General features: G+C 40.9%; 10 protein-coding genes and 1 non-coding gene across 12 annotated transcripts; 9 read left to right on the forward strand and 2 right to left on the reverse strand.

The window, feature by feature from the left end:
* Positions 1 to 6,568: 6,568 nt before the first annotated feature.
* Positions 6,569 to 12,523, forward strand: LOC138598527 (NLR family CARD domain-containing protein 3-like). Its single transcript, XM_069670322.1, has 9 exons — positions 6,569 to 6,588; positions 7,163 to 7,241; positions 7,354 to 7,549; positions 7,712 to 9,494; positions 9,595 to 9,768; positions 9,863 to 10,036; positions 11,449 to 11,599; positions 11,730 to 11,769; positions 11,922 to 12,523. The coding sequence occupies exons 1-9, from the start codon at positions 6,569 to 6,571 to the stop codon at positions 12,521 to 12,523; spliced, it is 3,219 nt and encodes a 1,072-aa protein (XP_069526423.1).
* Positions 12,524 to 14,928: 2,405 nt separating this feature from the next.
* gpc2 (glypican 2) lies at positions 14,929 to 35,360 on the reverse strand. Its single transcript, XM_069669752.1, has 11 exons — positions 35,155 to 35,360; positions 32,699 to 32,857; positions 29,919 to 30,053; positions 28,642 to 28,817; positions 28,467 to 28,547; positions 27,082 to 27,247; positions 26,249 to 26,379; positions 24,259 to 24,405; positions 22,601 to 22,737; positions 20,314 to 20,486; positions 14,929 to 20,141 (listed from the first exon to the last, which is right to left on the reverse strand). Exons 1-11 carry the CDS (start codon positions 35,330 to 35,332, stop codon positions 19,864 to 19,866), a joined length of 1,761 nt encoding a protein of 586 aa, XP_069525853.1. The 5' UTR covers positions 35,333 to 35,360; the 3' UTR covers positions 14,929 to 19,863.
* Positions 35,361 to 37,494: 2,134 nt separating this feature from the next.
* On the forward strand, positions 37,495 to 58,500 carry LOC138598133 (cohesin subunit SA-1-like). The gene is made up of 31 exons (XM_069669834.1): positions 37,495 to 37,523; positions 37,844 to 37,940; positions 38,258 to 38,473; positions 39,294 to 39,390; positions 39,664 to 39,740; positions 40,117 to 40,321; positions 40,872 to 41,023; positions 41,597 to 41,794; positions 43,321 to 43,419; positions 43,935 to 44,014; positions 45,324 to 45,431; positions 45,645 to 45,741; positions 46,656 to 46,758; positions 46,896 to 46,999; positions 47,850 to 47,942; positions 48,167 to 48,259; positions 49,279 to 49,479; positions 49,572 to 49,639; positions 49,716 to 49,803; positions 50,894 to 50,974; positions 51,386 to 51,478; positions 51,698 to 51,866; positions 52,327 to 52,460; positions 52,880 to 52,981; positions 54,510 to 54,643; positions 54,823 to 54,945; positions 56,218 to 56,396; positions 56,745 to 56,940; positions 57,386 to 57,487; positions 57,631 to 57,718; positions 58,450 to 58,500. Exons 1-31 carry the CDS (start codon positions 37,495 to 37,497, stop codon positions 58,498 to 58,500), a joined length of 3,657 nt encoding a protein of 1,218 aa, XP_069525935.1.
* Positions 58,501 to 59,780: 1,280 nt separating this feature from the next.
* On the forward strand, positions 59,781 to 70,426 carry mcm7 (minichromosome maintenance complex component 7). Its single transcript, XM_069670002.1, has 15 exons — positions 59,781 to 59,929; positions 63,031 to 63,110; positions 64,549 to 64,713; positions 64,804 to 64,928; positions 65,015 to 65,195; positions 65,284 to 65,421; positions 65,508 to 65,657; positions 65,817 to 65,931; positions 66,056 to 66,187; positions 66,458 to 66,541; positions 66,756 to 66,967; positions 67,066 to 67,331; positions 67,437 to 67,605; positions 68,543 to 68,652; positions 69,112 to 70,426. Exons 1-15 carry the CDS (start codon positions 59,899 to 59,901, stop codon positions 69,335 to 69,337), a joined length of 2,184 nt encoding a protein of 727 aa, XP_069526103.1. The 5' UTR covers positions 59,781 to 59,898; the 3' UTR covers positions 69,338 to 70,426.
* A 1,894-nt stretch (positions 70,427 to 72,320) lies between these two features.
* On the forward strand, positions 72,321 to 74,625 carry LOC138598528 (uncharacterized). Its single transcript, XM_069670323.1, has 4 exons — positions 72,321 to 72,375; positions 72,463 to 72,491; positions 72,595 to 72,753; positions 73,828 to 74,625. Exons 1-4 carry the CDS (start codon positions 72,321 to 72,323, stop codon positions 74,623 to 74,625), a joined length of 1,041 nt encoding a protein of 346 aa, XP_069526424.1.
* A 703-nt stretch (positions 74,626 to 75,328) lies between these two features.
* On the reverse strand, positions 75,329 to 82,630 carry cops6 (COP9 signalosome subunit 6). The gene is made up of 10 exons (XM_069670024.1): positions 82,570 to 82,630; positions 80,806 to 80,931; positions 80,561 to 80,692; positions 80,149 to 80,237; positions 79,451 to 79,513; positions 79,316 to 79,363; positions 79,104 to 79,218; positions 77,764 to 77,856; positions 77,425 to 77,525; positions 75,329 to 75,796 (listed from the first exon to the last, which is right to left on the reverse strand). The coding sequence occupies exons 1-10, from the start codon at positions 82,610 to 82,612 to the stop codon at positions 75,656 to 75,658; spliced, it is 951 nt and encodes a 316-aa protein (XP_069526125.1). The 5' UTR covers positions 82,613 to 82,630; the 3' UTR covers positions 75,329 to 75,655.
* A 268-nt stretch (positions 82,631 to 82,898) lies between these two features.
* LOC138598479 (F-box/LRR-repeat protein 12-like) lies at positions 82,899 to 86,028 on the forward strand. The gene is made up of 3 exons (XM_069670271.1): positions 82,899 to 83,036; positions 83,172 to 83,247; positions 83,802 to 86,028. The coding sequence occupies exons 1-3, from the start codon at positions 82,936 to 82,938 to the stop codon at positions 84,840 to 84,842; spliced, it is 1,218 nt and encodes a 405-aa protein (XP_069526372.1). The 5' UTR covers positions 82,899 to 82,935; the 3' UTR covers positions 84,843 to 86,028.
* Positions 86,029 to 88,754: 2,726 nt separating this feature from the next.
* Positions 88,755 to 93,070, forward strand: aurkb (aurora kinase B). Its single transcript, XM_069670040.1, has 7 exons — positions 88,755 to 88,802; positions 88,885 to 88,930; positions 89,077 to 89,265; positions 90,385 to 90,523; positions 90,727 to 90,875; positions 91,011 to 91,185; positions 92,003 to 93,070. Exons 1-7 carry the CDS (start codon positions 88,781 to 88,783, stop codon positions 92,174 to 92,176), a joined length of 894 nt encoding a protein of 297 aa, XP_069526141.1. The 5' UTR covers positions 88,755 to 88,780; the 3' UTR covers positions 92,177 to 93,070.
* trnal-aag (transfer RNA leucine (anticodon AAG)) lies at positions 92,881 to 92,962 on the forward strand. Its single transcript has one exon. It is a non-coding gene; the product is annotated as a tRNA-Leu (tRNA).
* Positions 93,071 to 93,861: 791 nt separating the features above from the next.
* On the forward strand, positions 93,862 to 108,521 carry bod1l1 (biorientation of chromosomes in cell division 1-like 1). Of its 2 annotated transcripts, none has more exons than XM_069670336.1 (30): positions 93,862 to 94,073; positions 94,986 to 95,110; positions 95,226 to 95,416; positions 95,912 to 96,385; positions 96,709 to 96,858; positions 96,982 to 97,133; positions 97,745 to 97,841; positions 98,176 to 98,302; positions 98,394 to 98,451; positions 98,534 to 100,328; positions 100,411 to 100,481; positions 100,608 to 100,710; positions 100,824 to 100,928; positions 101,016 to 101,059; positions 101,150 to 101,201; positions 101,287 to 101,351; positions 102,153 to 102,234; positions 102,391 to 102,449; positions 102,543 to 102,618; positions 102,719 to 102,765; positions 102,857 to 103,022; positions 103,335 to 103,414; positions 103,552 to 103,678; positions 104,959 to 105,011; positions 105,121 to 105,199; positions 105,361 to 105,440; positions 105,605 to 105,710; positions 105,965 to 106,100; positions 106,543 to 106,614; positions 107,561 to 108,521. In XM_069670336.1, the coding sequence occupies exons 1-30, from the start codon at positions 93,957 to 93,959 to the stop codon at positions 107,688 to 107,690; spliced, it is 5,019 nt and encodes a 1,672-aa protein (XP_069526437.1). In that variant the 5' UTR covers positions 93,862 to 93,956; the 3' UTR covers positions 107,691 to 108,521. The 2 variants fall into 2 exon arrangements, with proteins under 2 accessions (XP_069526437.1, XP_069526438.1); XM_069670337.1 differs by having other exon boundaries at positions 100,827 to 100,928.
* Positions 108,522 to 119,504: 10,983 nt separating this feature from the next.
* nkx3-2 (NK3 homeobox 2) lies at positions 119,505 to 121,220 on the forward strand. The gene is made up of 2 exons (XM_069670496.1): positions 119,505 to 120,094; positions 120,796 to 121,220. Exons 1-2 carry the CDS (start codon positions 119,722 to 119,724, stop codon positions 121,218 to 121,220), a joined length of 798 nt encoding a protein of 265 aa, XP_069526597.1. The 5' UTR covers positions 119,505 to 119,721.
* The last annotated feature ends 4,451 nt before the right edge of the window (positions 121,221 to 125,671 follow it).

Raw genomic sequence — 125,671 nt, forward strand, 5'->3', positions numbered from 1 at the left:
CAAATTTGTGAGGCTATTTTATTTATTTGTTTGTGTTTTCTTAAGTTGCAAGTTCATGGCAAACTTAACATACTGATATCTGTTGATTTATGAAGATTATGAGCTTCGGTACGCTTATACACAGTCGGACACGAACGGCTACTTCTCAACTTGTAGTGAAAAGCATTTGTTTTGCTCAGTCAAAGGACGTTACATCATCCGCCCACTAGGTGGTGGTATAAGAACATCCCTCTGGTACAAATACTTATCTGACATCTGTACCGTTTCCCTAATTTAAACATTAGTTTCATGTTATAACAGTGTAAATTATCATGTTATAAAATAAAACATTTCGTTTTATTACAGTATAGGTTTTCACGTTGTTACATTATTATTATTATTATTATTAAGTTTTTTCAGATCTGGTCAAATTTCAAACAATGTTTAAAGCGAAAAATAATCAACTCCTAGGAAATATTCAAAAAATGTTCACTGAAAGAGAAGGAAGTTATAATTTAAGGGGATTATTTAATTAAAAAAATGTTAGGGTGCGCACAACCAAGAAATGTTTTTGTATTTCTGTTGTGGGGTGAAGCTATGGAACAGTTTGAATGAGGAGCTCAAGGGATGTCCAAACATAAAACAATTCAATTTATGATTTTCACAAGGTACGGGGATGAAGGTGTTTACGGTTTCTATACATTGTTTTAGATGTATATTTTGATAGAATTAAATATATCATGGATTTTTACATCTGATAAATTCATTAATAATGAGTTTATATTTTTGTTTATAATAAATAATTATGTCAAAAATGACATTATATATTTGATATGAACATATTAGTAATACATTTTTATTAAAACTATATATTTAGACAAGTTGCGTAAATAATTGTTGTGAGGTTTATAAAGGAAGCTGGATAATGAATTAACAATGACTGATGGAGAAGAGGTGGGAATAAATAACTGTACTTCTTCCCACTCCTTTTCTGTGTAAACTGAAACTGCGTCATTTTCTCTCCGAAGCTTTAAACTGATTCTGAAAAACAGAAAGTCAACTTTTAGTGTCGAGAAAAGTTCGGATATGCTTACAAGATGCCACGGAGTGCTTAAACTTTAGTCAGCGTGTCACCAGTTCGACAAAGTGATACAATTAGTCACGGCGTGTAAACGGTTAGCGACCGTGGCCTAACCGTTTACCACCAGTTAGTTTTAGTTAGTTTTTCTTAACGTTATATTTGCTTTAGTTAAGTCGGTGCCTGCATTTATCGTGTTCTAATCGGCTTTTACCAGCTCCTCACTGCAATACTCATGAATACAGTAAACTATCACTGCATTGCTTTGATACTGAAGGAAACTTGTGAAGGAAAATTAGAAGGTTATACAGGAAAGGAACGCAATAATCGTTTAAGTAGAATAAAAGTCAGACAACGGCAGCATTCCTACTTTAAAGAAAGTTACATAAAATGATATATGCAATATGTCTGACTTTAAAGTGTATTGAAAGAGCTGTATAGTTGGTGCTGAGATTTGTGTAGCACCTTTTTAAAACAAAGTTTACTAAGTGCTTTCTATAAAGCCACAACATAACAACGATAAAAGACTAGCGGTAGAGAGGTTGGCAGGTACAACTTAAATCCCTTGACAGTCAGAAATAAAAACAGTTATCAGTTAAAATATAACATTAGATCAGGGTAAAGACTACTAAAAGATATTTGACATAAAATCATTTTTGTGTGTGTTTTTAGAAGAGTTTTAAAAGATGAAACAATTTAGCTACCTTAATTTCAATATACAAGGGGGGAGGGGTGCACGTTGATGCACTTTTAGAATAACCCACTTTCAAATCAGAGATAGGTATGCAATGATTTATTCCTCCACTAAACAGGTTTAATGGTACCAGTAACTGTCTCCAAAAAAATCGGCATGTTTGAGTGCTGTGCAGTTAACAGAAAATATGAATGCCCCTCTCTCAATCTAAGCCGAAACTATATAATCACGACCTACTCTCCGGTGAACACGCCCACCACCAATTATAATGGCACAGTAAACTAACGAAACAGTAAAGACAGTTAAAACACAAGTAATTTACAGTGGCTCCTACAATCGTATTGATCCTAGTCTTGGTTGTAGCTTCTAGTTTCTATAGCAGCTCCTGTAGCTGAAGACAACACCTTTACGTACCTTCATAAATACAAAATAGTATGTACTCACTTTTTGTTGGAAGACACCGTTTAGCAATCCTGAAAGTAACATAAAAATGGGATTTAAATGTGGCTGTTCGGCACTGGTGGCGAGTAAAAAGATGTTTACTTGAAGAAGAGGAAGCAGAGATATGAGTAAAAAGAACTGGTTGTTATATTAGGCAAAAATGCAAGAAATGAGCAAAAAGACTTGAATTAATATAAAGCAAATGGACTTTTAAGAAAGTGCAAAAACACAGCTTCACTTTAGTACCTCTCCTGGCCCCTGGAGTAAACCATTGCGTGGGGTAAAGAAAACCAGAGAGTACCATTCACACTAATACAATTGTTAAACCCAAAACGGCAACATGGAATAGCAATATTTCAAAGGGGGAAGTTATAGCAAATGAATATAAATTGACAATATAAAACACGACTAAGGAAAACCTGTTTTATTTCCCCTCTTTTGCTGAAACAACAAACATCACTAACTAAGAGTTCAACACTGTCCAACTAGGCGCAGGTGGCCTCACTTAACCTAATGACTCTGCTGGCTGCAGGAAATGTAATGAATGTCTGGCAGGTGAAAAGGTTTTGTGGAAACCTCTCACACACTGTTTACAATTGAGTCAAATTCAAATCTCTTGTTTACTGAGCATACCCACTGACATTGACATCCTTCAATTCGTGGTCATTGTCCAAACAAAAAAAGGGAAACACGGCTGTGGTGGCTGTGGCTCAGGAGACTCAGTGAGTTGTCATCTGAGGACAGTCTTGGGCATTGTTTCCCACCTACCCAGAGAAAACCTTGTTCAATGAAAAATAAAAAATATGCATTAAAGGAGCAATTCGCCCCTGGGAAAAGTCACTGTCAGTCAAAGCTGGTGTTCTCTGAAATTGATAGAAGCAATAATATTTGAAATTGGTGCACAGGTCATGGTTTCATCCATTCTACATTCCTGCAACACCCAGCATGCATTGCCCCCTCCCTCTGAAAGGAACGGCCCAGCAAGCGACGCTGGGGTAAAATACTACTGTTTTCCAGTCAAGGACATTGATCGCTGCAGGCAATGGCTCAGAGCGGTACAGAATCCGAAATACACTGAGAATATACCAGTGGATCGTCTAAAAAATCTTCAGGTCTGCAGTTTACATTTCAAACCTGACGATTTTGAATGAGGCGGGCGTCCTAGATTGAGGAAGTGTATATTAGCAAGCTCCCTGGCCTCCGCCAGATGGCGCGTTTTGCGTACTCTGGCGGAGGTTTTCCAGGGCCCATTGGAGAAGCGGATGGCGTCCTCCAAAGGCACAGAGCAAAATTTACATTTTTTTCCTACCATAATAACATTAGCTCCCCAGAATAGCATGATAGGACTATGGTTGAAAATCGTCGAATTTGCCCTTTAATTGGTTACTGGTTTATCACCTAGAAAAACGAACACATTGTTACTAGAATTATTATAATTATTATATAATTATTATTCTTGCAAGACAGGGCAGCATAGCACAATGAAACTAGATCCTGCGATCTAACAGTTGAACATCTAGGAAACAGACATTTAGCCCTCGGGGAAAAAATGAGATTAAATGGTTATTGAAGATTTAAAAAAACAAAATTACATTCCTGTTGGTCTTCCTCTCTTTTTGCCAGCCTGTATAGGAGACCCTCACCTGTTAGATCTGAACCTGGACGAAGCTGTGTGTCCTTAATGAGTGACAGGTCAACTGATCGCTTCATTGATTTTAAAGGAAAGCAACCTTCTAATGCACAAAGGTAAGCTGATAATTTCATTTAAATACCACTGATTACTGTTATCAGTTTTACACCTAGTTTGTTGAACTTTGGTGTTTTGATCCCTTTCTGTTTTTTCCAGCAACTAGTGTGGCATCAGACTAGAAAGTGAATTAACCACTCTGTTGGTCTTCCTCTTTGTCTAACAGCAAAACAGACCATGGGAGACCAGCACCTGTTGGATATGAACCTGGGCCCAGCCGTATGTCCCAAATGAGTGACTGGTCAACTGAACGCTTCATTGATTTTAATGGACAACCTTATGCTGCGCAGGGGTAAGCTGTCTATGACAAAAATATAGAATTCAAATTTAAAGAACTTTATGTATCCATCAGGAACTGCATTTGTGCAAAAGCATGAGTGCTAACACAGCACGTGACCGGGCAGACTACAAACACGGCTGTGGTGGCTGTGGCTCAGGAGATTCAGTGAGTTGTCATCTGAGGACAGTCTTGGGCATTGTTTCCCACCTACCCAGAGAAAACCTTGTTCAATGAAATAAATAAAAATATGCATTAAAGGAGCAATTCGCCCCTGGGAAAAGTCACTGTCAGTCAAAGCTGGTGTTCTCTGAAATTGATAGAAGCAATAATATTTGAAATTGGTGCCATAGCTGTGGAGATTAACAGGTCATGGTTTCATCCATTCTACATTCCTGCAACACCCAGCATGCATTGCCCCCTCCCTCTGAAAGGAACGGCCCAGCAAGCGACGCTGGGGTAAAATACTACTGTTTTCCAGTTAAGGACATTGATCGCTGCAGGCAATGGCTCAGAGCGGTACAGAATCCGAAATACACTGAGAATATACCAGTGGATCGTCCAAAAAAATCTTCAGGTCTGCAGTTTACATTTCAAACCTGACGATTTTGAATGAGGCGGGCGTCCTAGATTCAGGAAGTGTATTTTAGCAAGCTCCCTGGCCTCCGCCAGATGGCGTGTTTTGCGTACTCTGGCGGAGGTTTTCCAGGGCCCATTGGAGAAGCGGATGGCGTCCTCCAAAGGCACAGAGCAAAATTTACATTTTTTTCCTACCATAATAACATTAGCTCCCCAGAATAGCATGATAGGACTATGGTTGAAAATCGTCGAATTTGCCCTTTAATTGGTTACTGGTTTATCACCTAGAAAAACGAACACATTGTTACTAGAATTATTATAATTATTATATAATTAGTATTCTTGCAAGACAGGGCAGCATAGCACAATGAAGCTAGATCCTGCAATCTAACAGTTGAATATCCAGGAAACAGAAATTTAGCTCTCGGGGAAAAAATAAGATTAAATGGTTATTGAAGATTTAAAAAAACAAAATTACATTCCTGTTGGTCTTCCTCTCTTTTTGCCAGCCTGTATAGGAGACCCTCACCTGTTAGATCTGAACCTGGACGAAGCTGTGTGTCCTTAATGAGTGACAGGTCAACTGATCGCTTCATTGATTTTAAAGGAAAGCAACCTTCTAATGCACAAAGGTAAGCTGATAATTTCATTTAAATACCACTGATTACTGTTATCAGTTTTACACCTAGTTTGTTGAACTTTGGTGTTTTGATCCCTTTCTGTTTTTTCCAGCAACTAGTGTGGCATCAGACTAGAAAGTGAATTAACCACCCTGTTGGTCTTCCTCTTTGTCTAACAGCAAAACAGACCATGGGAGACCAGCACCTGTTGGATATGAACCTGGGCCCAGCCGTATGTCCCAAATGAGTGACTGGTCAACTGAACGCTTCATTGATTTTAATAGACAATCTTATGCTGCGCAGGGGTAAGCTGTCTATGACAAAAATATAGAATTCAAATTTAAAGAACTTTATGTATCCATCAGGAACTGCATTTGTGCAAAAGCATGAGTGCTAACACAGCATGTGACCGGGCAGACTACAAACAAACATAGAATTGTAGCTTAAACATTTTTTTGAGAGTCTTAAAAGAGTTTAGAATGCTGGTAAGAGTAAGTTAGACTAAAAATGACGTTAATGAGGCTGATTGAAGTAGGCCAGAGCTTGACTTGTCTATTTATCGAGAAATGTGGAAATGATAACATTGTTTAACCTGGCACACAACATTATAACAGCATCTGAGCTTCCCACCTTGAGCGTGGTTTCAGAGTAAAGCAGCCACAGTGGGAAAATGGTGAACTAGCCGAGAAGTAGGAGATTATAAATTGTGTGTTACTCTTTTCCCGTTTAGAGTAAAAAGCGTAATTCACACAGCTATTGTATATTTTAGTATCCTTTAGGGCTGCACCTAATGATTATTTTTTTAAAGATTAATCTAACGGTTATTTTTTTGATTAGTCAATTAATGACTAATTGATTGATAATTCTATTTTTTTTTTAAACTTTTTTTAGTCTCCAATTTCCACGTCACTGTGTGATGACATTAACAATGGTAATAATAATGATAATACTAACAATAGACTATTTTTCAGATGCCACATCACAATAACTACTTCATGTACTACTTCAAAACATTAATCAACAATTTTGAGAAGGTACTACAGAGACCTACTTCTTACCCTTCCCTCTATTAAAAGATCGAGTTTGGGTTTTCCCAACTGGGCCTGAACACATCCCTCCTCTCCTCGCTGTAACTTGTGTCGTGAAGCGCGTAATGAGTGAGTGGCTGAGCAAGTAAGAGAGAGAGCGGCGGAGTGACGGTAAATACGAGTGGAGCAGAGAGAAAGTTAGGCTTACATTTAAAATAGTACTGGGCCTTCATTCAAAACATTTGAGGCTCAAGCCAGCGCTCCCCACAACATGGAGCCAAAAGAGATCGCCTATCACGTATGCCTTGAGCCGGACTTGGTTCTTACCCATATTTTACAGCCAGCGATGAGTGACAAGATCTGAATCGACATATTTCACTAATCGGTTTCGTTGACGAGTCGCCCCAGCCCTAGCATCCTTATGCTTATTTCTATATTTAATATGCTTTTTGTTTTAGTTTTTTCAGAAACTACAAGTCCCTGTATTACATTAAGTGTATATGAAATTTAAAGACCGGATGAAGGAACCCTTCATTGCAACAAGACTTTGTTATTAAAACTACTCTCTTTAAGGCAGACCCAGAGTTCTGACTTGACTCTCTACAGTGATTTGAACTTTCCGTCACCACGACATGTTCACTATTTTGCAGGACATTTACATTGTGTTTTTCACTGTGGACAGACGTAATGTGAGCTAATTTTTAAAGATTCCTCCACAGGCTCTACGGGGAGAGCTCAGAGGTTCCCAGTGAACGGTCTTTCCAGGAGTATCAAGAACAGCTAAACACTGTATTTAGGGTCTGTACATGTACAACAACTACTTTTACATCTATTCTGTTCACAAAATGTCCATGCTGCTCTTTCATGACCAATGGATTGATTGTGTCATTCATGTTAAATTATTTTTCAGGAGCTCGAGCTGAACATCATCACCTTTGTAAAGAATGAGCTGAAGATGTTTAAAAAGGCTCTAGAATACCCAGAAATCATAGAGAATCAGAGGAATGATGAGGAGAAAGATCAAAGCAGAGAGGCAGTTCGGGAGATCACAGTGGACTTCCTGAGAAGAATGAATCAGGATATGCTGGCTAACGAGCTGCAGAGCAGTAAGAGGGTTTTTGTAAAGATTCCACATGCTTAATTAATTTGACATTTCTTAACGTCTAACGTGATGGAAGGAAATGTGTTTATGTATGCTTTCTTCCGGGGAAATATTGTAATTTTCTGTAATAAGGAACTAATTGGTCTTTTCTTGCTGCTTCATTCAGGAAGTCCTACTTCAGTTTGCAAAGAAGAATTAAAAACAAACCTGAAAGAGAAGTTCCAGTGTGTGTTTGAGGGGATTGCTCAAGCAGGACACTCAACCCTGCTGCATCAGATCTACACAGAGCTCTACATTACAGAGGGAGGGACTGGAGAGGTCAATGATGAACATGAGGTCAGACAGATTGAGACAGCACACAGGAAACCACACAGATTGGAAACAGTAATCACAAAAGAAGACCTATTCATACCTGCATCTGGAAGAGAACCAATCCGAACAGTGATGACAAAGGGAGTGGCTGGCATTGGGAAAACCTTCTTAACACAGAAGTTCACTCTGGATTGGGCTGAGGACAAAGCCAACAAGGACATAGAGCTCACATTTCCATTCACCTTCAGAGAGCTGAATGTGATGAAAGAGCAGACGTTAAGCTTGGTGGAACTGGTTCATCACTTCTTTAATAAAACCAGAGAAGCAGGAATCTGCAGGTTTGAAGATTTCCAGGTTGTGTTCATCTTTGACGGTCTGGATGAGTGTCGGATTCCTCTGGACTTCCAAAACACAAAAATCCTGACAGATGTTACAAAGTCCACCTCTCTAGATGTGCTGCTGACAAACCTCATCAGGGGGAACCTGCTTCCTTCTGCTCGCCTCTGGATAACCACACGACCTGCAGCAGCCAATCTGATCCCTTCAGGGTGTGTTGACCTTGTGACAGAGGTCAGAGGGTTCACAGACCCACAGAAGGAGGAGTACTTCAGGAAGAGACTGAGAGTTGAGGAGGCCGACACAATCATCTGCCACATCAAGACATCACGAACGCTCCACATCATGTGCCACATCCCGATCTTCTGCTGGATCACTGCTACAGTTCTGGAGGATGTGTTTCAGCCCAAAGAGGGAGGACAGCTGCCTGAGACCCTGACTGAGATGTACAGCCACTTCATGGTGGTTCAGTCCAAACTGAACAACATCAAATATGATGGAGTAGCTGAAACAGAGCCACACTGGTATCCAGAGAACAAGCAGATGATTTTATCTCTGGGAAAACTGGCATTTGAGCAGCTGCAGAAAGGAAACCTGATCTTCTATGAATCAGACCTGACAGAGTGTGGCATCGATATCAGAGCAGCCTCAGTGTACTCAGGAGTGTTCACACAGATCTTTAGAAAGGTGAGAGAACTGTACCAGGACAAGGCGTTCTGCTTCATCCATCTGAGCGTTCAGGAGTTTCTGGCCGCTCTTCATGTCCATCTGACTTTCATCAACTCTGGTGTCAATTTGCTGTCAGAAGAATCGTTAACCTCTGAGGACTGCGAATATCCAATGGCACACTTCTACCAAAGTGCTGTCGACATGTCCTTACAGAGTCCAAACGGACACCTGGACTTGTTCCTCCGCTTCCTCCTTGGCCTATCACTGGAGACGAACCAGACTCTCTTGCGAGGTCTGCTGACACCGACAGGAAGAAGCTTACAGACCCGTCGGGAGACAGTCCAGTATATCAAGAAGAAGATTGAAGAGAGTCCCTCCGGAGAAAAAAGCATCAATCTGTTCCATTGTCTTAATGAACTGAATGATTGTTCTCTTGTGGAGGAGATCCAAAAGTACCTGAGTTCAGGAAGCCTCTCCTACATCTCTCCGTCTCCTGCTCAGTGGTCAGCTCTGGGCTTCATCTTACTGTCATCAGAAAAAGATTTGGACGTGTTTGACCTGAAGAAATACTCTGCTTCAGAGGAGGTTTTTCTGAGGCTGCTGCCAGTGATCAAAGCCTCCCAGAAAGCTCTGTAAGTAGGATTTATACACCAACAAATACTCTGCTGCCTTTCAACAGGAGAGAAAAATAAAGAGTTTTCTGCTTGTTTCCATATTGTTGTCTCTCTCTAGACTGAGTGGCTGTAACCTCTCAGAGAGAAGCTGTGAAGCTCTGTCCTCAGTTCTCTGCTCCAAGTCCTGTAGTCTGAGAGAGCTGGACCTGAGTAACAACAACCTGCAGGACTCAGGGGTGAAGCTGCTTTCAGTTGGACTGGAACGTTCGCCCAGCAGACTGGAAACTCTCAGGTCAGGTTATAGCTGTTTGAAAATGTTAACCACCTGACCTTGTTTACTTAATGTATGCATTATTTAAATGTACCTGCTAACAAACCCCTTTTAGGCTGAGCTGCTGTGGCCTGTCAGAGAGAAGCTGTGAAGCTCTGTCCTCAATTCTCAGCACCCAGTCCAGTAGTCTGAGAGAGCTGGACCTGAGTAACAACAACCTGCAGGATTCAGGAGTGAAGCTGCTGTTTTCCAGACTCAAGAGTCCTTCCCTTAGACTGGAAACTCTCAGGTCGGGATTCATTTACCTATCCAACTGCTAACTATTTGAAATCTGTTTTACATTAGTGCCTCAACTGTTAAAGGAGAAGTTCGGTATTTTTAAACCTGGGCCCTATTTTTATGAATTTGGGTGTCGAAAATGACTCATAGGAACCAAAAACTTTTGGAATTGCCGTGATACGGCCGCAATGGCTGCAACATAATTCCCTGGGAGAATTGCACCTGATCAAAGTACATTCACAAATAGTGCTTTTTTTTGCCGCTGTCAGGCTCAGATTGTTACTCCAGGTGTCCGACAACATTAGGAAATGATCCCTACACAGATCGTCCTTTTTTTAACGAGTAAGATCCCTTTTGTGTAACCAGAAACAGAAGTCTCGCTCTGAAATCTCGTGGGTGGTGAGATGTGACGTGAACAGGACGGTGGAAACGTGAGTTAGAGTTGGAGAGAGATTTTGGTAGAGATTGTTGTGTTAGTGTACAGAAAGCGTAGGTTAGTGTATTTGTTTTATCCTCCTCTGCCTGTTGCCCCTCTCTCTCTCTCTCTCTCTTTCCTTGTTCTCTCTTTAATTTCTATTAACTCTTCGTCTGTATACTCTGGCTCAAATAAAAAGGGACAGCCATCAAATTGAAATGCCTCATCTTCATCGTTGAAATCAGGTAAATATTCAGCCATGGCTTTTGAAATATATTCTTGCTGGCAGTCCTCTCCATAAACAAATCCTCTCTGAAACTCTAACTCATGTTTCCACCGTCCTGTTCAGGTAACATCTCACCAGCTGCGGGATTTCAGAGCGAGACTTCTGTTTCTGGTTACACCAAAAGGATCTTACTCATTAAAAAAAGGACGATCTTTGTAGGGATCATTTGGGTAATGTTGTCAGACACCTGGAGTAACAATGTGTGCCTGTCACTGGTGAAAACAAGCACTTTTTGTGGACGTATTTTGATCGGGTGCAATTGCCCCAGGGATTATGTTACAGCCACCCAAATTTGTACGAAATAGGGCCCAGGTTTATAAATACAGAACTTCTCCTTTAACTTGTGCTGCCAACATGATTTTAAATAATATTTAGCAAAACTTTAGTAGGAGTTCTTGACTGAACTGTGTTATATTTGGTGATCCTCTGACTTTTCAACTAGCGCCATCATCAGGTCAACATTTTATGTGTCCAATACTTTGGTAAATGTCCACATACCTGTATATTTATTTACATTCCCAATAGCCTAAGCTTTACTTTGTGTTTTCTGTTAATAAGCTAATTGACAACAAACATTTTACCAGCTTAAAATACACACGCAAGTATAACTGTTGTCAGCTTGATGGCACAATAATGTTAGCTTTCAGCTCAAAACATAACTGTTTCAAAGTACAGTTACACAGATGGCATGCCTGTAGACTTTTTTTTATCTCTAACTCACAAGGAACGGCTGTGCTTCTCTGACTTCAGCTCTGTGCTCCAACTCCTCTCATCTGAGAGAGCTGGACCTGAGCTACAATAATCCAGGAGTCTTTGGAGGGAAGCTGCTGTCTGCTCTAATTGAGGATCCACAATCCACTCTCAGGTATGAAGCCTGCTGCATTTTCTTTTTCTTTTGGGTTAAACAAGATGGATGCATATATTTTGCATATGTATATAAGAGCAATATAATGTGAAAGAGGATGTGCTAACCTGCCCCCACCCGCTCCTGTCAGTGTGCAGCCAGCTGGAGTCCAATGGTTGAGGCCAGGTCTGAGGAAGTGTAAGTGTTCTTTTGTTTGTTTGTTTTGTTCATTAAAACAAAGCCTCACTCATTCAATCATCTTTAAACTGTGACATCACTCCTTCAAAGGTCACTAGTCATTTATGATTGATTAATAACTGCGGCTATTTGTGTCTTGTTCTCTCCATTAGACTACTGTAAACTCACAATCGACATAAACACAGTAAACGGTCAAATCAAACTGTCTGGCAACAACAGGGAGGGGACACATGTGAACGAGTATCAGCCATATCTTCCCCATCCTGAGAGATTTGACACAGCTCAGCTGCTGTGTGGAGATGGTCTGACCGGTCGCTGTTACTGGGAGGTTGAGTGGGGAGGACAAGTTCATATATCGGTGAGTTACAGAGGAATCAGCAGGAGAGCAAACATCAGAGGAATCATAGACGTTGAGTTTGGAACAAATGATCACTCCTGGAGTCTGTTCTGCGCTGATGGTGATGATGAAGTTCACTACATTGCCTGGCACAATAACAGACCAACAGCCATTCCTTCCTTCTCCTCCTCCATCAACCCCTTCCTCAACCCCTTCCTCTCCTGCTCCATCACCAACAGAGTAGCAGTGTATTTGGACCATAGTGCTGGCATTCTGTCTTTTTACAGAGTGTCCTCTGACACACTGAACCACCTCCATACTTTCAACACTACATTCACTGAACCTCTCTATCCTGGGTTTGGGTTCAAGTCTAGGCTGTTCGACAGTGGCTCTGTGGTGTCTCTGTGTTCTCTGTAGAGGGAGAGTCTCTTCCTGTTGGAGAAAGTTGTCACTGCTGAACAGATCAGTTGAGCCTGTGAAGTATCGCAGTAATAAATCTTTCAAGTTACCATGATAAATCGCTTACCTGTTGTACAGAATAATTCAAGCTGATTGAAAAGATATCCTCTTGTACATTGTAAACTTCTTCCACTTCCTGTCCTTTAAAACTGATTTAATGTTGTACTTATGGTGTGATTGTGTGTTGCAATGTATAAGTATTGTGATGTGAATGTTTTATGTTAAATGATTATACAAGGGCTAAACCAGCGCCCCAGTAAGACATTTCTGACCCTGAAATAATTTCTTTCTATAAAAGCATATTGAGCTCTCAATGCTAGAGGAAGCGGGGTGAGTGTAATGCAAACTATGCATTTTTTATTCATGCAAATTTCTTAAAGTTATAGATTATGTTAAATTATTTATTCAAATGTAATAAAATGAAAATGTATGACATGGCGATAATCGGTAATTACTGGTGCACGCTTCCCAATTAAACCAGACGTCTAACGGCTGGCTCCCTTTGTGATGGTTCTAACTTTTCCTTGCTTTCGTTTGTAGACTGTTTGCCTTCATCTGAGCGTTGAATTGTTTCTTTTTCTTTAAATTTTCACTCATTTTTGAAGTTGTATCTGTAGTCATCGATCTTTTCTTTGTTTGTTCAGCCCTAGTAGATTACGGTTTACTCGCAACACTTTCAGAGAGCGGAAAAGCAGCCGCTTAGCTCCGCCTACCCTCTGTAGGTGTTTCTGTCCTTAGGTGCGGTTGAAACCATTGTCAGAATCTTCGTTAGCAAACACATCCGAGCCTTCACGCAACATATTTCTAAATAACTTCAATATGAATATGAAGCACATTTATTGGGCTTCTGTGAAGGGACTTTAACTATTTTGCACCTGCTAACCTATCAAAACATCGACTTGCTGGATTGGGTCAAACAGCGTTGTCCCGCCCCTTGGCCACTGGCATTATATTTCAACATAGTAAAACACTTTATTGCCCTCAATGCACCTATTCACCCACAATGGCCAAAACAGTCAATCTGACATTCACAGCGAAAATATGAAAATTCACCGGCATGCTGGAAGAGAAACTTGGAGGCAGTTTCCACCTTGGTTTTAGCTTAAAGCTTAAGGAAGGAAAATGATAAATAGTTTATAATACAGGGGGCCAATGTGACTGTTATGGCCATTATAGGTAGAAAGTCTTCTGTTTTGTATTAATAATAAAGCAACAAAGGTAGATAGAAACAAAGAGTCAGGGCCCTATTGTTACATGGATTTTATCTCAACAAATGTATAACATATGTATGTGTCTAGAGTCAAATTGATACAGAATATCAGCACTGCTGTGATTTGGTCATAGGCGTGAGGCCTGTTACGGTAAAGACACATTTACCTTTTTGTTTTATTGTACATCTTAGGGTTGTAGACAAAATAAGTAATCTAAGGACTTTGAAACACTAATTGACTTTCTTTCACAATTTCCTGATACTTTATCTGTCAGTTTTACTGAAAAAGGAAATAATCACCCGGCCTGTGATGAATAATTAATATGCACTTCACTCTAATGCAGTGTAGGTGATGTCGTAAGTTAGGGTTAGGGTTAGGGTTAGAAAAAGTGACCGCACTGAGGTGAAATACAAACAAAAGGTAAGAAATGTATGTCGTGCGTAGAACCATTTGTCACCACTATGATTCTGTCGGAGTTCCAGTCCACAATCACAACCCGCTCACTACACATAATCCCTGACAGGGCGAGCAGGACCCTGACACAGATGCTATAGAGAAATAGCAGACCTCCATGATTAACCAATCAGAATCAAGTATTTAACACAGCCGTGTAATGTTTACTTATACTAACCTGTTTATGTATTCACCAAACATGTAAGTTAAAATATATTAAGGAAAAACAAGGCTCTGCACCCAAAATGTCCCCTGCAAATCAGAAATCATCACGTATTCCTGCACTAGTAGTACAGGGGTGCCCCTGTGTTTTTTTCTTTCAGTCTTATAAGGAACAACGAGGAGTTTTCAGGCAACTCTTGTAATGACTTACACAGGTGGCAGTGAAATCAATGAGGATTTTCATAGGAAAGCTGTCGTGAGTCCTTCACAAAGACACCAGTCCAACGAGAAAGACAGGGATAGTTTCATATTCTAAGTTACTTTACAGCCTGTTCAAGAATTTAGAAAGTGCAAAGTGATAAATACAAGTTAAATTGCTTTACCTAGTATCTTTAAAGTGAACAATCATTTCGTCTGTACCTTTTTCCGAGCAAGCAGTCGATGCATCCACGCTGACAAAGACATAAAAAAAACAAAGTAAACACAACACTCACAGACTACATAAAATAAAAAGAAACCCAACATACTTTTCTTGATTTTTTTTAATGAAGCAGAAAATATCACTTGTTCCATACCAAAAACTGTTACAATAACATTAAAAAGTTGTGCGATACTTTCACCAAAAAGGAATGTGTGAATCGTGGGAATGAATGCGCGTTTGTACTAAAGGACAATTCAACGTAAATGTTGCAGCAATGACCTCCTAATCTGACGGCAGAGCACAGAAAGTACGTACGAATACTGACTGTTGCTTTAGAAATACTGTGAAATGCTGTTTTTTTTCTTATGTAATTGTGCAATATAATACTGTAGGTGCGATTATGGCCCCTACGGACTTAGGAGGGTTTCCTTCCAAAATTAAACATGACTAAAAAAACAATTAGAGTTCTAGTATCAATCACTCACAATCGTTTACACCTAACCTTAAAAGGGAGCTATTATAGAGAGGACAAAAAGAGTCATATAAGTGATTAAAAGTGATAAGTCAATATTTTTGGCAAAATTTAAGAATGAAACCCTTCTCTTGCTTATTATTTCATTTTAAAGGTGCAATATCCTATTTGACTAAACGTGATTTCTGTTAAACCGAGTGAATTTCAAAACTTCTCAACAGAAATGTTCACATCATCTATACATTCTTTTTATATCCTCAATCTGCATCTCTGTTCTCCTTTGGGATCCTATCAACTGGCTTTCATCATCTTTAAAGAAAATGTTCGACATTTTGAGAAATACTGTGGTTTGCTTTCTTGTTTTTATTGTGCCTTCAAATGGGATCGTGTTCACACTGTTCATGAGAATCGTCCTCTTGTGGTATTCACAACCTAGGGAAAGAAATGTTCTGAAAGCTCCAGCTTCATTCAACGTTTTTACTGAAGTTTCTAGAAACGGCCATGGAAGGTTATTTGGCTGGATGGTTAGTTAATATTTGTAATTTTAGTCGTATAGTTTTTGTCATGATTTTTTGTCAGGGGAAATATTTCATATTCACAACAGCGGTATCTTTTACCTGTTTCTTTATACCTTTCCATTTCCTGCATTGCGTTTGTAGCGTGTATTTTTGCGTCATGCCTTTTCCTAGCAGCGTTGTTTTCATGACTTTAATCTTGAAGATTTTCATTTAAATAAATGTCTGATAAGTCACTATCAATCGCTGAATGAGGTAACACAATGGTGATTGAGCCTATGGCCCATTGATGAAAGCCTTTGCATTTGCAGCGGCGCCCAGTTAGTGATGTGTTTTCCATCACCCAGCAGTGGTTGGTCTGCCAGAGACGGTAGGAGGAGTTACGTGGCTGCTTTTCAGCTCTCTACAAGTGTTGCGAGTAAACAGTAATCTACTATGGCTGAACAAACAAAGAAACGGTCGATGACTACAGATACAACTTCAAAAATAAGTGAATATCCAAAGATAAAGAAACAAACTCGACGCTCAGATGAAGTCAAACAGTCTAAAAGGGAAAGCGACCGTCAGCGAGGAAAATCAAGAGTTACTACCGTAACAAAACGAGCCAACCGTGCCGCCAAATAGAAAGAAACTGATATCTTCAAGATTATTACTTTAACCACTTGGTCGCTAAGCATATGATGAACACGACTTCCTATGTCATGACCACAAGCAAACAAGGTCCATTTGAAGGCAGCATATGAGTTAGAACTGAAGCTAGTAGCTTGTTAGCCTAGCTTAGTATGAAAACTGTGAACAGAGGGGAACAGCTAGCCTAGCTCTGTTCAAAGGTAACAAAATCACACAGCAAGCACCTGTAAAGGTAACAAATGAAAAAAAATCTTATTTTAAAAAGTATATAAATGACAATCTAATATTTCAATGTGGTTATGAGATGTGATAATATCTTGCCAATGGCAATAACTTCTTGGAGTGCTCTGGAGTGCAAGTCCAGAACATAATCCTATAACAATTTGTTATTTTCACTGTAAATTATATTTTCTTTGACAAATAAAACAAACAAGTTACACTTTTGTCATAGGAGAGCTTTAAAAAGGTGCTTATTATCGTTGGCTGTTTCCCACCATTTTCAGTCTTCATGCTAGGCTAAGCTAAGCGTGCTAGTTGTAGCTTTACATTCACCATACAGACGCGAGAGTGGTTTCAATCTTGTCACCTAACTCTCGGCTAGAAGGTGAATAAGCATTATCCCAGCATGTCAAATTATTCCTTTAAATCCACTCTCCCCCTCCTCTCTATCCAAGGATGACCACTCCTCACAAGTTTTGTTTTTCTGTCTTGAACATTTTTGATTTTCTTGGTGTCAAAACACATTCAGCATACAAAAACGAAGAGCCATTGTCTGTCAGTTCCTTTTTCGTCAACATTCAATCCAATTGTAAATCGCACCATGAGCTCGCACACTGATTTCATCAACTCTTTTGCTTTTAGAAAAAAATAAGTAGAAAATCGCAGTATTAGGAAAACATACCAGCATCTTATCAACATGACCTCAAAACCTTGAATCCAGAACACACGTCAAACGATATAAAACCATCATACAAACACACACATTCACACACATTGCTTATTAACATCTCTGGTTCAGGCTAAAAACCTCAGAACAAAACTATAGCATATTTTGTGGCCCAATATTGCATGATAATGAAGTGTTTTCTTGTGATTGGTTTACTTCACTTTTGTTTTTTTACACCAGAAAATGTTAAAGTTCAACACTTCTTTTAAAAGATAAGAAAACACTCAATCCTTGCCTTAGAAATCATAATAACATTAAGAACAAAGAAATATATTACAAATAAATTAAAAACATTAATATATTACATTAAACAACTGTTGTCCTTCCAAGTAACCGCAAAGTAATTTGTACTTTTAGGTACATTCAAAATAAGCCCCTTGATTTGTTTCAGGAGTCAGTCGACTTTCTTTAATCTCCAAGCCAAAATACTGAGGTTTAATTACACAAATAATTAAACCTCAGCATTACTTCTGCCGCAAGATAAAATATAAACAATTAACCTCCAGCCGACCGAATCCAGGATCAATTAAATTATTAAACTAAGCAAACAAACTTGCTCAGATGAAATCGACTGCTGAAAGTGAAAAAATATTCCGATCTGTGAGCTTCTTCATCCAATCTACTGCAAACTCATTTGCTTTTGTACTTGTGCTCCTCTTTCACCCGACACTTCTACACTCCAGCACAGAAAACCATTCAGCATTAAGACTCCAAAAGGTCAAACATCTCATGAATGGCACTAAAAAAACTAAAACAGTTACTATTAATCGTTCTAAGCTTAATCCAAAAGGCAACTGGACGTGGTTGAAGTTCTTGAAGACGTTTCACCTCTCATCCAAAAGGCTTCTTCAGTTCTAAACTGACTGGTGGAGCTAGAAATATAAGCCTCTGTAGGTCATTAGTATGCTAACAGATGTGTAATCAGTCATTAACCTGGGATGTTGTCCTAGTATCACTGAGAGTCATTAGCACCCTCTGGTGTTGATGGGTCGTACATGATCCTGAGTGTGAGTGTGATCTCAGCTGTTTGGGCAGAGACTTCAATACTGCATTGTAAAGCCACTTTCCCACAACAACACCCGGCTTTTTTGCTTAATGGGAAAGGTTAAAATCGGCATTCAGACCTGGGTCAAATGACTCTGCAAGTAGAACCGGGTAATTATCACCTCGGCTCCAATTGGTATTGATGGGAACACAAAACCTGTGTCGATACGCTAATCTCCGCCCCCTTTCTGGCGCGATGCTATGCTCCGTCTGTGACTTCTGCGACTCCTTGTTAACTCAGTTACAAATTCCACCGTCTCTGTCCGAGCAGCGCTCGAACATGTGTTCCAAGTTTGTTTGCGCCGAGTTATATAAAAAGACTGAATAAAGACCTAATCACCGTGACATCTTCAGTGTTTCAGCGTTTGTGACGTCAGACAGCAGAAAAGAGACAGACAGGAGCTTACTCCACTGGCAATGGGAAAAGAGACAATCGGCATCTATAAGCAGGTCTTCGCGGGTCTGAAAAACCCACGCCATGAGCTAATTTCGGTGGGAAAGGGGTTTAAGTGGGTGATAGTTGGTGTCTTTGGCCACCATGGTTTTTCCAGCTTAACATAGATGGTTTCTTTGACACCTCTTTCGAATCAGCGGTCTTCTCTGGACAAGATGTGAACCTCGCTGCCTTCAAAGGAGTGTTCTTTGTCCTTTAGATGTAGGTGGACGGTCCTGACCCGAGAAAGCGGCTCTCCTATGCTTGGCCATGCGTTTGTGGAGGGGTTGTTTTGTTTCCCCAATGTACAGGTCCCTGCATTCCTCATTGCATGGTACTGCATACACTTAATCGCTCTGTTTAGTGTTTTGTCCTTTGGGTGGACAAGCTTCTGTCTGAGTGTGTTGGATGGTTTGAAGTGTACCTGAATACTGTGTTTGTTAAAACTCCTCCTGAGTTTCTCAGATACTCCAGACAGGCAGGGAATAACAATGCTGTGGCGTTTACTGTCCCCTTCTTTCCTGTTGGAGTTGTGTTTCTTGGAGGTCTTGCTGAAGGCCCAGTTTGGGTAGCCCCACGTCTGAAGTGCTTCCCTGAGATGTTCCTGTTCTTCTACAGAGGCTTATATTTCTAGCTCCGTCCACCAGTCAGTTTAGAACTGAAGAAGCCTTTGGGATGAGAGGTGAAACGTCTTCAAGAACTTCAACCAAGTCCAGTTTCCTTTTGGATTAAGCTTAGAATTACCATGACCTGGATGACTGAGAACCTTCACAGACTTTGAAGTGTTTGTACTCATCGATGCCTGATATAGCTGCTTTTGTGGCTTGGGAGAAACATTTATCCTAACTTATTATTTTGTGCTTTTTAACAAGTTTTTGATTATTGCTAAATTAGCCCGTTTTTGTCTCTTTTTTTTGCTGGTGTACCCAAATGGAATGACTTAATTTTTCTACATAGTGTGCTTAACAATTCGAGTGACAGACACTTCCACCAACAGACTGTAATAACCAGCTATCTCCACATGGGGGCGACAGTGACCAGGAAAGGCAAAGACAACATTGGAGCCAGGGAGAAAGTGAGCCGGCTGGTGCCAGATCTGACCCGTCCGTGGCCGTTGTTTCGGTTCCACTTGGGTCCGTTTCTTTCTCGGATTCGAGGTGGCTTAGCGGGGTTGGAGGCGGGGTTAAGAGGGGGTTTGTTGTAGGGGGGAGAGTAAGGCCCATAACCTGGCCAATCATCATTGTATCTTTCACCATGATCTCCACCTCCTGAGCCACTGCCCTCCTCACCTGGAACAAGGAACACATTTCTGACTAATGAATGGGAATAAAAAGTTTCTTTAAAATGAAATAATTCTATGAATGGTTGTCACAAGCTCTATAAATCACACATAATGTAAGTGCATCATGTGATGTTAGATCCAGGATTAACACAAATATAAAAACTGTCAGGCACACTCACTGTCCATGAAGTCCATGTCCTGTCCGCTCTGCGCGTGTCTCAGTTTATTCGTCACCACCCTCAGCTCCATGATCAGTTGCCTGGTCCTCACATCTGGCCGGGCGATGTCCACTTCCACCTCGGGGTTGTTGATCTGGCTGACCAGCCCATCACCTGTCACATCCGGGAGGTACCTGAGCATGCACAAACAGAGGCGTTCATGGACAAAAGCACAGACGTGGAGACACACAAGGAGAGATCTTTTCAAAACACTGTGCAACTTCACACTGAAGTTGAAAATGAGAAATAAAACTAAGTTTATTCTAGTATAATCTAAGCTAAAAGTACACAGTAGCCTTTTGCAGTGAGAACAAATATGGATCTTCTGAGCTGCATGTTTTAGATTTGATGGGCTTGTAGCATGTTAACCAGCAGGTCACCACTTGGTCCAAAGAGAAATGTTTCACCTATGGTATAACATTTTGTAGAGACATTCTCACTCAACAGATGATGAATCCCACTGTCTTTGACTCTAGCACCACTCTGAGGTTAAAACTTTAGTTACAGAGTGCAAGATATAAAACTAGTTGCTCGCTAGGCCTTCATGTTGACTTCTTGATGAGTTGTAGAAACTTTAGACTTTGTAGAAAAAACTGTGTACAAAATTTTCTTCAAACTATAAATGTCATAAAAGATTGTGTCCTCCTTTTTATCATTGGCTGGTAATACATTCTTTAATTACTCTATTTAAATATGAATTATTGTAATTGTATGTGGAAATTACTTCTTATTAAAGGTAAGGCTGCACTGGGTCAAAAACAGTGTTGGTGATACTGAGGTAAAAAACAAACAAACGGATGCTCTTTAAGGATCAGAACAGTGATCAAATATAAATAGAAACAAAAACAACTGTTCAGCTTGCATACTATGGACGTTCATAGTACTGGTTGGCAGTCTAAAAGGAATGCTGGGCACTATGATTGATAAAGTTGTAATCTTGAAGATCCCAGTTTCGTTCTCTTTGGCGGCACCTGTGGTGATAAACGGTAATTGCTGGAGCACACTTCCCAGATATCCAGACAGTGTCGCATGTGTGACGTCCACGGTTGGCTCCGGTTGTTACTCTTGATTTTCCTCGCTGACGGTCACGATTTTTTAAGTTACATCTTCAAAAATAAGTGAAATAATAAATTTGTTCAGCCATAGTAAATTACTGTTTACTCGCAACACTTGCAGAGACCGGAAAAACAGACGCTTTACACACAAGTGTGTTTGTTGTGTTAGCTCCGCCTGCCCTGGCAGACCAAACACTGCTGGGTGATGGAAAACGCGTCACTAACTGGGCACCGCTTGTGATGTCACCACAGACACCCAGTCTGTAATACTGCAAAGGCTTTCATCAGTGGCTCCATAGGTTCAAACACCATTGTGTTACCTCATTCGGCGATAGATAGAGACTTAACAGACATTTATTTAAATGAAATTCTTCCAGATTATTACTTTAATATAAAAATCCTTTATCAAAATCATTGATGCACCTCTGCGTTTTCACACAGTCTTCATCAGGACCCTACAGGTGCTGCCCTGATCAATACCCTGAAGAAGACTCTGTGAGTCAGAACAACCTGAATCATCCATGATTTAACAAAGGATTTCTTTTATTTATAGTCAGAGTGCCTTGGATTCCTTTTAGACTGCCACCCAATATCATGGACTTGCATTATTAAATTCAGATGATATGTAATTATTTTGGCCAATTTAAACCAGCAAATGTCTGGCTGCAGTCCTACTGTGTGATTAAAGCCGCAAAGACGGGTGTGCTTTTACATTAAAACTGTTCTTTAATGCAGCTGGAACATCACAGACACTAAATCATCCATTATGCAGACTAATTTTTCTCTCTCTGTTCCTCGCTCGCACACACACACACACACACACACACACACACACACACACACACACACACACACACACACACACACACACACACACACACACACACACACACACACACACACACACACACACACACACACACACACACACACACACACACACACACACACACACACACACAGGACTGCACGACGCCTCTAAATCAGCCCAGATACACGCTGTCGGGCTGTTTCTGTGTGCATAAGAGCAAGCAGACCCACGCACAGAGCATGTGGGTGACTGGTGGTGACAAAATTAAATAAACTCAGTTCCATCTGTTGCATCCTTCCACCGCTGCACTGCCCCCGACTCACTCTCTCACTCCTCCACCGACCCCCTCCCTCCACACCCCTCCACCCCTGATCTTGCTCACCTCCCTCGGGTTTGCCCGTTCCAGCAGCGGTCCTCATTAGTGACGTCAGTAGCCATCTTCTCATCGTTGCAGATGGTGTGTGGGAGGGACACCCAGAAGCCACGCATGGGCCGCAGTCGCTCCTTCAGCTCTGTAACCTGTGGGGAGGCGGAAAGAAATTGGTTATGACTCAGACCTGGTATTAAAATATCCTTGTTTGGTATGGCTGGCTGGAGGAAGCATATTGACGTTGGTCAAAGCGAGGAACTGACACGACACTGTTTCGGGGTCAGTTCTTCTCCCACATGTCTTTTATGTTTTATAAATAGTTATGAATACCTACTATCCTCTCTCACCCGCCTCTGCTCTTGGTTTCATTTATTTTTCAGCTTCTTTATCACTCTGTGGTCACAGGAGTACGTCTGGTCTCTGACTGCTGCTCTCTTTATTATTAGTTTTTTGTACCAAGCTTGGACTTATTTTCCTGTTGTTTGTCCTCTCTTTGCTCTCTGCTCAGTCGCTATGCCTGAGTCCTGATTCATGTACAATGAAAATACTTTCGTTATAACAGCTTCAACACATTTTGCAACTCAAACTACAAAAACACATTTTAACTAAGTTTCAAATATCAAGATTTCGTAAATAAAAAAGGATCAAATTTCCAGGTTAAATGAGAAAACAGTCTTCTGTAGTGATAACCCCACAATTAATTATCATCAAACTGCATTTCACCCAACTTTTTTGGCATCTTTCAGCTCATTGTTTTGATTTTTCTGGCACACAACTTCACTTTTACTGCTCTCATTAGTGTTATTTCAGTGTAAAACCGCTAAACTCCTGCTGTACCTTCCTGATCACAGACAGACAAAGATATTGGGACTGCAAATGAAAATTAGCTTAAAGCTAACACTGGTACATCAAATGGTAAAATGTATTTCTAATATGTAACATGATCTGTTTAAAATAAATAAAGTATCGGCCCTTAAATATGATGGAGTTTAATTAAAGACCAGACATGTAAAATGCTCTGCTTGAAATAATAAATTGTGTCTGATATGTTTTTTTCTGCGAAATACGTTTAATACCTTGTAAAAATCCTCCAGAGACATCTCCTCCTTCTCCCTCATTAAGTATTCCTGAATCTGCATAGGCCCCGCCCACTATGCACATTCCAAACCGCCCCCTCCGTCGCCAAAACAAAACACGTCTCTGCCATCGTTTAGTGACAACTTGTTGAAAATTAGCTAGCTTGAAATGTAGTAATTAGTAGTGGTAACGTTAAGGTTAGTAGTCAGTTACGATGACGGTTACAGCTGGCTCGCGCATCGCCGAAGTGGTTGCCATAGGTAACACATAATGATATGCATAGCGTCACCCCGTCCATTAACGGAATTGGCTCCTTAGGTTTGTGACGTCTCAAACCTGCCAATCTGAAAACGTGTTGTTCAGCCTGTCCTTGGTACACTGCAGGCGACAGGCTCAGCCATGGAGATGCCAGAAACCTAAGTGAATGAATGCTAATGGTGCTCAATGTCTGTTGCAAACAACTTCGCCAAAACAACTCTTTAAAGTGATAATATGTCAGTATTGTGTGTAACCACGAATGCAACGCAAAACGGTGTTAAAGTCAGTTTATTAACTTTAATCACTCTATTATAAAAATGTTGCTTCTTCCTCACCAGTCGGTCCAGGTTAGTGCCTGCAGCAGTGGTGGGTTTCTCCTCTGGGGTGTAGGTGCGGAAGGGCCTCCTGTTGCCTCCTGACTCTTTGGGTGAGCGTTTGGACCTTCCTGGAGTTGGCCTTGGGTTACCACAACCTTGAAACACCTGAGGTTAACAGCAAACAAACAATACTGGTATAAACAGCTGTGTAACGTGAATATTTATGATTCAAATTCACCATAACTTGCATGACAGCTTTTCCACTTCTATTTAAATATTTAAGGAAATCTCAACCCTTGAATATTTTTCTTTCAGATAATCTCAAGTCTCCAGGATACAGTTTGAGATAAACTGTTTTAATTAACTTTTGATTGCACTCACAGTCCTTTATCCTATTTAGTGATAAATCAGGGCACCCACATGCGTAAATGAGAGGAAGCCTACTATGAACTGCAACCTCCTGCATGTCTCTGATTATAGTCTGTTGGAAGTCTGTGCAAATTAGCTGGGACTCCTGGCGAGGAAGAAGAGGAGGATACCTGCATCTGTGAGACAGACACAGTAAACCGGTTGTCTCAGCACCCATCAAGGCCACAGAGCTGAGAGGCCTCACAAAGAGGGCATACAACCTGCACCAACATCTGTCATGAACTTTGGGTTCACTAAGGACAACTCATCCACCTTGAACTTTCATTCAACTCGGGACAATTGACACATGTACACACATGTCTGTGATGTAAGGTGTAACACTTACACCCTCTGCTCAGAGGATACATATCAGAGCTATCCAGCACTAGTCTGGCCTCTTCTCTCTTCCTTCCTCTTCTTCTGCTTTGTCAATTTTTCTCCTTCTCTCTCTTCAGCGTAAAGGTGGAAAGCTGGGAATTTCTTAGGAAAAATACCAAAACTGTAAAAGGAAAAAGGCAAGGCTTAACCTAGCGGAAACCAGCTTACTGGTTGGAAGGCCAGGGAATCACTTTGGAATCACCACCAAAACCGTAAAAGGAAATAAGGCAAGGCTTTACCTAAACCTGACTTATTTTAGAAAGAACAGACTTATAGTACCTCTCTGAAGGAAAAGACGCGTTCTGCCCCTGTTGTCTGAGTCGTGAAAAAACTCTTGAATAACGACTGTTTCCCAAAGAAAGACCACGACCCCTCCCTGGTGAGTATATGACCCTCCCAGCATTCTCCCTTGAAAATTGAGGTTGTTTATAAGTGACAGTAAGACTGCACAAAATAAATTGGCAGGACCCGAGATCTCTGAGTCCATCTTTTGTTGCTTGTCATTTATTATTTCTCTCTCATCGTTTCATGTCATCTCTATACTTTAAACACACACCCCTCCAAAATAAAACCCAACTCCCCCCAAAATACTTGACATTTTACAAACAAGCCTTTTCGCTTTTTCAAAGTCAAAAATCTTGCTGTGAGATTAAGCCTTCTTTGATACCACTGAAAAGGCAAAGGTTATGGCTATTGTTTTGCGCAAATTTTAAGCTAACTGTAATGTTCGTCTGGCTAAACCCAATGAGTAAGGGGCTGGGTGGAGTTTCCCGAATCATAAGCTAGCAAGAAAATACATAGTCCACACCCAAAAATGTTGCAGCTGAACTGAAACTTGCAGTGTCACATTGTTGAAGAGGTTTTCCACAACCTCCACAGTCACACTCAGTTAGTGAAAGGCAGCAAACGCTCAAAGCTTTAAAGGAAGAACTGTCTGTTCCCTGCAGCACCGCCACCACGAACCTTTTCTGTTTCTAACGAGATGTGGGTGTCTGGTGGATTAGCTGCTGGGACGCCTGCCATGTTTAATCATACTGTCATGCTCTCTGTGTTTCATTCCTATCATTATTGATGCATTTTTTTTTTACTGCATCTCTCGTCAAGAAGACAATTTAATTAAACAATTATCAAGATTATGGCTTTGATAAGTAAGAGGGATAACCTTTAGTTTCTCAAACAAAATTGTTAAAGAACAGATCTACGAAAGTTCCACATTTCTCGCCTTGGTTGAGATGCTGACGCTGTTTTCCTGCATGTGCATGATGGCCTCCGACACTTTCACAGAGATGGAGTCGGCTGCAAGCTCCATGTTGAACGGCCCCTCCAACTTCTCAGAAACCTGGTACAGAGCATCTGATAGAGGACAAAGGGAGACACAGGAATAGAGATGGTAGGGTGATAAAGTTTGCTATGACTACACTCAGTTATCATCGTCTGGTTTTATATGCAAAGATAAAAATCAAGACCCGGGTTCCCCCGTGTCTGGAGTCGCTCACTGCTAACCAGCTAAAAAAGATTTTATTTACATCTGAGGTGTTCAGGTTACAGGACTTCAAGATTAGGAGGCAAGCCAAGGAAATATAGTAATGAGAACGCTGGTGGAAGACAAGGGAGCATGAGGGTAAAAGGGGTTCGGGTGCAGTACACATGGATCGAGTGATGAAAGGTAAGAGGAAGCACTGCACATGAAAAGGAGGGAAAAAAGAAAGGAACGCAGGGGTTTGATGAAAGGAGAAAGGAAACATAGGAAGACAGATCAATTGTGGAGGAGCAGGGAAGCATGAATGATTAATGGAGGAGGAATTCATTAAGGGAAAAGGAAGTGAAAGTAAATGAGAGACCATAAAAGGAAGTCTACTTTTAGGTATGCTCAATTTCTTAATGATAATAATAATAATTCATAACCCTTTTAAATATCTGTCTCTTTAATATATCAGCTAAGACTTAATATACCTAATCCCAGAAATTATTATATTTGTCACCATCCTGACCCGAAACCTACAAAGAAAAAACAACAAGATATTAGGATGTATTGTTCATTCTAATCTCACCCACCAATGAAATTGTTCCATTCGGTGTCCAGGTCGGCCTGATTGGCTAAGCAGCCCTTCATCACGTTAAGGCACAGGGAGTGGCAGGGCCGCAGTGAGGGCATGCCGCGACACAGAGGGCAGTACCACTGACGCATCAGCCCGCGCACACACTCCGAATCCGCAGTCAACTGAAAAACAAAGAAGTGGGTCAAAGAGACGAAGACGAATTAAAACTACTTAACTACTGAAGAGGGGAACTCCACACGGTGGCTGCTACAAGAATCACTGCTAGAGAGCGCTGACCATTTTAGTAACTTATTCTGAAAGTTGTTGATGATGTAGAGCCGCACTGATTAACAACAATAATATTAAAACTTTTATCTGTGTAGCACCTTCCATACAAGAAATGCAGCTGATGCAGAATGAACAGAATGAAACAAGGAAAGAGTGCCGTAATAATAAGATGGAAAGTAAAACTCAATAGTTAACAATAGTAAAATAAGATAAAAAATAAAGATGAGAATCGAATATAACATAAAAAAAATGATAAAACAAATGAAATAAAAAGATCAAAATAAAACATATGAAATGTGTAAATAAAAACCACCTAATAATAATGATAAAGTATAAAATTAAAGTACATAAAATCATGTAAATTATAACATTATAAAAGAAGCCTGTTTTAGCAAAGTCATAGATATCTAATAAAAGACAGAAGTTAATAAAAGTAACGAAATATGTGTGTTGTAAAGGAAGTGTGTCAGTGGAAGCTTTGTAAACTTTGGTCTGCAGTTGAGACGGCTGTTGCTGGGATCCTAAAAAACACCTGCTGATTATTGCAGTGTTCTTGAAGGCAAATAGCTAACAAGGGAGTTAGCAAAGTAGCTTGGTCCCACCCCTTTAGTTGATTAATCAATTAATCGACTAACTTATTTAGTAACGTAACTGTTTCGATAATCACATTGAAGAGAATCGTTTTAAAAATGTTTTTTTTTAAAGAAAATTTCTTGGTTTCAGTTTCTCAAACTTGGCATTTAATAGACAAAGTCATTAATAAACTAACACATTGATAATGAAAACAACCCCTAAATTTCAGCCCTAGATACTCAATTAATGATCCAACTTAATTTGGTCAAGCTATTACTATATAAAGCATTCACTCATTGCTGGTTACAAGGTTTAATTTCTCATTTGAGATGTACAGCGTTCTATAAAGCAACTTCATAATTTTAAATGGGTAAACAACTTTGTTTTGAAAAGGTCATTATAAATAAAGTGATAAAGGAAGTTCGATATTTTAGAGGCCCCCTTTTTGATTTAGGTTTTTAAGTGCATAATTCTTTACATAAAAATCTAGCTAATGCAGTGTAAACAACACAGCAGGCAACAGCATGTAGGAAAACTCACCTTTGTTGCTTTGTTAACAATGTCCCGTCCAGTAGCCAAAGCCTGGGAAAGAGACCTCGCTGCAATAAAAGCCCTTGAAACCTGTATTAAGACAGAAAGAGTAGCCAATTCATCATATTCACTCTGCAGATCATTTCGTGCATGTGAATGTATTTTTTTTCCCTAAGAGACATACTTGTACGCGCAGTTTGCGGGGCATGTCTCCAAACGGCTGCAGCTGCTCAGCGTGTTTGCTGACACACTCCAGGTAGTCCTCGCTGAACTGATACTGGGGGTTAACCAGAGAGAAGACTCGCTCCACCAGCCTGGACCAGAAGTCTGAGAGAACCTCGGACAGGCTTACACTGCCCCCTGTGAACAGAGGAGCAACTGTGAGTGACCTGGCAAAAGCAGAATTTCAGTAAGGATCGAAACAAGAAAGCAGATTTTAGTCGGGACATTTTCATCTATATTCAAAGGAAGCTAATAGATTTGTTGGACACATTTTGACCGATGTAAATGCAAACAAATTAGGGGTTAATTTATTATTTTGGATGCACTCTTGCTGCTAATAAAATGTATCATGTGTACAGCAGCATAACTCTTCTAGGTGCACTCTGCCACAGGAAATAGTAATCAAATAAAGTAAAAATATAGTCACACAAAGTGTTGTCCTTTGATTCATGTTCAGTGCACTATTTTTCCTCAATTAATCATTCTTTTTTAGTGTGTTCGAGTCCATGTCATTCTCTGTGCATTACTCAACTGGCAGACAAATTCTGAATATGCAACTCTCCAATCTGTAGTCTACTCCACAGCCTCAAAATTAGCCATATATGCTGTTTGGCAGACAAAGTCAGCCTGACTAAGCAGCGACAGCCTGCGGAAAGACTCGCCAGCGAGGGGCTGTCGTGCCAAAACAGAGCCATGCGGGACGGAAATAGAAACAGTCAGCCGTGGGATTCCAGTTCTTTCTTTTTTTCTGCAATTGTTCTTGGCATTTCAATTCTCCTCAAAAGACAATTCTGCCTTTCTTCTGCGGTCCAGAGCAGTAGTGGATTTGCCACAGCAGAGACTGATAAAAGTACACTGAACTGCCCACTGCAGCGAGGAATCAACACAGCTCTTCACGAGACTTTGCCCAAATTACTGCCAAACACTTCTCTGCATGTATTCATTCCTCGTGGTTCTGAAGGAGGCCCGTGTAGCCGACAAAAATCAGGTTGTTTGCCTTGATATTTGTCTCCTTAAATATGTCTGTTGCCTTTCATTTTAGCTGAATTTAATGAAAGATGGATGGGGCATCATCTTAGAGAGGGTATCACTTTTGTATAATTTGTATGTGTATTATTATTTGTAGTTGTTAGGATAAAATGTCCCACAACTTTACTGACATAAAAAAAAAGATGGACGCAGGATGGACTCCCCTGACAGACCATCCGAACACATGAGATTTAGATGGATTTAACGAACCAGAATAATATCTGCGCAGCTCCACAAACAGCTCCTGGAAGACGTGTGCGTTCTGGGTGAAGAGCCGGCCGTAGGTCTTGGTAAACATCTGGTTCATGGACTTCTCCGACAAGTCTATAAGCTCCCTGAAGAACTCTGCAGACACACAGCAAAAGCACATATAAGATATTAATTTCTCACCCACCATCTTTTTCTCTAATATCTTGGCCAGCTTTCTACCTACGCAGGCGCTCAGTCAACCCCCCCCCCTCCCCTCCGACATTAACAGCTCATAGGGACAGTTACATCAGATCCTGCACACTGGTAAATGAGAGTAACAACATGTACTCTATTTAGGTCTTCGGGACTCATATGCGGTCTCCCACTCCTTCGACGTGTTTAAATGATTCATCCCGTACATTATATAAAAGGATGAGGAGGAGAAAAAAAAAAAGGTGATAGCAGTCCACAGCAGGTAGAAGGAGAGAGTGTAAAATCTGTGCTGTGGCTGCTACAAACCTGCAGCCATACGTGCAAAAATTGAGACAGCGTGGGCTGAATTCTCTGAAATACAGTCACTTAAGCTGTCTAGGTAGGTTTCCCACACTGAAAGGTTTGTTTAAAGAGATATTCCGCCAATTTTACACAGAGGTTAGTTCTTTGGCCGCTTTGATAAATACGTTATAATGTCCTCTGTGGCTGTGAGGGAGCGTTTAAAAGTCTGACATCATAGCAGTGGTGATGTCATAATGATGTAAGCAGGGTTACCTCAGCTGGGCTTGGCGGCTAGAAATGTACAACACTTACTGGAAATGAAGAAAACCTGGGATAAGGTATAGGTAAGCTATAACTTACAGTGCCTATGTCTTTTTGCTGTTTTCATTTATTATGTTGTCTCTCCTGAATCTTAAATAATTCCAAACAGCAGTTATCTGACATTTATTTAAAGGAGCAATTTGCCCCTGGAAAAAACCACTGTCAGTCAAAGCTGGTGTTGTACAAACAGCTCGTAGTTTCGCCCATTCTACATTACTACAACACCCAGCGTGCATTGCTCCCCTCCCTCTGAAAGGAACGGCCCAGCGAGAGACGCTGGAGTGAAATACTACTGTTTTAGCGGCAGGCAATGACTCAGAGCGGTACAGAATCTAGGATACGATGAGAATAAACCGATGGATCGTCTAAATCTCCAGGTCCGCAGTCTACATTTCAAACCTGACGATTTGGAAGGAGACATGACTCATGATTGTATCACGTAGCCTAGTGTCCTCAAAAGGCACAAAGCATTTTTTTTCCTACCATAATGGCATTAGCTTCCCATAACAGCATGAGAGGACTGAGGTTGAAAATCGGCGAACTGGCCCTTTAAGGTTTTACTGTGTGCTAAGGGTTGCGACCTAAAGAAGGCCGTTCTTGCAGCTATAGGTTGGCGCTATGAGTTTACACTTGACATTCTCCATACTCCACAATCACCTGAGAAACACTTCCTCCCAATTTGGCGCCCTATTTAAGCTGCAAGATTTCCGGTCTCTTCCTCGTCTCTTCCTCAGCTCTGTCAATGCCACCGCTGCCCTGCATCAGAACTGCGCTCGTACTTTCTCTTCAGCTTGGGGGCTTTAAGATATTATCTCATCACTTCTCAAAGTTCTGCATGTAAAATAAATCTGTGAGGATTGATGAGGTCGGAGCCTCGACGCCAAACAGAAACTATGTTCTACTGCTGCAATAAACATTTCAAACTATCACAACGAAAGTTGTCTGACTGATACGTCTGTGTTTTTAGCATTTTTCTTTGAAATAACTAATTGAAAAAGGCCTTTTTCCTTTTTTTCCCCCGGTAGAGTGCCTTGTTTTTTCTCCATTTTGAATTTCTGTTACCCAACAAAGAACACCTTCAGCACATCACACTCCATGCTCTGTTATTTTCCTCATTTTCCTTCATCTTCTCTCCTTACGTTAGCTATCTTGCTAGCTAACCGTGACCAAACCAAACATTAATTTGACAGAAAGCTGAGGGCATTTTACAGCAAGCTTGAGCTTCTGATTAGCCAAATATTGGGAATGCATGGCTGATGTATCCAGGGCTCCATCTGATTGGCCATGTGTTCGAGGGGTGACTGTGAATGCATGGCACATGCTAATACAACATTTGCTCCTATTTAGTGTTATTTAATTATTTTGCGATGTCATTTTGGGATGTTGATGATATTATGATGGTATAAAATCATCCACATTTATTGTGCACTCCAAGTGCAGGGAAAAATAATGAAGACATTAACAAACCAGGAAGAATCCAATTCTGTGTTCTCAAGCCGCATTATGGAAAATGTAGGATCCTGTGTTTCTGGATCTTAACCCATACTGCTGCTTCAATTGCCGTGGTTTTATTCGTCTTTTTCTCTTTTGAGTCTAATAACTTTATGTGAGTGCAATACGGCAGGAGAAGCTATTTGATTTAAGTGGTTTTTTTGTGTGTTGATTAAAGATAAATAAGAACCACGCTTGGAGCTCTGAAATATGTACGCGTAGCTGTGCTTTTAGCTGCCAATGTCAATTTTGTGGCTCAGATATCGGACCATCTGAGGGTAACTGTGCAGGCGGATTTCCTAAATTAGTTTTTAATCAGCTGTCACTCAAAGACACGGTCGGTAGATATGGTGGGTTAGACCAGGAGAAGCTGAGTGCAGTTTGTGTTTCTTTAAATGTACCCACTCTGGCTTCAAGAAGGATGATATTCTAAAACTCATACTAAATACTGTTTCCAATAAACATTATTGAAAGCCTCTCAGTCAGCCTCTCACCGTCAAACCTGCGGTGTCTCTGGGTAAATGTAGTCAAAAGGAACTGGCTGTTCTCTTCGACCGCTTTGACGAAGTCCCTCTCGCTCTGGAGAGCCAGCGTCTCCTCCATCTGACTGGAGCAGCAGGTGTAGTCCTGAGGGCAGAGCCGCAGGTGCTCACCTGGAAGACCAAAGGTTAAACAACAGGCAGAGAAGTAAGGGTTAAGATCTGCCACACATGTTTAGAAATGCATGTAGAGAAATGAAGGCAAAATCACACGAGAGGGAGTGCTGTTATATCGGCACAGCTGTGATTCTGTCATCAGCACGTGTGGAGGCAAAATGAGGAAGATCATCACAGCATGCTGATATTCACTTTAACAGCACAACCTTGAGTGTTGCTTTTATATAGTTCAACAAGCAGCATATAGCTTTAAAAACTACTAAGATTATAACATTTTCCTGCACACTTGCTACTTTGTGTGTCTACAGGTTTCAGCACACCAGCTACTTTGTGTATGTACATTTATCAGGCTACGTTTCCATTCATCATGCCGCCAGTGAAATACGAGTCTGTTGACAGTTGTTTTGGTGGCCCGTATGATTCAGAGGTATTAGCGTGATCATTCAAGACAAAGACTTCTGCTGTTTGGCTAATTGACGGTATTTAGAACACCTGAAGCAAAGCGATACAATTAGTTTAAAGTCCCGGTGTTGTTGTACTCTATATCAGCACTCATAGAACGCCTCTAGTCCAATCAGATTAGGTGGTCGGAATTAACTGTTTAAATAATGTTGTTTTTCTAAACATATGTTTAATTATATGCTTTGCTTATATTTTTTTATTAATTTCTGGTTAAAATGATGGTTTACAAAGAAGTTTTCATTGATAACTGAATAAAAACTAAGGCCTATTCCGATCAGTGGCTCTTTTATCACTTTAAAGCAGGTTTTTTTTGTGAGAGTCAACTCCTCTACTCATCGCTGCTCAGTAACTGTGGGGAAATCTTATCAAAGATAAGGGTGTGATAGAAAAATTGTAATTTCCCTGCATGAATTATTCAGCTTCAATCTGTCTTTCTTTGTCAGCTCAGGTTGGGTCTTTGATATGTCAGAGGTAATGATATGCAAACGACAACCAGGGGAGAAAGAAGGGGAAAAAAACACACTCTGAATGGGGAAAAAGGTTTGAATTCTTTGTTTCTGTAATTTCACATCCAGCATGAATATTACTGCTGTTAATACAGTAGGAAAGTGTCATTCCCAACTCCACCCTCGCTGATGTTCCTCTCTGCCTCTTTTGTTCTCTCTGTGAGTCTCACTATTAGCCCTCTCTCATCCCTCTATTTCCATTTCTAAACTGCCTCTCTTCATCCTTCGCTCTCCCGGCCATCTGCTCCCCTGGCCCACGGGACAGTGAGCCAAGACTCAGGCAGTGATAGCCCAACACACACACACACACGCAAAAAAAAATCAATCAATACTGCAGTTGTCTCAGGGACTCACACACCGAGTTGAAATGCCACAAAATAAATCCTCACACCGGCGAAATCTGCAAGCTCTGTTATTGTGCTCTCAGATTTTTTACTTTTTCCACTAGATGTCTGTCTGGAGCTAACACACACTCACACACACACACACACACACACACACACACACACACACACACACACAGTCATTCTCTCACTGATTTACATGCAAAGCTGAACCTCCACAAAGTAGGCTACATTTTCAGACACTAAAGTGCTCCAGAATATACCCCCTCACTTTGTCAGACATTCACATTTAAACTCCACTTCTTATCGCTCTCTCTCTCTCCCATCCTCTCATAAACTTGACATTATTCAAAATCCAGCAGCCTGTAATCCACATTATATCTTTTAATTCTGCAGATAAGATTATCACCGGTGAACAGAGCCTATGGGTACATGCAGGGATTTAACAGTGGGCCAGTAGGCAAAGACTAATTAGGGGCGAGGTTCTTTGTTGCACCGGTGTTGGCAATTTGCTCATCCCCTTAATCATCCTATTTAAACAGCACAAAGGGGGAGGAGGGGGTGGGTGTAATTTGTTTTAAACCACCCTGCATTATTTCTCTTGAGGGAAACTCACATTGATATTCCTACTTTGTGTCTCTGCTGCTTATAAGTGAGTTTTGAGCCACCTTGCACTTTTAGTTATCACTTATTGTGGCTTCTTTCTGTTATTTAAAGGGTTTTTTATGGTATAGTTCCTCTAATTATTTATGTGGTGGTGAGCAGCGAGTTTATGGTGACCTTAATGTGCATGATGGTATTTTTATCCCTGAAAAACTAGAGCATGCTGACGCACCTAGTTGATTGTCCTGCGACATGAAATTTGATTAAAAGCTTGATTTAAGCGCATTTATGATTATGAGGATGAAGCCGGTCTACGTAAGTCCCCCAAATTGTTTGATTATGTAATTATTCCCACTGCAAGCTAGATGCAGAATCTTACCGGAGATTTGAGTCATCGGTGCAGTGCCTGTGCTGTACCCCTTCTCCGCGTACACCTGCCGGGTGTCGGCGCAGCTCCTCCCCGCTGAAGCCACGGGGCTCCGGGTCCCCGACAGTGCACAGACCGCGCAGAGCAGCACCATCAGCGGGTACCTAGAAAAACATAGCCGGGTATCCATCCTCACCGCAGGGCTCAGAAACAGACCGTAGTGGAGAAGGCGGGGGTGTATAAAACCAGACTATGGGTGCAGCACCTTTATAAATAAATGAATGACTGGCCAGTACAGACGCACGCAAAAGTAAAAAGAGTATCCCAAATCGTCAGTCTTTTAACACAGTCATAGTTTTCCCCGATGAGTGCAACGAACAGATGCATCCGGGATGCTTTTTACATCACGCATATGTTTCCATCGACCGTGTCCTGTTAATTTGTCCTTCCAGGGAGATCCGCTGTTGTACGTAGATGTAAAGGGAGTGTGAATGAATGGGGCACTCCTGTCCCTCCGCCTCATCAAACAGCCAAACAGTCAAGTTCACAGGAGTCAGCAGGATAACACCGGAAGTGTGGCCGATTCCAAAATAAAAGCAGATGCAAGTTCATTTGGATAGGGTTTTTCTTTAAAAATATCATCTCAGAGTCGCTGATTACTAGCCATAAGAATAATTGAGACACAATGTAGAAGAAAGATCAGCCAATTTAAATAATAAATAAATAAATAAAAACGCTTATAAACCTGCTTTCAGGGAGGGACATTTGCAGATAAAATTTGACATAACCTTGATAATCCTGCTCCGATAGCTTAGCTAATTATTGAATAGATTTTATAGCTAGGGATTGAAGTTACTACCACTATCTACTACAGTGGTGGTGTTATAATACAGTAAGTATTATTGCTATCCAGTAGTTCTTGTAACATTTTCTGTACCTGGTGTCAGATTTAACCTCCATCAAACCCAGATTTAAAGAATGAGTGGCAGAAAGAGACTATAGAACCACTGGTTTTGAACTGGATCATGGAGCTATAGGTTGAATTGCATGTGCTGACATATTCAAACCAATTGCAAAGATGAGTTTCCCACATAATTGTCTCAGTAGTACAGTTTTATTTGAGTCTCATAGCACTTAAATATAAGAACTCTGCAACATTTTCCCCCCCCCCATAAATATTTTTGCTAATGTCAGACGTTTTAACACTTATGCTGCTTGCCGACACTGTTGAGCACAATAAACAGATGATGGTCATAAATGTTCAGCCTAAATTTGATCTTGCAGTAAAGTTGCAGTTATTTTATTTTGAAGGTCAGGACCAGAAGTTGTGCGTTTCAACATGGCGTGTTTGACTCTGGTCAAAGCCTATCATCAAACCGAACAATGGACCAACAGGGGAGAGAACGGTGAGGAGCCTGCGGTGGAGGGGCGGGGAACAGCTGAGCCCACCACCTCAGGGTCCAAAAAACTGGACAGATCGACAGACTGCGAAATATCACACGGAGACTGTACATGACATTGAATACAGAGAACTATCTATGAAGAGGGACAAGCAAATTAACTGCAAGGCTGCATAAAGTTTACAGGTGTATTCTAAGATAGTCAGCAATAGTGGAACTCAAGGTATTGTTCTAAATAATTATCTAAATGTTGTTGCCGACTTAGCAACGGGGCCACTAACAAGTTGTCAGGATTGACCAATGGTCATCAAGTTACCCTCTGGAAGAACCAATCATCCTCTGATCTGAGCAAGCGCTGGCCAATCAGCATCTAGAATCACTTTTGCGTAGTTTTCGCGCCCGTGAATGTCATCGGTTAGTAAAGAGAGGAAAAATATCGTATTTCTTGGGCTTTGGCGTTCAAAAAAGCGACACACTGATCAATAATTACGTTATCAGGTATATGTAATTGTTTTACTAATTATGTTTATTGATACATTTTCTTGTAGCAGATGGCTGTCTACTAGCTTAAAAGCTAAAGTTTGCTAATCGGACTTTGCCCGCTTGTAACCTTAGCAACCAATGAAATCCAGACTTCCTGAGCAACGCTTTCGTCACATTCCTTTTAAGATGTGAAATATGTCTATTGGTCGTCATCTTCTACTGTAGTTAGTTAAAGTTATGGCTCAAGTCTGATAATTTACATATGAATATTGTAAAGTAAGGTTGTTGAAGTAACTAGCTAATGCTACCGTTTACAGTATCTAAGCTAATCTAGCTTGGTTGGTTTGGTCTTTGGCTAATATTGTTTCCTCTCCCCCGCTGTAGATCTCTCCACTGAAGAAGTGTTTACAAAGACTAGCTAACCTGAACTTAAAAGTCTTCCACAATCTTTGGTGCTTCTTGAGTGGAAATGGCTGACAGAGACTCAATTTTGGACAGGTAAAGTAAGCAAAGCTACATATTTTGGTATGGGGTGTGACATCTATCAAACATACATACCACGCTAACTCAAACTTGGATGTATAATTAAACAAAAAAGGGACCATGTTTTGCTATAATATTCTAAACTGAAAAAAGAGATGTCACAAATAACATGGTATTGTGTATAACAGACTTAACCCTCATTTATATCTTAAATAAAACTTAATTGATAGTAGCATTAGCAGCAGGGGTGCATCTATATTAGCTGAAGCTCTAAAAAGCCAGCATAGAGTCAAGAAAAGAGTCTTGATTCAGTTTTCTAATTCCTCTTAACTTAGTTTTGAGGAGTTGGATGACTTCTCAGATTCTGGAAGTGACTATGAGGCCGGGGTGAAATTCACAAAGCGGAGAAAACAGACCGTGGCTGGACCTAAGGTGAGTCATCTTGTACTCTCTCAGAATAGTTTTCTCTCATTTAGAAGCTATTTGTGAAGAAAATTCACAAGGAAGTACATCAGGGCTATGATCTAAGCTATTTTTTGTCTTTGTAAATATATCGAGTTGCATCATTGTCAAGCACCTCTCAATTCTTTTAAAAACATAAGAAAGTCTTAAAAGGTATCATGATAACTGCAACACTGTGATTCAAGCCTGCACCTTATCTTGCCATGGCTACCACTAATTCAGTTGACAACATCAATTCACTTTAAATCCCCCGCTAAGCTGCCCTCTCATCTTTCTTTCATCTCAAGCCACCCAAGAGACCAAGGCGTAAAGCTGCATTGAGAGTGTCGTCCAGCCCCTCTCCACCAGACCCCTCCCTGCAGCGGCAGCAGCAGCAGCAGCAATCCCGAGGGACATCCAGACAGGCCTCTCCTAGACCTGTGGCAAGAGTGAATGAGGGTAACCAGGGCATCAGTGCAGAGGATATCTATGATGCTGTCTGTTCTGGAAAAAGTGCCATGGTGGTGAGCAAAACATGAGCATAAGAGCATAGGGGGAAGGGGGTACGGAAAAAGACATGAAGGGAGGGAGGTGCTGAAGGAGGCATGTGTAATGAGAAGAGAAACAGGCCTCTAAGAGCCGACAATGAGAGAGATTATCATCTGCTGTCAGTGGCTGACTGATGTGACCCTACAGAATTGCCTTTGATACGTGAAGAGGAAAAGTGTTTTTTTTTCCTAGGTTGTGTAGTCAATGATTGACAGCATGCGTCCATCCCAACCTTTGTTGTTCTGGGCCCAGTCTCTTCTAGTTAAAGACTAGAAAGGAAGGACCACATAACAATAGGAAGGAACACAAAGTGTGGTGAGCAGTTATAAAAAGGGTCTGTCACTACAGTGTAGAGCAGCGACACAATGGAGATGGTGATTCTGGGTGAAGGCCCACTTTCACACAGCACATTCAGCAAATCTGGCAAACTGCGGTTCTCAAAATTTCGTCTGCTATGTGAAGGTTGTAACAATTTAAATACGTTGCACTCTTTCTAACAACACAGCAGCTGTTCTAGAGCAGTGTCTTTTTCTCTGTAATGGTGCCATGGTTGCCAAAAATGATTATGTGAAGGAGATGGTGAATAAAACTGGATGTAAAAATGGGCAGAAAACATAAATGATGAGCATATGGATACAAATGTCACTGAGAGAAACATAAAAGGCCAGTGGTAGGACAAAAGCTTGAAGCTGAGATCTATAATGTTATTCAAATGCGATATTGTTATTATATCCATCAGCCCTTTGATCTGATCCCAGAGTTCTCATTGGCTGCTTTCTCCCTGCCACTCTTTAGACGGTTGTCGATGAGTGGCTGGACAGCTACAAGCAAAGCCGAGAGGCGGGGCTGCTGGTGCTCATCAACTTCATTGTTCGGTCCTGCGGATGCAAAGGTCAGAGGTCAAAAGAGAGCCAACGAGATGAGGGGTGGGAGTCAAAGTTCAAGAGATTATCTTTCCAATTTCAGCTCAGGCAATGATCAGCAGTCAACTATTGATCTCCCTGTATGCTAACAATGCAATGTCTCAGCGGTGTTTTAATCGTCTCTTTATTGACAACACACCATATCAATATTTAAAAAGAGAATTCACGCCATGTAATTAAACTCAACTATGTCCAGATGTTTATTTCATTTAAATGTCCTTGTGTTTCATTGTTCTGTTCAGGTGTGGTTAGCAGAGAGATGCTTGACAGCATGCAGAACGCTGAGATCATCGGCACACTAACCAAAGAGTTCAATGAGGTGAGAGAAGGAAAACTCAGTCGTAGAATTTAATTAAATAAATCCAAAAAACGAAGATTATTCTTACAGATCTGAAAATTTGAATCTGGTGTATTTTTTTTTAATCCGTTCTCACTTCTAATAATCCTGCTGGAATTTGCAGAGGAATCAATCAACCTCCATATCCCAGGTGATTACGATATGAGGGATTGAGTCTAGCATGATGGAACATACTAATTAAAATCTAATGAGGATAAGTCGGCGCATTAATGAGTTAATCACTTTGTTTTGCCAGTGATATAATTTGCAGACCAAACCACAGCCTTCTGCCTCCTATAACTATACCGAGCGCAGCGTAACTCCCTTCCTCCTTTTTCTTTTGTTTCCTGTCCTCTAGGATTCAGTGAACTACCCTCTATGCACTCCAGGCCCCCAGCTGAAGCGTTTCAAAGCCGGCCTGTGCGAGTTTGCTCGGGTTCTGGTGCGGTCATGTCGGAATAGCCTCATTTATGATGAGTACCTCTTCCCCTCCCTGCTGGCTCTGCTCACTGGCCTGTCTGACTCACAGGTCAGGGCCTTCAGACACACCAGTACCTTGCTTGGTAAGCATGTGGATACAGAAAAGTATACACACTGAAAACTAAATTCACAGGGGAGCTCTGGTTGTAGTGTTTTTGCGGCTACACTTTTGTATTGGTGCTTATCACTTTAGTATCCTTGTAATGGCTGTAACTTGCTTTAAGTGTTGACTGTAGTGAAAACCTGCACCCTGGAGATAGCAGAGGGTTTTCCCTGCTTTTCTGGGAGCCAGAACAAACTGCTCCGTTCGGCTGACATCTGTTTTAGGTGCTGGAGTAATTCTATTGTTTTGCAGAATGTACCCGTCCTGTATGGCTTGCTTTTGTTGTTCTTTGTTATCTCTCAAAACCTTTGCTCATCCATGTATTTTTTCCCCCTTCGCATAAAATTCAGCAGCTTATCAATAATATTTTCATCTACAAAGTTTTGTAAGTCTACAGCACATCATATGAAACCTAGTGAAAACAACAAAGCAGGAAATATCAACTGTGTTTCCCCTTCAGCTCATCCCCTTGTAACATGTATTTCTGTCAGTACTGTCTTACCTTGTCAATCTGCGTGTTTCTTTATTAGCCATGAAGCTGATGACCGGGCTGGTGGAAGTAGCTGTGATAGTGTCCGTTCAGCTGCAGACCACCCAGCGGCGATACGACATGGAGAACAGCAAGAGGGCGCATGACAGAGCCTCTGACAGACTGGAGGAGCTGCAGGCCTCCATCAGTGAGGTGACACATACACATGCACACACTGGCATGAGTGGAGCAGACACACATCCACTTTCACATATAAAACATACAGGTCAGGACATAGAGCTGTGCATTCACATCAGATATTGAGACATCTTCCAGGTAAATTTCTTTCTTCTAGAGAAGACTGCAATTAAAAAGGAAACACTGGGCTGGTGTTTTCTAAGTGTTCAGATTGATCAAACTGTAACACACATATTAAACACATTTCCATTCATCTTAGTTTGTCCTTGTCAAGAATGCACCAACATTTTCCTTGTTTGTTGGACACTACGTTCCACGTTATTTGTTTTTGAATGGACCTCAAAAAATGTAGAAACTGAGAAAAAACCTTAACATTAAAATGTATATGTATACAAAAAAACGAGAAAAGAGCACAATACAATTACTTCAATTAGATAAATACATTTTTAAAAGGCGAATTATAATAGTAACATAATGGTTCAGGGCCATAGACATCTTAATTTTTAAAGCAGCTTGGTATTACTTTTAACATAAGGATAACTAACTTTAGCATGTTTTATGAATAAATTCAATATGTATGTGTTACAGATGCGGGAGAACCAAGAGGAGGTATCCTCCATGATGAACGCCACGTTCCGCGGAGTATTTGTGCACCGTTACCGGGACCGGGTGCCTGAGATCCGGGCAGCTTGTATTGCGGAGTTGGGCATTTGGCTTAAAACGGACCCTGAAGACTTCCTGAATGATGGATGTCTTAAATACCTGGGATGGACCCTGCATGACAAGGTAGACACAAACACAGTAGAGGATACGTGAGTTAAGTGTCACTGTCATGTCCTTCCTTTAAAGTTATAATCTTGAAGATCTCAGTTTTGTTCTCTTTGGCGATAAACAGTAATTGCGGGAGCACACTTCCCAGATATCCAGGCAGTGTTGCATGTCCACAGTTGGCTCCGGTTGTAACTCTTGATTTTCCTCGCTGACGGTCGCTTTCCTTTTTAGACTGTTTGCCTCCATCTGAGCGTCGAGTTTGTTTCTTTTTCTTTGGATTTTCACTTATTGTTGAAGTTGTATCTGTAGTCATCCATCTTTTCTTTGTTTGTTCAGCCATAGTAGATTACTGTTTACTCGCAACACTTGCAGAGACCAGAAAAGCAGCCGCTTAGCTCCGCCTACCCTCTCTGGCAGACCAACCACTGCTGGCTGATGGAAAACGCGTCACTAACTGGGCACCGCTTGTGATTTGTTCTGTGAAAGTCACCACAGACACCCAGTCTGTAATACTGCAAATGCAAAGGCTTGGGCCATCGGCTCAATCACCATTGTGTTACCCCATTCTGCGATAGATAGTGACTTCAGTGTATAAGACGCACTTCTAATACATTTTTTCATCTAAAAAGTAGGCTGCGTCCTGTATACCAGTGCGACCAATATACCAGTATAAAATGCAGAGAGAGGTATGTTATTGTCTTACAGTATTTTATGCATACGATGGCCATATCCGGTTATTAAGTGGTGAAGTCATACCCCCGCATTAAACTGTTTCCGGGTCCAAGCTGCTACGTCTCCTATTTACAATATGCCGCAGTGCTGTTTTGTGTTTTCCTCGCTGTTTTAAGCGAGGAAAACTAACTTGATTGTTGCTAACTCTTCATCACCGACATGCACCGTCATGATCGCCATTGCAGCCGCCACCCTCAAAACAATCAACGTTAATGTAGGCTGCCAGCTACCGCTAGCTACCGCAACGGTAACTAGCAGGATTGCAAACTCGACAGCGAAAACTGTAAATGCAAAGGCTTTCACCAGTGTTACCTCATTCGGCTCTAGATAGTGACTTAACAGACATTTATTTAAATGAAGATCTTCGAGATTATCACTTTAATTAGCGGCTCCACTCTATGCTGGCAACATCATGTGTCACAGGGGTAGCAGCTGTCTATCTGTCTTTTTGTTTTATATTTATGCTTTATAGGCTTTCACAGCCTCTCACTCAGACACAATTGGGCACCTATAGTGAAAGTTCTTATTATAAACTTTTGAATCATGGTAGTTTTTCCTTAAATTGGTTTAAAAGGCAACAAACAGCATTTGGCTGGTGGCAGAATCATTTTCAACCTCGTCTCAAAATATTCCTCTTGCGTGACTTTAAACTACCTTTAAGACTATTTGTGCTTTGCCCATATACACTCACTCACACAAAGAGAAAGGTCCACTGTGAATGGACTTGGGCATCAGTCTGTCTGGATGGATACAGATGTATGTGTGTGTATGTGATATGTGTGTAAGTACTTTCTTCTTCATTCCTTCAGCAAAGTCCAGTGCGTCTGCAGTGTGTGCGCGCCCTGCAGGGTCTGTACCAGGAGAAGGAATTCATTGGCCGCCTGGAGCTTTTCACCAGCAGATTTAAAGTGAGGCCTCCCTCTGGATTGGACTCGCACCTCATTTCATGCCTCTCTTCTCCCTCCTTTTTCTCTCCTGTCTGTCTTCCTGTCTATCTGTCTGTCTGCCTCAGCCTCTCTTTAATCTATTGTTTCAGCTTATTGTATTGTTTCTATTTTGTTGCCTGTCCATGTCTTTCTTTTCAGTATTTTGGGCCCCTCCCCTCATTTCTTTGCCTTTTTAGTTTTTGTTTTTTTCACCATTCATGTTTGTTATGTTCTCTTCTTTTGTCTGGGTGTATGTCTGGATGTGTTAATTGCTGATGTTAATAAGCGCCTATCAAACACAGTGAAAGCCTCCTAATCCACATGTGCTGCAGCAGATAAATGGTTTTCATGCCATGGCTTAGCTTTAATCAGTGGGTTTGTGTGCGTTCATGCATGTCTTTTTTTTCTCTGTGTCTCTTGTGTCTTTTTGTCTGGTGGTATGATTGGGAATATGTCTGGCTGTGCCACTGCATATTTGAATATGTGTATGTGTTTAGGAGAGGATGCTCAGCATGGTGTTGGACAAAGACTCAGACGTTGCAGTGGAAGTGATCAATCTGTTGCTGCTGATCCAACAGTGAGGGCTTTTTCTGTCTCTGGTGGTTTCTCTGTTTTCTGTATTGCAATTATACATTTTCAATTGCCTTTTACTCATTTGAATAGCTTTACAGAAACGTTCCACTCAAATCCAATTAATATATTGCTGCATGTGGGTAGTTTTTGTTAAAAAGTCAGACATTTTAATGATAAAATCTTCAAGACCCATGAGTAAATTATAATTTTATCCTGAAAAGTCATGCACATTCAGACAGTTCTCAACTGAAACATAACTCGACTGTGATCATGACTAAATCCTGCAAATATACCCTGCTTTTCCACAAATTAAAGTCTAGTTTCTCAACAATAGAGGTGTCACAATGACTCATAACTGTGATTTCAGTCTTTGTCATGACGGCTGATGATTCATAGTGAGTCGTGATCTCTCAGGTTGGCCAACATATCGAACAACTAACTTAAATGCTGTGTAAATTACATGTTAATGAATAGAGAGATGACAATGTGGTGATGATATTCAACACTTACAACTGATTGTTGTTAAAAGGGTGTAAATTATCTGAAAAATTAATATAAAGCAGCAGTAAAGTTCAGTGTTATATCACCGTAAAATTCAGACGCACTATAATGTATAAGACGCACTTCTAATAAATGTTTTCATCTAGAAAATGGTCTGCGTCCTGTATGCCGGTGCGACAAATATACCAGTATAAAATGCAGAGAGAGGTATGTTATTGTCTTAAGGTATTTTACGCATACGATGGCCATATCCGGTTATTAAGTGGTGAAATCATACCCCCGCATTAAACTGTTTCCGGGTCCAAGCTGCTACGTCTCCTATTTACAATATGCCACAGTGCTGTTTTGTGTTTTCCTCGCTGTTTTAAGTGAGGAAAACTAACTTGATTGTTGCTAACACTTCATCACCGACATGCACCGTCATGATCGCCATTGCAGCCGCCACCCTCAAAACAATCAACTTTACCGTAGGCTGCCAGCTACCGCTAGCTACCGCAACGGTAACTAGCAGGATTGCAAACTCGACAGTGAAAACAGACGGCAGGCTGTAATTCGTGTTTGTTTTGAATGTGTTTTAAATGAAAATAAACTTAAATAGTGTTGAAATAACTAATAATTTTTATTATAAAATAGGAGAAATAAGAAACCCTTTTTTCCCTCTGGGATACCCCCAAAAAAAGACTGCGTCTTATATTCCGGTGTGACTTATATTCCGGATATTACGGTAATACAAATCACTTGACTAGTAAATACAATGTTTTAATGTACCTATCTAAAACGATACGTAACTGTCTTTATGTGCACCCACGCAGGAGAACAGAGGAAGGCCTCAGAGAAGACGAGTGCGGCCACATCTATCCTCTGGTTTACGCCACACACAGAGGCCTGGCGTCTGCAGCCGGTGTTTTCCTCTTCAACAAGTTTGTTTTTATCCCCACTTTTCACACTCTGAAACACTTTGTAGAGTCGTAGCATGAAGGTGCTCCATATGTGTTCCTTATGTGAGACTTTTATCCCCACTCAAATGTTACATCATACTTAAATGAGTTCGCAACTTTTCCATGCCGTTATCTTTCATTTTTCAATTCTTATATTTGTAGTTAAAAACGTTAATTTTTGTGATCATGTTTCAGGCTGAAAAGTGTGATTGCTAGTGACGACCAGGAGAGAGATAAAAGTGACCATGCAACCTTCTTTCAAATCCTCATCTCCTTCTACATCCAGAGCGAGGTAGTGTCTCTTTTTTGTGCCCATCTCCGCTCTTTTCCGATCTGTCTCTCTCCCTCTGAGCCAGTGTTAATTTTGGCAGCTATTTTAGATTTAGATATATGCTTTTTTGTTTCAGTCACATTTTAGTCATTTTTACCTTTTATAGTTTTAGTCAACAAAAAGGCATCACATTTCAGTCTTTACTTTTAGTCAAAACTTTTTCAAAAATGTGGCCCCCCGCCTCCAGTCTCCCCCTTCTCGTCCTTACCTGTCTGCTTCAGGTAAAATTAACATTTTAAATTTCCGCAGATCATCCATACAGTAAAAGAACAATGAAGACACAGCATCTAAAGATTACCTTATCATCATTGCTTCTCATTTAAACAGTCTATCTGTCCCTATGTGCTGAAGAAGCATCAAATGATGCGCAAAACTGAGTGCACACAGAGCCTGAAGCAGAAAGCCTGAGTTAACAGAGAAAGTTCATAACCCCCCTCGTGATACCCGTCATCTCCAACCCAGTTACAGGAATAAACAGATTAGAAGCACAGTGGGGGAAAATGTGCATTTTGAATGGAGATCAGACTGGAGGTTGTTCATGACAGTTTGACAAAACCCCAAAGGGCAGAACTATGCAAAATATTGTATTTTTTATTTTTACGTATCCATTTTTCTTTGCATTTCAAGTTGAGCATTCATGCTGTCGTCTCACAGCAGACGAGTCCAAGTTTTAGGTCAATAGCTCTGGGTTGAAGCTGTTTTCTGGCCTTCTCTGAATGATTACAAACACGTTAAGAGAGTAGTAGAGAACATTAGCGTAGAGTTTAAACTGTGAACCATGCAGGATGTAGTCAGAAACATAGCTGTACTCGAGAGCAGTGCTGTAAACTTAAATGACAAAGATTATCTAAAGCATTGATTCACTCTTTTGCCAGTTTCACGAGCATGGGGCGTACCTGGTGGACAGTCTGTGGGCTGTGGCAGGATCTGAGCTCAGAGACTGGGAGACTATGGCGGCACTCCTGCTTCAGGAGGCAGGTGAGGAACAAGATAAGACTGTACACTCACTCCAGTCTGAGCTGTGCCTCATGTTGCTCCCCTCACTGTCAATGCATCATGTACTCTCAACCATCACCCACTCAGTTCTGCACCTGTGCAATACTCTGTGTTGTCAGGTCTGATGTACGAGGAGGAGGGGGCTCTCATCGAGCTGATGATGTGTGTGATCAGACAGGCAGCACAGGCAACCCCACCTGTTGGGAGAACTCAGGGCAAGAAGGTGGTGACACATACAAACACATGACAATTCTCTGTGGAGCATGGGGGAGAGAAATGTCAGTCTTTGTTCTTACTTCATGTGCTTGTCATACAAAGTCAGATATAAACTGTGTGACAAGAATAGATTTAGAATATATTCAATATACAAGATAAATCTGAATCATGTCAGAAAGTCGAAGTTTTTCCTTCAAATATTCAGTGTCTTAAATTAGGGATCGACCGATTATCGGCGCCGATATTCGGCATTTTGACACATATCGGCATCTGCCTTTTTAAAAAAAAAAAATTATTTATTTATTTATTTATTTATTTTTATCCGACGGCCGATAAGAGTGCAGAGTGCTCACACACACGGCAGAGAGGAGAAAAAGTTAATTTCTTTGCAAATTTTATTTAACTTTGTTTTATTTACTTAATAGAACTTCAGGAAGTTATTTATTTATTTATTTAAATTTTCAGTTAACTTTATAAGAGATGCTGCTGACCCTGGGAACTCCCTGCGCTTTTTGTTTGTTTGTTTAATAAACATGTGCTTAAAGGCATTTAAACAAAGTTAAGTGTTGGGGTTTGTATTATTCAAAATTTTGACGCCAATATTTTCACTTTTACTGCAAATGAATATCGGCTCCATATATCGGTTATCGGCCTCCTTGACTACTAATAATCGGTATCGGTATCGGCCCTGAAAAAACCATATCGGCCTATCTCTATCTTAAATAAGTGTATTCTGTGATTGTTTATGTTGGTAGTATACTCATGTTCACATCATAATGAACACACATGTAGACGCACACCCTCATATCTCAATACTTATACTGCTGGCCTTTCACTGAACTTACATGTGTGTTAAGATCCTGAGTATGAAAGACAGGAAGGTCCAGGAACAGGACAGGAGAAGACTCACTACATACTTCATCCCCTTACTGCCACAGCTGCTGGCCAAGGTACCCTTTCAAACTATTGTTAGATTTAATGCATTAAACACACAGATTAAAGCTGCAAAATAATAATTAAAAGGGTTGGCAAAGCATCAGAAGCAATGTCACCTTAAATTCTACACTTCCTACCTAATGTTACATTAAGAATAAAGCTGAAATTACTTTGCAAAATATATGTACATGTTTCAACACTGCCCCTGTGTTTTCCTTCTCTCCTCACTGACTCGCAGTACTCGGCAGATGCATCAAAGGTGAGCCTCCTCCTCAAAGCTCCTCTGTACTTCAACCTTGAGATGTACAACGGCGCTCCAACACTGGAGAAGGTAGGAATGCTGGAAGGACCAAAAGAATTACCCTGAATATATAGTAAAAATGTTTCACAGAAATCACATAAGCCTCCTTGTAAATCATTAACCCTCTCCTATAGTTCCTTATTTGTTATAAAAGTAGAAAAACAGAAGAGATTGAGCTGCCGTTTCTCAGGTAGAGACAAATTTTATTGCTTTTTGTTGTATTTATGGATTCACCATTAATGCACTGGAGTATTTAAATTGATTAAACAAAAGAGCAGAAAATAAGAAATTCCTATTGACTAAAATATTAAGGATAAAACAACCGAATAGGAATGAACAGATAAAACTTTGAGATTATTACTTTAAGTTATTTTAACCTAGCAAAGATTTTCATGTAAATAAATGTTAAGCCACTATCGGTCACCGAATGAGTGGTTTTATTTATCTAGGAAGTGTGCTCCCGCAATTACCGTTTATCACCAAAGAGAACGAAACTGAGATCTTTGAGATTTGAACTTTAAGATGTCTTTAGTCTTTGTCTTTGTCAATGACTAACCTGCTGGCTTAGGGTAACAATCTCACCTGTGCCAGATTGCTTCTACCAGGAAACACTTCACCTGTGATGATGGGAAAGGCACAAAATGGACAACCAGCAGGGTTATGAATAAGATAAAGTCGGTAAAGCCAGCATTTAATTCAATTGTAAAGTAAATGTATCACAACAAGAAACATTTAGACACAATCTAAGTGATCTGATGGCGTTCAGGTGGTCAGTGAGTCCTCATTACTGTAGTGAATATTTTCAATGTCCCACTGGTTTAACCTGCACTTATAAATGCATGCAGGAGAAGTCTGTGTTTACCATCTAATTAAAGTTCTCTGATTATCCTCCTCTTCAATAATCAATACACCTTATTGATCCAGTCATCACAGTGAATTCTGGCTGCCCCCTCTCTCTCTCTCTCTCTCAAGTCATTTCATCTTTACTTAACCTGTTTTACTTCCACCTGCTGCTCTTATCCTCCATCACTGTCCCCTCCGTTTGTCAGCATCTGGACCTGCTGCTGTCTCAGATATGTGGCATTGTGGAGAAGCACACAGAGGCCACAGTGTTGGAGGCTTGCGCCCACCTGGCCAGTGCCCTTTGCTCCGACCGCTACACCTTCTCCTCCCGAGCACACCTGGCATTCAGCCAGCTGCTGGACGACCTGACAGAGTGTTTCAGCACCTACTTAAGTGACCTGCTGCAGGTGGGAGAGCAAGTCAGTGAGGCTGGTACACATTCAAATATGGCGTTTTATAAAGTGCATGCACATGCTATTTTATGTGTTTGTCTATCTAGGGTTCTGCAGATGATGATGACGTCTACATAGCAGCCACTGCCTTGAAAAGGATTGCAGCCCTGAGCAGGTTAGTGTGCCTTATATGATACAAAAAACTTTTGTACTGATCATTTCCATAACAAAAGTGTGTTTGTGTTGTCCAGTGCCAAGGACCTGACAGGCTGGAAGCTGTTTGACTCCTGTCTTGAGCTGCTGAAGAGCAGGATGGAGTCTGGAGAGTTTGACAAGGAGGTCTGTGATGAAGTCAAACATTTTTATATTTCAGGGGAAGCGTTGCGTTGTGAAAATAGAGGCTGTAATTTAAGGTTGTTTAAACCTCTGAAAAATCTGAGTAGATCCATTTAGGTAATTATCAAGAAGGTGTGAGTGCAAGATAATATGATAAAGGCCTTTTCTGTCTTTTAAAGCTGCAGTAGGCTACATTATTTCAATTGAAATGATGTTGATTGCTCATCTGTGACTGTGAGTGCTCATCCCTTTGTATTAAGTTTGTTTAAAAATCAGTCCGCTCTGAATCAAACAACCAATCAGGGTTAGCTAGCTAGCTACATAACTCACAGTGACTCTGTACGAACTAGCGTCATCCAGCTGTACCTCTTTTGCCGACAACGGCATGTACTGCTAATGCAAAAGAAGGGAGGCCTTGGAGGAGAAAAAAGCCACAAAGAGAGCCCTAAATAAAAAGAGGGATCAGACGAGTGGGAGTGTGAGTGGCTGAAGAGCGAAGCAGTGCAGAGGATGCCCTGTTACTTCTTGACAGGTAACGGTAGCTCTCATGGTAACAGCTAACGGTAGCACTAAGCTCAAACACCTGGAGGTGAAAAGGTGGTCCACACCAAGAATCATAACTATAATGATAACTTTAGTAGTATTTGAACATTTTACCAGCAATAAAGTGTACTTTTTTCAAATAAACAGCATCTTTCGTCTCTCTCTCTCTCCTTGCCTCGTGCTGCAAAGAGACGCAACGCACATTAGATGCGTGGCACACACCACTGAAGTGCATAATGCACGTGCATGTTTGGTGTAGCGAAGTAGTACAGCGAGGCGCAATGTTTTTTACATTGCATGTTCATGTTGCTTACTGCCACTTTAATTGACTTCATGTGTATTTTAATTTGTCTCACTGAACTAAAAAATAAATTTCAGTTCAACTAAATAAAGGCGTTTTGATTCCACTTTCACCCCTGCATTTTAAACTATGTTATCGAGTTTTATGTAGGTATGGATTTGTTTGGAAAGTTAAGCAGAATATTGCTCGGCATTTTGCACCATTTTATCTACAAAGGCAGATTTGACCTCTCCTTTTGTGTGATTACAGCTCATGGTGTCGGCTCTGAAGTGTGCAGCCTTTCACCTGATGTGGGCGAAAGTCAACGCAGTCAACTCCACACCAGCTGAGGTGCTCATGACATTATAAGACAGCTACATGTTGTTCTCCAACACCACATTTTTCCTTTTACTGGATGTTTAGAAACAGTGATACACATGATACAGTATAAGGATTGCTGTCCCATCACAGTCCGAAAGTGGTGGAAATTCTGGGTGCCCTCATGTGATTGTGGGGCCCTCTCTTGTCGTAGGTGTTCACATCTGACTGCATAGACAGCAGGCGATTAACACAAGAGCCTATTAGTTCGATTCCAAGTCCACTATGACACAAACTTTTATTTCCCACTGGTTCACTTTTTTTTAGTTTCTTTACATTACTTGTCTAGTAATTTGTGTGTTAACGTGAAGCAAAGTTCCAGAAAAATCATACTAATCGTTTCATTGTTTCTCTTATCTTATCATATCTTTTATTTTGTTCCAGGCGGAATTGAAGCGTCTGAAGAAGGAGGTCCGTTCATTCTGCAGAGTCTGTCAGGCCTGTCTGTCTCTGAACCAGGCGGAGATGAGAGATCAGGTAAGAGCTTTGTAACAAGTAGCGTCTTTTATTATGCGAACTAAAAGGCGGTCATATCATTGTAAACATTGTGCTTAATACAGGTTAATTTATTTCCTTTTATAAACCTCTGAGCAACTTGTTTAAAGAACAGGTAGAAGTTCTGGTGCTCTAGACTTTTTGCCCCTGTCTAGTTTGCAAGCAATATGTGAATTTCCTTTCATGTCCTTTCATCTACAGGCGTTTGAGCTGCTCTGTGACCTGCTGCTCTTGTACAGTACCAGTTCGGCTCGGTCTGAACCCGCCCTCCAATCTTTGATCCACCTGCCCTCCGATTCTCTGCGCTCCGAGATGGCTTCTTTCCTCCTGGACTACGTCTTCTCTGACACTGAAGATGCTGAGCTCAATGGTATTCTGACACCAAACAGTAAAATACAAATACACTTGTTTTAACTGTTGGTACTCTCTGTTAGCACTTAGATTCACTCACACTCCCAGATTCAGTTTTTTAAACTAGACTGATGGTGTTTCCTCTTGGATGTGTAGCGTTTATGAAACAAATCGCTCAATTTTAACAGTGCCAACGCTCTCCCAGAGGAGCCTACCATCATTTACGCCTGCAGACATCGCTTTTGATGTCTTGTTTTGAGAGTCTGCTGCTGTAACAAACCTTTTTTTTCCCTGTATTTCACAATGTACTGCCAATTCCCAAGCCAAATACGAGTCTTTCATCACAACATTCTGTTTCGCGTGCGTCTTATAAACAGCTCAAAGTGTTCTCTCTGCCTCTCCTGTCTACCTCTTTTACATTAACTCTCTCACTCCCTGTCTCATTGTCTCATTTCTCCATTCTTTCTCTCCCGCTTAAGTTGAGAGTGAGGAAGAGATGAGGATAACTCTCCTCCAGAGGAAGCGCAACCAGCTCGCCGGCTACTGTAAACTGGTCATCTACGGCGTGCTGGACCTCACTGCCGCCACCGACGTCTTCAAGCACTACAGCAAGGTCGAGATGGGCATTAAGGGACAGCTACGTTTTATAAGCATAGCATTATAAGCACACGTATCCAAATTCATCGAGTGGTTCTTGTCACATATGGTAATCACAATGTGTTCAAGTAGGGAGTTCAGAGATATTATTAATTAATAGTTGTGTTAGAGTCATTATTTTGAGAATTTAATTAGGTTAGGCACACAGGAAGCATGTTTATACAAAATTAATAAGTGAGAGGATTTGTTAGAGAGTGGAGGAGGGTGAAACATTCAGTTTTAGAAGCAGTGAGGTGTTAAATGAGTCAGAGGGAACAGTGGTTAAAAGAAGCAGAGACGAGTAAAAGGCTGTATTATTTTCTACATTTTTAGACATAGAGACAGTGCAGTTAATTAAAAGGACTAATGATGAAGTATTTTTTTGGTTTTCTCCAGTACTTTAAAGACTTTGGCGACATCATTAAAGAGACTGTAAGCAAGAGCAAGCTCATCAGTCCGATCCAGAGCGCCAAGACCGTCTGTCTGAGTCTGACGCAGGTGTGCACTCACACGACGATAACGCACCTCTCATTCTCTGACAAATTTTAATGTGAAATGTGATAGCAATGAACTTTTAAAGAGTACATGGATTATCTTTAACACTCACTTTACTATTAACATTGATGATAGTATTACTAAGAGGGAAATTCACTAAAGGATAGCGTGTCTTTTGCGTCCACTAAACTTGTGCATATGACACAAAAAGACTGCCTCATTCTCCAAGCACAGGCAGAGGGTTGAATTAACCCCAAATAGCGCTGCAGAGCAAACGGCGTCTCTGTGCTTCAGTGCCATTTGCGCATATTTAAATGAGTCATTATGCAAACATTCGGGGCAAATGTGTCCCCTGTCTATGTAAATGAGCCTCGTGGCAAAAAGCACCTAATTCACAAACATCAGCGCTAACAGCACCGCACAGTTAGAGTGAAAATATTACCTGCAAAGAGCTGGTGATAACTGCAGCGCAGAATTATAAGGGCTGTCACGCTCTGAGTCTCCAGTGATCATGACGACAATCCACCTTTTGTGTGATTAAAAAATGTATTTGTCTGTAAATACAATAATATATTGTCGTTATTATTATAACTGGGAGGTCAATCAGTCCGGGGCTGTGCGAGGCTCAACCCCTGCACACTTGGTCCACATGTGTGGAGACGGTCTGGAGCCGTTAAGCAGGACAGGGATTACTATATGGACAAGCTGCTGCTGCGGCGCGCTCGTTTAACAAAATGACGCTGCGTTACAGTAAAACTAGTAAACACTTGTTGAGTCTTGACTTTACAGAAAACTGTTAAAAGAGCTGCCCCCTCCTCTCCCTGCTTATCATTGATCTGTGCATGGAGTTGAGTTCTGTCAGTGTGCACTCAACTAATGCCTGAGAGCACAGCACGGCAGCGCACAGCAGAGAGTGGAGGTGCAAACAGCTTCTCTCCACAATCAGACACAAAACAAGAGCAAACTGCACAAATCTGCAAAACTTTATGGGTGTGTTTGCGCTTGAATATCATCAGTGCAATTTGTTTTGTGATTCCAACCTTGAGACAGAGCAGATAGTGGGTCCAAATGATGCGCAATTTATAGAGCTATCAGCGGCCGCAATTCATTCTTAGTGAATTCCCCCCTTAAATGTTTTATGTTTTTAATAACATCTTTTGACTGATTTGATTGTCTGCTCTTTCCAAGACAGGGAAAATCTCTGCACTGAAAAGCAACAACTACCTAGAATGGACAAATTTTCATCAACAAGCAAAACAATATATTGGATAAGTTAGGATAGTGTATTACATTTTAAAAAATATTAGTTTTTTATGTTGTTTTGCTTTATTTCAACATTCAGAAAATGTCGACTTACATTTTAACATGGGTTATGTAGCCAAGAGGTACATGTGCATCACTTTCCTCCTATACTTCTCTTCATAAAGCCCTTTAACACCATGAGCATTTTTTAACCTCAGCCAACCTGTGAACAGATAAACCAGGCGGCCCTTTTCTAAATGAATGTGAAGTCACGGTTATGTGTGCTCAGCTGTTCTCAGAGATGCTGACGGAGGACCACAGCAGGCAGGATCTTGGTGAGATTAGAGACTTGGCCAAGAGGCTTGCAATGAGCTTTGGCATTGATCTTCACCGTGTCCGCAAACCAATGGTGGCCCTGCACACGTAAGTAGCACACCTGTCTCTGACAAACAAATACAGACTGGTTCTCTGAGGTTATCACTCAGGGCAGTGAGGATAACCACAGCTCAGGGAACGGAAAAGAAACCTCCTGCGTGAAATTCGGCTAAATTAAGCTGTTCGTTTTATGTTGGTGCTATTGTGTGTGTTGTGTTGGCTCTTAGGGATGGTATACGCTTTGCGTTTCGGGACCCACAGGAGGGAGAAGAGCTGCACCCGAATGTGACCTTCTTGGAGATCCTCAGCGAGTTCAGTTTCAAGTTGCTGCAGCAGGACCGCGCCCAGCTGTGAGAAACTGAACGCACCCAGAACGTGATTGCTCAAATATAACCACGGAGTCTCAGCACTGCTTTACTGATTTAACAATATATGCACTATGTCTTTGGTCATACCAAAATAACAATGGATTTTCTTAAAGCTGCAACAATTATTTGGTTAATTGATACACTGGCAACAATCAAATTAATTGCCATTTAATTTACCATAAAATCCTGAATATAAGTCGCACTGGAATATAAGATGCAGTCTGTTTTTGGGCGTTTCCCAGAGGATACTTTTCATTTAAAACACACACCAATTACAGCCTACTGTTTTGCCATCTGTTTTCGCCGTGTTTAGTTTGCAATCCTGCTAGTTACCGGTGCTGTAACTGGCAGTCTACAGTAACGTTGATTGTTATGAGGGTGGTGCATGTCCGTGACGAAGTGTTAGCAACTGTCAAGTTAGTTTCTCACTTAAAACAGCCACGAAAACAGCACTGCGGCATATTGTAAATAGGAGACGTAGCGGCTTGGCCATGGAAACAGTGTAATGCGGAGAGGTGGAGTCACCACTTAACAACCGCACAGCGCCATCGTCTGGGTTAAATACCGTTTTTTCTGCATTTTTTACTGGTATATTGGTCGCACTGGTTTATTAACGCAGCCCGCTTTTTAGATGGAAAAAATGTTTTGAAAGTGCATCTCATACACTGAATTTTACAGTAATAATTGATTAATCAGTTTGATTAATTCTTCAAGGGAAAAAAATAAATCCTTCTCTTTCTTTATCCTCCAACGTGACAGTATGACAGCAAACTTCTTTGGGTTTGAGGCAAAACAAGACAGAGTAGAACATCTCTGGATCTGAGAAAGCCTGATCAACATTTTTTACCATCTCAGACATTTTAATCGACCACACAACTAATCAATTATTGTCTTTGTCAAATGATCTGTTTAATTTCTGATTGTTAGTTTCAAACCTCGTCTAATAGCTTTACATACCTGAATCCAGTTTTAGTGTTCTAGAGAGTTATTTAGCTACATGTTGCATTTTAGTTCATGAGCTGTCATCAGTCCAGGATCACAACAAAAGACACATTTAGAGATGTGGATGTTATTTAGGCTTTCCTCGGAAAAACAATTATTAAGACAAAAAATAATGTTCATATTGTCATCCTAGAAATGTTACTTTGGTTTATTTATTAATCTTTGTATTAGATTGAATTTTGGCCTAAATATTAACAAAGGTTTCTCAGTCTTTGTCCTCATCTCTCTGTAACTGTGTCCTTCCCCTCCCAGGGCTGGGTTTCTTAAATCAGAGTGTCCCAATGCTGCCCTCTCCTGGCCGTCGGTGAGAATGTACCAGCGTTCTTTGGAGGGCCGCTCCTCTTCTAAACCCACAGAGGAGGAGGAGGGAGCTGATGCTGTCCCCTTACTTGATACCCCTGCAGCTAAACGCAGGAGGACCACGGCTCAGGGTGAGACAGAAAGCGGTGTTTGCATAGGTTTTTGGAACTATGAAGAAAAATGACAAAAGGATAGTCTTTGATTTCTTTCGTAAACAGGTGTTTCTCAGGGCTTAGGGCCTGCATGTAACGGTGAATTAAAAAAAAACTATTTCAAGACAATTCAAAGTACTTCAGTGTCAAACTATTTGCAAAAGCATCAGACATTTAAATCAATGACCAAGTAAAATGTTAGCAGTACGGACAAAACGTCATCTTTGAGAATCCTTTGACCTGTGCAGGACCAAGTAACTTTTGATTTTATCTTTTACAAAATACAGAGACTCACACTCTTCTGCACTTGACTTCTGTCTCTTCCAGGTTCTGCACCCAGCACAGTCAGAAGATCCTGGTTGGACAGCAGCAGTATCCACAGCAGCCTGCACACCCCCGCCCTCACCTCCACCGTCCAGAGACAGCCAGCCATGCAGCCGGCCTCCAGCAAGCCCATCGCCACAGAATCTGACATCGGCAGCGGCTTAACTGAGCCAGAGTCTGAGGAGGAGTTCTCCTCAGGGTAAGCTGAGCTTTATCGGCAACATGTTAGCAGTATCTACCACTTCTACTTCAGGTTCGGAGATTACATGAAGTTAGCACGAGTCAATTATTGTCTGTTTACAAGCCAAAATTCAGACACTGTGTATTCTGCTCTAAATGAACAATTTGTGCAGTGTTAATGGGCAAAATGCTACTCTGTTTGTGAATGTGGCACTGTGAAAGCAGAGGGAAGCCCTCTGTGCACATGTTGCAGCTGCAGAAACATTTGTGACTTCAATACTAAAGTTAGATGTAATTATGCCACTCATCTGTAAAGTTGTGTTCAAATGGCTCTAGATCCGTAGGTTAACAAGTAGATGCACAGAAGGAGCAAGGGGAGATAAGTTGTTTTAACCTTTGTACCAGACAGCTAGGTTTTGTAATAATACCATGGGTTCCAAAATGTACCTGCTGCTGTTCACCAGGTCCCACATGCGCAAAGTGAAGCCGACCAAACGACGCCAACTTTCCTCCAGCCAGACCGGTCCCTCTCTTAATCAGCAAGACCTGAACTCCCACCTCACCTTGTAAGACTGACCTTGGAAGAGAAAACAAACTGTTTTACTAAAGATTTTTTCATATTTAGAAAATGTAAATAATTGTCTAATGTTGTCATAGCTTTCATCAGTTATTAATAATCCCAATAATATGACTTGTGTTTTCTCCTCAGACTCTCACTGATTGAGGATGAGGATGAAGAAAAAGAGGAGATCGAGGATTATCAAAGTGACTCTGACCACGAATCTGAATATACACTGGTAAATACTGTGCTTACAATTATGGAGGCAGCTTTAAACTCTATGTGTCATTTTAAAAGTCTGGCTTTTATTTACAGATTTCATTAAATGTGAGAATTAGCATTATCTCTAAGCTATATATTCGGTTGAAGTTGCACATTATAATACACTGCTTTCCCACTATTTAGAACTTGTTGAACTTCATTTATAAGTTAAATAATTATGGCAGCAATTGTAATTGAGTGTAAATGAATTCAGTGTTTGACGAGATGTTAGGACAGTTCATCTATTGTTAAATTAAAGCTCCTTTGAGGAACTTTCTGTTTGTGTTGATTTTGGCGCCCCCTGTGTACAAAGCCGTACCTCTTATGTCTGCTGATTTTGTCCTGTACATGCTTGAGTTGAGTTTTTAACAAAAAATCATATCCTGGTCATATGCATCAGTTCAAATTTTTGCCATAGAAAATGGGAACAAAGGCAGTGTGCAGTTACTCGCTTCGTCTGACACCTACCCCCCACCAGCAGTTTCAGGCATTAAAAATAACTGTACAGAAATAAACAATCTTTTCACTGATGGCCTGGTTTGCTTTTGTAGCTTATATAAAGGAATCAGAATTAATTTCAGTCTGTGTCATAACCAGAGAAAAACTCCTCACAGTAGCTTTAAGCAAGTTTTCCTTATATTTTATGAAGATTAAAGGTTACCCTCCTGGCAAGTTTAAATACTTCTTTATCCTGTATTTGCTCTGCAGCCCTCTACCCGTTACACCTCAGCAAGTGTCCTCGATGAGCTCTTTGACTGAAGGCACCAGAGACGGACTCAACCTTGGGATAAGAGTTCTGTTTGATATATTTCTACAATATTAATGTGTTTTCAGTCGTTTCACTGCTTTTGAGTGTATTAATTGTTAGGTTCATCTGTTTTTCTAAATAACCCCCTATTGAGGGTACTTTTCAGATCTATTTCAGTCATTAGTTTTGTTTGGAGAGGAAGAGAAATAATGATTATAAAGTTTGGGGGCAAAGTTGTTGCTATTCCCTCTGAGAAATGTTTGTTTTGGACATGAAATTTGCCAAATATTAAAAACAATTTTTTGTGTTCAGCAGAATGAAAGTCTCTCCTATGTTCCTGTTTTGAATTGACGGCACAGTTTTTTTGAACACTTGTTAATTTAATGTTTATTAAAAGATGATTTATTGAGCTTGAAAAGTGTTGTTATTAATATCGTCACACAAACAGGTGTTTCAGATGGAGCATGATAGTGTTTTGCTGATACAACTCCTAAATCATTTTAAAACACACCAACTGTACAATACTACTGAATGAAACTGGGCAGAAGAATCTAGTTATTAAAACAGTTTATGCTCCCAGTGTTTGTATTTGTTTGTGTGAGTGTGAAGAAAACAAAGAAAACAATATGCCAGGGGTTCAAAAACTCATAATACAGTGGATTTTTTTAAATTCTTGAAAACAGAAAAAACAGAAGATACTAAAAAACTTGCTCAAATTCATTATAGGAAGAAAGCATTTTTGTTGCAAAAATTTGACCCTTTTTAAATTTTCTATTAATATCTAAGAACCCATATATTGCATATTCAGCGAAAACATTTCCAGTTATGAGTGTGGAAATGATGTTTATTGCTACATACATTTATTGCTACATGTAAGTTGTATTTATACAATATATTAAGAGATAAAGTACATATTGAGGTAATTCTCTGCAGAGGACATTTGTGTCAAAGTTTGTAAAACACCTCAATACACCTGGAAGTTAAAACAGGTTAATTCTGGTTATGACTTACTGTCTACATTATATGTGCTACAGTTTACAAATGATTTGAGTTCATCCCGGCGTCATTCAGTTGTATGAAATCCAATCACCGCCTTTCGCGCCAATCCTGACTAACTGGGCGGAAGTTTAAGGAATCACGTGACACAAAAGTGCCTGCAACTTTCGCGCCACCACCAAATCCCGCCCCTATCTACTGGAAGAAGCGACCTGATTGGCTGATGCAGACGTCAGACTCGCGCCACTTCTTGGACCGCGACTGGAGAGAGCCGTATGCAGCAACTGAATGAATATAGATCTCCGGTGCTAGTAAAGTGATTAAACCGTGAATTAAAGTGCACTTTGGTAAGGAGGTATCTTTAAGGATTTTGGAAACAAGTTTACTTCACCTGAGGGTCAACGTCTGAAGCCATGGCTCGTAAGGATTATGCGGCAGAGAAAGGTATGGGTTAACTTTCACAATAACGGCATGGCAGCAACAGATTGCCTACATTACTTAACTTTCAACTTAATATGTTCTCTTAAAAGTTCTTTTTGGAATTTGTGAAGTCATACAATTGAGCGCATTAGAGATAAACACTACCGTAATATATTGTTTGAGCAGTTAAGAGACATGTGTTAGTCAATCATTCATCTAACAATGATACCTCCCTGTTTTCCCTCTGCACTAACTTACTTACCTTAAACCACGCTGGATGCTGTGCATGTTAGTGTGCATGTCTGACACATTATGAAACAATCCGGAGATATTTGGGACTGGTGTGCACCTTGAAGTTGAACAAACTTTTTGGTACGTTAGCTAACTGATTAGTAACCAGTTGAGCATTGTCTCTGAGCTTGTGACTGCTTGCCTGGTGACCCGGATGGATCCGCTTAAACAAAGGAGCAGGCGCCACTGTGCGAGCACATGTCCAACAATAACCTACACTTAAGACCGAGCGGAATATCTGAGTAACAGTACTGCTGTTAAAAAGTTGGCATCACATGCTTTTTTTAGTATTCATTATGTGACGTTATGAGTTCATGTCACAAAACACGATTTTGCTATTAAACATTTGAAGATATTCCCAATGTTAGGGATTCTCTGGCATATTCATGTAGTTTTTCAGTCATTTGAACGTCACTTAAAGCTCCTGTGAGGAGTTTTTCTCTGGTTATGAAACAGACTGAAGTTAATTCTGATTACTCTATATGACAAAAGCAAACCAGACCATCAGTGACAATATTGATTATTTCTATATAGTTGTTTTTAATGCCTAGGGTAGGTGTCAGACTATGCTGCCTTTTGTTTACGTTTTACAGGTCAGAAATTTAAAGTGAGTGATACATATGACTGTTAAAAAAGCAGGATGAGATTTAAAAACCACCACTTAAGCATGTAAAGTACAAAATCATACGGCTTTGTCCACAGGGGGCGCCGAAATCAACACAAACCGAAAAGTCCTCACAAAAGCTTTAAATAACGTTACTTTTAATGTTTTTAAATTAGTCACCATTGGCAAATGGCCGGTAAATGATGTACGTTATTTATAATATCTTGTTGTCGTTAACTTTGGTGAGTTGATCATTTATTGAAAGACAAAACAGCGCAACGATAATACTTTTTTAAACAAATTAATATATTATCAGCACTCTTAACTATCTTATCAAGATACAGGAAAATTACTCATGGTAAACACTGTCTTTTATAGTGTCCTGAAACCAGAGTAACATTTGTCCTAACTTTACTGCTAGCAGTCTAAACCTACCCTGCGCTAGTACACTAGCAAGTTAGCTAGTTAGCATGACCTCTCTTACTGAGAGTTGGACTATTAACGAGCAGTTATTTGTTAGGTGGACTGGCGGTGTTGATAAAATGCCAGAAACCCGGCATGTTGCCCCAATGCCTTGCTAGGGCAGTGGTTCTCTACTGGTCTAGCCTCGGGACCCACCAACACCTCCTAAATGTCAAATCATGACCCAAATATTTTATGAAAAATGGTGCCGTTTGGACCTGAGGCCGCACAAAACCATCACAGTATGTCAAGATCCTAAAACACAACAGGGTAGACAATAGTCGAGCAAATGACCAGCAGGTGGCACTGCATAAGAGGAAAATATTCTTCGTTTCATTCAATTAACAGCCTTTTTTTAATCAGTGGATACATGGAGTGTGAATAAACTACACTTCTACTGCATGCACATCACAGGAAACCCCTGTCCTTCAAAATAAAAGCGCAGCACAGACCTTTTTTTTTTTTCAAGCACAGTTCCGCGACCCACTTTTGGGTCCCGACCCACCAGTTGAGAACCACGGTGCTAGAGGGCGTTTTGAAAGGCTGATTCTTTTAGGGTTTGAAGCCATGGCATGTTGAAAACGCTCCCTTTGTCGATAAACAGCCGTTAAAAAACGGTTAACTACAACGTTCCTAACATTCAAAACTCATGTCGGAGTTCTAAATGTCCATTTGTGTTGGTTGACATTAGTAAACGAGCTAGACCATTATTAAGCTTTCAAATAGTTTACTAATGTGGCTGTGTAGCTGCTTAATTGGACATTTACTGTGTCTTTATCCTAAAACAGAAACTTTGGAATGACCCCAGTCATTTTCAATCTGTGAATTCAGATCTGCATCACGCGAACTGCTCAGTTATAAGTTTACATTGAGTGTAGCAACCGTCGGAAACCTTCGGCGTCAAGTCAGCGACCTCTTACCGCTAAGTGATTATGTAAAAAACAGTCGTAAATATTGATGGAGCTGTCGGTGTTCACCTCAGCTAAGCTAACTTAAGCTAACGTTAGAAGATGGCTGGCCATGGGTTGAAAACAACAGCCAGAACTATTTGTACTAGCGGATGGGTCGCGGAGGGATATCGAAGTGACTAGGCACAAAAGCCATGTGCTGCTTTGTTTACAATAACATCCTCGAACAGAGAAATAATAAACCACAGCTGCGGATTTTCTGCTAAAACATCAAAGTAAGTGGAGTATTTCAATTGTCGTGCTAGGAGTTGTTTCGTTCCTTGTAACGTGGAAATAGATATTGTTAGTAGTTGGCTGTTTCGAGAAGTGAGGGATATTTTCTCTAAAAAATGGACACTGAACTGAACGCGCCTGTTGTTGTATTTACATTCCCACCCGAAGCTATCTGCTGCCTAACGCTCACTTCTCTCTAGATCTGTGATAGTATGTAAACTGGGGGTGAATTTGATTAATGTAGAGCATCAGTAGCAGTTTGTGCTCTACAGTAAGCAATAGTGACTCATCGAGATTACAGGATGCCATGTTACTCAACAAAGGGGGTCGTCGCAGGACAACAAATTAGCTCCCAGTCTCTAGGCCCACTTGTGGTTGTAATAATCAACATTTTCAACAGCCTTTTAACTTCAAACACTGCGTTCATATTAAAATAATTATAGGTAAAATCAGTTAAAAGTGATTTGTTAGGATGTTTGTGTATCAAGCTAACAGAAAGAAGTCACTTCCTAGTAACTGCTGGATGTGGCCTGTGTGGTTCTGCTGTGAAATAATGCTGAAGCTTTGTTTGTTTTTTTCTTTTGTAGACAAATGCAAAAGATTCCTGCAGGAGTTTTACTCAGAGGATGATAATGGGAAGAAGGTGTTCAAATATGGAGCTCAACTTGTAAGTATAGTTAACAAATAGACTTCGAATTTATTTCATTTCTAACACACAAGTAAATAAAAAATGTGGAAAACTGAAGTGCTGATGAGCAGTAGAGTATACACTGTTCTGCAAACATAAGGATTTTAAATGTAACGTAGTTATTTTTTGTCTGTAAGTTGCATCTGCTTGCTTCCTATTTTTTTCTGTTTTTTTACTGTTGTTGCTACTGGGTGTTATTGTATGTTAAGCACTTTGTAAGCAATGGTTTAAGAAAAGAGCTATATAAATAAAGGTGTTAATTTCTAGGGATGCATGATATTGCATTTTTTGGCCGATGCTGATATTTTCCATATTTTTTGCAGATTGCCAATTTTGATACAGAAATGTATATTTGGCACATGATTTTTTCCACCTAATTGCAGAGAACACCTAGTCTCCCCTGTAGTAGTGTATATCATGTCTACTCTTATTGTAGTGGCCAACTGGCAGAAGCAAAAATAACATAATACAGTGCTTTTTAAAATGTACAGATTTACTGGGCAATATAAGAAAACGACTTAAACTTAGGTTATGTACAAAATGCCATATTAATTGTAACATTTTACTTTCAATTAAAACTAAACTGTAATATTCATACAACTTTGACAGCCTTGAATGATGAGATTTTGGCTCCTCCTTGCATGACCGATGAAGAGGCGTGGTGCAGGCAGTGCGCGCGCACCCTCGGAGTTAATGTTGTAGCATTACATCAAGCTCTTTTGGGGAATCAGCGAGCATTTAGACATATTTAAAGCGCTGTCTTATCGGTGGAAAATATCTGCAGAAAAATGACATGTCATTTTCAGGCCATAATCTGCAAATACTGTTAACGTGCCGATAATATCATGCATCCATATTCATTTCAATGGTTATCTAATTGGCATCAATATCAGTAGTTATTGTTAATCCCCTCTGAATATCTGTCCAAGATGACAAGAATTGGTGGCTAGTGGCTAAACCAAATGTCTTTAGATGGTGACTGTTGAAGCACATTGCATGATTTGTGTGTGTAAAGCAACTGAACAGGAACTTTAACGTTAAGAAGCAGCTTGTTTTTGTGTTGCACCTCGCTCATCTGCTTCCTGTCATCTAAAAACTTCAATCTATTAAAAGTGTAAAATGATTAAAAACGGCCACTCGAAGATTTTGGCTCACACCACTTTTTAGATATGTTCAATCTAGAGTGAAAGCCAAGTATTGTCTCGATGTTTTTAATAAATACTTAATACATGATAGACGATGCTCTCATGCGTAATAAAATATTACGGAGGGTGTGCTGTTGTTCAACACTATAAACTTCTATCTAGATGCACACAGGCACCTGCCTACATTTGTGTAGTGTGTCATAGTTGATCCACTTAATTCAAATTGCTCAGTAACGCATAATGATGATGGTAATGATGTGTCTTGTGTACAGGTGGCACTGGCCCACAGGGAGCAGGTGTCTGTCTTTGTGGACCTGGACGATATTGCCGAGGAAGACCCCGATCTGGTTGAGAGCATCTGTGAGAATGCAAAGCGCTACCTGGGCCTGTTTGCCGACGCCATCCACGAGCTGCTGCCGGAATACAAAGAAAGAGATGTGCGTATATTTTCACTGTTTATCCTTCATGCTTTTTAAACAGAGTTAAAGCAGTTTGATAAAGGCTATGACTACTTTTATTACTTTCAGATTGTGGCCAAGGATTCCTTGGACGTGTACATTGAGCACAGGCTGATGATGGAACAGAGGGGCCGGGACCCTGCAGACACAAGAGACCCTCGTAACCAATACCCACCAGAACTCATGAGGAGATTGTAAGTAGAGTCAGAATCAGGGTTTGATTTTTATAAACATATTTTAGTCAATACATTTATTCAATAACATTGTCTTCCATCCACAGTGAGCTGTACTTCAAGCCCCCCAGCACTACCAAACCCAAGGTGGTGCGTGATGTTCGAGCGGACAGCATCGGGAATCTGGTGACGGTTCGGGGAATAGTGACTCGTGCCACTGAGGTCAAACCAATGATGGCTGTCGCTACGTACACGTGTGACCAGTGTGGTGCTGAGACATATCAACCAGTAAGACCAGATGAATCCTGAACTCGTTAACATCCTGTGACAACACATACTTTGATCACTCATGAAATCCTTAAATTCTGTCCTTCAGATCCAGTCCCCCTCCTTCATGCCCCTCATCATGTGTCCCAGCCAAGAGTGTGTCACCAACAAATCAGGAGGTCGGCTGTACCTGCAGACCAGAGGGTCCAAATTTGTCAAGTTCCAGGAGCTGCGTATTCAGGAACATGTAAGGACCGTTGCCATTGACTGCGTTGTTCTGTGATGGCTTAGCAAGTTTCTATTGTCTCACGAGTTTCTTCTTTTGTCCCACAGAGCGACCAGGTGCCAGTCGGCAATATTCCAAGGAGCATGTGCATTTACGCCCGCGGAGAAAACACGCGCCTCGCCCAGCCAGGAGACCATGTAGCCATCACCGGAGTCTTCCTCCCTCTGCTGCGCACAGGATTCTCACAGGCTGTTCAGGTACGTGAACACGATGTGCCCAAACCTTAGAAGAAATTATCTACAGACTTAAGTTCTTGCAGTGTTAGTTTGTATGTATAGATGTGTTGTATTTTAGTTTTTTGTAATGCACATTAGCTGTACCTTGTTCTGAAATGCATTTGGTTTTGGTCGTTTCAGGGTCTTCTGTCAGAAACCTACCTGGAGGCTCATAGCATCACACTGATGAACAAGACGGAGGACGATGAGCTCGGCAACGAGGAGCTGAGTGACGAGGAGCTGCGCGGCATCACAGGTTTGTCTTTGTGTGTGATAGCTGTTCTTTGATAAATACGACTATATTTACCTCTCGCCAGGGTGCGATGATTCGGATTGTTTTCAGTCTTATCAACCGATGTGATTGTATTTACCTGTTGCAGATGAAGGATTTTATGAGAAGCTAGCCGGCTCGATAGCACCGGAGATCTATGGACATGAAGATGTAAAGAAGGCTCTGCTCCTGCTGCTGGTTGGAGGTGTAGAACAGGCACCGAAAGGCATGAAAATCAGAGGTGAGCGCTGACTTTGGCCCTTAATCTCTAACTAAACCATGAGGTAATGGGGTTGACTGGTTTCCTTGGAATAAAGCATGTTTTCTAACATATTAAGTCTTAAATAAACACAAGTTCAGGATGATTACAAAGCTAATTTTGTGCATATTAACTTCCCCTGTATCCTATCAATATATTCGGAGCATTTCTCCAAAACAAACCATTTAGCCTCTTATGAAATGTTTTCACAATCTGACAACTCTTCCTGTTTTGGCTCCTCTCTCCTTTAAGGAAACATAAACATCTGCCTGATGGGAGACCCAGGAGTCGCCAAGTCCCAGCTGCTGTCCTACATTGACCGCCTGGCTCCTCGCAGTGAGTGTGTTCTTCTTTGTTGGAGTAAAAGTCCTGAATCTGGTTTAATGTTTTATCCAGTCAGGCATTTTCTTTCCGTGAGGGTTTACAGTGTAAAATATTAACTTCTGATGTGCTGCTCTGACGAAAAGAGTAACGTTTCTACTTTAATTCTTTGTCTTGGTTTGACGATAACTTTTATGCAATCTAACAAGCATTCCTCTGTGGTCTGCAGGCCAGTACACAACAGGTCGCGGCTCGTCCGGTGTCGGCCTGACTGCGGCGGTGATGCGTGACCCCCTGACCGGAGAAATGACCCTTGAAGGTGGAGCCTTGGTGCTCGCTGATCTGGGCATCTGCTGCATTGATGAGTTTGACAAGATGGCTGACGCTGACCGCACAGCCATCCATGAGGTGATGGAGCAGCAGACCATCTCCATCGCTAAGGTAAACAGAACCACACCAGTTGTTAACCAGAGATGGTTGTGAGATTAGAATCTTAAACCGATGTCACAGCTCCACTAATGTCTCCCTCTCACCTCCAGGCCGGCATCATGACCTCCCTCAATGCTCGCTGCTCTATTCTGGCAGCCGCTAACCCCGCGTACGGCCGCTACAATCCCCGCAAGACCATCGAGCAGAACATTCAGCTGCCGGCCGCTCTGCTCTCCCGTTTCGATCTACTCTGGCTGATCCAGGACAAGCCGGACGCTGAGGCTGACCTGCGTCTGGCGCAGCACATCACCTACGTCCACCAGCACTGCCGCCAGCCGCCCACTCACTTCACCCCCATCGACATGAAGCTGATGAGGTGATTACACATTTTTAAGATGCACTTGAAACGCTGAAAATCATCCTACACAGAGACAGGTTTTACATATCGTCTTAACATGTGTATCACGTTATTCCCTTTTAGGCGCTACATCGCCGTGTGTAAGAAGCGGCAGCCCGTGGTGCCCGAGTCACTGGCTGATTACATCACAGCTGCTTACGTAGAGATGAGGAAAGAGGCCCGAGTCAGCAAGGACACCACCTTCACCTCTGCTCGTACCCTCCTCTCCATCCTCCGCCTGTCCACTGCTCTGGTGAGAACTACACCTCCACTCTCGGGAGCTGTGGGTGGCTGAAAACTTTCACATGCTGCTTTTAATAATAACTTCAGCACAGCTATATTTATGATGTTGGATATGAGACACATGATTGATCAGGTGTCTCTTCATCAGTCGTCCAGTGTGTGATAAAGTGCTTACAGTGCAGGTAGTGATGATAACCTGGCCTACTGCAGTGTGAGCACTTCTTTCCCACGCTGGACAAAGTCTGCCCCGGAGTTCTGTCTCATCATGACTCTGCAGTCACATAACATGTGTTTAATAACAAAGTATTTTCATATAAGAAGTGGGCATTTCTTCGGCATCTCTGCCCTTGGCTGTCAAAAGTGCTGTTTGTGCAGGTAGCAGTCATCCACCTACTGCAAAACCAGCACTTCAGGCAGACAGGAAGGCAGTGTGCTGCACACAGATGTCCACATGGGGGCAAACTGCAAGCAGAGTTCTAGTGCTCATGAATGGATGAATTCACTCCACACCTGTGTTTGTTTGGATGCTATAGATATCATATCTAAATAACGACGTGAGTAAGGTGCAGTGAGAATCATCTGGTCCTGGCCAGCTTTGCAGGGTGGGCAGTCAGCCTGTGTTCGTTAAGAGCAGCTGTGCAAACCCATGCAAAACTGACCGTGGCGAGAAATGTCATCAATGTTTTCTACATAAAGAACTCGATCTCCAAAGTGTTTTACAGAATTGTCGTATGGTGTCGAGAGATTTGCTGGTGTTGAGAGGCGGAGACTTGGGCAATTGCCGGCCGTCCCAGAGGGCATTGCACTTGTCTCGGTCTGACAGTGCCGGCACAGCGCAGCCTCCGCAATCACGACAAATCTGCTGTCAAACAAGATTCCTATCATGAATCCAATTTGTTCCATCTCAATCCAAACCTGTGCTCTTTCCTTTTGTTGCATCTCTGCAGGCTCGCCTCCGCATGATGGAAACAGTGGAGAAGGAAGACGTGAACGAGGCCATGAGGCTCATGGAGATGTCAAAGGACTCGCTACAAACCGACAAGTCAAGCACCACAAGGTCAGTGTTAACACAAAAACCTCAGACTTGTCTTACAGGCTGCTTTAGTTCAGCTCCAACTGCACATGACACCGGACCGGATGTCGTCTGACCCCTTTTTTTATGAGTTTCTCTTATGGCTGTAAGAGTGGCTGCGTATCCTGGAGGAAGCTGTAAAACTTCTCCGGCTTTTTATGGAGCTCTGTTCACATGGCAGCGTGTTCGCTGAGGCAGGCGTCCGGACCAGAGACGGGTTCACACCCCCTTACATAGACTGTTCTCCACTCGGTGCTTTAATGTTCCAGCAGGTTTTTTTTAGCACATTAGGAGGGAGAGAGAGAGTTGTATTTAAAATGGAGAATTAACCTTATAACATCTAAAGCATTAATTACCCATAAACACAAAAATCAGTGTCAAAAGTCAAACCAGACTTCCTGAGATGTCTAAAATCCTCACACATCTCTTAATTTCTCTGTTCAGGACTCAGCGCCCAGCCGACGTCATCTTCTCTCTGGTGCGCGAGCTCGCCACAGAGGGCGTTGCAGGCCGCGGCGGAGCCGGTGGCGTCGTTCGCATGGCTGAAGCGGAGCAGCGTTGCGTCTCCCGCGGCTTCACCCCCGCTCAGTTCCAGGAGGCCCTGGAGGAGTACGAGGAGCTGAACGTGTGGCAGGTCAACCAGGCCCGCAGCCGCGTCACCTTTGTCTGAAGAACCCCAGGACGCCTCTTCATGCACGCTTTGTTTCACACCTGAGGGGAAACTCTTCATTGTGGGCTTTCTACAGACTTATTTTGGGGGTCTTCTGTTTTCCTCCTGCAGCATTTTGTAATAAAGGTCGAGCAGAACCTGGACATTTTTTAAGCATGACTATTTTGCAAGAATTCCCGCTGTTGGAGATCCATAGCTTTTTATATTGCTGTTCACTAGTATATCTCTTGTAAATATGTATGTCAGAACGTGGTATCGTGTAGCATCTGCAGTTTAGAACTTAACGCTTCCAGTTTAATCGGCATGGAGCATTTCTGTACATTTTATAATGCAAGATAAATGAACGTTGAGCCTTTTATTGTGACAAATAGTTATAATAAATTGATGGTTCGGTACTCTGCTTGGTTTATTTGGACAGGAGAGTGCGCATGAAAGGGGATGAAGGAAGTTTAAAGTGTGCCACGATCGCTCCTGAACACCTGGTTTGTTAGTGCAGCAGCCTCGCTGACATAATTGCTGCTTTTAGAAACTCCTTTTACACGTCTTTCTTGTAAAACTTGCCAACGTACGGGGTCGCAACTGACCATTATTTTCATTATCGTTCAGTCCATAAAAAGGAGACAAGTGTCCGTTGCAATTTCTTTAAACCCCGAAGCTATGTCTGTAAATCATAGCGGACGTACACTACTTAAAATTTATAGGAACAGATGTAATTTAAATGTTACAGCCAAAAGATAAGTGGGGCGCTGGTTTAGCTCAGCTGGCAGAGCAGGCGGCTCATGTACAGAGGCTACAGACCTCGACGCACTGATCGCAGGCTCAGGCTTGGTGCACGACATCCCACATTCTCTTCTCCCCACATTTCCTGTCTCTCTTCAGCTCTCCTATAAATAACGGCAAAAGCCAAAAAAAATCTTTTAAAAGTGAAAGTTTGTAAATGATAAATGTAAGAGAGGAGACATCCAGCAATCAAACCATGCAGAAAACATGTAACCCCAACTTCCAGTGGTGTAGTGTGGTAAAAATGCATCCTCAAAATGTTTTGAGTTGTTGAAGATTAAAGATTGTTTCCTGTGAAATAAAATAAAGTGTCGGGTTTAGCGGTGTGAGTCACAGAGCAATCAACAGTCTAAAATCAAGACAATCAGTAAACTATCATATTAACAAATAATGGGGAAAGAGTTGCATTTAAAATGCTAGAACATTGTCATGTTTGTCAATCATGCTTGAAAACTCACTTTTTAATCAGTAGGTAACCATTTCCAGATACGGTGATCAATTAATCACACAACCAAATCTGTTTTCTTTACACCAGTTAGAGTGTACACACAACCACTGAAAAAACATTTTTCTCTTGTTTTACTATTCAATGGTTTGTGTTTGTGTAAAATGAACTTTTGTTTTTTTCTAAACAACATTTCTCCCAACCTCCAAATAAAATATTCTCCTTCAGGTCTTTTATTTGGAGAAAATGACGACTGGTTAAGATGCAAAAAGATCCAGAGAAGTTGTTTTTCAGACCTCGAATAATGCAAAGGAAACAAGTTCCTGTTCATGTTAAAACAACAGAATACTATTGATTTAGTAGAAGAGTTCAGACATCAATATCTGGTGGAATAACCTGGTTTTTAATCACAGCTTTCATGTGTCATGGCACGCTCTCCAACAGTCTGTCACAGGGCTGTTGGGTGACGTTAGGCCGCTCTTTGTTAGATGGCTTGATCACATTCAGGAGGTTTTTAATGGGGTTCAGATCTGGACTGGGCTGGCCAAGACATGTAGAGAGAGAGGCTGATTGAAGGAACATTTGGAGTGGAGCTGTATGTGTGTGTGCATCTTGTTTGGTACAAGATGCACACCAGCTATTCTTTTAGGCATTAAAAAAATGAAGCTTGGATGTTACTTGGCTGCTTTTGTGGAAGAAAGGGATTCAACTCGAGAACATGCATTAAGTTTTATGACATGTACGTTAGTATGACAGCGTCCTGTAAGAATGCAGCCTCAGTGCTGCAAATGTAATCGTGGACATGCTGAGACATAAAACAGCATCTTTGTTGCTCTGCGAGGTGATATCCAGTCACTTAGAAAAGCAGATGTTCTCCGCGTTACAATACCCACCTTTAGGAGCTTTAAGTGTTTTAGAAACCTAACACCTCGGTGTTAATGTACAGTTAAGATGGTGCACGTTGTCATCCTTCCTCTCTTTTTTTTGGCTGACGTACCGTGTTAGTCGGCAGCATTTTCCCCACAGTTGCAGTCGTCCCAGCAGGTGATGCTTTCCCTCCAGACTTAATGGGGAGTTTCCATTTGAAGTCTGTTCTCTTTACGGCCTCGCTGCTGAAAGCACAGGGGCTTTTATTCTTAATTGGCGCCAAAGGCTCCTTATTAAACTGTATGAAACGAGAGGTGGAGACCTGAGGCCGGGGTCTCAGAGTTGGTGGCGTCCTATTGGAGGGGAGGTAATGTTTCAGGGGGTCTGACATACAGATCTGTATTTAACCCACCCAGCGCTGATGGAGCAGTGAAGACAGCCTCCTGAGGCAGGTGAGTAGGACAGGGTCTGATGGTTTTGGTTATTGGGTTTTGAACTTTGGCTAAAGCTGCATTTTGTCAGTTAACTTACCTTACTCAGTTTATTTAAGGGTGTACCTGCAGACTTATTTATCATCAGAAACATACACTTAGTTAGGTAGGGGCTTCTTCAATATGTATGTCTTTCTTGTGACATCATCAGAGATTGTTTCATTAATGAATTGTACATTTAAATCAGCAAGAAAGGCCTCCATTTAAGTTAGAAAATCTAATGTGAGCAGAACAAGGAAGTAACCCTTTAAAAGTGTGGGTTTTTTTGAAAGTTAAAAATCATATTTCTTTCTTTAGTAATCAAATTGTAGCAGATATATGAGACCTGTTCTTTGTTCTCTAGATGATACAAACATGTTTCTTAATGAAAACCTTCCCTTTCTGGATGCAGGAGTTCACGATGATTTCCTCATTATGGTCGTTGGGGGCTCTTTGCTGTCTGATGTTGCTCTCAGGTCAGTTTCCATTTTATATTCTACAAACAAAAATATATCAGAAACAAAACAAACCTCATGCATCTAATGATTTCTCTCCTCTTCCAGGCCTGCTGGAGGCCAAGTCTTTGTTAAACGTCATCCAGCAAGAAGGTAACTACACATCATCAGTAACTTCAGCACAAGCTGTAGAAAGCTTTAATCTTTTAGGAAACTGAAACCTTATCTTCTGGAACAGAGATGGTCCCGGTCGGTGATCTCAGTATTGACTCCGAGAGAGCAAACGGCTTTCTGACTCACTCCAGACCGAAGCGTAACGCGGACCCCAGGTGGTACAGAGGAAACCCAGACTTCCAGGCTTACTACCGCTACTACAGCAGCATCGGACACACTGAGGGGGTAAGACACGACATTCTATATTACATGTAGAGATATGATGGTTTATGATGATATGACGTTAATAGATTCACGTGCATTTTTCTATTCTGGGAGACGGCAGCGAGAGTGGGGGTTTCACTTCCATAACAATGTTAAAGGCAGGAATCCTCATCTTTAAATCTTAAAATAGATTTCACACTTTGTTAATCCAGTAGTGGTTTTTCCTTAAGTAGAAAGGGGAAAGTTATAAACGTCATATAAGTTATTGTGTAACCTCCTGGTCACAAGCAGCATCTTCAATAATCAAGCCTCTGATGACGATGTATAATGGACTGTACTTATATAGCGCTTTTCTAGTCTTTACGACCACTCAAAGCTGCTTTTACACTACAGGTCACATTCACCTATTCACACATTCACACAAAGGCTACTACGTAAAGTGCTCAGCAATTTGGGGTCTTGCATGTAGACTGAGGGAGCCGGGGATCGAACCTCAGACCTTCCGATTGAAAGACAACCGACTCTACCACTGAGCCACAGCCGCCCCAATAATTATAATTATAATAAAGCCATACAAATTTTAGACAGGAAGCTGATAAGATCACATCACTGTGAAAAAATTATATGTTATGTTCTGATGATTTTATTAAATTTGCTCATCTAAAACACATCCATAAGTGCTTACATCATCGGGCTCCTCAGGTGCTCAGTGAGAATCAGGCTATGTAACACGTGGAGCATCTAATGGAGGTTGTCCTTTCCCCAATTATCACTTGGACGAAGCGCCTTTTCTGTTCATAGGCATCGGTTTACTTGCTTCATACTTGTCCCTGTACAAATAAACATTATATAATAATAAATAATGCTCAGCATCGCTTGATCCTAAAACCGTGCTCTGTCTTTATTTTTGTACAGAACCCTGCAGAAACACTTTCTCGATTAGAAATACGAGTGGATTTAAAATGTAGCGCCAAATTATATGTCAGAAATGAAAATCCAGCCATAAAATATAGAAATAGTATTTATATTTCACTCTGATTTAGACGTATTCAAGCCCACTTAGTGTTTCTGGTTTTTTTTTCATCTCCCTCTCAGCTCTATGAGATCGACAAGCTGCGGATGCTCTACCAGCAGATGAGGTACCTGGAGCACACCTACGGCCCCAACGCCTCCTACTTCCAGAACAAACTCGGCGTGCCAGTGATCATGTGTGACCCTGCCACAGACAAGAAGTGCAAACCCGTCCCCCCTCCTCCACCTCCGATGAAAGGGGTCCCGAAGGCCCCAGAGCCCCCAGCAACCGCTCCACCTCTCCCTCCTGCTCCCTCCATCTCCCAGGCTGACGTCCTCTACCTGTGCAACAAGAAGGACCCCCTCTGTAAGCCCCACATCGTCTACCTGCCCACCGGCTCTGTGCCTGTGCTCTGCGACCCCCGCTACCACCCCCACTGCACCCCCCAGAAAGCTGCACCAGAGCCATTCGCGGTGCCCCAACCTCCTCCACCTCCCCCGAAAAAGTCCGCCCCACCTCCACCGGTCCTCGTGAAGAAGTCTCCCCCGGCCCCCATCCGCACCTTCAAGGGCATGGAGTACGACTGTGACCCCTACTGGGACCCCGACTGCCTGATCGACCACCCACCCAGGCCCATGAAGGGGAAGGTTGTTGCCCTCCCACCGCCGCCGCCTCCCCCTCCTATGAAGGGGGAGAAGAAAGAGGAGCCGGTGGAGGAGCCAGTTCCGCATGCTCCCATTGCGAAGAAAGTGGCCCTCTACCCTTACCCATACTACCACCCGATGCCCTACGACCCCAGGGATGATCTTTACGACCCCGCCCGCTTCCAGTACCCTCAGCCGGCTGCTTCTGCTGACGAGCCTGCAGAGGACAGTCAGTAAAACATCCAGGATGTGTTGGAGAAAAGGTGTTTCTTCTTTAAAATGAAACAGACTTTCTTAGCTGAACACTTTTGAGGGATTTTAACATCTTTAACACAACCCCGAGCTAAAGCATCGAAAAGTTGCAGTACTTGTTTAAACCTTATTAAACTGTTTATGTATTTACCATCATTGTTTTGCTTTGTTATCAGACAACACAAGCATGTAAAGCAAACGTTATTTTGATTAACGTGCCAATAAACTGTCACAAAACATTGACTTGTATTTTGGTTTTGAATATACTTTTAAAAAGGTGCAAGAAGGAAAGAACATGTTGGCTCCCCCGGTGCCACGTGGCAGGTAAAAGCAGGCTAGTTAAAGCAGAAGTGCCAGCTGGGGGTCATTAGATCTAGTTCCGCTGTACATTTAATACCCATTAAAATGCTGACTACTGTTAGACCTCCGACTCGGGAGCTATAACTCCCCCCCGCACCCATTTTTCCTGCCCCGCATGTGCCTCTCTGCTCAAAACCCCCAGAGGCAATCGAACAGCAGGAGCACAACTTCAAAAGCCGAGCTAACTGCAAACACTCCTGACAATAAACCCGCAGCTACAGCAGCTCCACGTAGCCCAGTTTCAAAGTGAAGGTCTTTACATTTTTACAAGCTTTAATGTCTAGACTGTTACAGTCACGTAAGCTGAGAAAGAAGAAGAGTCAAAGTCCCATGAAAAAAATCAGCAGATCATTTATTACATACAGAAACATGAAACAATAAAACAAACAGGGTAAAATAATATAACGCTCATGTACAGTGGATTCATCTCTGTGCATACTCAAGAAAGAGTTTGTACATACCTCTTACTGATTTGTGACTAAGTGCTTTTAGATACACTTGTGGTTGAAAATGGTAAACTGGTTTGAAAAGCTACTGTTGCTTTAAGAATTTGTTTTAGCTGACCGAAATACAAACAAACAAAAAAGGAACGAAAACAGAGAAAAAAAAGAAACTGCAGTGCTCGTTTGTCTCTCTGCTTCGGCTCACAGCCGCCTCAAAAGAAGAGTCCTCTCATCCTCCGGCCGATGCCCTGTCTGTCGTACAGAACGTTGAACTTGTTGATGAACTGGTTCATACTGTTGCAGGTCTTGGTGATGGTGCCTAAGTAGGCCATGAGGCCGACGTCATTGCATTGCTGCAGGGGGGAAAAAAAGGTGCAGTTATAGAAAGCAAGAGAGTGAGACTGTCCGAGCTGTGCTTAAAACTCTGATCAATGGTTCCTGTTCAGTGTGCACATTAAAATCTTTTCATATATTTTAACGCTGAGTATAAGTTACTGTTTATGTTGCTGTTGTTTCCTTCGTAGTGGGTTAAATGGCTGAGAAGTAGCCCCGGGGGAGGGAAGAGGGAGTTATTATTATAAAGCTACATTTAAGTGGGAGTTCGGCATTCCGGAAAGAATAAGATGCATGTTGAGCGAGCGAGAGGGAGGTGAGAAAAACAGTTAGCCAACCTGTGTCTTGTTTTCCGAGGACACCTCAACCTCGGGTTAGCTGTTGCTGCAACACGGAAATAAATCTGGGCTCTGTTGAGCTAGCGACGCACATCGCCTCTTCCTCGTTCTTCCTCCGTCTGTCTAGCCACCCCGCAACGTTACAGTATATTATTGAACTTATACTTTATAGTCTCAGAGGGGAAATCCGTCTTACAGCCGGTTAGAACATTGACCTCTGGTTCAAAACATGGTAAAAGATGTTGAATACATCAAGTTACAACAGGAAACCTTGATCAATAGTTAGATGAGACACTAATGATCAGCTGGACCATCATGAGAATTTACCAGTTTGCCAGTCTGAGGGAAATCGGTATAGCTCCTCATATTTCCTGCTTAGTTCAATATTAAAGACTTCTTGGCAACATTCTTTACTTTTGGCTTTGTCCATTAATCATATTAAGAGGCCAAGACAAACAATGAATTCATCCTTCTAACAAGTATTGTCTGTGTTTCCAATTGTCAACTGTCAATCCCACAATCACCTTCCTAGTATTAAAAATACTCAGCGCCGTATAAAAAGTGTTTTAATCCACAGCTGGAAACAGTCGCCAACCGATGCACTACTGAAGCTGGTGTTCTCTGTAATCGACAGAAGCAATAATATTTGAAATTGCCGCCATAGCTGTCCAGAAAGTTGTACAAACAGCTTGTGGTGTCGCCGATTCTACATTCCTACAACACCCAGCATGCATTGCGCCCCTCCCTCTGAAAGGAACAGACCAGCGAGAGACGCTGGAGTGAAATACTATCGTTTTGCTGGCTCAGAGCGGTACAGAATCTGAAATACGACGAGAATATCCCGGTCGATCGTCTAAAAAAACATCAGTCTACATTTCAAACCTGACGATTTTGAACGAGTCATGACTCAGTTATAAATGTGGAATGTCTGGGAGGGAAAACAGGAGAGCAGGCAGCGTTTAAAGGCACCTCACGGAACAAATGATTATATTTTATGGTACGTAGTTTTTTCAACTTAACACTGCAGATATCAGAGGCGGGCGTCCTAGATTGAGGAAGTGTGGTTTAGCAAGCTCCCTGGCCTCCGCCAGATGACGGTTTTCCAGGGCTCATTGGAGAAGCAGATAGCATCCTCCGTGATTCCCTACCATAATGGCATAAGCTCCCCATTATAGCATGATAGGACTGAGGTTTAAAATCGTTGAACTGGCCCTTTAAGTAACATATACTAAACAGGGTAACTGTTACGCCTTTTCATGGGATTTATTGCTAAGAAAGTATTTAGTGCGTAAGGATGCACAGGTGCTCACATCATAGAAGTCAGTTTTGAATTTCACGGTGCTGAGGACCGGCAGTCTGTGACACAGGGCGTTTGCTTCTCGAAGGATCTCGTGGTTAAACGGCACCTCTCCTGCGGCACACAAAGACAGACGGGAGAGAGAAAAAACATGTTGAAGGACAAAGACAAGGAGATGCTGTCAAGACAGTATCAAACACTTGTAATTATGGAGGTGTGTCCGAGAGGCCTCCTTTAATGGGGTAAAAGTAAAGAAAGGAAACATCTCGTTTCAGAACAGCTGTTTTCCAGACTTATTTTCACATTCTTTGCTCTCTGGGCCTCTTTAAAAAAGACCCTGTCGCCCTCTCACCTGCTTCCACGGCTTTGACGTACTCTAGGATGATCTTCACCCGACTGTGGAGCATCTTTATCGCACTGTGCTGGGCTATGAGGTGTTCAGCAACTAGCAGAGCAGACAGACAGAACACTCAGTTACACATTTTTTCTACAGAACTCATTTTCAGTTACAGAATCTTTGTATTTGTTACGCATGTGTTGTTGTTCATTGATGTGTGTGTGCACATGTTGTTTCAATCAATGTGTTTCTTTTTCACGTTGGTAAGAATTGGTTTGCTTCTATGATGAGACGTCGCTACCAGTAATCTTGTATTTAACGCGTGGCAGCAATCACACATTGTCAATCAAATAACTGATGTGATGCTTGAAAATAATTAGTTTATTTATTGCACACTAAGATTAGAGATTGTGTCATTTTACATCACCAGATAGTAAAGGGTTACGGTTCATAGAACGAAACTGAGAACTTTGAGATTATCAGTTTACTTTTTTTTTTATATATTTGTATTGATATTCTATTTGTCTATATCTTTGTGTTATATGATGCTGCTTTTATATTGTAGTAAACCACTAAGGAGATGTGCCTAATTTTGTTGTACAGCTGCACAATAAAGTCATTCTGAGTATTATTATAATACACAGCATACAAGTAAAGACCTACAGTAATAATTATTTTTGTTTTTTTATTATTTTTTTGGCCATTTCACCTTTATTAGAAATGATAGCTGAAGAGGGACAGGAAATAATGGGAGAAGAGAGCAGGGGATGACATGCAGCGAAGGACCAAGGGAGGGAGTTGAACCTGCAGCCGCCACTTTGAAGACTGCAGCCTCTGTATATGGGCCGCCTGCTCTACCCGAGCTAAACCAGCGGCCCTACACCAAGAATTCTTTGAGCATTTTTTCTAAATATTCTTAGTTAGGCTGCCTTGTATCTTTATAGTATAAAAAACTGATACCCGTATATGGCAAAAGTATGCAACTGTATCCTTAATGCTTGAAGAAATGAGTCCCCTTTGTGTGGGCGTTTGTGTTGATAGGTTTAAAACACAAGTCAATTATGAGGCAGAGCTAGGACCGATGTTCTGCTGCTCTGTTTTGTAATGTAAAGCCTCTTCATATTTTACCAACAATTATATAGAACAAAGTAGTCAGAATATTGCCCCTGAAATTGAACTAATCCTAACTGAAAGACACTCCACATGTGCCTTAGCTCGTACTTGCAGGAACAGCAGTTTCATTTGCATTTCTAAAAAGTCTGACTTAAGATCTAAGATATTGGCGATTGTGGGCTGCATGTGGGCAAAGATCATGCATGTACACTCAATCACTGTGTACAACGATTCTCTCTTACCTGTTGAGTTTTCTCCTGTGCCGGTGGCTGTCATTCGAGCGACATGGTCGACCCCGATTCTCTCTGCTTCTTCTGTAGCCAGAGTGTACGTCAGCTCCGCAAACAGCATGGTAGCCTACATTAAAAAACACATAGCAGATAAAACAAAACGTTTCCATGGAAGACAGAGTCACTGCTGCTGTACAGGACATCATATGAAATATGAAGTTTACCTCGCCATTGATGATGTCGATCACAGATTCATAAACACTAACAGGAAGCTGGAGGAGAAGAGGACACACTGATTAAAGCAGCTGTATATAAATGGTGTTTAGTATTTCTTGAGGGGAGCTTTCATTGGAACTCACATCGGTGTGTTTGGTCATCGGGTTGAGCTTGAGAAAGAGAGGGCTCTCAATGATCTCACACACCTGGCAGAGAAGAGGGAATTTAAGCAACTGCACCTACACAATCTAAAACAACTGTAACTCTTTAAGATGACTTTCTGTTAGAATCCAGTATTCTAACACAATTTCACTCATCTACAAATATGTCTGAATCTCCCTTATTTGCTTTCAAAATAAATGTAGTAGCCAAGATGTCAATCCTGAAGAAGGACAGCCCCACTAATGCCACCCACATACTATATGACTTCTACAGTCATTAGGTTGCTGTTCTGATCACATAACACAAAGTCTTACAATGATGTAATGCTTCTGCGACAATAATAACAAGGAGGAAAAAGAGAAGTATATGTGAATCTGTTGCAGGCATTAGGACTTGATATTTCCTGCACCCTGTATTTTGTGTTCTCATTGGTGTTCTACTGTCTTTGCAGAACAATTTTAACACTACAGGATTTGGACTCACTAACAGATCCAGATATTTAACCCCCCCAAAATAGCCAGGAAGTGGAAAATCAGGGCTGAGATCATGCTTTTTAAACCATGCATTAACTGGCTATAGCTTGCACGATTGCTACTTGTAATGACTAAGGGATGAAGAAGGTCATTGTCTGCTTTCATTGGGATGTACGGCACAAATGTTGCCTATAACTTCTGCCTACCTGCTTGTGGATATGGATATCTGATGGGTCAGGGGGGCCGCCTGTGGTGTACCAGCCCAAGAACTCCATCTCTTTGAAGACCTGTTTGACTGAGAGACAAAAGAAGATATTAGAGAAAAGCTACAGCAATCACCTGACATTGTTTAACTACCTTTCACTAATGAATAACCATTTACCAACAACCAAATCTAATGCTAATATCCCTGAGACCCTTGCTATCACACACTTAATCCAGACAGTCTTTTAGAGCCTTGTCTTGAAATGATGTCCTGCCAGCTTTCAACAGTTATTTCATAAAAGTGAACCTGTGAAATGTTTTAGGATTTGATCTTGCAGACATCGGATTTTCAAGGCAAGTAAAGTTACTTGAATAGAGCTGTATTATTGTCCATCACACATGCAGAGCACTTACATTGTTCTTCCTTAGTGTAGTAGTATTCCTTGTCAATATGCACTCGGTCATCTATGGTGTGAGACAACAACTCAAAGGAGTTCATCACCTCGATGTTTCTCCCTTCCTGCTTCCCGATCAGGGCTCCAATCACTGAGCAGGAGATAAAAAACAATGTGAACAACATCAGTTAAAACCACCTGTAAAGTAACAACTAAGCAGAACATTAGACAAATGTGTACATGCTGTCTTCCTGTCATGCATACCCTGCATTGGTCGCCCCTCTTGTGAGCGGATGCGTATCCAGTGGTCCGATATGTTGAGGATAACCAGAGGGTGTAAGGCCACAGAAACACTCCCGGTGACCCCTGAGGCCATGACACTGGGGCTGGCTGCAGTCAAACAGAGACACAAACAAGTAGGGCTTTAAGGCTACTGGTGCTGAGAGGTAGTGGATTCATTTGTCAGATTTGTCTCACATATTAGCAACAGATACATATTACCGATATGTATTGTATGAGAATAGGGATGCACGATATTATCGGCACGTTATCAGTATCTGCAGATTATGGCTTGAAAATGACATATTGGCATCGGCAGATATGTCATTTTTCTGCCAATATTTCCCGCTGATAAAACAACACTTTAATTATGCCTAAATGCTTCCCTAAAAAAGCTTGACGTAATGGTGCAAGATATCTGCGGTATGGCAGTTTTTATAGACTATAAGTCTCATTTATTCAACACTGCGAGAGTACACTATTAGTTAGCTAGCTAGCTACTAGTTATTTCCCTTGGCTTTAATCGCTGTACAGGTGTACACATGCACTTAGTTTCACATGATCCTTTTGGACAGATTTTATTTTCTTTATTTGTTCTGTGCATTAGGTAAAATGTGCTCTAGTTGTGGCTGTTGTCAGGATTGTCTCAGGGAGAGTATCATCCAAGCATGTTTAAGTTGTATGAATATTACAGTTTTATTTGAAGAAAATGTTACAAACAAATAAATATTGCATTTTGTACATAACATAAGTTTAATTACTTTCTTTATATTGCCCAGTGAATGTGTACATTTTCAAAAGGACTGTATTATGTTATTTCTGCATCTGCCAGTGGGCCGCTACAATAAGAGTAGGCATGATATCAATTCTACTACAGGGGAAACTTGATCTCTGCAGTAAGGTGGAAAAAAACATGTGCCTAATATATTGTTAGCAGCAAAAAGGGTTGGAAAGTATCAGCTTATCTGCAAAAAATCCAACATCGTGCATCCCTATAAGAGAATATTAAAAAGGTTTACGTTATGAAGCTATGTTATAATACAAAGATTGGCTGAAACATTGGTACCAGAAATTCTAAAAAATATTGTCACTGGTTTCAAAATACAGTATTAGTCTGGTTAAACTTACAGCCACCAACATTTTATAATACCAAAGTAGGGCAGTCAGTGATATGTTAAAAGCTAATGTCTTATAACTCTTTATTACTCACATTATTATACTATAAATCTATTAATAAGACATGGCTTTCCTTAATCTTGCAATATTTGGCAGTTGTTCAGTAAATTATGCTGGAAATTTGTATCCGTACAACAGTTATCAGCATGATCCTGTATAAAGATATCTATTTATATATCATTGGACGTAAAGATAGGCCGGTTCATCTAATGGGCAGCGGACCAGCCCTAACTTCAGATTGGGTTGTTGTTGTTGTTAGGCAGTGAGTGGGGCTTTCCTCACACATACTTATGCTGATAGTTTTGGACTTTCATTCGCGGCTCAAACTTCAGCAGGATAGTACAAGGTAACACTGACTCAAACATTCACAGTGATGAATTTGTTGACAGCTTTACAGCAGAGCCGTGTACGTTAAACCGCTTATATCACCGAGCTCGCTACCTACCATCTCTAACACCACAAACCCATCACTTATGACCCCTCATAACACAAATGTAGAACATATGCCACAATCTGCACTCGGGTTCATGATGATATCAGGAAGAAATTGTGAGATAAGTGAGAAATACTCGCCTGCCCCATCCACTTCCATTCCTCCACCATTGCTGGTCGCCATCTTGTCCGGTAAGCCGCGCAGGCGCACTGGACTGTTCACATAACGAACGTTAGGTGGCAATATCTCTTCATCGAGCTGCTATAAAATAGGACCTACTACGTAATAACTGTCACATATTGGCCAGGTGCTTACATGAAGCACGACTAGTCTAACTGAGAAACCACTTGTTGATTATTAACACGCGTATTTGATTTATTTTAAAATTTCTCGCTAGGTCCTCCAGCCACGGGGCAGCTGTTTCCGGGGGATTGCTGATGCGAGCGCAACCTGTGTGCATCGCGATAATAGTCCGTGTCTGAGGTTTTAAGAGTTTTGTTTACAAAATGGATGAATTTAGAGCTTGCAATCTGGACTACTTCCCCGAAAACATACTGATCGATGTGTTGTCGTATTTAAGCGTACGAGAACTCGTTAGAGCTGGAAGGTAAGGAAGGTTTTACTTAAATAGCACTATTTTACCAGTTATTCGTCTTGTGAAACAAAAGTCACTGTCAGCCCTGCCTTTGTTGTGACTCATGTCAAATGAAAAGGTTATTTGTTTTACTTAACTGTGCTTTAGGGTGTGTAAGAGATGGAAACGCCTTGTTAAAGACCAAAGACTGTGGAGACTTGTCGATCTGACTGCATGGAAAGGGGTAAGAATATTTCTGGCAATGTGGTTTGACCCCCTTTCTTTTGATTTATTTTTTACATACAGTGTAGTGTGCATTGTATAATGAGCATATAGCTACTTGTCAACATTAAGACAACGAATTATATTGACAATACTTGGAAATTATTTGTAACAATAACTTTTACCAATAGCAATAAATATCTGTCATTGAAAACCAAAAACATAGTCTGCAATCTTGATGTGATCAGGAAGTCTGTAAACTTTCACACATAAAATCTATGACATGTCTCCATCATATCATCTTAGAAGAATCTGAGGATTAATGTTCACGCATCACTTTCTAATTCTGTTCACACCTTAATGAATGATCATAATAGTACACAGGACTTCCAAAAAAGAAAAGTTCTGAACACATTTCTCCAATACTATCTGCATTGGATCGGTAGCATCTGCACTGGATTCCAGTATTTCACATGTGTGTCTGTATAACTATTGACAGAAACCTTTGTCGCCCTCTCCCCCCCCCCCCCCCCGACCCTTCAACACACATGCCATGGACTGTGCATTTTGTGTTAGGTGACATCCCGCATACTTTGGCTTCTGCTACGTCAGTACCTGGGCTGTGGACTAAGGTGCCTACGGCTCCGTGGCTTGCTGCTTTCTGCCCGAGGGGGCACCTTCCTCTCTGAGTCTTGGCTCAAAGCTTTGTCCACAAAGTGTCCTCGCCTGAGTAAGCTCTATCTTCTGCATGCAGACCTGAGAAGCCTGACCTGTTGCCAGATCCTTCCATCGTCTTTGCAGGTGCTGGAGCTGCGTGGGTGTGAGTTGCCTCGAGAGTTTTTCAACCAGACTCCTGCTTCCTCCACGCATTCCCAAGCCACATCAAGTGTTGGTGCTCAACAGCAAAAGAAGGATCAGAAAGGAAAAGGGCTTGGCTCTCCATCAGGGATTGGTATTAAGAGGTTAGTCCTAAACAATGTGCCCTCTTTCACGGACCAGCATCTTCAGAGTCTGACATCCTGGGAGCGGCTCAGTCGATTGGAGCTGCGAGACACCTTTCGTGTGACAGCTAACGGGCTCAGAAGCTGTGCTGCCAAGGACGGTGTCTGTGGTGTGGAAGGGCTTTCCGGTCTTAAGTTTCTGGAAATAGGCATCACTGGGCGGCAAGGCTACCAGTTACAGATGGCCTCCCTCGGGCTGGGGGCAGGATGGCTTGGGCTGGAGGAGCTGAGTCTGGGTGGAAAGGAGGTGGGACCAGGCTTGCTCTGTGCCAGCCGTCTGAAGGACCTGAAATGTCTGTGCCTTTGGGCCTGCACGCTCAGCGAGATGCAGATAGTGCGGAGCTGCAGGATGCTCCGTGGGCTCCGAAGGCTGGAGTTTTTGGACGTGGTATTCCAGCCTCGGCAGTGTCCACCAGTCGCAGAGGGGGAAGGCGCTGGTGGTGGTGGAGAAGAGCAGGACGGTGAGGAGGCAGCAGGTGGAGATAACAGCAACGATGAGAACAGGACGCTAGATATGAACGATCCCATTCCAAGTCTACGTCGGTCACTGGCTGTCCTGCTGCCATCCTGCTCTCTCGTTTTCACTAACTGCTCTGTTCAGATCAATACAGACTAAATGAGGTCTTCCATGCTAACGTATACAGTTGGATAATATCTTAAAAATAGCATTACGATAATGATGTAATAAATAATTGGATTAAATTCTTTGGTTCGAGTGTATCACTTAGCCAATAAATCACACATTTTCAGGAAGCACCTCAAGTGTGCTGCACATACCTTATCAAACAATACTACAAAAAGTCCAAACATAAAGAAAACCAGTTAAAAGATGTTTTAAGCTGTTGTCCTGTTGATTATTTTTGATTTTACCAATATCAGTAGCAAGAGGACGATTGCCAATTCTCAACAGAGCAACTTTGCCCTCTAGATAAGTAAAATATAGATATGATTCAACATACATGTTTGTCTCATTTTAGTTTTGATGGGATTTTTTCTTTCTTTTCTTAGTCTATAGTAAAAGTGGAGCTATATATTGTGAAATAATACATTTTTTATGGATAATGAAATGAAAAAATCTGTAGTGATAAAATAACCAGACAGGAATTTCTGTTAGCTAAACTAACAAATTGAAAATACCTGACAATGAAAGTTACTTCATCACAGTAATGTAGTAAATGTAGTCTTGTCACAAAACCCTCATGCTCGTCTTTTAGTTTAACATGATTGTCTCAAACCAAATATTCAAGTTAGAGCTACCACACTGTAAATGGTCAGGATAAATCTCTTTCGGAGCACAAATCTACATTCTCTTGTGGTATACATTGTCATATTATTAACTCCTGCTGCTTAACCCAGAGTCATTAAGGTAAATCAGCAGGCAGTCTCACTTTCATACTGAAAAAAATACAACCCTGGCACAAGCAGAAGAAAAAGCATAGTTTTTTAAACTCAGACACAATGTGAAATAAATAGGCAACTTTCACTGCTAGACTGTAGAGGTATAAGCAGGTGTCAGCAACAAATGCAAAGTACTGGAGATTGCCGCTGGCAATGATCCACCTGTTTCCTGTTGCTTCACTGCTTTTCAACAATGTATACATTAAAATATATCTGTTACAAGCAGGTGTTTGTAACAGTTTGAATTTTCTGTTTCTTCCCTAGTGTTTCCCTACATTTTATTTAAGAAATTATGAAATAAGAAACAAACTGTAAATGTCTGTTTTTTCTATACACAAGGAAGAACATGGTTCTGTGTGATTGACATTAATTGTGTTGCATTGAAACTGACTGTTCAAAGAGGGTTAAACATGTAAATGAGAAATTGTTTTGAATAAACCTATTTTGAACAATTAAATCTTGAAGTATCCGTTCATTTTTGTAATTTTTTTTTCAGTTAACTGTTCCTTTCTAAACAAACTAACTAAACTATTTTGATTGATAGACTGGTCAGTCTTTGATCAACATGCCTACACATATCAAGTTGAGTCATTAAAAATATAACTAATAAAAATGGTATATTTCACACTGTTAATCTGTTTCTAAGCTTAATCTTCATTTATGTTTTTCACATATCTGATCTGCAACAAGAGGACATCAGTGCTGATTTATAGTAAGTAGTTATGTAATAGATTAGTAAAAAAAAAAAAAAGCCTAGCCTTATGGTGAGGACTTTCTGCTTATCTTGAATTGATATCTTTTTTTATATACTTTTTTGGTGAACACACAACAGCTATTTGTAAAGTAATAAGGAAGATCTTTCTTATAAAGCTATTTTTAGTGTCAGCTCAATATGTTGTCACTTGTGAAAACTTCAACTCTATCTAAGAAACAAACACACAGTTATTGTGATAATAATAGTAAGGATGATGGTCCAAGGAGTTGTTATAGAGTGTCTTTAATACAGCATAGATGTATTAAAAACACATACAGGCAGCTAACAAGAGACAAAGGTCATGATGAAGGAGCTTATTAAGTGAGATTTAGGGACCTACCTTATGCCCTATATGGCTGTAAAACATACTTGATAACATCTCGGACTTAAATATAGTTTTTCAGTTTTATTAAGGAAACTTACTAGTAATAGGATGTAGATGATTTGGCTAGGCTTCAAAAGAAAACAACATGAACGTTTAAGGAACAGAAGGCATTGCTGTAATAGGAAGCGAGGGCGGGTCCAATTTTGACTGGCAATGATTTACACCAATCAGACGCTTCCTCTTGCAACAAAATTGGCCAATGGGGGCCTTTTGTGTGTAGCACACCGACCAATCGCGTGAGTGAAGGGGAGCTTTTTGAAAACGTTGGCGGCCGAGGTAGTTCAAAATAAAAAGACTGGGCTTTCATCGGTATTAAAGTGTCCGTATTCCGTTCTTCACAAGATGCAGGTAAGTGAGGTTTTTTAATGTTCGACTATGAAGTAAGACTGCTAAACAGATAGGTACAACAAAGGATTTATTTAAGCGCACAACTATATTGCTTAAGTTGACACAGGTTTCGAGCTCACTAGCTAACGTTAGCGTTATATTTGCTAGCTTCGAGCTAACACAGCGCAACGTCAGATTGTTTTATGTTAAATTATGTTTAAAAGTATGTACAAATCAAATGCGACGCAACAGTTTATATATAAACTAAATTAATCCGTGAAGCAGCAGAAAATCCTCGCTTTACACCCAATATGAGGTAACGTTACCGACGTTAGCCCACAGAAACAGTTGCCTCCTATTTTAAAATGGAGCATGAACCCACATGAAGACTTTGAAGCTAATGAGAGGCTAATACAAGTCTGTAAATTTAAATTTTATTTAAATGACAAATGGTTGTTGTGCCCTCATTACAAAGCAGTAAAGCAAGGATACAGTTGTGATGTCAAAAATACCCCATATACTACACTAATAACATTATCTGTAGATTTTACAGCACAACATCAGACCAAAGTACAGATCATACATTTTTTGGCACTCGGTGAGGTATCGAATTTATTCTACTTCTGTTCTACATGTGTGTTTTTCTGAAGCTTGAAGTTGGTTTGTGGTGTTGTCATAGATTGCGTTATACTGGAAGATGTCCAAGGAGGGAAACATTTAAGACAAGTTGAGGCACCACAATCAGAATCAGAAATACTTTATTTAACCCTGGGGGTGAAATCGGGCGTTACAGTTGCTCTGACACAGAGAGAAGCATGGAGAAATATATGGCATAAAATAGAAGTTAGAAAAATGTCTAATATGGCAGTATATATACAATAAATAAGAAATAAAGATTAAATCCTGAGAAGTGGATCTATGGTGATTTTAAATATGAATGCCAGAATTAAATATAATTGCCAGAATAAAGTTAAATGCGAAATAAGAGTTACAATGCAAAAGTTATATACATAAGACTTATTTACAAATGAACAGTACAAGGCAGTATTTATGTCAACATATTGCACAGTTATCCAGCTTATGTACAGTAAGAGTTCAGTGCACACCTTAAAATGGGTGACCGTGTCAGACAATCAAAGAATCGTATCAAAGTCAAAGAATCTTAAAAAAAGGCATCTCTAACAAAGAACAACTGTTACTGCAGGCACGTTCAGGAGTTAGGTACCGTAAACAGGGAAACCAATTGGCCCCTGCAATGTGGACTACAATTTCAGTCATCATTGTTGCAAACTTCCAAATATTGCTTTGAAACATTATATTCTTATGCATTGTCTAGAAAGATAAACAGTATTAAAAGTGTTAATGTCAAGAAAAGACACTAATCTCAAATTGGCTGTAAGTTAATGAGAGCTGTGTATTTATCTCTTTGCAGAATAAGGAAAATTATGAGCCCAGAGGTTTCCAAGGAACGGTAAGGATGTAGTAATATTTAAAAGATATGTTGATTTGCACGTGTACTACAACAGACAAATTGTAATAGGATGCCATTACTTGCTGATATATAAACATATTGTAACTAGTGTTATCATCATTAGATTCCTAATTTTGCACGTTTGCTTCTAAATGTTAGTTCACAACTCCTAGCATGGTGGCAGGTCCACAGCGTGTGCAGGTGAAGCCACGAGCAGAGATGGACAAAAATGCTATCACAGGTAACTTTACGCTTCTCCCATACAGACAACAGTCGGACACCTCAGGACAGAATTGTGTTTTTGATTGTGTTATTGTTTTTAGGTCCTGGGAGAGATCGTGTTGGCCCATCCTCGAGTTCTGTCTCCAAGTAATTATATTCCCTTGTACTTCTCAAGTTGTGTATTGGTTGCAATTTCTGTCTTTTTTTTGTAATGCTTTCAAACATCCAAGTGATGGCCCCCTCGACCATTTTAAACGGTAAATGAGAACATCCATCTTTCTCCTTTACACCAGGAAAGTTTCCATTGATGATTTTGACATCGGTCGACCACTGGGGAAGGGCAAATTTGGAAATGTCTACCTTGCGAGGGTGAAGAAGCTGCAAAGCATTGTGGCGCTGAAGGTGTTGTTCAAGTCACAGATGGAAAAGGAAGGTGTGGAGCATCAACTCAGGAGGGAGATTGAGATTCAGGCACATCTCAAGTGAGTATCCTGAAAAACGCTTTCATAATTATCAGGCTTAATTCTGGGCAAAATTTGCCTTGGTAAAGTTTTTACAGATCACAGGCAATTTGCTACCATCTGCTGACGGTGACAGGAACACTTATAATACACCCACAAGGATTATTTATAGTTTAGATGCCTTGAGACAAGCAACGCACAGAAGCCCTTTTTACACCGCGGTTCAGCTTCAGCACCATAACAAAGCTCCACTGTCATGCCAATGTGCCATTTTACATTAGACCACGCACCGCCGGTGTAAAGCCGCCCCAGTGTGTTTTTACACAGCGTTCCAGCGTTGCGATCCGCAACTTGTGGAAGTAAAACGTGCGTGAGGTGTACACAAACAGCACATGCTTCAAATACACACACTGCGCTGTTCCGCCCGGCCTCGGCTCCAATCGACAATGATGGGAACACAAAACCCGTGCTAATCTCCGCCCCCTTTCCGACACGATGCTATGCTCCATCGGTAACTTCTGCGACTCCTTGTCATCTCGGCTACAAATTCCGCCCGTCCCCATCCGAGCAGTGCTCGAACATCGCTCCAAATTTGTCGGCGCAGAGTTTGATAAACAGACTGAATGAGTAATAGATACAATAAAGACCTAACCATCGTAACATCTTCACAGTTTACTAACCCTGTTTCAGGCACGTTTGTGATGTCAGATGGTGACGCAGCAGACCGACAGGAGAATACTTGTTTGCAATAGAAGCAACTGCAGAGACTAACATTTACAGCTGATATGGACTAGTTCTTCTAGCACCTGCGCAATTAAACATGCTAGTGGCCCAGAAGAATGACGAGATTTTACAGCTGTGCCTCAGAGACACAGGGGATTTCGGCAACAACTGTAGGCATTTCATACACTTTCTAGTCAGGATAGATATACAGTAGATCAGGTTGAATGCCAGCAAGTATCGTTTCAATGGTTTAAACAATCCTTTTCTGTTTTTGTATCTGGTTTCAAAAATGGACGTGTATACCAGATTTACATTAAAATTCATTGGACTCATATTTTCTCGACTTTATATTTCTTTGTTTTGGTTTTGGAGACACAGTTTTAAGGCCTCCTCCACATATATTCTCTTGTTTTTCAGGCACCCCAACATCTTGCGCTTCTACAATTATTTTCACGACCGAAAGAGGGTGTACTTGGTGCTTGAATATGCCCCACGTGGTGAAATGTACAAGGAGCTACAGAGATGTGGAAGATTTGATGACCAACGTACCGCCACAGTAAGAATTGCACAAGATTTTTATTTGCAATTATTGTTTTAGTCAGTGAACCTAGTTTGTTGAGTTTTCTGCAAATCCAAACATTTAAAGGACTGTTACCACTGGACATGTTTACATCACTGATCTTGTTTTTAATTATATTTAACTGTTTGTGTTTGTGTTACACGTCTTGTGATCAAATGGCAATCTTTTAACATTTCCAGTACATGGAGGAGATATCTGATGCCCTGATGTATTGCCACGAGAAGAAGGTGATTCATCGTGACATCAAGCCGGAGAATCTGCTCCTCGGCTACCGTGGAGAGCTGAAAATTGCTGATTTTGGTTGGTCTGTCCACGCACCCTCTCTTAGGTGAGGAAAAACAATGCTGTTAAGGTTCCATAATGTCAACACACCATTTTATTCTGCCAGAAATCACTCAATACTGATGCAACATATCAGATAAATGTACTTCCTAGTTTACGTCTTTATTATATCCCTTTTTAGACGTCGTACAATGTGCGGGACACTGGACTACCTCCCCCCAGAGATGATCGAGGGCCACACCCACAGTGAGAAGGTGGATCTATGGTGCATCGGGGTCCTCTGCTACGAGTGCTTAATCGGCAACCCACCTTTTGAAACTGCCAGCCACTCAGAAACATACAAAAGGATTATGAAGGTTTGTGCTGGGTGTCCACTATGCTCCATTTGACAAGTGTGATTATGTTATGTAAGCCTTTTCAAAGGAAAGTTGAGGAAACATCTGGCAGAACCAACTTTTATTTAGCAGTACACAAGAGGAACTTTTTGGGCTTGCCTGAATTTATTTTTCTTTTCTTAACAGTTATAGAAATTAAGTGTAGACATTCCTTCCTTCTGAGTGTGTGAGGAGCATGTTTTTCAGGATGTTTTCCATGGGTGTAAAATATTTGCCTTCATTATCCACTGTACATTGATCACAGTATACATACTAAATTTGTGGTTTTCAGCTGCAGTACTTAAAAGATTAGTGCGCATTTATCCTTCAGTGTCAGATTATCACGAGATTTCGCATACAATAACTTTGACTATAACTTACAAACAAAATTGTTTATATAAAATGGAGAAACTTCCTGACTTGTCCAAATACGTCAGATTAAATCCAGTGCTTAAGTGCTATTTTATCAGAACATTGCAAATAAAGGCCAAATAAAGGCGTATAAAGTATGACCCATGTTGAAATAACCAGAACCTTACACCTAAATGGTGAGTGTTGAAGAGCCTATCCTGGTGGAGTCTTTGCTATGATTTACTGCTAATCAATTAACCCTTGGTACCATATTTTTTGCAAATGTTTCTTCTGGGGATTACAATAAAGTTATAATATTTTGTTATAATGATATTTTAGTCTAGACAAGTTTCTGTTCTGATTTTCAGGACACTCTTGTAACAGTCATATTTTCTTCTTCACAAGCCACTGTTCAGATTTAATGAATAAGTTCTGTCACTGTCTGCAGGTGGATTTGAAGTTCCCAAAAGTCATCTCGGATGGTGCACGGGATCTGATCTCTAAGCTGCTCCGCCACAGCCCCATCGACCGCCTCTCACTACAGAGCGTAATTGACCATCCGTGGGTGCGCTCCAACTCCCGCCGAGTCCTACCTCCTATCTGCCCAGCCAAGAAATCCTGATCCCCCTGGTCTGCCTGCTTACCTCCCACTAAGGGGTCTTTAACCTGTCCTTCACAAGAGACTGTGGATGTTTCATGTTTCGGTTTCACTTCCCTGGGTTTCGAACTGCCATTGTTCTGCCACATTTTATCCTGGGTATAAATGCATACCCACACTTTTATATTGTACAGTGTGATGTCATTATCTATGTCTAGTTGCTTAGAGATGTTTTGTGTTTTTATTGTCATATCTTTTCTGAAACTTTTTAAAATGGACAAAGCGAATTTCTGGATTTCTGTATCGGACGGTGTTGACACCAAAGTACTACTGTTAGACTGCCTCAAGCTTGAGTATATTTCTCAAATAGTGTAAGATAAGGTGTTTGGGGTGGAAATTATGTTAGTATTTTCCCTCAAGCCATACTTTAAATTTCTAATAAATATTCTCAAAGGGTTTTTTTTTGTTCAGTCTCGGTTGAAACAGGTAATGGTTGGACTTTAAGGCTATATTTATAGGTTATCCTTAATAGTCATAAACTTGACATGAATTGTGCTAAACTGATGATACAATTTTAACAGGCTAACCATTATTAGCTGCCCGAAGGCAATTCTGCAAGGCTGCTGAAATATTTAAGCATGACTTCAACGAAGTGCGAAGTATTACATTGGAATATTAAGTTATATGTTTTACGTTTAAATCACCACTAGACGGCATTGTTGCCTATCGGTAGCGTGGCCGAGCGGTCTAAGGCGCTGGATTAAGGCTCCAGTCTCTTCGGGGGCGTGGGTTCGAATCCCACCGCTGCCAGTACTTTTGCTTTACCAATTTCTGTCAGAGTGTGGGGTCTGTCTCCACGGAGAGTTTAAGATGGACTTCTCACCAACTTGTATGACAAACGAACACTAACTGAAAGCACACGGCATTTAAAAGAATGGTACATAAAGTCAACTGTTGTCTCTCCAGAACGAAAGTGTGTTGAATAACTTATTTTAATTCGGTTTGCACCACAACTTTTTTTTCTATAGCCTCTTGAGTTTACTGAGTACACAAATTACGACTAACTTGATAAGAAAGTCCGATATTTTTTTTATGCACTACCGCTGGTAGAGGTCGCCAAATGAACACAATACTTACCCACACGAAGAATCACTCTGATATTCGGTCACGGGGGACATGCAAAGTAACCATCATTTATTTATATATATATATATATATATATGTATTATAAATTAAAATGCTATTAGCTTACACCTTAAGCGTTGTAGTCATGTATCATGTATTTATCCCACCCAGCAGATATTTAATAGTGTTTTAAACTGTTTATTTAAATTTTTCACAAAACTGGAAATTCCGTGACATAAAACATTGGATCATAAATGTGTTAGTAATTACGTGATAATAATAAATAAATATATTTAAAAAGTACTATAAGAATAAAAAAGATATGTTGACCTATGTAAGTCTCTGGAAGGTTTTGTGTCCTTCCAGTTCACAGTCACCATTCTCTTGGCAATCAACAAAAAGTACCCCTGATCTGTGTTTTGTATATACCTTTAGGTACAAGTCCCAGCTAAATATTTAATATTGTTACAAACCCTTTATTTTGGTGATAAAGCTCTGGCTCTGAAAGCACTTCCGGTTCACCAGTCGAGGAGGAATTGTCCTTCCGGGTCAAACCTGCTTCGAACTTCATAAACCATAACAGAAACCTGGTGCGTTCAAGTCGGATATTACCTGATGTATTGTCAGTATTAATATTTCTAATTAACCGAGTCTAAGCTAACGCTAACTTCATTCAGACATGGCCGGTTTACCACCCGGGGACCCTCAGCTGGTCTCAATGATCGTGAATCATTTAAAAACACAGGGTCTCTTCGACCAGTTTAGGAGGGACTGCCTGGCAGACGTTGATACAAAGGTAACGACCGAAAACGTCAAAAAAACTACATGAAAACTGCATGTATTTAGCGAATAACGGTTTAACTGATGTTTACACATAATTTTTCGTTGAGTCAGTGTTCATCATTTCTCCGTGACTTCTATAATCCGACAAAATGCCGATATTACCATAAAACATTGCTAAAAACAAACAAACAAGGAAATATGCATGTTTATGTGTTATATAAATGATGCATAGATAACTATATATTCCTTTGATTTGCTAAAAAGGCAACAATAGCAAAACAGAAGCATTAAGAAAACCTTTTTGTGACTCACGTCGGACAACTGATCTGAAGCTAGTTTCAACAAATCATCTTATAATGAATTAAATTAAATTAAAAGAATGTATGCCATCTACTTAAACAGATGTACCGAATGGGAGGTATTTACTAAACATAGGGATGGGCGATATGGCCAAAATGCTTTATCACGATATAGGATTTTTCATATCTCGATAACGATATAAATCACAATAAATCACGTTTTCTGGTAATTTAACAAATAATTAGTGTATATGAAATAACCACATGTTAAGGCCTATTTTTGGATAATCCTGTGTGAATTAAATACTTGACAAATAAAAAGTTCTGAGTTTCCGTTTTCGCTTGGGCTGAGACACGTTAATGTCCATGTTAATAAACAGCGGCTCCCTCTATGATTCACTCCAGGTTCACTCCCACGTACAAGGATTACAATGTGAAGCATTGTCAAAATGACTAAAAATTGCTTCATATTGCCCAGCCCTAAGTAAACATGCAAAAAACCCTAGCGAGTGCTCATAAAATTAGTCATTTAATAGATAAAAACACACAGTTTCACCAAATAGTAGATCTTTTTTTTTACCGGTGAAAACATAAATGTCCTAATGTTGTGTGTTTTTGTCTTGCAGCCAGCGTATTTGAACCTGAAACAAAGAGTGGACAATTTTGTCTCCAACCACCTTTCAAACCACACATGGAGCCCTCACTTGAACAAGAACCAGCTGAGAAACAACATCAGACAACTAGTGTTACAGTAAGTGGGAATGTCGCAATATCTCTTTTGTTCAGCAGAAGATGGTATGTTCTGCACTTTTTCAACTGAAGAAAAATGGCTGTATTTAAGAGTTAATTCTAACTGTTTGTGTTAGATCTGGGATGCTGGAGCAGGGAGTGGACAGGATTGTGGCCCAGGTTGTGGATCCCAAAATCAACCATATTTTCAGGCCGCAGGTTGAGCGAGTGGTCCGTGAGTTTCTGTCACCTGACAGCTGCTCTGAGGAACCGCCTCCACCACTGCCTTTAACAGAGACAAAACCAGACAGCAGTATCCTTGAGCAAGGTACTCTGCATTTTATCCCTTTGTACATGTTTTAAAAAGTGATATTTATGTTGCACGATTTTGACCACAGAAGGACTTAATTATTTTCCCTCTGTGGTCCCCTTGTAGGGACAGCCTGCAGTCAACTGCTTGAACCTGGTATCTACTAAACTGCAGATAACAGCCATATTCTTGTTTTGATGTCTGATATTTTTTTACAATTAGAAGGAAGATTGTCAAATTTGGTGAAACATGCTTTTTTACGTCTCTCATCCTTCTCTCAGATATACAACGAATAAGGGTTTTTCCCACAATCTTGAACTTTTGCTAAAAAGTTTTAATCTGCCTAAAATTTTGTTCCTTTGTTATAAGCTTTATTCTGTTTATTTTAGGCTCTCTTGAAATACATAAAAGAGTTATACAGTCAGGTTAAAAAGTTACTCTCCGAGGCAGCAGAACAAACATAAAACGTCTGGCATACACTTACATACTTAACATGTGATATTACATTTACAGCCTCGTCGTCTGCTCCAGCCACGAGTGATGCCATGTCTATCCTGGACACCATAACTTCCCTCAACCAGGAGGCCAGCGTCAGGGCCAGCTCCAGCACAGATAAAGGCCGTAAAGCTCCAGATGATAGCATGCAGCTGATGGAGGAGGGCGAGCAGGACATGAGTGGTGTTGAGGAAGGAGACAGCAACCAAGACAGGAAGACACCTGAAGAGGAAGAGGAGTCGACGTTGGAGGTCCAGGCGTTAGAGCTGAAGACAGAGGACACTCAGGAGGAGATGGATCTGAGGAAAGAAGGGTTAATTGAGGAGGTGAAGATGGAAGAGGAGGAGTCCGGAGCTCAGGAGCCGACAGAGGACGAGAGAAATAAAGCTCCGAGCAAAACAAGCGGAAAACCAACAGAGGAGAAACAGGATGATGATCTGCTGAAGTCGTCGAGTCAGGCCAAGCAGAAAGCCAGAGAGAGGATAAAGGAAGGTGAGCTGCTGTAACCTGCATGCAAAAAAGAATCGTCATGACCAAAAGTGAAAGCCAATTTTTTTTCAAATCACTCAAGTCAATTTTAATCTCTAGGTTTTGGGCCATTAGTTGGAAAAGTAAAAGAAAACACAGATATTTATCTATTTATCTTTTCCTGAGTAACAGTTTATCTTGGTTATAAAAACAGAGCATGTGTGTAAGACGCATAAATGTTCTAAAACCACAATGCTGACTTTATACGTTTGTAGTTATTTTATAATAGATATAGAATTAAAAAATATATAATTAGGTTTGAAAACTGACGCGTCTTTGCCATGCAGAATACTTCCTGGAGGACTCCGACCTGGACGGCCTGAGTGACATCACAGTGAGCTCCGTCCACACCAGTGACCTGTCGTCATTCGAGGGCGAGAGTGAGGATGAGGAGCTGCTGTCTGACTCCTCTGAAGAGGGCGAGCTCCCTTCAGATGGTCTCAACCTTTGTTTCCTGCTGCAGTTTTTAAACCACAGAATGTTACCACAGATGTTTTAATTTTGAGGTCTACTCGTTCTGTTGGATTGTAAAGTTCTCCTGTGCGTTTGTCTTTGACCAGATGAAGAGAGCGCAGAAAAGAAACAAGGTGATGCAGGAGAAGAAGACCGCAAACCTCGTCGCAAAGCCTATGTTCACAAGCCCTTCCTGTACTCCCGTTACTATAGCGACTCAGATGATGAAATCACAGTGGAGGAACGCCGGAGATCTGCGGTGAGTGAGCTAGTGTTAATGTTTCCTGAGACTTAACAGACGTTTATTTACAAAAAAATCTTCGAGATTTTTACTTGAAGTAAAACCATTGATCACACTGTAAAATCTTTTACATGTGAAAAAACATACACTGAAAATGTTACTTAAATAAAAGTATGTAAATATCATATACTTAAACTATTAAGAATAGAAGAACTAAAGGTACCCTGTAACAGTATTTTATTATTTCTGATATTCATGTAAAACCAGGATTTAACAGATGTAGTTGGTTGGGTTGGAGCTGATTTTGGACCGTTTTATGTGTGACAGTAACTAATAATTATTTTTTCATTTTAATTAATCAGCTCAGATAGTAATAATATCCGTTAAATAGACTCCAATAGATTTTTTGGTATGTAAAAATGATGTCACATTTACCCAAAGCCGTCTCACCAGTGGCACCCTAACAATTCTTCTTTTCTCCTTTCAATGGTACACAAGTCAAAACGATTAGAAATAACTTTTAATTATTAAAATAACTAAAGGAAATCTTTTATTTCTTTTGCTCTTGGTTTTAATGATTGGTTTCGTTCACTGTTGTCTTTCTCTCGTGCTCTGCTGTCTCCTCACAGGCGAAGGACAAAGAGGATCGGCTGCTCAAGAGACAACAGAACCGAGAGCGAATGGAAGACAAGCGGAAACAGAAAGCGCTGCAGGCCGAAGAACAAGGTGTTTCTTTTTCTCACTGCTTTTCCCTCACTTCCCACTGCACAAAGAGTGGGGACATGTCACATGACATTTGGCCAAGTACAACAACTAAAAGTTTTACAAAAAGGTTACACTAGTATAAGTTTACATATAAACATGTACTACTCTCTCATCAGTCAATCTGTTTTAGCCTGAGTTTCTACAAGAACTTTGGGTTGCATGGTAGAAGGCCGAGAGCTGTGTGTGTTCATGATTGTTAGTTAATTGTGTCTAAATGTGAAGTCAGACTCATGTTCGTCTGTTCCCATCATAAATAGCTTTTTGTTTGTTATTAACCACCTTTTTTCCTGCACAGATCACAGAAAACAAAAGAGTGGCGATTCCGCGGGGCTCGATGGCCCCAGGGCTAAAGAAGCTCGCAAAGAAAGGAAAGTTCTGGAGAAGAAAATGGCTCTCAGCAGGAAGAGGAAGCTAGACTCAAGGTAGGAAATGGGATGCTCATGCTGATGCTGAACAAAACAAATAGTTTAGATATGCAGAATATATTTAATTGTAAATGCTTTGATCCCTCAGGAAAGAGGCGGATGTGTCCAGTAAAAAGAAAGGAGATTCAGAAGGATTCAAGAAAGTGGTATGTTACAGCCTTTCATGAAATAGACAGGTTTCATTATTATGTTTCTGAGTCTTAACAACATGTTTTATCTCAAAATTAGGAAGTGAAACCTTTAGCCTCAAAGACAACACAACCAAAGTTGTTAAGGAATCTGTCAGAGTCGGCATCATCTGACGAGAGGCACAGAAGGACGAGCGGGAGCATTTCTGAAGACTCCAGTGACGCCAAAAAGCTGACGGACAAGTCACGAACGCACTCCTTCATCCTGGAGTTGGAGCAAGGTTCCCAAGAGGCCCTCAGACAACGCTCTGTTGGGAAATTTGATCGCTTCTCCCGCAAAGAACTCTCTAAAGAACGCAAAGAGAAAGAGCGCAGCTTGTCAGATGAACGCGCCAAGCCCAAACAAAAGCAGGAGAAAAAATCGGAGCATCAGGCAGACGAGTCTCAGCAGAAGGAAGGTACCGCTGTTAAAGTTTCTTCTGAAGAGAAAGGAGAGAAGAAGCCTAAGATTAAAAGTGAGAAGAAAACTGCAGCAACCGCAAGAGAAGGAAAGCCGAATGTGTCTGAAGGTCAGGTGGAAGAGGGGCCTAAAGATGCTCCTGTCAAGAAGGCGAAAGCTGCATCTGTGGAGGCTGTCAAAGCAGAGAAAGACAAAGACAAAATCAGGGAAAAGGAGAAAGATAAGAGCAAAGAAAAGGAGAAAGCCAAAGGAGAAAAAACTTCAGCTAAAAGCGATTTCAAGCAGCTGCTCCGCCCTGATTCTGCCGGTTCTTCTGAGGATCGTTCTGACATGGAGCCCGGGTCCGACAAGAAGAAGGATAAACACTCCAAGGACGTGCTGAAAAGGTCGAGGAGCCACACCGAGGACCGGCCGGGAGACAAACCCAAATCTAAAGACGGCGAGAAGGAAAAGACTAAAGGTGATCAAGACAGCCAGAAGTCAAACAAGTCCAGCTCCGAAAGTGACAAAGATCCAAAAAAGGTCAAGCCAACAGAAAAAGGAAAAATCTTGGAAAAATCAAAATCAAAATCCAAAGAGGAAACAAAAGCTGTGTTGGCATTAAAGACGGACAACAAAGCTCAGAGTTCAGAAGTCAAAAGTAAAGGAGGTGCAGATGTCAGCAAACCTGAGAAGAAAAAAGAGGGAAATGCAAAGGAGCAGCGGAAAGCTTCAGAGGAACCCGTCCACGAGAAATCAGAAAGTAAGAGTGCGAAGAAAAAACTGGAGAAGAAAGAAAAAGTCCCAGAAAAGAAAGAGGACAGCAGGGAGGAGAAGAAAGCACCCAGAGAAGACAAACTGGAAAAGTCGGATAAGTCGTCAAAGTCTTCAGTTTCCTCCCTGAGCCTCGATGCAGAGGAGCCTCCAAAGAAACGCTCTCTTCTCCAAGACACCAGCACGGACTCCGATCCCGTCACCACCACCGTCACCACCTCCTTCTCAGACGATACCTGCGATGCGTTAAGCGACATCACACCTGAGCCGCCCGAGGGGGAGACGGAGTCGCGTCTCAGCGAGATTCCAGCTGTGCCGGCGGAGGCCGACGCCCTGCTGACTCTCATGGACTTGTGCACCTCTGCAGAGGCGAGACTTCCGCCTGAGAGCGTCCGGGAGGAGGTGACGCCCGAGAGTCAGGACGCTGATATGAAGATGAAAGAAGCAGCTCTGACTCTGCTTTCCATGGATCCTGACAGCACAGTGTCCTCCACGTTAATTTGCCAAGACGCCAGGGAAGAGCCAGTGGCTGCACCACAACCGATGGAAACCGCTGCAGCTGAACAAGAAGAGCAGCAGCTTTCAGTGGACGTGCAAACAGCTGCTGGAACTGAGTTTACAGCCACCGAGCCGTCACCAGCTGCATCTCAGGAAACTGTGGAGCTTAAAAAACAAGACACAGGTAAATTGATTGCAAAATGTGTGTATATTTAGCTGCCTAAACCAGAATGTTCCTTAAATGGAAATCTGCATCTCTCTTGTAGATTTGTCTGAAACTCCAGAGAAAGAAATGCACGAGGTGAGGGTTGAAATGCCCGAGTCGTTGGCTCCACAGGTAATAAAACAAACATTACATTTGCACGAAGCCTTTTTAGACTGTTTTGCTACTTCCTGTCAGCTTTTTAAAAAATCTAAAATATTTTTAAAACGTATGAAAATAATTTTTCTGTTCTCTTCATAGGAGGAAGAAACAACCTCTAATGAAGTTCAGGCTCCTTTAATTGAGGATGAAGCCAAACATGCAGAAAACGCTCCGGAAACACAGCCAGCAGCTGAGGAAGAAGGTACACTTGCCTGTTTTAAACTCAAACAGTGCTCTGTGTGTTCTGTTCTTTGTAATAGTTATTATTTGTGATTTCCAATGTGAACCTCATGGATACTTTCTGCCATATTGAAGCAGCTGATGCCGTTGTGTCTGGGACAGAAGAGTTCAGAGAAGCCACAGAAGAAAGCCCCGCTGCAGTTGCTTCTGATTCCAATGAACAAGCCTCCAGTAAACAAGGTGAGTGCCTAAAATATTCTTGTTTAATTGAACAAAATTATTTTTCTTTGCCTGATTATTAACTTTAGCATCTCTTAAATGTTTTAGAGCAAACTGAGGCGGGTGTTGCAGACACAAAGGCCAGCCCTAAGGTAAGGAGTCATACGTGATTTACTCACTAACAAGGTTGTTTGAATGTTCACATAAGACTAAAATCCAAAGTCATCTCTTTTAAACAAAAGGCAGAGGAAGTGGTACCTGATGACAACCAGGCCACGATGGAAGTAGACAATAGTAAGTATTTATTTCTTTTAAATTAGACATTAAAATCTTTCTGAAAACTATAAATATATTATAAGATATGTATTGTAACCATCAGATGAAGCTGAGAGGAAGACTGAGGAGGAAGAAAATGTTGCAATAAAGACGAGTGATACTCAAACTGTAAGTGTTCACACCATATAAAAAGATGGACGACATGACAGCTCCCTTAAAGTGAAGCCAAAACATTTTGAGCGCCCCCTGCTGACTGGCTGCAGTATAGGTCATAAAGCCCGCCTCCTCCATGTTAACAGATGGGACATGAGTCAAACTATAAAATCAAAATACACGTTAAAAACATGTTTCTCAGACATGGTTTCTGTCATTATAGCTATTATCATGCTGATTTATGTCCAAGGGTTCATTTTTCTGACATGTTTACTTTTAATTAGTTATTTGATGCTGTAAAAAGGATGATTGACAGCTCTGTTGACAAATACGCCTCCTGCAGCCGATCAGTTCCTGATTAACAGAGTAGAGGAGGAACAGTGAGAGGAGACTAAACAATCACTACAGTCATTGAAGTTTACATATCTGTGAACGTCTGCTTCAGACCAACACAAGAAGCTGCTTTGCTGTTAAACACGCAGACGTGCGGGATATATTAAGTGTGTGTTTTGGTTAGCGGAAGTGGCTACGGCGGCTCCACCCGCCGATCTTTACTGCGCAGACTCTGGCTCCAAATGACGTCATCATCGAAAGATGGAAGTGCCCGTCATGGGGGCTGTTTTGGCTTCAATTTCATACAATGAGAGCAGATGGAGACGCGTCGTCCATCTTTATATACAGTCATTGGTTCAGCCTCAGTCGGGCTCACTTATGCTTGTTCAGATGTACATGACTTGAACACCTACACCATGTAATTTTTTTATTTTCCATATGTTTATATTTTATTTGCCTTTTTTTCCTATAAATGACGTTCAGGTGGAATCAACCGTCCCGGAGCAGACTGAAGAGATGAGAGAGGGGGGACCTGAGAGACCTCAGAGTCTGGTCAAACAAATCAGTGAGTCGAACTCTTCATGTGTCATTAAGCGCTGAACTGAACCTTCAGGAAGCTAAACTTGTAATGAAAACTGATTTTCATGTTACATTTTGCCTCCTCCACTGTCTGCCCTCCTGCAGTTAATCTCAGTCTGTGCTATTTGTTTGTATTTTCCAGGTAACGTTTCCAGCACAGACAGCCAGGAAGATGAGAAAGGGTCAGACTTCTCAGAAAAGGTAACACCAAACTGTTTGTTTTAAATTCTGCTCTAATATTTAAATACATGTCGGTGTTTATGCTGTCTTTGCTTACATTCTTTTGTCCTGCAGGAAGAGAAGACAGAGGGGAGAGGAAGACGTAAACGGAAGCTGTCCACACAAAAAGTTGCAGCAGTGAAAGAATCTGGTATAATTATTTTCTTCATCAAATTTCAGACGTTATAAGAGTTTGTTTGTAGCCATTCTGTGTAATAATGTGCCCTTAACCTTTCTCCTTAACTTATCAGGTGATGAGAAGGATGAAAAGGAAAGTACAGAGCAACCATCCGCAGAGGTAAGTACATTTTTCATCACCTTTCACATCATTTGCAACAGCAGTTTCTGTGTGTGCTTCCTCTTCGTTTTACTTTTTTTTTTAATTCCAGGAATCTGATCAGGGGAAGGTAGTGGAGGTCATAACACCACGCAGGGGTCGATCATCCAAAACCACAGAGGAGGCAGAGAAGGACCAACCTAAAGAAGCTGAGAAACCAGAGACTCCGAGCCGCGGGGGGAGGCGTTCAGGAGTTGCAGCCAAAGAAGCTGCTGCGGGTAAGATTGTCCCTCTTTGAAAGTAGGCAACGAGGATGTTGGTAAAGTCTGAAAAGTGTTTGTGATTGGCCGAGGGAGTGAGGGCCGTTTATTTAAGCCTGAAAAACGTGTTGTGTCCTAATCGTCAGGATATTATTGACCATAGCTGGCTTATTGTCCTGCTATCAGTCATATTATATCAGGCCTTAGAGAAATAATTTAAGATGTTTAAGGTTTTAGATTCATTGTGTGTTATAATGAAGATGCTTTCCTCCTCTAACCCAGCCCATAAGAAGACGTAGGTTGATGAGTGTTTTTATTTTTTAACTGCAGATGATGAGAAGAAGGATGAGGATAAAGACAAAGAGAGCACAGATGGAAGTTTAACAAGAAAACCAGCAGAGCTCAATGAGGTACGTTAACAGGCTCATGTGATATTGTGAGTTGTTCACCGTGACACACATGCCCACAATGAATAATATTTTGTAGAGGACACAAGCACTGAGTGTACACACTGTACCTTCTTTAACAATGTTGTTCTTCTCTGTAGATAACTGAAGAGGAAAGTGGACCAAAGACAACTAGCCAGAGAGGAAGCCAGGTGAATCTGCCGTCACCTGTTGCTGAAGACACTGAAGCTGCAGGAGGCTCTGACTCAAAAGAGTCCACAGACACACGTAAGTTAATTATTGTATATGCATTTAGTCTCCTTTTTCTTTAAACAAATGAATGTATTCCCGTGTGTTACGTTCCCCGAAGATGGTAAGGGGATGAGGGGGGTAACAATAAAATAAAACCCAGGAAAAAGAAGGGAGGAGCAAAGTATCAGCAAATTTAAAGGCATTTATTTATAAACTGAGGCAAACTTAGAACACAAAACAAACTTCTATCAAAAACAAACAAGAGAAGCCGATCTTTCTTTCCATATTCAAAGATCACACTTACAAACAGCAAAATAACACTAAACAAACACTAAGACCTCGAAGAAAAACACCCTCCTCCCACAGAGAGTAAGCACAGGTCAGTGACGTCTCAGTTTATCAATACTGCGGTATTTCATAATTCAGCCCCAGGGCCTGTTTAATACCAGGTCTCGGTACCCATCCCTAGTCTCACACGCTCACAGCTAATTGTCCCACTGTCACTGGCTGCCTCCTCTCTGCTGCTCTTTATTCTCTTCCTTGAACACCAGGTGAGCTTGAAGACCAGCTCCATGTTTTAAGACATGAAATAATAAATTGTGTCTGATACGTTTTTTTCTGCAAAATACGTTTAATTACCTGTAATAATCCTCACAAAGAGAGAGAGTAACACAAGCACACACAGCACTTCAGCACCATGCCATTGTGCTTGTGTAAAAGCACAATATAAATGGTGAATAATATTACAGTATGGAGAGCTTTGGCTGTGGATCTGCCCACATTACCAGCTTAGAGAACAAGTGAGCCAAACCTCACCAGCTAAAATGTGCAGTTCATAGAACGATGTTGTGAGTTAGACAAGTTTTATTTTGCTCTCATCGCTGTTAAAAGGCTGTAAAATAGTATGAGTGAGTCATTTGGTAATTATAGTTAACATGATGGAAAGCTGGGTGTTTCTGGATGGTCCTTTAGGTGTCAATACGATCCTCAAAAAGGCTGCAGGTATTTTAGCTTCTCCAGGACATGCTGAATTTTCTCTGTTGGATGCCGTTATGTTTTAGTTTTACTGCCTGTCAAACGAATCACTTTTCCAAATCGTTCGTCTCCTCGGCAATTACATTGCTAAATGCTCCTTTTTTATATTTCTTATAGAGTTTATCCTTTTATCAAGACGGATCCTTTTTATTGCTTTATCAAGTTTGTCTATTTGTATACAAACTGCTCCAAATCAGTTGACCACAGAGGGATTCATAAAGTTGTTTTGAATTCTGAATTTAAATTTTGGGATACATAAGTAAGTAATATTTCCATTCCAGGTGCACCAGCAGTGAAGAGGAAGAGGTCAGAGGAAATGGAGGATTCTGTGGAGGTGAGAAATAAAACAGTCACAGCTTCCTGGTTTGTCATTTCTCTATCTAGATCTGTATTCACGTCTGTGTTTGTATTTCCTCATTTCTATTCAAATGATGTTTCTACAGGAAAGAGGAGAGGAGGAAGAGGAGGCAAAGGATGGCAGTCAACAGGAACAAAGTGAGCAAGAACCTGACAAAGACAGTGGTGAGAAAACACACAGGCACACTTTGAACATTTATAGAAGTTCCTGCACACTTTATCTTAAACTTGCGCTCCATAAACTGATTGTAGAGACAAAATATTTTTTGAGTAAGGAAGAAAAATGATCATAATAGTCTCTGTTTTTAATATTGATCTTTTCCCAGGTCCTTCCCCGTCCGTGAGCCCGGCAGAAGCTCAGGAGGAAGTCAAAGAGGAGACGTGCAGCGAGAAGAAACCAGATGATGTGTGTTGACAGTAAAGATAAATAAGAAACAAGTTCTGTGTGTTGTGAATGTAAATGTCTGTGTAAAGACCCAAACACAATTAACTGTAGATGTGACTTAGGCTCTGTACACCAAGCATCAAAATTTTAAGTCTCTTCAGACTCATTTGTTGTTTTCTTTCCAGCTTGAAGACGAGACGCTGCAAGAGGACCAAGAGGCGACTCCAAAGAGACCCGGCCGGAGGGGACGGCCGCCAAAGGCAGCAGCGGCAGCAGCCACAGAGGATTCAGGTGAGAGAGTGCAAAGCCTGAAACACTTAAATAAAGTAGTAAGCCTTGTTTATATTGTATTGATTATTGATCCAAAGAAGCTTTACAATGCTCTTAGGGAAGTACAAAGGGAATATAGTGAAAGATAAGACTGACTTAGCACATATTGCAGATTCAGGTTGGTCCTTCCTCTGGCTAAGTCCTGTTTTTAGCTCCAGCAAATTTATTCGGGAAACAGATGAATGGATTGTGGATGTTAAACCTCCCTCCTACAGACAAAAAGGACAAAAAGGCAGACGATAGTGAGCAGAATGATGAAGAAGACGAGGAGGATGGAGAGAGAGACGAGGACGGAAAAGGAACCGCGACCAGAGCGACCACAAGGGCAGCCTCTCGTCTGGAGGCTGAAAGGTACTTTAACAGATCTTGGACCGAGATGAATGATAAAAGCAACAATAATACGATATGAAACGTAGATGTGGAAGTGACAGCGATCAAATTTCAGGACCCACAACTCAAAATTAATTAGAATTTAAAGTTGTAAATAAGATTTACATTAACAAACTGCAAAAAGTCATAAGATTTAGTAAGAACCAGTTGAATCTGACAAACATGGTTGATCACAGAACACGTCACAAGAACAGATGAATAATTAATATTGCAGCTAACGTGTCAGTGCAGCGGCAGGTGTAAAACAGCGTATCATCCTCTGTCTGAGTGCTGAAAAGAGCCTCTGAATGTTTACACTCTGAAGCAGGCATCATGGCTGTCACATCCAATTAAATGAAAGCAGGGAAAGATTTAACACCAAAGCAACAACTGTTGTTTCATATTTGTTTTTATTACTCCTCAGAAACAAGCCAAGCAAACCCTCCACCCGGGCGAGCCGACAGAGCGGTAAAGAGGAGGCCGCAGCTGGCACGCGGTGAGTTTGTCTCATTGATGGTTCAGCAGAACGAACGAGCTCAAAGGGGAATCCGACCCAAACCGACCGCTCGGTCGCTGCTCAGTGAAAGAGAACATTTTACCAAAAGCTTTCCTGGAATCTCAAAATATGTTGGAGGTATTAACCCCAAAATAAAAACAACAAATCATTTTGCTTGGACGAAGCTGTTTTAAAGGAAGGTACATTAAACATGTGGGATTAGACTGCAGGTACAGGATCAATGTGAATAATTAGAAAGCATGAAAAAATCAGGGTGTCCGCAGGTTTTTAAATATTCGTAAAAATCGTACATTTCAATGATCGTATTTACTACTTTTAATAACTAGTTCCCTTTTCCATCATGGACTTTATGCACTCTTTAATTAAAGTGCATAAACTACTTCTTACTACTACTGTATGATGAGTCTCAGCTCACAAGCACACTAAGTTTATGAAGGCTTTGGTTCCCTATAAGGTGGAGTCTGAGGTTCCTTATCTATCTGTTGTTTTTTTACTACTACATACAGTATTTACTCTTTGGGGATTCAGATATTTACAAGATCAATTCATCCATCCATTATCCACACCGCTTATCCTGTTCAGGGTCACAGGGGGGCTGGAGCCTATCCCGGCCATCATTGGGTGAGAGGCGGGGTACACCCTGGACTGATCACCCGTCAATCACAGGGCTTAATTCTGCCTTTAAGTATTTTCTGAGAGGATTTTATTTTGAAAACTCAACTGAAATTCCTCTTAACAAAAGTCTTAGAGCGTCTTTTAATAATCTGTCTCATGAACGTGTTTTTCTTGTGTCCCTCTGTGCTCTTGGTTGTTGCAACACTTCTCATGAATAACTCGTGAATTAACAAAGACAAATTTTCACAGCGCCTACACCCGACACTTGAGAGAAACGGACTGACACTTGCTCCTTGTTTCCTTCCCGCAGTGGGACGAGGGGCCAGGCAGCAATGGCGGTAGCGAAGGGGGGCCGCAAAAGGGAGGCCAGCCCCCCTGCTGTGCGCACGCGGGCCGGACAGAAATCAGAGGAGCCCCCGTCCAAGAGAGCCAAACGCTAAAACCTCAGACGGCGAGATGTTTTTCTCTGCACTCCAAGTTCAAGTCAGTTTTGTTGTCGGGGGCCAAAGAGCCTCTGCAGTCGGTCGGTTTTGCACGTAAATCTGTTTCTGCTTCAATGAGCGTAGGTACTGAAAAGCTCTGGTTAGTATTACACGCTCTCCTCTGATAGTAGAGTGTAAACCTGAGGATCTGTGTATGAACCCCCCCAGAATACCTTCTACTGCACTACGCCCATATGGTTTGGATCATCATTCCTCCGTTTATTCAGCAATGCCCTGTGAATCTGAGTGTTTCAGGCCAGTCAGAGGCCTAATGTGCAGCTTTGAGATAAAGAGGGTGATCTGAAGTGAGGCCAGGGTGACGTCTAACACGGTTTCACCTCCGCAGACTTCACTGTTACACAATCAGACGGTATCTTGTGCAGAGAATTCACTGTGAAACATTCACTGTGAATTTTAATGTTCATTCTGTGAATGAAAAAAAAAACAATTTTTAAGTTTTTGCTTTTATACTTGATACTTGGAAGGTCAGGGACGTTTTTTTTCTATTTTTATTGACATTATAGCAGTATTAGGCAGAGCCATTTAAAACATGTGCATCAACAGTTTCTCTATAAACTGTATCCTCCTCAAAACGACACCTGCTGCAGACACCGAACGTCCTTACTTGAAATGGTCATGTAGTTATTTGTACTGTTTTAGAATGAACTGTATATGAATATAACAGTGTTAGATATGTTCCCTTCCTGTCAATGCAAAGGATTTTTTTCATCAATGTAAAAAAACACTGAATATTGCTTCATTTTTTCTTTGTTTCCAGCAAATATAAACCACTTCAGGATCTCATTTCTCTTTCTTTGCAACAAATGCAGACGCAGCACGAGAAGCAATCTTTTTTTCCTTCTTACTTACTTCTTCTTTTGAACATAATACACTTAAATAATAGCTTAGATTCGCTTTTCCCCCCCAAAAAAATAGCTTTACAACACCTGATGAAAATCTAAACTGTGCTGCTTCCGTCTTCCCAAACGTTTAGATTCTGTCATCTCTGTTTATGAGAAGAAAAACCGGAGCACAGTTCAGAATATACAGTTTTATTTTCATTAATTCGCCCTTATTATGTCTCAAACGTTATCTCCTCTGTGTGTCCTAAATGGATGTGCTGTCTGTAAGGTGTAAATAGCCAAAGGCATCGACCAATCGCCTCGGAGCGGAGACGAGGAGAGGACATTCCTGCCTGTTAATGGAGGATAAAACTGACAAACTCAGAATGAAATATTCCACCATCACACGTTGGGAGGCTTTAATCGCTGCACCCACCTGAACTGACTGCATCCAAAAAAGCAAAGAGGGAGGTTGCAGAGTTTTCCAACCATTCCTGCGGATTGCTAAATTTGATTCCTTAAAGGTGCACCTCTCCCAGGTATTTCCTGGTGCTGCAATCCAAGCCTTAAAATATTATCCCAGCAGCTCTTATTTAATGGTTTGGATCAGCTTTCATTCAGCCACTCGGTCTGGCAGACGAACAGCGCTCCTTTCACTCACTGATGCCATTGGAGCGACTTGAGACGTCATTTTATTATAGTCGTTTGCATTGTAGTCAAAAATGATTATTTTAATTAGCCAGGCAGGTTTCTGCTGCGGAGCATCAGCGGCAGGCTGAGGCACATTAGGCTGATTTATAGCTGCCGAGGACGCCTCGGCAGCTCAGCAGGGACCTCACATCAAGAGTGAGACTTTTAGAAAGGCAGCAAAACAAGATACGCATCTAAAATCTACTGCGTGAACTGCAGCTGCACTAATCTGGGCAGATGCTGACCTGTTGTGTTCTGCTTTTCCAAAAAGAGTGTTAGCTTTCCAAGTCAGAACTTTATTGCATCATTTTATTTGTTCTTTCTTTTTTTTTGTGAGAAAATGTGAAGACGATACGAGTGAAACACAGCACAACATACAAAACACAGAGTTTTAGGACGATAAAAACGGTAACCAAAAGATTGGACGTTACCAAAGCAGAAATCAAACAAAAAGGAAACAAAAATAAAACAAAAAAACAAACACAAGAAAGAACAAATAAACAGGAAAGAATAAGGAAGAAGAAGATCTCTTATTTTTCTATTTGTGAGTGGACAGAAAAGTTTTGAAGAAACTGAATCATCGTTTATTTTGAGAAATCCAGAATTCGTTTAGGTCGTGTTAAACAAAAAAAGGCCGACCTCATTTCAGTTGCTTGATTTATTTTTATTTTTTAAATGTTTTTACCTTTTTTTGCATTTTAGATGCAAATAAATAAGTTAGAAAAAACTGAACAGACGAATCATCTATGAAAATGTAATTTGTTGCAGTCCTTCATAGAACAACAAACTCTTTACAGTGTTTGTTCTCAAGTTCTCAAAAGTTTTTATTGAAGTAAAAGTAGCATTTCCACAGTTTGGAAATATATAAATCATATGTAAATGGTAAATGGACTGTACTTGTACAGCGCTTTTCTAGTCTTGCCACCACTCAAAGCTGCTTTTACACTACATGTCACATTCACACATTTACACCGGGAGCAATTCGGGGTTCAGTGTCTTGGGGCCCAAGGGGGATTGAACCACCAACCTTCCGATTGAAAGATGACCGACTCGACCACTGAACCACAGCTGCCACAGTAATGTAAAAGTCCTGCATTTATATTTTCAAGTAAAATTGCAGCATCAAAATAAACTCATAGCAGCACAAGTAAAAGAACAATGGATATGAAAAAAAGCACTGTATATTAGTAATAATTAAGTAATTATTAAACTGTATTCATCCCCACACACAAAAACAAACTCACCCACACATCCTGAGGGTGTGTTTGTTATTGATTGTGGGGTCATGGGTAGCACAACCTAACATAACTTTTTATAATTGTTGAACTGTATATAAAGAAGCTAAATCCAACAACTCCCAGAAGAAGGCAAGATGGCTGACACGTGTTTTCACTTTTTTAAGTGTTTTTTTATTTGTAATGAGCACAAATTTAAAGTTCAGTTTATCTGGATTCTGGCAGGAAACACTGCACTGACCCGGCATCTTAATATAAAGGTAAGAAAAAACTGACTGATACGAGACACCAGCGACATCAGCCGCCTCAAACCTCCTCTCATCCCCTCACTTTGCCTCTTAAGCAGGTCTGCTGCTGGGGAGCGGAGCAGTTAATCCAGCAGAGAGCCCGTGGAAAGACGGTGGTTTCACGCAGCTGTCAAATGAAATCGAGGTAACTGTTGGGGATCCTCTCAGGCTGCAGGGAGAAGGGGGCTCACTCGCTCACTCACTCCTGCTGCCTCTCTGCTCAGGGAGTGGTCTTTCCTCTACTGGGGATTTGGCCGAGCGGCACTGAACATAATGCTCTCCCTTTCAGCCACTCCTCTCTCAAGACATAAAAGTTAACAGGTGTTTAACGTCAGAAGTGTTTCATACGAGAGTCGTAGAAATAGCCAGTGACAGGCAGCAGGGAGGGGTGGGGGTTTAGAGTCTTAAAGGTTTTTATTTTCAGTCTTCTGCAGAGTTGAAATAGTTCTCGTTTCAGTCGAGATTTAGATGGACTCATGTCAGCTGAGGCTGCAACACAAATCCACTCCGGAGTGCAGAAATATTTGTAATATGTCTTTAATCGCCCACATTTTGGGGTCAAATTGAGCAGCTGCACGAGTCAGCATTTTGTTCATTTAAAATTATGTTTTACACCTAATCAATTCAGTTTAAAGTAAACTTCTTAACAATGTTTCTACAGCTTTACAATATAAAGTACATCATTTGAAAGCTTCTTAGCCAATGATTTAAACGTGAGCTTTCTTTGTTTTACTGTTTAAAGATACAAAAACATGCCAGTAACAAAGAAAATAACAGGATTGTAACAATTGGTAAGTGGTGGTTAACCTTTTCTTTGTGCTACTTTTCCAAATGTAAAGTTATTAAGGACAGTATTCCTCCACAACTGTCAACATTTCTGATGTAAAGAGTTTGTCTGCTGATTTTAATGCCTCCTGCTGTTGCCTGTGTTCTCTGTGTCTCTGGGTTCAGATCAGTATAGCTGCAAGCGCTACTGTCCTTTCCGCTGTCTTTTGACATAGTTGGTGGCCCTTTAAACTACAGATTACTTCAGCTTTGTTATTTTTTTTTGCTATTTTTCCAACATCACAATCCAATAAATCACTTTAATTGTCTAAATTAACCTGATTCCTCTGTGAGCAGAGCTCCATGTTTGTCAAACTATTTAAAAGCATCAATGAGCCACACAGTGACACGACAAGTAAATACTATCACTGTGAAGCACATGAAGGCACATCAGCTGCTCTAAACATTCACTGTTAACAAAATGTGTATTAATCCACTGCTGAAAATAGTCCCCAACAAGTGCACCAATTTCTTCTGTTTTCAAGAGTTTCCTGGCCAGACAGGCAGCAGCACGTTTAACAAAGCTTCTGACAAACAATGAGCAGCCATACATACAAAGATAATACAGGATGCATGACTGTAATACAAAAAAAAGACATGAAATAACAAGTGAGACCAGTCAAACTTTGTCTAAATCAACCACAGTCATAAGTTATTTAAGTTGACCTTAAGTTTTAGGTCTTTCTGTAATTCGTTCCATGTAAAGAGAGCAGCAAACTAAAACACCTTTTTCCCCCGTTCAGTTCTGACCTTTGAGACAGACAGTAAGAATAGGTTGTAAGTTTGTCTGTCTGTTGTAGGTTAGATGGTAGGAGGGAAGCATACCTAAAAATAGACTTGTAAATTAGAATAGGTCAGTGTTTTAGTCTACGTGTGGACGAGGCAGACCCATCCAACACGTGCAAACAGCAAACCGTGATAAATGAGGGCTTTGACATTAGTGATGTCAATGCTCCATAATGCACAGTGTCCAGAGCATGTAAGGTTTGAGAGGAGGTGTGCATGTATAAAACATCACCACAGTCCAGCACAGACGTTTTAGATTCAAAAGAAAGGCAGGATTTAATTCTAAAAAAAAACAGTTAACAGTTTAAGTTTTAGTCTTTGTTTTTAATGTTTGACAAAATTACAATGCCTGTCTGTTTCAGGGAACCACTTGGCCTTTTGTTAATAAAACTTTCTGTAGTATTTGTAACCTTTCCCTTTGGGGATCAATAAAGTTATTGTTATTGTTAGTTTTTTAAAGATGTATGTTTCATTGACTGGGTTTGGGCTGAGTGCCACGTACAGGGGAGAGAAAACAAAATGAGAGAAACGTGCTGTTTAAGTTTTTTCCACAGTATTTATTGATATAAACAGGCCTACAAAATGACACCAACCACTTATAACGGTAACAAACAAAACCACAACCTTATCCTTTAAAGGCGTCTTCATAGGGAGTGGACAAAGGAAATCACCTGCAGTTTTTATAGTGGTGAAATTAAATATTTTCTCAAGCAAATTATTCAAACTTTAGTCTGTTTGTCAGACAAAAAATGTCACCTTGAAAGTGATAAATGTATCAATAGTCACTAGTTGCAGTCCTACTTCGGTACTCTGAACTGTAAAAACCTGTCAGAGAGATTAATCTGTCTTCTGCAAACATCCCAAGCCGAGTTTGTCTTCCTGAAGCTGCAGCTGCCTTCAATGACACCCACTTCACCGTCTGAAAAGAAAAGACTCGTAATATCCCAAGAATTTCTAAATGGTCCTTGAAGTTTTCATAACTACATCTGCTTGAATGTCCGAAAGTGCTGTTTTACAGCACGTGACATGAAACCAGTGAAAGGGCTCGGCTGCTTTTGAAGGACGTCTTTATTTAGGCGTGAGCTGAGGCCTGCAGAGGAGACCTGAGCCCTGCAGACCCGAGGAGCCTTTCATGATGTGCTTGAGCTGCTCGCTTTATCTGTTGCGTGCCGGAGAGGGCGGATGGAAGCTCGTTTGTCAGCACAGCAGAGGCGAAAATAAACTATTAATCATGTCTGCGCTATCTACACACATTAATTGGAGTGTATCCCCCCACTTCTGCTCCTGCGTGTGCGTTAATGCAGCCACACTGAGGTGTTTTGAATCGCTTCCAGCAGACGCAGGAACCTCTCCCTGCTCGTCTCTTTACTCTATGAAGTGTTCAGTCCCAAGGGCTCCTCAATTTAGTGCCCCGTCGCATGCAAGGACAATTTTTCTTTTAGAAGAGGGTTCAATTGTAACTTAAGCGACCAAACGCGTTCTTAAAGCTGGCAGTAACCCCCCCTTTATTCCCTTTCCTTCCACTTTCCAACGTTGAGGTTGATTAAGGGTGCTCTCATGGCTGATCTGATATATGGTGAGAAATCTAGAGGGCATTTTGGGAGCATTTGCTGCAAATGCGTCTTGGCAGCGCCCTCTCATGTGTTGCTCCATCTGAACACAATTTGGCAGCTCTTCTCGCATGTTTAGGTGGGTGTACGGGGGTGTATGGCGTGCTGCGAGCCTCCTTCTCCATACCAGCACGCAAGAAAAAAAAAATCTCAAACCTGTCATAAACACACCCGGGAGAGGAGGGGAAACAGAGACGTTAGCCCGGCCACTGGCATGTTGCTGCATCAGGCGAGATTTAAGCTTAAAACACGAGATTAATGTAACAAGAAGAGGCAGGGGAAAAAGGGGGTTGGGGGCGGCTGGTGGGTGGAGGTAAACGTAATAGTCTTATATGCCATTAAAGTTTATTTCTTTACTGGAAGGGTGGTGGTGTTAAACTGGAGGAGCGCAGACAAAGAGTCTGGGGGTATTAAGGAATCATGTCGTTGTAGATCTAGAAAAAACAGACCAAATATACCTTTTCCCGGCAGAGCTATTAGGAAGTGAACGTCTCATCTTTCCTTTTTCCAGGACAGCAGGTTCTGCGTCTTCACCAGCAGAGGGAGCCCTCCTGCACACAGAGAGAGAACCAGCTTCTGCTGAATGAGAGGGAAAAACAGACATACTGTACAAGGAGGTAAAGAAACAGTCAAGTGTACTTTTTGTGTTTATTTTTCTTCTTTTCTTTTTTTAATCCTCAACTATTTTTTTGTAAACAATTTATCGGTTGAGTCAGTGATCAAGCCCAAACACCAATAATCACTGATTTCAGCAGCCTAAATGTGAGCAGTTTTGTTCTGTATCAATGTTTTGCATTACAAACTAAGTAGCACTTAATAACTCGAATTGACAACATAATCCATAAGAAAATAATCATTAATTGTAACCTTACTGATTTTTTATCTTTCCATTCAATTATATTATACATGAGCTGCAAGATATACATATCTTTAATTGTTTTAAGACATTTACTGCTGTAAAAATCAACACACAGAAAAGGGCCAGAAAAGAGAAGAAAGAAAATTATTTTTCATATTAATTTTACTTGTCATATCACTCTAAATTATTATTTTATCTCCATCCATGATGGACACAATAGCCGAGATAAATACTCCTTCTTTCTTTCCTTGAGTATTTCTGTTTTATGCTTTATAATTTGACTGATGGAGTTACCTACTATATTAGGATTCAGATTATTTTACATTTAAAAACATAGGATTAGAAACACCAGGTAGCATCAGTGTACACCTCCTCTTAAATCAGCATCTCTCTCTGCGTGTCATGGACAGCCCAATCCAGATCTGACCCTCATTGAAAACCTGCTGAATGTGATCAAGAGGAGGATGGATGGTCACATCGAACAATGTGACAGACTGCTGGAGAGCGTGCCAAGACTGATAAACGCTGTAATCCAGGTTAACCAGGTGATTCCACCAAATATTGATTAGTGAACTCGGTTAAACCATGAGTATTCTGTTGTTTAAACATGAACATGAACTTGTTTCTTTTTGTAATCGAGGTCTGAAAAACATCTTTTTTGCATCTTTTTGTGATCTTAACCAGTCGTCATTTTCTGCAAATAAAAGACCTAAATGAGAATATTTGATTTGACAGTGTAGGGAGAAATGTTGTTTACAATAAAACAAAAGATCATTTTACACAAAGAAAAACTTATAAAGAGAAGATCCAGAGAAAAACACATTATTGCTTTGGGCTCTTTTTTTCCCCGGAGCTGTTTATTTAACTACCAACAACATAACATTAAGGACGTCTATCCTTTGTCTGTAATAAAGACCCAATCCTGTAACATGACACTGACAGGAGCTACAGTACTCTGAATAAGTACCTTTATTACAATCAAATCTATTTTGTTGCTAATTCTAATCTATTTTTTGTGTTTTATGTATAATTTTGATATGGAATAGATTATTTTTATATTGTAATTTATAGGGTTGCTATTATTTAGCTTTGATTATTAGTCTTAGATTTAGAGCATTACATCTCTGACGTGCTCGTTTCTTCATCCCATAATATGATTTAATGACTTTTTCTCCCCTGTAAATGGACTGACAGACTGCTGATATATACATGCCACTAAACCTTACATTTCAATGCACTATTTATTTAATTATACTTATTTTAATTACAGAACTAAATCCCACTAAACATGCAAAAGGTTGTGTGCATGATGTCTTTTAATTTTCCTTATTCTGAGTTGTTTCCTGTGAGACACAGATTCAGTTAGATGCATTTCAGTATTAAAATAGATCATATTTGAATAAACGCTCAGTGGATCAACACGACTGTCCTCCCAGTGAGAACCACAACAAAGCGGCTGTGTGTGAACGCCCCTGCAGTTGTCTGAATGAAAGCCACGCTGCCTGTTTACATTTCCTGCCACTTCCAGCTACTTACTGCTTATTACTCTTCCTCACAGTGTGGTTACCAAAACACAGAGTCACCCGCCGAGTTCTGCTCCACATCACGTTGATGGGCACACACTGACTCACCCTGTTGGAGCACTGGCAGACTCTTTTATTTATTTTCCATTTTTCCCAGGCTCTATTTGCGGGCCGGCTCGGCTGGTCTTAAGGACAAAAGACAACAGTGTGGTATGAAAGAAAAATGCACGAAGGACAAAGAGAAAATACTTGTACAATACAAGAGGGGTAAAAAACACTGTGTGATGTAGCACTTGTGTATTGGCCTTGGGTGGAATGAGTATTTTGTGAAAGAACAAGGGCCAGGGTGTGTGAAAATATCCAGACGTGTCAGTGGTTTGTGCTTTCCCCTTTCCCAGTTGTGTTTGCATTGCCTGCGGTGATTCGGGCTTTAATACCACAAGGTCACATCCGGCTCTGAGACAATGCTGCATGATTTAATTCAGCTCATTTTCACAGAAGAAGAAGACGCAGTTACACCAAGATAAACACATTTACACAAGTTTTTTCAGCTAAAACTGAACAAATGAACTCTTTTGTAAAGTATTCTTCTCTAAAGTTAAGTTTCCTCCTTTTTTCCACAGAGTGAAGTTGAGTGGGATTTCTGCTCTGACCCAAGATGTCAAAAAGTCAAGATGAGGAGGTATTTTCAGCGGCCACTAGATGGTATAATGTATGCATGCAACATGCGTGCACAGGGTGACAGCAGCAGCAGCAGCACTAGATGAGGTACAGATGAATATATATGAACTTTATTTTCTTTATTGTTCTCATGATGTAGACGGGATGAAGCGGTATATAAAATAGTTTATTTATTTAAACTCAGCGTTTGTCCAGTTCATAATTGTTACTGATTATGTGAAATGGCAGAAGACAAAGTCGTTTATTTTGCGGATCAATATTTAACACTTTCATCCGCCTTTCTTTCATTTAGCCTCTTAAAATTGAGCTGCGCGCGCTCAGGCTGTGAGTTTATTTTCAGACGGTTCAAGGTCAGAAAAAAAAGATGAAAATCCCAAAAGACCAACGCTAACTAGGAAGAGCAAAAAACACAAAAGAAAAATGTCATTTTATTCGCTCATCAGCGTCAGCATTCATCATCTTGTCTGACGGCGCTCGAGCTTTTCATTATCATTCAATTGAATTACGTAATAATTATTATTATGAGCTGTGACGTTTATAGTTGGAAAATTCACGTAGCGAACAGGTTATTGTAATAATGAGGTAATAGTTATTATTCTTGTTATAATTATAGTCATTATAATTATTATTATTTTACCTTTTATTTATGACACTGTTAATTAATTATTAACGCTTCATTTTACTATAATGCACCTTTATGGGTGCATTACTTGAGTCATCAGGCCAAATAAAATAATGTTATTCATATATTATAAAAAGGCAAATCTATTTAATTTTATACTTATTTCATAACATTAACAATCTGATGGATTTAAGCCAATTAATTAAACAAGTCAGATAAAACAGAAGGAAAACTCCAGTTATAAGGGGAAAAAATAAAACGTTATTATTCAGCAGGATATCATATAAAGATGTGTGTGCGTCAACGCCTCTTCATTCTTTATCCATAGTTTAAGAGTTATCCATTAGTGCTAAATAAGAGCTGCCAAACCTCAGCTTAATGAAATATCTCCCCTCGCGCGTTGAGCCGAGTTTAACCTCCTTGTTTATGTTATTTGCTCGTATAAAAACGTGAACAAAGCGTTTCAGTTTTTATCGGCTGGTGAATGAAATCAGCAGAGAAGCTGTGAGGTCTGCTCTGTGACCGGGAGACGTGAAAACGGCAGAGGTCACGATCCAGATCTGCAGACAGATGTTCGTCCACTTAAACCCTGAGACACAGCTGGCTCCAGACTTCTAACTTGATAAGAAAGAATCCTCATAATGCGCACGGCCGAATGCATTATAAAGCTTTTGTTTAGAAATGTATAAACAGAGGAGAAACATGAGGTAGAAGAAAAGAAAAAAATATTTCATTTTACGCTGCCAAAAATGGCAGGTTTGAGAATATTTCTCATAAAGAAATCCACTTTTTAACGTGAGATAAATTCCGGTTTTCATGTGTCACTCATTTCAATGATTATTCAGAAAAGACGTCAGTGTTTCTTGGAGGGTTCACAAGCTGACTTGCACTTAAACAAAAACATAAATGCTCTGCTATCACGCATCTCTCGTTTAATCAAACATCTACACTACAAATAGTCAAACTAGGCGAAGTTACCTGCTTTGAGTTAACTCATATTTATTCAGTGCAATAATTAGTTTTGCGCACAGGCTGAGGCCTACCTGTTCATGGCGACCAATGATGCATGCTGCCGAGGATTTGAGAAAAATACAGCATTTTGATGACTTCACAAAACAAAGTAAATCAGTAACAACGTGACAAAAGTCGTTCGGTGCCCACAATGTTGCCAAAGAGGAAAAAATCCGCCACATTACGCACCGAACTCCAGACAGACCTGTTTGGTTGATAAAGGGTTAAACTATAAAAGGATGATCTTACAAATTTATTGTCTTGGTGCTGCATTCATGTCTTACGGGGAGAATGGGAAACACGACTTTCCTCGGGTGTTTTTCAACTGCAGAACAAAAAAAAACACTTTTGAGCTCTTAGACTTTTACGCACGCGACTTTGCGTTTTCTGCCTGCACGAATTCTGAACATTACCAAGACAAACTGCTCCACATTTTACTGTATTAATTATAAATAAAACATCAAAATCAGTAAGCAATTTTGCCATCACAAGCCACACAGAGATGCAGTTTGCTCCCCTGAGTTTTAATGAAGTTTCAGTTTAAATACATTTGTGTGGTTGCAACCTGCATCAGTTTAGTCTCCTGTGAAAAACTTCCACCAAACTTTTTCTTGAACTTTTTCCCACCCGATTGAAAGCAGCATGACGTCGCGTACAGTGGCCAATCGTGAAACAGCTTTCCTCCTCTCCGGGCCAATAGGAGTCGACGAAGAGTGCCTGTCAGTCACAGGTGAGGGTGGATGGTTAAAAAAATAGGGTGAAAAGGGCCGGAGTGTGAAGAGAGCCCGAGCTGATGGCAGAGCTATGCGGAGGAGAAGCATCGCTCCTGCGGATGTAGCAGAAACTTTCCACGGCTTCTCCCGCGGGGATGTGAGCAGGAAACCAACACTGGAGGGAAAGAAGCAGCACTCCACGGAGGGAGACGCCTAAAATGTGGATGAACTGACATTTACTCCACTTTCCGGGACGGTTAATTACTTAACTTCAAGAATCGAGCGCAAACTTGTCGGTTTTGAAAATGGCCGTTCGTGGCAACTCACTGATGCCTTTCTCAATCCAAGCCATCCTGAACAAAAAGGACGACAGCCGACACTTGCCAGATTTGGACATGTGCTTCTCCAAGACTGCGTGCTGGAAAATATTTGGGGAGATGAACGGAGGGTCTCGCAGAGCTGATGGGGAGGCTTGTGAGCCTACGGACCAGAAAAGCTACGACTCGGACTCGGGACTCAGCGATGACAACGACAGCAAGACTCCGGTCGCGTGCAAGTCGGAGAAAGACGTGGACCCTGCGTCGGATGTTTTGGAGGAAAGTTTGCAGGAGGAGACGGATCATGAGTCTGCAGCTGCGGAGAACGCGAAGAGTGACAGTGAGCCCAATAATGCTACGGGTGAGTAAGGCAGAAAGACTAACATGCAACTGTACACTAAACAGAATATAAAGTGCTGCTCTCTGATTTCATTAAAGCCATAGCAACGTTTTACATTTAAATCAGACAACCCGAGCATAAAACTAAATCAGTAGTGAAGTTTAATACTTACACAATTCTGCAGAATCATAACGACTGCTCTGATTGTGTTATTGTATGATATCAGGCCTGTTTGTAAACCCTCTCGCCTCCTGCTAACTTTTACGCACAGGTTGTTCTAGTTTTACGCACGATAATTTATGGATACTCTGGCTCAAACTTTGTCAATAAAGCCTTTTGCATTTATTTGGGTACGAGGGACTTTGTGTTCAATTATTCTGCTTTGCCACGATTTTAAGTTGGCCAAAAGCTCTGGAACGAAGATGGTAATTTACGTATATTTTAAGGAATAAAACTCTAAATCGTTCTGGAAAAAACATCTGCACACCAGTTGTGTTTATGCCTGATTGAAAACTTGGATCAGACTTGCATTAAATAACTGTATGACAGTTTATTGCCTACACAGAAAATGTAAACAACCTTTAGTATAACTTTTGTTTGAATTTGTATGTTTTTTTTTATCCAAAGTTCAGTCATTGCACACGTGGCTCCAGTTGTGTTAAAATAACAAACAAGTACAGGAATTGACTTGCATGTTGCATTTGTGTGTCTCCCTCTCCCAGACTCCAGCACCCTTGACGAGAAGAGTCTAGACCAGCCTAAACAGCGGAAAAAGCGCTCCAGGGCCGCCTTCTCTCACGCGCAGGTCTTCGAGCTGGAGCGTCGCTTCAACCACCAGCGGTACCTGTCTGGGCCGGAACGCGCAGACCTGGCCGCCTCCCTGAAGCTCACAGAGACCCAGGTCAAGATCTGGTTCCAGAACCGCAGATACAAGACGAAGCGCCGCCAGATGGCCGCAGATCTCATGGCGTCGACCCCGGCAGCCAAGAAGGTGGCGGTGAAAGTTTTGGTGCGGGACGACCAGAGACAGTACGGCCCGGGAGAGATCCTGCGGCCTCCGCTGCTCTCTCTGCAGCCGTCCTACTATTACCCGTACGCGTACTGCCTGCCTGCATGGACACTCTCTGCGTGTGCGGGGAACCAATGAGAACTCCGTGACTATATTTATTCATTTTTGTTTTATTATTTCGCTCCCAGGAAATCAAACTAACTTTATTTTGTTTCTGACAAGAGGAGGAGCGTCTCTGATTGAACTGCCTCATCGTGTTGTCCAGGACAAACCAGGGGGTTCCCACACATCTTAAGACGACATTTCTCATTAATATGCAATAAAATCACAATTTATTTGAGCGGGGAACACTGGACTTCCTCTTAAAATGTCAGTATGTTAACCTCTGAGGAGGGACTCAGTAATAAGTATTCTTCTCTTTGCTCGGGAGACCTCTGAGGCCCCCCGGACCCCTCTGTGGGAACCGGCGGCCTAAGTAGACTGAACATGTCACCTTATGTTGGTTTATATTTTACATGCGCCTTCCTACCTCTGCAGTGATTGGAACCTGGCATATTCCATTGACTTTCCATATAACTGTCTCTGTTGCAGGTTGTGTTTTTATTTTTCTTGCTGTGTTTGTAAAGGTAAGATATTTCGGCACTTTTGAGCATATACGTTTTATTATTATTTCAATGTAAAAACGCATTATGGTGTGTGTGCGTGTGGACATGTACAGTGTCAGACTGAAGAGGAGAGGAGGCGTTTTTTTTGGTGCCCTGAGAGTGATCATGTGGCAGGAAGCAAAACAGACCAACTGAAATGTACATGTGTTATTTGTGTTAAATGACTGTTTAGACATTAAAACATATCAGGCATAAACAACACTTCAGTTTTTATTTAAAGTTTTTTATTTGAAGTTTCATATTAGGACGAATTTTAATCTGAGTTGTCAGATTTCACCAAAGAATTAACAACGCATTTATAATTTTAGAATGCAGGGGCTTACAAGTTATTTGACTTTGCAGCTCAGTGACAAATAAAAAAACATTATTATACACAATTACTTAATGCTTTAAATTATATCGCTGCTAAAACCGTACATCCTCTCACACCGTACAAACGGATACAAACACGACGTGTTGCGTTCTTCTTTTCTGACCATTAAGTCATCTAACAATTTGAATTAATTAAAATCGGCCTACATACAAGACTGAAACTACTTGTAAATACTTAAATTGTTATTTTCTCACTAGCACACTGGTTTAGGACAACTATATTTAAATCGTATAATACAGGAACAGCCTTAAACCAAAATAGCCAAATATAGAATAATTAGAAAACAGTTTTTTCCAGCTTTATCCTGCGCATTTTCTCGTGTTCAGTCGAATCTGTCTTTATTTTGTTCTCAGTATAGTCCTAGACTTTCTCATCAAGCTACAAACTCACAACCTGTCGGTGTCATCCGGGCCACTATGGCTTTCTTCCCCAAACACACCTGTCAAGCCATGATGAATAGCTGTGTGAGTCCCGGACAGGGCAAACTGACAGCTACCTTTAGGGCTGCATGTCAACACAAGGAGAGGGGTATTCCGGGGTTAAGGAGGCCCATGTCACTGTGCATAAGAAGGGTGAAAAAGGGGGTGTTCAATTTGAGTTGTTAGTTGGCAAACCATGTGTTGTTTTTTTTAAACAGGACACTGCCTTAAGCAGGTCTTTCTGATTTTAGGCTTCATACAACAATATACAACATACTAAAAACAGAACGGCGCCTATATGTCCTAATATCTGATCTCCTTGATGCAGGTATAGACGCCACCAGAGGCCATCTCCAGCAGCACTGATGCTCCTCATTGGCTGCTCGGAGGCTGCAAAGGGACAGAGAGGGATACTGAGGAGTGGACCGTCCCACATAACTTCCTTTCGTACCTGCATGTGGAGATATCTGATATAGAGGGCAGTATCGCGGCTGTTTTTTCTTTCAACCTGTGATCGTTGAAATGCAAACACCCTCATAGGTTTGCATTGTCCCCATCCCAGCGTCTCCCCGATATTGTATGTGTACCTGATCAACGTTTAGAGTAATTCAATAATACTCATTGTATTTATCAATTAAGCTGTGAGTGTAAACTATAGATTACGTTTTTTTCTTTCATTTTTTAATGGGATGACTACACCCGAATATGTTTTTTATTTGCACCTTGTTACATCTAGTTAATTAATTACGCACGTAAAGGAACTTTACGCACAGGTAACTTTTTTTGTACGTACTAGTCAACCAAAAGTAACTCCTTACACATTTGTTTTATTTCTGTACGCAACACGTTTTCTGTAACAGGAGCAAAGCGTTGAGTTTGGGAATTTTAACCACAGAGGTGTTCTTCCTGAGTTATTTGCCTTCTTCTGTCATTTCTGAGCAAGCTCAGCATTTTTTATTGATGGTAGAAATTTGGCATTCAATCGGCAATTATTATTTTATTGAGTTTAGTTTTGCAGTAGTTAATGAGCTGACGGCTATTCACAATAATGTCTGATAAGGAACAACCACAGTTTACCTTTGAAAAGACTCGTGTATGCGTGTCTTTTGCGGCAGAGCTGTCGCAGGAGAGAGACGCAGCCTTGCGATAAACGATGCTCTAAAATACTGTGGATCTCTCCTTTAAATGTCTCTAGTTAACAGATTACACTGCAAAAACACTGCATATGTTAACCGTTAAAGCTTAATCTAATCAAAAGGGCCTAGTTAGAAAACAGTTGATTTATTTAATTATCTGAATTAATCGTTGTTAAAAACTATTTTTCTTTTGTTTTTTGTGTAAATCTTGCACGGAGGTTATCTCAGTGACAGGGTCTTTTTTATTAGTTTTCCTGAAACAAATTAAATGTAATTCCAAAGTTCCCTCCATCGAGACAAACAGTCATCCCCCCTCTGCAGTTTCAGATATAGGTTCTATGATAAATAACGTTTGATCAGCCTTTTTGTGTTTAACATGGAGCCAAATTTTAAAGTTATAAAATAGAAATACACCCATTTCTAAAATGTGTGCACAAATAGCTGAGGCTTTCATGTGTATCGCATCAACACTTAAATGTTGAATAGTGCTCTACTTTTCTGTTAACTCTTAGAAACATTTAGTAAAGCTTACATGATATTATTTGCAGAAATTTTATGCATCACTATTTCAAGGACTGAAAACCATGAATGGGTCAACTCAAATATCTTACAAGCACCTATTTAACAATCACAAATTCAGATTTTTGCAGGCCTATATGCTCAGTTTGAGGCACTGTTGAGCCTTACATTGAAAACATTTCCTCTTTAAGAAGAGATTAAATATTTTCTCCCTCCAGGCGATTTGTTACAGAATAAACTGATGAAATAAAATACAAGTTAATGACTGAACTTCGGCCTTGACCTTCATCACTTCTGCCTACAACCATTTAAAAAACAATTAGTCTTAATTTTGCTCTAAAGCTTTCTGTCTGCTTGTCTGTCAATCACACCCTCATGAGCAGTTTGTGTCAGTGCAACTGACTGACAGTCGCTGCCACCTACTTCAAAGTGGCCCAGGTGCAAATTCCTCCTCATCCCTCATGTTGCAGCGACGTCCTTCCCCTGCAGTGAAAAGCAAGTGTGAAAGACGAGGAGCGTGATTCAAAGACCGGCCTGTAAAACACTGAAGCTCTGATTTTACAGAAAAAAATGCAAAACAAATAACATGAAGACGTAAATTAGACACATTTGCAACACTTATCTCATGAAAAAGTGGACATATGGGGCATTTTCATTCATTTTTGTGCAGAGATCTTGTATTTCTCAACATTTCAGCTCGCACAGTTGAGATAAAAGTTGTATGCAGTGAAATATTCTTCTAGGAAATGTCTTTACGTCCAGCCCAACACGTTGTTTAAAAGCTATAATCGCAAAATTCTTCCACGAAAACCTTTTTTATGCCCCAATCCTCCTCTTTTCCAGATTCATAATAACACTGTAATGTGCGGGAGTCCTTTGTCTGATGAATTTTTTGCTTGAATAGTTTTGGTCAGGATAATTTCTGGTGATATCCCCAAAAACCTCAAATTTTAAAACATACACATTGGTTTAAAAATATTATTAATAAAGATCCTGATCATGTTAAAACATCTGAATATTTCCACCTTGAATCATGTTTCTGAAACCACATTTTCCCCAGTGATGCTTCCCTTATATTTAACATTGAACCCATTGGGAATAATTTCCTAATACACCAGAGACAAATGACACAAATTAACTTAAAAATGTTCTACTTTGTCACTTTATCCAACCCTGTAAAAGTAATAATAGTAATATTAATCATATTTCATTTGGTAGATACATTAGTGTGTCATAGAGCAATCACATTACACAGCTGGTAAGATATTCTATTTACACTGGGAGACTGTTCAGCTGTGGAAAGAACAGAAATAGGCCTGTCTATCTATGAGCAGGATGCCAGAACAGAACAGAACTTTACTGAGGGCAATAAACCTAAAGGTGGCTTTAAGTGTTTGCTGGCACTTCACAGAAACTTTTTTTACACTATTTAGCAGAGATCTGCGGCTTCATTCGGTCAGAATTTTAATTATTAATA

Source organism: Semicossyphus pulcher, unplaced genomic scaffold (assembly GCF_022749685.1).
Source record: "Semicossyphus pulcher isolate SPU_LCO1_2020_fin unplaced genomic scaffold, fSemPul1.0.p SCAF_2, whole genome shotgun sequence".
Lineage (NCBI taxonomy): Eukaryota > Metazoa > Chordata > Actinopteri > Labriformes > Labridae > Semicossyphus > Semicossyphus pulcher.

Coding starts and splice junctions, on each gene's coding strand:
- LOC138598527 (XM_069670322.1), top strand. CDS start 6,569: ATGAGTGAGTGGCTGAGCAA. Junction 9,495..9,594: donor AAAGCCTCCCAGAAAGCTCT/GTAAGTAGGATT, acceptor GTCTCTCTCTAG/ACTGAGTGGCTGTAACCTCT. Junction 11,770..11,921: donor GAGGCCAGGTCTGAGGAAGT/GTAAGTGTTCTT, acceptor TCTCTCCATTAG/ACTACTGTAAACTCACAATC.
- gpc2 (XM_069669752.1), bottom strand. CDS start 35,332: ATGGATACCCGGCTATGTTTTTCTAGGTACCCGCTGATGGTGCTGCTC. Junction 20,487..22,600: donor AACGGGCAAACCCGAGGGAG/GTGAGCAAGATC, acceptor GTGCATGCTCAG/GTACCTCCCGGATGTGACAG. Junction 20,142..20,313: donor GGACATGGACTTCATGGACA/GTGAGTGTGCCT, acceptor TCCTTGTTCCAG/GTGAGGAGGGCAGTGGCTCA.
- LOC138598133 (XM_069669834.1), top strand. CDS start 37,495: ATGGCTGACAGAGACTCAATTTTGGACAG. Junction 41,024..41,596: donor TGCAGGCCTCCATCAGTGAG/GTGACACATACA, acceptor TATGTGTTACAG/ATGCGGGAGAACCAAGAGGA. Junction 47,000..47,849: donor GGAGAACTCAGGGCAAGAAG/GTGGTGACACAT, acceptor ATGTGTGTTAAG/ATCCTGAGTATGAAAGACAG.
- mcm7 (XM_069670002.1), top strand. CDS start 59,899: ATGGCTCGTAAGGATTATGCGGCAGAGAAAG. Junction 66,188..66,457: donor GAAAGGCATGAAAATCAGAG/GTGAGCGCTGAC, acceptor CTCTCCTTTAAG/GAAACATAAACATCTGCCTG. Junction 67,332..67,436: donor ATCGACATGAAGCTGATGAG/GTGATTACACAT, acceptor ATTCCCTTTTAG/GCGCTACATCGCCGTGTGTA.
- LOC138598528 (XM_069670323.1), top strand. CDS start 72,321: ATGATTTCCTCATTATGGTCGTTGGGGGCTCTTTGCTGTCTGATGTTG. Junction 72,376..72,462: donor CTGTCTGATGTTGCTCTCAG/GTCAGTTTCCAT, acceptor CTCCTCTTCCAG/GCCTGCTGGAGGCCAAGTCT. Junction 72,492..72,594: donor AGGCCAAGTCTTTGTTAAAC/GTCATCCAGCAA, acceptor TCTGGAACAGAG/ATGGTCCCGGTCGGTGATCT.
- cops6 (XM_069670024.1), bottom strand. CDS start 82,612: ATGGCGACCAGCAATGGTGGAGGAATGGAAGTGGATGGGGCAG. Junction 80,932..82,569: donor AATGGAAGTGGATGGGGCAG/GCGAGTATTTCT, acceptor GTTTGACTGCAG/CCAGCCCCAGTGTCATGGCC. Junction 80,238..80,560: donor CTACACTAAGGAAGAACAAT/GTAAGTGCTCTG, acceptor TTTGTCTCTCAG/TCAAACAGGTCTTCAAAGAG.
- LOC138598479 (XM_069670271.1), top strand. CDS start 82,936: ATGGATGAATTTAGAGCTTGCAATCTGGACTACTTCCCCGAAAACATA. Junction 83,037..83,171: donor GAACTCGTTAGAGCTGGAAG/GTAAGGAAGGTT, acceptor ACTGTGCTTTAG/GGTGTGTAAGAGATGGAAAC. Junction 83,248..83,801: donor ATCTGACTGCATGGAAAGGG/GTAAGAATATTT, acceptor ATTTTGTGTTAG/GTGACATCCCGCATACTTTG.
- aurkb (XM_069670040.1), top strand. CDS start 88,781: ATGGACAAAAATGCTATCACAG. Junction 90,524..90,726: donor ATGACCAACGTACCGCCACA/GTAAGAATTGCA, acceptor TAACATTTCCAG/TACATGGAGGAGATATCTGA. Junction 91,186..92,002: donor CATACAAAAGGATTATGAAG/GTTTGTGCTGGG, acceptor CACTGTCTGCAG/GTGGATTTGAAGTTCCCAAA.
- bod1l1 (XM_069670336.1), top strand. CDS start 93,957: ATGGCCGGTTTACCACCCGGGGACCCTCAGCTGGTCTCAATGATCGTG. Junction 100,482..100,607: donor CCGAGTCGTTGGCTCCACAG/GTAATAAAACAA, acceptor TTCTCTTCATAG/GAGGAAGAAACAACCTCTAA. Junction 101,202..101,286: donor CACGATGGAAGTAGACAATA/GTAAGTATTTAT, acceptor TGTAACCATCAG/ATGAAGCTGAGAGGAAGACT.
- nkx3-2 (XM_069670496.1), top strand. CDS start 119,722: ATGGCCGTTCGTGGCAACTCACTGATGCCTTTCTCAATCCAAGCCATC. Junction 120,095..120,795: donor TGAGCCCAATAATGCTACGG/GTGAGTAAGGCA, acceptor TCCCTCTCCCAG/ACTCCAGCACCCTTGACGAG.